Genomic DNA, 144,179 nt, shown 5'->3' on the forward strand with positions numbered 1-144,179 from the left:
ATTTCAGCTGTCTCTATTCTCCACATACTTAGTCACTCTAAAACTGTATTTAGTCATGAGAAGGTGTGCTGGTTTTGGCTGGGATAGAGTTAATTTTCTTCCTAGTGGCTAGTATGGGGCTGTGTTTTGGGTTTGTGCTGAAAACAGTGTTGATAATACAGGATGATTTCCTTACTGCTGAGCAGTGCTTACACAGAGTCAAGGCCTTTTCTGCTTCTCAGCCCACCCCACCAGTGAGTAGGCTGGGGGTGCACAAGGAGTTGGGAGGGGACACGGCTGGGACAGCTGACCCCAACTGACCAAAGGGATGTCCCACACCATATGACGTCACGCTCAGCATAGAAAGCTGGGGGAAGAAGAAGAAAGGCAGAGGGGGGATGTTTGGAGTGATAGCGTTTGTCTTTGCAAGTAACCATTACACATGATGGAGCCCCGCTTTCCTGGGGATGGCTGAGCACCTGCCTGCCCATGGGAAGTAGTGAATACATTCCTTGTTTTGCTTTGCTTGTGTACATGGCTTTTGCGTTACCTATTAAGCTGTCTTTATCTCAACCCATAAGTGTTCTCACTTTTACTCTTCTGATTCTCTCCCCCATCCCACCATGGGGGAGTGAGTGAGTGCCTCTGTGGAGCTTAGTTGCCATCTGGGGTTAAACCACGACAGGAGGTAAATTACGGATTCCGGAGAAAAGCAAAAAATGGCTGTCTTTCAGACATGGTACTTACATTTACATCGGTTCTTAACCTACTACTTTCTTAGCTTATGATACCTCCTTTCAAAAATTGAAGAGGACATTCCCTAATTTAATTTTCAGGCAGTGCACTCTTCCTAATGATCATTACATTGACTATGAGAATGAGCGAACTGTTATGGCTGATCAGCCATTTAAAGTGTTCTGTAAGGATAGAATTATCCTTCAGCTTCACTCCATGCTCCCATCCCAACCCAACTATTAAGCTAGGATTTTGTTTTCTTAGCTATTTTATAAACCAGTTCTCATCCTCACCAAGGCAAGGGAAGCTGCATTCCAGTGGTAAGACGGCACTACTTTGAATAGAGCCAAGGAGTTCAAGGAAGTAGCTAAAACTTTTTATCTCTGATGTGGACTTAAACATCTAAACTCTGCTGGTGACCAATAGGGTGAGCTGAAAGGGTGAGCAACGTCATTGCACAAGATTATTTTTATTTTAGATTTCCAGTTTGGGGCTTTTAAACATAAACTTTTTTAAAGTCAGGTAATACTTGTACACCTTCACTGTCTATGTGTGTTCTCCAATCAGCTATTCGCATTGACTCTTCCATGGAGCTTTTGCCTCGTTCAAGGCACAGAGCGTCTTCTAGGAATAAATCAGGGATGTGTAGCAGACAGATTTACCAGAGACATTATTCTCATCTCTGTTACCATTGACTGCACGGCTCCCATAGTCAGGGCTATGTCTGTTTCTGTGTACTGATGGAAGCTGTCGTATTTAAGATTCCAGTTTCATGTGTTGCAGAACTAGAAAGGTGGGTGGTGAAAGAGGCAGAAGAGTGCAGGAAGAGAAAAGCAGGTCCTACAGATAAAACATGCATTTTGTCCCATGAGATTATAATTTAGCCCTACTTCTGTCACAAAGCTTCATTTGATACTAAGCAAGTTGTTTAAAACATAGTAGTCACCGATGGCTTCTATATATATCTTTGAAAACTCAATTCAAGATGTTGGGTATCCACATGGAGCTACAGAAGCATCTAGTATTTACACATGTAACAAATATCAATAAGAATGCTATTTTTAAAATAAAAGGTACTGTATTCTCTTAGGCACTTAAATCTAGGCCTCTTTAATTGAATGGCAGAAATCAGTGGACATCTCTAACTATTTACTTTAATTTCATGTCTCAGTTCTACATGGGTAGAGGATGGATTACAATACAAACTCATTTCATGGACAGATTGTGTAGAAAAAGTAATGGTTGTTAAAAAAAATTATTACATTGAGTCTGTCCTTGGAGTCCACAAGGAAATAGTGGAGTATCTGCCAGCATTCTTTGGAAGCAAAAATTTGGGGAAAGAAACTACATCCTTACCACTAAAAAGCTAGATAGGATGATGTCAGTCCACAAACACTACGAAGAATCTATTACTGTAAGCGTAATTACCATTCTTTTCTTCAGTTATTTAAATCTGATTATGTTACTGTCTTAATCTAATCTAGAAATCAATGTTTTGCAGATCAACGAAAGTAATGTCTTTGTCGTTTAGAGAATTAGGAGGCTCTCTCTTCTAGACTTTCATGTAAAGAATCCTGTTTAACAGTTGTTCCTTCAGGTGATCCCATTTTCCTCAGTGTGTCACAGAACTAAACCCTTCTTTCTGCCTGAAATGACCTGTTTAAACTGCCCCCACTACAAAATGGGAAACATAGTTCTCAGCTCTGTGTTGGAAGTATAGATACAGATTGCAAGAAATGCTTTTTTCTAGCATTTTTGTTTCTTCATTTTAACTTAAGCGTCTCAGACCACTTAGAAGAAAAGAGGCTGAGATGGAGATGAGGAAGAGGTGAGGAAAGGAAGAGGGACAGAAATTACAGAGAATATCAGAGTGCAAGGATGAGCCACATCCTAGGTGTTAAGATGAGGACAACTGAGCATAGGATCAAAATAGGAAAGAAAAAATAATAGGTGCAAAGGGATATTATGTATTTCATATCTAATCTGTCAACATAGTTTGGCCAGTAGGGAGTTTTAAATCATCCAGTCGTCTTAGATCAAGAAAGCCTGCATCATAGAAACATGAGTAGGATTAATCTCACCTTTCTTTAGGCAGTTGCAGAATAGGTTCCATACTTCCAATCAGTAAAAATTCAGTCAACAAAGTAAATCAAATTTAGACTTCAATTCATCTGACCAGATGTAGGCATCTGCTTTAGGATGAGATGAAGCATGTGGTGAATTCCATTGACTATGCTGACTAGGTTTTCATTGACTGTGAAAAAGTAGCATAGGATGATTTCATCAGATGTTAATGCCTACAGCGTAGATCATCACATTTACCCATATCAATCCCACCTTTTGAAATCCTTTAACTAATCCCTGACTGTTTCTCAACTACTGAATTCTTCATTTCCAAGCCCTACTCCCAAATACTAGAAGGCAGATAATCACCTTAATATAACCGATCACAAGTTACTGATAGTCACATTATTATCAAGAGTTATGATCTTGCAGATAAATATCTGCATATCAAATATGGCTGTGGTCCCTTGGTTAGAGCAAATCCTGGAGATGTAGACCCATCCCCATCTAATACAGATCTCTATGATATTTTCAGTGCTGTAAACTTTCAGCCAGCTGTGATCTACCACCATAACTATTTCAAATTCAGCTATTCCACCATCTATGAAGATCTTTATAGCCATTACAATGGCACACAGGGAGTTCAAAATGGAGTTGGCCTTTCAAATGAACTTGATTCCACGATCTGTACCTTGCCCATAAATTAGAGCATTCTTCATTCTGCTGAACAGAAGAGCAACTGTTCTCCTGACTTGACCAGGACTGCCACTATAGGCAGTTGTCCGCTTCAAACTGGAAGCACTGTATGCGTATGGTAAAACTTCCAGCCTGGCTGACATTGTCTGATTCTTTCCAAAGCTGGATTAACCAAGGCTCTTTCAAGCACCTCTAAAAACCTTTGCTGCCACTGTCAGAACTCAAACTGGCCTGGCTTTGCACTCTCCCTAGACTGCTCTATTACTGTATTCTGTACAACTTCTCTACTAGAAACATTTATATGCAATGTTAGTAAAGCCATTTAGGAAGTTGGCGGGAAGATCGGTTTCAACAACCAAAATATTGTTAAAAATTGACACATCCTGCCTCAATGAGGAAAGTGTGAAACACTTTCGGAAATAAGAAGGAAATGGTGATCTAGACAATTCACCATACAGCTTTTGGACAACTTGATTTTTTCTAGAGAAAGCAAGATGAGAGCAAGCTATCATGGAACTTAGGGTAGCAAAAAAAACTGTAAAACCTGGGCACCAGTCACAAAACCTGGTACCTCTCAGATGCTTGAACCATAGCACTGTCACGTGGTATTTTTGAATAGTATGGTTGATTCTTCTGAAAAGTCTTATAAAGCAACAAGGATAAAAGATGAGAATAGAAGGCAAAGAAGAATTAATGGCGATGCGAGCAATGAATATGTGTAAAAGAAGAACTTCTTTCACTAAAGATGAAATGTGGACTGGGGTTGAAACATTAAAAATTAGTAATAACTGTAAGCTGTTGTTTCCTTGAAGTACTAAGAATAGAGCAGTAGTAATGAACTGTGTTTCTTTTTAGTCACCCAGAAGACCAAAACGCCTGAGACCTGGTTTACTGCAATAGTAAGACCCTTAGTACAAATTAAGGTGTTCTATTCTTGTGCCTTGCAAGCAAAGTAACATCTTCAGCAACCACTGCTGCCATCTCTTTGCTAAAACATGAGCACCAATTCCTTTAAAAGATCGTCCTTCAAAGGGTGGCTATAACAACGCTGGTATGCTGAGTACAGTTCAAAAAGGATTAGGACCACATCTTAGGAACTGCGATTAAATGCTCACCTCTAGAAGGCAGTCACAGAGTGCCTAGATCTTAAACCGTCTCCATTTCATACATAGGCCCATCCTTCTGTCAGTGATCCTCTTACTGTCACTGAACGACCCCCTTTTACACCACTTAGATTAAGCCCAGCTCTTAAAGATCTCAAGAAGCGGTTTGAATACAGAGCAGTTCTAACCTTTTCATAGATTAGTTAGGAAATCATGAAAAGTCTAAAAGGTGTCAGATGTTTTATCTGCAGAAGTGATGTCCATCTAGCAGTTCAGTACCGGAATTTCAGTTATCCAGAAGAAGGATGTTGACCTGGGAGACATGATGCATTTGTCACAAAGAATGGGCCGGTTATCCCAAGTCTGAGAAAGGAATCTCCAGCTCTTTCTACATAAGTCATTCAAAGCCCACAAACGGATCAATGCTTTCCAGATGGGTACCTGCTGGACAATGGTCCAAAATGTCTTTATCTAAGTAGAACGCTGAGAAGTTTCTTGGCTTTCCAGAAACATTTTTGAAAGACTTTGGCGCAAAAAAAAAAAAAAAAAAAAAGGTAACTTGATCAAAGATCAGTTGAGTCAACGGGTTGATTGATTACACAAATGTGGTGAACTCTGCTTTAACTTGTGGTGTTCTGGGGCAGCGTACGGCTTCCTGGTGTGGTAGGGAAGAAGAAACACTCACCAGAACCAAGGCCTCGGCATGGCAGAACTCGGGGTAAGGCGCTCCTGTCCTGACACTGGTTTTGTCCCACCCTTCAGCCCTTCCGAGATGAGAGACGCCATCTTGCAGAATTTACCCTTGAAGGAGTAATCACATCTCGTCACATCTGCCTTCGCACAACAATGCCTTCAGTTTGGTCAAGCTGACGGTTTATTGCACGGCCCCCGATTTGCACGGTTTCCTGTGAAGCACCCCCGATGACACGTGAGGTGACCAGAACAAGTTCCGTGGCGTAACTCGGACTGGACTCACAAGAAAGCCAACAACTCAGCTACTTTCCGTTGACCCATCGCACCCGGGAGGCTTTGGTGGGGCCTTCCCAGTTTTGCAAACACGGCCAGTCGGGAGACGCAAGCCACATCGGTGCTGTTGGCAACGATCATCGAGGGCCGCTTAGTTGCGGCGTGGATTTGCCCTCTCCGATGGCCAAGGCGCGCTACCAAGTAAGTTTGGAACAACCTAGGCGGGCGCGTTACAACGTTGCTGGTACAAACGGTGGTGGCAGAGCAGGGCAGCGGAGCGGCCGCCGGCGGGGGCCGGCGGAGGAGCGGGGCCGGGAGGGCCGCGGGCTCCGGGCCCGGCGTGGCGGGGCAAGCGGAGGGGCGCGCGCGGTGGCCGCGGGGGGCCCAGGGGAGCGACGAGGGCTCCGGACGTGCGCGGGCCCCGCGTCCCACCGCCCTCCCCGAACTCCGCCGCCGTCCCGCCGCCCCCCATTCCCCGGGCGCGGCCCCTCCCGCCCCCGGGCGCGCGCCCCGCCGCCCCCCGCGCGCCGCCGGGCTCAGCTGAGCAGACAATGGGAGATCAAAGCGGGGGGGGGGCGGGGGGAGGAGGAGGAGGATGGTGCCGGGGGCGGCGGGAGCCGAGGCGGAGCGGTTGCGTGTGGCGCTCGCTCTCTGCGCTCGATTAGTGTTCCTGGGGAGGGAGCGAGCGAGCCGGGGACGGAGGGGTGGGGGTGCGGGGCGCCGCCGCCGCCGCCGCCGCCGTGCGCGAGTGCGAGCGAGTGTGTGCGCGTGTGTGTGCGCGCGTGTGTGCGCGAGTGAGTGTGTGCGTGCGTGCGTGCGTGCGTGCCGGCCTGCCCGCCCGCCCGGGTGTGCGAGAGGCAGCGCGAGGGCGAGGGAGCGAGCGCGAGCGGGGAGCGAGCGAGTTGCGCAGCTGCCGTGCGCGCAGCCCCGCCGCCGCCGCCGCCACCAGCAGCAGCGGCAGCAGCAGCAGCAGCAGCAGCAGCAGCACCTCACTGGCATTTAGCGAGCGGAGCTGCTAGTTGCGCTGGAGAGAGACGCGCAGGGAGGAGGAGGAAGAAGAAGAGGAGGAGGAGGAGGAGGAGGAGAAGAAGGAGGGGAAGAGGAGGAGGAGGAGGAGGAGGAGGGAGAGGGAGGAGGAGAAGAAGAAGAAGAAGAAGAAGAAGAAGAAGAAGAAGAAGACGACGAGAAGGGAGAAGAGGAGGAGGAGGCCACACGGACACCAACTGAAACAAAGTATTTCCAAACCAGCACCCAACTCCACCTTGTGAGGCTCCCCAGCATGGCTTCCGAGGAACTCTACGAGGTAACAGCCCCCGAGCGCCGGCCCTGCCCCCGGCCCCGCCGGCCACCCCACCCCACCCCACCCGCCTTTTTGTTGCTCTCGGGAGAGCCGGCGGTCTTGTCACCCACACTTGCTGCGGCTGCCCCTTCCCGCTGGGCCCAGCGCCTGCGTGTGTGTCCGTCCGTCCGTCCGCCCCCCCCCCCCCCCCCCGCCCAGCCTGGCCCCCCGCCCCCCCTCCCCTCCCCAGTTTTGCTGGAGGAGGACGGAAATGTGACTGAAAGGAGGAGAAGGCAAAGTGTTACCCGTGGCCTGCGCTTCCCACCCCCCCCCACCACCACCCCCACCCCCCCGTTCACACAACACTTTGACTCCAGAAGGAGAAGGGGCGGGGGTGCGGGATGGTGGGGAGCAGCGCTGACAGCCGCGACTCGCTCCGGGAGTGAGCACGCCGAAGTGCGAGCCCGGCGGTGTGCAAAAATGTGTGCAAAGCCGAGTTATTGCATGTGTCCGGGGGGGTGGGGGGAGGGCAGAGCAGAGCAGAGGGGCTTTCCTCCTGGATTTGTGTCTGTACCAAAGTCCTGGGCTACCATCCTCTGCCTTGGCCATGCAGCAAGCTGCGGCGATGCAAAATATTAAAATTTAAACTCCTCGGCTCTTCGTGCTCTTAACGAAGGTTGCGAGGGAAGCCAAAAAGATTCAAAGTTAAGGCTCTGACACGCCATCCTTCACTCGTCGCTCCGGAGGTGGTCAAAGGGTGTGCTGACGGGAGAGGAAGGTTTTGGGGTGAAGAAGGGAATGAGGTGACAGCCTAACTTTGAATTTCCTGTGTTCTGTGTGGCAATTTCACATCCTTGCCCTTAATTGAAAAGCATTATGGTTCTCTTGGATTTAACTTCCTTGTTTTTATTTTTACAAGAAGTCATCCCTGGGAGTGAAAAGCTGTTGTTGTTTTGGAGCCATTCTTGTCTTTTGGGTAAAGAAGTGGCCACCCAAAACCAAAAATGCTTTTATCTCATAGTTACTATGCATCCAGGCAGTGTTCTGTAAAAAAATATTTATATCCAGAGGCTGGAAGGCTAAGGTCAAAGGGAGACAGACAGCCTTTGGGACGCTTGACAGAAGAAGATGTCTCACTGTACTGTTGGTGCACGTGTGTCTCCCGTTAATGGAGTTACATCTGTGCTGCTGCGGGAGAACAGACCTGTAGAAGCCAGTGAAAGGTGCCCCGGGTGGGCTTATATTTTAAGCAAGTTGACTGCTGAGCAGAGGTGCTGAACTGATAGACTAGAAGACTGAAGGCCTGTGTTCCCAAGACAGATAAATCATGGTTAATTGCTTTGGCAAGTTTCCCTATCCTCATAATGTGGCTTAAGCCAGTCTTGAAGGGATCATCCCTTGAAGTAGGAGAGAAATTTAGGGACCACTCTGCATGTTGAAAGGATTGCCAAAAACTTGCCTTGACTTCAGAAAAAGTTCTGTTGGGTTTGTGGAGTTGGGCCCATAGACTGTGCTGTGGCCAATACTTGCTCTTTGTGTGTCGCTGTTTTTGATCAAAGATGGACAGTGGGATATTGGTTTCAATAGGCGTAAAAAATGACCAGAAAAATTCTGTTTGCTGGACATTGGACTAAGGTTAAGAGTGACCACTGCTCATTACTCTTCTTGGTTGACTTAAGTTGTGTTTGAAATGTTGACTTGTATGAAAGGTCTGTTGAGCATGGCTGTCCTCACTGGGCAGGTGGCGTGTGATGTCCGTTGGGTGAAAGCCTCTTCCGCAAAATGTCTGAAGTGATAAAGTACTTTTTTTTTTTTTAAAAATCAGACACATTCTTTAGTTGTGTAAGTGCAAAGTTTATTTGAGATGCTGAAATTGTTAATGCTTTTGGACTCGGATGTGGTCAAGCTGTCTCGTTTGCAATTTCTTTTTCTCTAAATTGCTGTTCATTTTTGACAGGTTTTGTCTTGAAATGAAATTTATAGCCGTGCCTGAAAAATCATGAAATAATAAATAATTTAAATATAGCGAACACTGATTTGGGAAGTATGTAACTGCAAGTTAACCTGGAATGTTGAATATTAGGTAATTTAAACGCTTCTGTGAACTGCCTGTGTTATTGACTGGGGCTTTACTTCTGTTTCATGGATATTTTCTTTGTAATTCATGCCATACAGTATTCTTTGAATCTGGTGATTGAAATCCAGTGCCATTTGTTATACCTTTGTTTTTCCTTCTGGATCTTGATCTTATGTCTTGATCAAAAAAAAGTGTATAATCATGAATGCCAACTACTCCTGCTGATATGTGTCATGGTTCTTCCAAAATACAAATGAGAACCACTCTTACAAACAATAAAAATGAAGGTAAGTTCCTTTTTTGTTCCTTTTTTTTTTTTTTTTTTTTTTTTTAAAGAAAAAAATCTTTATGGATTAACTTGTTGTTTGTGGGATGATTTTTATTTTTACTCTGGATATCATCTCTGGAGAGAGGGAGCCAAACTGTGGGCCAGTGATTTGGAATTCAAAGATTGAAACCTTGAAATACACTAATGGCCTGGAAGGATGACTTCGTTGGGCTGGCTGTGTATCCTGTATGACATTTGTTCCCGAGCATTTTAGAGGTTGTGGTAATGATTACCTGCTTTTTTTGAAGGGGGAGAAGATCTGAAGAAAAAATAAAACTTTTATTGAAGAACATTGAAGAGACTCTTTTTTTCTAGATGGAAAGTGAAACAAGTAGTAATGTTGCCAACCTCTATGGGTGAGGCAAAAAACAGTTTTTCTGTTTGTAAGTTTGATTCTTCAAGTGACAACATGTTAGTGAGGTGGACAGGCATGGAGAAACTGGTGAACAAGACAGGTAAAGGAAAACATAAGAAAAGGCGCCGTCGGGTTTTTTCCCCCAAAATTTCTTTCAATAGGCAGTGATATCTTACGGCATCTTTCTTCGTGGGTGCCTGCTGCCGTCTGCGTTACTGTGGCTTTTGGAAAGTCCTTTGTACAGCTGCTTGGGCAAATAGTAGGGCCACTTTCTTTTACACTGTGACAAGGTTGCTTTGCTTTACTGACTGATTCCCATCCATTGAAAGATTGTTGCTTATTCTCATCATCTTTGCTGGAGTAATTAGAAGTAGGGTACCCACCTCATTTAGAAGGTTCATTTGGAAGCAGACTATGTTTGCTTTCTCTGCAGTCAAATCACTCAACCCCTTCTGGCAGACCCTTGCAGTGATGTCTGGGATTGAAGTCATCCTGAGTTGTGGTTGGCATGACAAATTTGTTTGATGAAATGTGGAAGCGATCCCATAAATGTACTCCCCAGGACAACTGTGTGTTAGCCAGCAGGTCAGCAGTACCAAATGGTGGTTGGTAGACAAATACTAAAGCTGTGCTGAGTTTGGAAGAGTCTCTTTCTTCTAAAATTTAATAACTTTTTTTGTACTAAGTGCAGTGGAAATATATTGAAGTTCTCTGCCTGTTGGAGATTGTATCTAATCAAATGACCAAGTGTTTCCATCTTTCCTCTGGGAATTACTGGTACAGCTGATGGTATACATGGCCCGCTGGATCCATTTGCGTAACCGTAGTTGGTCTTGGGCCATGATTGCTGCTCATATCAAAACATTTTTACTGGGTTTTACCAAGCATTAAGCAAAACAGTTTGTGTGAATTCTGCCAGTGCACCAGTGTCTTTTCTTCACTTTGTTTTCACCTTGACGTTGCTCGTAAACCTAGTGTTTTAAGGGGACTTAATCGATTTCCATTAAAATATTACAGGTTAACATATTTAAAGTCCTGTAGTCCACAATTATACATTTTTGTGTGTTTTATAGAATGTAAAATGTCTTTTTTTTTTAATTCTTCAAGTGTCTTGCAAAATACATATGCATTTTTTTCATCCCGATGTCTGGTATTCTCAAGGTGATACTTCACTTCCAATGATGATTCAGTAGTTTTGGTTTTATTTTTAGAACTAAAGCCTTTGACATTAAATTATACAGATACAGTGAAATTACAAACTGAAACTGATTTCAGGAGCAATGGGCTAAAGTTCTATGGCCTTGCATTAGGCTATACATCGAGTGTGATCACCTAATAAGTAAGACCCAAAGATGCATATTCCATGAAAATTTAAACTTTGTGTAGACAGTAGTGGCCACAAGTCAAAAAAAGTGATCCTGCGGGCTGTTCTTCAGCTACTGTGCTAGTTTTTTAAATGATAGAGTATAGAAAACTGAAGGAGAAATGCTGTCATTTAGTTGAAAATTTGATACTGCATGGGAATTACCCACTTAAACCCAAAGTTTCTCTCACAGCCTTAGTAACGCTGCAGCGATCAGATCTTCATCATGTTTTGTGTGCGTTTACTGGAAAGTTTAAACATTTGTTTTGCTTAAGTTAACTGAAAGGGTAAATCCATTATCTACAGTACACAGCTTGGAGTTTGTTGTAATTTCTTATGGCTATTTGATGAAAAATTGCTATTAACAACAAATTAGAATTGCCTGTTTTGGCAATAGCCATTTTTTCCCCCATGGAAATGGGTTGTTTTTATTCAACCTGTCTTGCAGGAAGTCCAAAATATCTTGAGATCTATCTTCTGCTGCCTGTTTCTGGTGTGCTGATTCCTAAGATCATGGTTAAACATCAGTGATACTTGTTTATAAAGGGGGTCTTAAAGTCATTGAGCTGTAATGCCTGAATCTTTCCGATTTGAGTTTGACAACAAGTGGTGCAAATGTTATTGCTTGTTTCAGAAGAGGTAAAAGACTAAGACTTGCTTGACTAACTCTAGCCAACTAAACAAGACTAGGAATTTACATCAGACCTGTTTGCATTGCTTCCACCCCTTAGGAACTGTACATCTGACTTAAAATAGAGTTGAGGATTAGCTGTTCACCCTCCTTTGGTGACTTTCACTTCTTTAAATCAGAGCGTGAATGCAAGAGCACTGCAGGAAGGGAGTCACCATGTTTAGTGCAAGAAACTCAACTTTCTTCCATGTCCCTTGCCACGCTGCTTTTCACCAGCTTGAGTTATCTCTCATCTCCGGAGCTCTAGACAGAATTGAGGAGGTCTGGTGCTGTCTTCTGCTGATGCCGCTGGGGAAATGCCTGAGCCCCCAGGGGCTCCTGCAGCAAGCCTGTGCCCTGCCCTCTGTGGTGCCGCTGGCCTGGCAAGGCTCTGGCCGCTGCTCCCAGTGTTTAAACACCCGCGGCCAAAGGAATGAAATTCTGCCTGGGTCCTGTGTAGGATTGCAAATGGTTCACAGATAAGGAGATGTTTTAGCAATTTTTATGCACAAAACTCTTTTGTACATACATGTATATGTCATAGGTATATTAAAAAAAAAAAAAGTTGTTCCCCCCCCCCCCCCCCCCCCGTGTAACTTGCTTTGAATTGCCCATGTCAGTCAGGGAAAAAAAGGATGGGAGGGAGAGTAAACGGGAGAGGGGGAGAGATGCCCCATCCACAAAGCACGTGAGGCTCTGATAATTCTTACCTTCACAGTCTCTGTCTTTCACAGCAGGCTGTGATTTTATTTCTTGAGTTTTTTGGTCAATCAAAGGTTCACTAATGCGATGCCAGTCACGTTTAGAGTTACGGAATAATTACTTCCAACTTACAAGACTACTATCGCAGAAGGTTGCTTCCACTATGCTGATGTTCAGTACCTCTTGAATGAGGATAAATTATTGGACACAAAGGACTTAATGAGACACGCCACAGCCCCTTGTTCCTCAGGAAGGTTGGTGTAGCTGGAACAGCATCAGCAATGCCGTGTCCCTCTTTGACTTCTCAGTAGGTGCAGCTTCATTTCTTCCTGACTGCTGCAGCGTGTGTGACCTGTGCCAAAGCAGCAGAAAAAACAAGTTACTAACAGTTTCATCTCTCTCCAATAAATCCTCCACACTTGCAAAGACTGTATTTGATACAAAACTTTGACAACCAGAATGAGTTCTTAAACATGTGATAACTGGATGTGCAGATCTGTTGGATATAACTGATATGCAGGCCTATAATGCCACTCTTACCCTTCTGTAATAAACTCCAAATCTGGTGTTACTGGGCAATGTATTATTTTTAGGTATCTGTTGGAAGCACGAGCTCCACAGAATGTATTTGCAAGGTGAAAAGGGATGCACAAGTGTCTCCTTGTTAACTTCTGTGCCTTTGAGGTTTTGGATGGCTGGATGGCATATGATAACCGTATTTCTTGATAAATACAGGGTTGTTGGGTTTTTTTGTTTATCTTTGAGTAAAACATTAATAATTTTCATATTAAATGTACCGTGTGCTTTCTCTGACAGTATATTGTTAGTCCAGAAAATATCACTGAAAATGAAAGTTCTGTATTTTTCATTATCAAATGTATTCTCCAAAGGCATAGTATCTCTCTAAGAAGAGCTTTTATTTTTCTAATTTTTGATGGGCTTTTAATATTTACACACAAGGATTTTGTTTTCTTTGAAATAATTTCTTTGAACTTCTCTCCGTATTACTTAGAGGAAAAGCAAATTGGCATGTTACTGGTTCAGTACACTATAAAGGCAAGAATATTTACTGTTTTCATAAACATCCTCAGAAGATTTACATGTGTCCCTTAGTGGTGACCTGCTGTAGATCTTTTTCAAGGAATCTATGAATATGTATGAATACATAGAATGGATATTGGTAAAAAACATTTTTTAGCCATAGATTTGCATTTTTTAATGATTTTGAAGCCACCTTGCTAGCATAAAATGCAAAATAAGGCAACTATTTACTAAATAGCTTTTAACTGTATATTTGTTTTATTGAATACTGAAACAAAGTAACTACTGTAACAGTTTTGTTGTGATTCTTCAGTGAGGCTTCACATTTTATAATCACATTGCATAAAATAAATTAGTACAGCTCTGATCAAATCTTCCTTCTTGACCATGTTACGTCTGATGGTTTATTTGTTTCTTTTTTTTTTGTGGGGACAGATAAGGTATGTGTTTTAAGTGGCCTAACCACATTTGTAGTTGTGCCTCTCCAACTCTTCTGGCCCCACAGTTTCTGAAAGTTTCACAGCTTTTAAGTAAATCAAGTCTTAATGTTCAGTCTTTGCTGATTGTCATAGTAGCATGTGGAAAATCAAAACCCAGTCGTGTGTTGGTTTTTTTGGTTTTTTTTTTTTTAGTATCCTGGATGAACAGGGAAGGAAGGAGATGTACTTTTTTTTTTTTTTTTTTTTAAAGTGACTTTGTGATTTTCCTTTTGCAAAGACATTTAAATACCTCTCTAAGCATCTCCACTTCCTGTAAAACACTGGTTTATAGATATTTGCTTGGTTTAGGGAATAATAAAAACATTTGGCTTTATTTTAAAGATGCCACAGTTTAAAGCAAGTTACGGGAAGTATGTTGTGATGTATTTATCACAGAAAAATGTTAGATGTACCTTTTGTAAATACGTATGTAGGGGAATCATTGAGGTACATTCTTCAGACTGTTGAAATGAATCTATCTTAACTCCAAAATACTTCCCTGACCCAGTGATGTGTTTGAGTGTTGTATTCAGTGGATATTCAGAAGTCTATAGTTTTTGAAGTTCTTTCCATAAAACACACTTCTTCAGTGAAACATTTTTGTTACCAGTAACAATGTAGATATACGAAGGGTACAGAACGATTCAAAGTAACTTTGGGAAAGTTAGCCGGATTATAGTTTGGCTAGTTGCTATACCAGGCTCGTTTGTTGTGTTTCGATTTCAACACCTGATTTTCCCCAGTTATATATATAAAATATAGGTTGTGTTAGCACAGTGTGACTCTTCCATCATATTTTAGCGGCTAGATCACTTACAAGGTTAAAACTAAGAGACCTGGGATTGTGTCTCTAAGAAATAATGGGAAGGTAAGACTATACGTACTGACACAAAAGATCCATCTAGTTCAGCAGCCTGATTCCTGTCATGGGTCCGTAATGTCTTACTGTAGAGGGGGAAAAAATGGAAAAGGTGGCACAGTGATAATCACTGGGAGCTTTCGTGGCTGGTTTTGTTGGGACCAAGGCAGATTTCAGCCTTGGTTATAAAACGCCAGCAGCATGACCGGGGCTTCCCAGATGTTCAGAGCCCACCTTCATTCCCTGCGCGCGGCTGCCGGAGTGTCGCGGCTGCCGGAGGGTCGCGGCTGCGGGCTCGGGCACAGGCGGGCGCATCTGTGGGAAGAGCGATGCCGTGCGTGTTTCTGTTGATCCTGGCAGGGCATGGTGTCAGCGGGCGTACGGTGTGGCTGCCAGGTCGCTCACTCCTGTTAGCACAATTGTTCGTCGGGCTAAACTTTCATCATTTCTCTTCAGACAATGATTCTAAACACTCCGATGGTAGAGTTTAAGGCGTTTGTACAAGTCTCTTCTGAGTCATAACCGCAGAATACATTGCTGTTACCGAACACTGTATTAACTTTAATTTTCAAGAAGAGGTTGTTAGCATATGTGATCAAACAAAACAGAAACACCAACTCTGAGTGAACTCTAAAGTCATCAGCAGTGTACGCTCCTAGATACCTGCAAAGTCTTCAGTGGAGACTTCGGGTGCTTAAGGTCTGTATCCAAAATTAAGGTCTAGCTAACTGCTTTGTGTGAGTAGACTCCTAGCCTAGAAAATTTAGAGAGAGGAATATGGCCACAGAATAAAACAAATTGTAATAGCATGTGTAATAATAATTCTAGGAATTAATCTCATGATTTGAAATTAATACTATTTTATGAGTGTAAGTATAAACCATAGTAGATTGTACTGGAGTATAATCTTTCTAAAACTAGGAAGATGGATGGAAAACTTTTCCTTAAAGAGAAAAAAACCAGATTTTTTTTTCTCTGTAGGCTTTTTGCCATACAGTAACTGTACACTGTAACTCTTAGATGGCCCCTCATGTTTTCAAGGCTGGTATGTTTTTTCTCGCTTGTTTGGGTCATAGATAAGGACCAAACTTGATCTTTGATTAACAGTGCTTTCTAAGAACAAAGAAACAGAAAGAAAGTAAAAGCAATGATGCTTACATCAGACTGAGAATCTTGAGCTTTTGTTCTTAGTGTGCTTTTCTGTGGCATTACATCATAAATATACTTATTCTAAATAGATGTATTCAAAGCAACTCAACAGTTCAGTGAGCATTTGCAGCTAAACAATTTCGAATGCTTCCTGAAAGTGACGCTGTAGAGCTGCTTCTCCTGGAAGACCGAGGTGTCCATAGGAAGAGCTCACCACCATCCTTTGCAGCTGAAGGAATAACTAGATGTCCAAACATTCCCAAGGGCGATGGAAGTTTTAAATTAGTGCAGTTTTAGAGGAGTCAATCAATTTTCACCTATGATATAGTAAGGTCAGAAGTTTCAAAGTTAAAATTTAAACTGTCGGTGCACACCGGGTTGTTTATAGTGTATGTACATGGCTAGAGAAGGTTAAAGCCCAGCTTGCAAATTGTTTTCAAATTTGTTCTTTCCTTTGGTTCATATGCTTAGTGTTATGTACTTTGTGTTTTGATTTGGTTGTACAAAATGGTATGTGTTGAGTGGGAGAGTAGAGGACACTTGATCTCTATTTAGTTTTAATTTGGAAAAAACCATCCATAAGACAATGTAATAGAGAAGTCTAGGATGAGTTCATTATCATATGACTTTTGAGAGGCATGACTTCCAGAGAACTAACTTCGGAAAAAGCTGTATTTTTACCCAGGTCATCAAGGAATGATGATCAATAACAACAAAGAATTTATTCCCAGATGCTGATGGCAAATAAGATAGCGTCCTGTTTCAAAAGATCCATCAGTGTTTCAGATTCTACTTCACTCATTATAGAGGCATCTCTCTTGTATCAGGGCAGCTCCTTAATTGATTTGTTTTTCCTCTCTCCCACATTGTACTCATCAGATCTCCTGAGATTTGTACTTATTTATTTAAACTGCCCAAGAGTAAAATATTAGGTTCTGAATGAGAAGATAGTAATTATTGTATTTAAGGATGCTTCTTTGAGATGTAACACTGTAGGAGTGTTAAAACATGGAAGGCAGTGCATCAAGCAGTTGTTGATTTGACAGCTTATGTCCATGACTGCAGAAACCCAGTATATGAAGGATTACTACTTCACAAACCTTTAAAACCACACAAAGATGGGATCTTGCTCATTTTTTCATCAGCAGGATACACGTGTCATAATTGTATGCAAACTGTGCCATGCCTCTCTACTTTCTTATCAGTAAAGATTTAATAGCAAGGTTGTTTTGGATTTTATTGGATTTTTTTTTTTTTAAAAAAGCTTATGGAGATAAATCATTAGAACACCTTATCTTTAAAACCAATTCTTTACAAGGATCAATTTCAATTTTAAGTTCAGTTTTGCCCTGAAACTGGTGCAATGCAGAAGAAGCATACTGAATAAGATGGTGTTTTGGAGGTTATCTCTGCTGCCATTAGTGGCATAACATGGATTTAGTGAGGAGATAGAACGAGCACGAGGACATCATATCTGTCCCCATGAACGTTAGCTCTTGATCCACCCATAGTGACAGATGAAACTTCACTGTTATTCATTTATACCTATTGCTATGTTATTTTCCTCTGTTTATCCAGATAACATTGTTTGCTATGCTCTACTTCTTCATACCTTTGGATAATCATGAAAAGCGATGAATGATGGACAGCTGTCAGTTAAGTTACAGTTAAAATAGTATGAGATAATTTTTTTTTTTCAGTGCAAGTGGAGATCTTAGTTAATCATTCTTTACTGGTATTGGTCTGTAAAATGGGAAGTTCCTGTCTTTATTGCTGTGTGTTATTTGAATATATTCGATATTAGTTGAATTATTCAACGTTAAAGTTCTTACTCGAGTAGTTACAACCTAGTTTATGCTAAAGAATTTAATCATCTGCACTTGAACATATATATCTCTAATCAAAGCTATTAAATGTAACAAAACTGATTCCTTGGATGCACACAAAATAATTCGCTTTATTATGATATTCTTGTTGTCAAATAAAAATAATGTCCTTGGGCTTTTTTGCTTGTTCATGATGGATGTTTTCATAAATAATGGGAATTAATAAGTCATTATTCTAACCTCTCTCTCTCTATGGTTTTATTCTTTCCATTAGCAAAATAGTGCTTTATTTAGCTCTGTTTTATTTTTTTTCTGTACACTTGTTTATATTTACGATGCTTGAACTAAGATGTGAATAGAAGTGATTAATTTGCGGAAGGAATTTTAGATCTTTATATGCTAAATAAAGTCTTAAAGTATACTGAGACACAGTAAAGTATGAGCAGGGGAAGAAGAAAGTAGCGATTGGACTGTGGAACCATGTGATAATTTTATGTTCTGCTTTTCACTAAATGAATGCTCCCTTTTCATTCATTTGTCCCTTTTGTCAAATGTTTGAGCTCTACCTTCCCAGTGTCTTCCCAATACCTGTCCCTCTCATTTTCAGTCAGACCACCAGAAAAATCTTTTTCCATCTGACTTGTTCAGAAAAGGGCAGTGTGGAATCAGTTGTCTATTGGTTGTAAAGCAAGGATGATTTTTATTTTTCTGAGCAAGAAACTGGAACTTTGTTATGTAGTGGAAGAAAGGCATATCCTGCTAGAACTGCCTTATCTTTTGTAGAAAGATGGGTAGGCAGGGGTTGTTGGGGAAAAATGGAGGATTTCATCATTAGGACACCTGAACGCTGTCTTGAAGAATATAATTCTCTCTTTCCTCTATCATAGTCTAGCACTGAGCATATCACTCAGACTGAATATTTCAGAGATGATTGCTAATCATTTGCTCATCTCCCTGACAAAGTTTGAATCCCTGAGCAGAAGCACGAGCGGAATAAAGCCTTTTTTTCTCCCCCCCCCCCCAGTAAATATTGTCAGAACGTCTTAGAATAAAGTAGAGCAGGCTGACTGGGTCTTACAGAGAGAAGCTATGCTACAAGTACAAACCACAGACAAACCTGTCTCCCTTTTATGTTGTTTTTTGTTTTGTTTTGTTTTTGGTGGGGCTAACTACAGAGAGGTATTTAACTAGCATGCAGTGTCATCTTTGAGATCCTCTGTAATCAGTGATGAGAGTTATCCAGAAGGCCATTCAGACCATCTAAGTGAAATTCCTCTAGAAGGTCATCAGACTTCATCCCTGTTCTCTACAAAGAGGTATAGAAATGCTAGCTGGGTTAATTTACTCAGTTAAGTTAAATATACTTAGATGTGACCTCCTAAGCACTGAAGGTTTTGGTTTTTTTTTTTCCCTTTTTCTACTGTCTTCTGAACCTAATGCAGGATAATACCCAACTTTTCATTCATTACAGGCCTTCCCTTGGGACTGTAAACTGTGTTAGTAGGTGAATGTTGTTAAGGGATTGTGCTGTTGAAAAGTGTTCAGGCACAGCACTGAGCTACTATGGTGTAAGTTAAGGTTTGTTATCTGAGTGACAGTAACTGATCAAGTTAAGTTTTTAAATTATAATTGTTGTATTTTACTTCATGTTGCATTAAATCTCAGAAGGTGTTTGGGTGGCAGTGCTTTATAATTGACTTCAGCAGGTCCTTCCTCTGACCGCTCAGCTGTTCCTTCCGTTGAGCCACAACGGCAGCTTGGCCACGTGTTAAGAGGCTTGGAAAATCGATCTGGCATAATTAAAAACAACGAAACAAAAAACTCTGGCTCCAAAAATGTTTATTTGGTTGAATCAGTTCCTCAGTCTGGTTCAGTGCATGGCCATACATATATTTGCCAGGATGACAAAGCAGGCGTGGAAGGTCATTGGAGCTGTTGAGCCACCAAGTGATGTTCAGAGAAGAACAGCCTCAGTGAGCGAGCCCTGAGACTGGGGGAAGAAATCTGTGTATCCTGACGCTGTGTGCGTGTCAGTTTTCCTCTCTTTCCCTTAATGTTTCTTTGAGTGCTGTGATGTTTAGTAGTTTTGAAACATACTGAATATTAAGGAAGGAGACTATCTATTCCTTGTCCACTTTCAACTGGGAGTCTGAGGGCTCTGTTCTCTACAGCTTAAGCAAATTTAAGTGCTGCGGGCCTTGCTTGCCACCGCTGCCTCCTCCAGCAAGTTCTTCCCCCTTCCTTTGCACCGACACTGATTTGTGTCACTGGGTCAGGTGAATGCCATTTAAGAGAAGCCTGTCTAGCTGAAGGCTGTCCACTGCTTTTGTAGAAATAGTTTTCTGGCAGTTTTCTGAGTGACTGAGGTCGAGATCTAAGAGGTGCCACTTCAAGAAAAGGAGCAGGAATATATGGCATGGTTGAAGGGAGACATGAGGAAAAAACAGGTAGACGTGGGGGTATGGTTGCAGCAATGACCTGGCCCTGTTTGGAAAACAAAACAAAACAAAACAACAAAAAAAACCCCAATAAATCCGTCAAACTGCATGTTTAATTTTCAGCTGGATCAACTCGCTGGACTGACTTGCAGAGTGGCTGCACAGCTTCTTGCCCTTGGCTTGTGCTGACTCACAGAGCCCATGTCCCTGGGCTGCACCTTGAGGTCATGCACCACCATGCAGGGACGGGGTGAGGAGCAGCACCCCTGAGAAAGGGGCTGCACCGAGTAATGGGGTGGTCGCGTTCAGAGTAGAAGACGCTGTGCAGTATAGTTTTAGTGGCTGGTTACGCTTCCATTTTAATGTGAAAATGGAAAACTTGTGCTTGCAACAGTTTGGGATTTGAGTTACTTCTCAGTGCTGCATAACTGCTACTTATTAACAATTCCCTGAATTTTACTTAAAGTAAAAAAAGAAAAAAAAAAAAAAGCATAGCAGTTACAAAGCTTGCTGAAACTTTTTGTTACTTTTAGCGTGCTGCTCAAGTAATGAAAGTTATCAGCCGCATAAGGTTGTCTTTTCCCTGTCCACTTTGATTATATTGTAATTCTACTCTGATGCTGTTGTGCAAACCCAGTTTGAAGATGGAGGTGACATACAAGCATAGTTAAAAGTATTGTTTATTTCTAAGGATTCTGGTTATTCACTGAGTTGGCAGTGGGCAGGGAGTGGGATGGGACAGGATGTCTCCTCGTAGTTGAGCTCACTTTAAGCTGCATTTCATTTAAAATGCTGATATTCATAAAGATTATTTTTAGCCCCTCCAATGGAATTAAAGTTCAAGGCATAATATCTTCTGGTTAGAAAAACTTACGCTTTAATTACTTTTGGTTTCAGTTTCACAGGCAGGAACAAATTATTTTCACTTTGAATGTGTTTATGTGAAGGTGGGAAAACTGATAAGGAAAGTAAACTGTATTGCTCTTTAACTCCTTCCAGTATATAAATAAAAAGTGGTTAGGAAAAAATAATATCTACTAATAGTAAAGACTACAAGGCTAGTGCTGTATTATGGAAGGACTTGGGAACATAGTAATTCAGTGAGAATTTAGAAAGCAGCCAAGTAGTTTAAGTGCACCAAATCCAATGTTCTCAGTTCTCTATGTGTGCGTGTAGGCCCCTTATTTTGTTTATATTAAGCAAAAATATTCTGTCAGTTATTTAGGTGTAGCTAATACTTAATTAAGAAATGTATTTCTAAATGTTAAATATGATGATAAAGAGACTAGATTATGTATTCAGCATTTTAAAGACAATTTTCTTTTATTAAAAAGATTTAATATACTTATTACAAACGTAGTCTGCATTTGTATGCAGTTTGAAAACATAACATAGATTAAAATATTGGTTATTTCAGGGGTGTAGCACACAAAAATTAAGATTGCATGAATGTGTATTCAGATGACTCATTGTTTTAACAGGTGCATGTAGCAATAAGTTTAAAAGCTATACTTTGCTCCTAAAGCAGTACAATTTAATGGCATTGCCAGCCATTGGCATTGATCCTTCATTTAGTTAAAAAGAAAAAAGAAATTAAAAGGACAAAACAAGATTACAGTCAGTTTAAAAAAAGTTCCATTGACCATCACCTGGAGACTCAATCTAATATATTCAAATTTATTTATTTGCCAACAAAGTATTTAAAACAAAACCAAAACCAAACAATGAACGTTTTAGACTACTTATGTGAATATTACCAAGTCGAACAGACTTCCACTGTGCCAGTTTTTATTGAGTGCCACACTTTATTAAGAGCAGAATCAAATTATAAAATCAGACCATTATTATTGCCCCTTCCATTTTTCCTCTGTGGTTCAATTCTGACATTGTTTTAACAGCCAGCCAGCCTGGCATAGGCACTGGGTATTTTACACCCAGAAAGCAAGGATTAAAATATTGCATTCTATTTTTGATTATTCACAAGATAAAAGCAGCTAAACAAAGTGTATGCTTAAGGATAGAAAGTTGCCTCAGAAAGTTCTGTAAGGTCTGAACTTTCTTGTTATAAAGGCACGTTTTCCTGGGATTTATGTGACAGAGGAGTCTTTCTTTAAATGTCTAGATGCAAAGAAACTATGCATTTTTATTTCAGAGTGATTACGTTAGGTGATCGTTAATAAAATTTTTTTGGAATTTCTAATATGTGCAGGTCATTCATCATACTTTTCTGAGAGTAAGAAATTCTGTTCTGTTCAATTTTACTCTTCTGACAAAAATAAAATTAAATATAGGATCACTTCCATGAAAACAATCAGCACTGATAGTTATTGTTGCTTATTTGAATCTGCTCTATCCAGTACAGGCCTTGCCAATAATACACAATCACTTTTTCTAGAAGGATGACTTCCTAAAATAATGTACTACAGATTTTACTGAAAATATAAAGAAAACAATTTTGTCTCAAAGTTATATTACTTAAAAGTTACAATTACATTGTAATTCTTACAATGAGAAGTCATTAGGGGTAGCTATGAAACTGTCATAGCGTAGTAAGGCAGAGGTGAAGATTCAAATGAATGAAGATTCAGAGAAAATGCCATGAGCAGTAGTGGCTCTTAGCTGTCACAATGAAAAGATGTTTCATAGGAGATGATATAGACACTAATCATAAACCTTCTATCAATGGGGTTAAGAACAATATGAAAATTCTCTTACTTATTGAGAGAAAAAAAAATGCTAGTAATGACATACGTCCACTAGATAGGGACAATGATAGTTGAGAAGAGACAGAAATACTGCAAAAAATATTATTCTATGATTCTTTAAAAAACATGCTGTGAGTCAAAATACTGTTCTCTGGCCAAAACCTGGATGTTGTGTTCACAATTTACAGTGACTTACAAAACATATTTCTTTATTCTGGTAGGAACAAACAAACTTAATTTTCTTCTTTAGTCTACAGGAGTCAGGATTTAAAACAAACAAACAAAACACCCCAACCAACTGAAGATATCTAAGGTATTGGGTTTTGTATTTTGCTTTGTTTTAATTTTAATTGTTGCAGAAGTGTAAATGAGATAGGATAGGCCAGGATATAACATAAATACTAGACTGGACAGGTTGATAATGATCACAGAAAGAACTGTGGAAAGCCTGAAATGGGAATTGCTTAGCAGAAAATTGAAGAAAGCAGAGTCTCTGCTTGCCCAACTGTTTGTGAAGATTAGAACTTGTCTGTATTTATTTCTTTATTCTGAGGCTGAGCGTTTTTGGTTGACAAAGATACTCATGCAGGTATAGTAAGCTTTCATAAGGCACCTGATGCAGTACTGCATGGTATTCTGATTTTTAAAACCTAGCTCTTTGCTAAGTCAACATGGCCCATATTAAATACATTTCAAACTGGTTAATTGACAGATCATAAAGCAGTAATAGATGAAGGACGTTCATGTTGGATTTTATAGAATTTTTTCACAGCCCATTGCTTTGAGGATTTGGATAATGATCTGGAGGAAAATAGAATATAATTTCTGGTAGAATGCATATGTGCAAAAAATTGGTGGATTAATAAGTGTGAAGGGTGGTCTGTACTTAGTTAATGGGGATCATTTCAACATATGTTAATATGGCTAAATATATCTGTCTAGACAGTAAGATCATACATGTAGGGTGGAGAGGAAAGGAAAGGAGTAATTTGGAAAGGAGTAACTTTGGAAAGGAGTAATTCGGTGATACAATACCATAGCTAAAATGCCCAGTGCAATCCCTTGGTAGGGATATAGGGGATCTCAAGTGGAATTAGGTGTGCTTTTATTTTGCTGTATAGCTCTAGTGAGATAATGTTAGAAAATTACATCCTATTTGAGCTTAAGAGGCAAAAAAATATGCCAAAACTTAAAAAAAAAAAAATCAGAAAAAACACATCAAGGACAATTAAAAACAAGTAAGTGAACAAACCCTGGTGTGTAGTAAGAGTCTAGCAAAGGGAAGTTCGGGAAGCGACTGATGGCCTGTAAGTACTTATATGGGGCAAAGATTTCAGAAGGAGCTATCCTTCAGGTATGCTAGGCAATGGTATGACAAAATACAGGAGCTGAAATCTGAACTCAGGTCTATTTCTTCTAGAAATATAAGAAATTTAAAACTGAAGGCAGTTATCTATCAGAACACTTTATTTAAGGATGTTCTGGATATGTCAGCAATAAAAAGCTGTGAATTTTTCCAAAAAGATGCCTTTAGTTCAAGCACAATATGATGGCCTGATGCGGGAATTTTGGAGTAAAATTATCTGTTGTACAGGAAGGCAAACTAAATGATCATCGCTCACACAGGTCATCTACAAAATCCGACAAAAGTGTTTTCAGCATCAAAGGCACCTTGTACTCAGTTGTAATGTGCGTCTGTGTTTTTGAAGGGAAGGCTGAAAAGAGAAGGGAAAGGGAGGGTTGGGGATGTGGGGAGAGGATATAATTAAGATGAGTATAAATTTATTTTACACATGCAGAGGAATTAAGTATGGGATTTATTAAATCAAAATGTGTGATTATCCAAGCAATACATACATCTTCTCTATAGCATTTTGAAAGATTTTTACATGACAATTGTGTGAATTAGCAACCAGCTGGGAACAATACCCTGCTATTTGTTAAAGGAGAGACAATAAAGTTCTTCTAGACAGGAAAGAATCTACATTATTAACAGATGACCTGAAAGTTCAGCTCATTGAAAAGGCAAATATTTTGACCAGGAGAATAATTCTTCCTGTGGAGCAGTATGAGTTGCTGTGCTTAAGCTGTACAGCTATTTTTAACGATGTCACAGCTATTGAGCTTAGTCTTGACTTACTTCATAAACAGTGTAAAAAAGACTAAGTAGGTCTTTCTCTCTGGTGAATGTAGAGGTGAATATGTCAGAATCCCATTTTGTTGCAGTTGTTGTTTATTTTGTGCAATTTCTGTATTGGTTTTAACGGTTCAGATGTAGATTTTTGTCTCTTGTTGTTGCTATCTGCCACGTTCTGTTTTGTTAAACTCCAGAAGCACTACTGCATCAGAGTAACGGCAGGCAAAAGCTGGAGTTGCGAGTGGAATGAAGGCTGTTATGATCAGGGGGAAAAAAAAGTTAGAGGTTCTATACAAAATTCTGTTTTCTGTGAATGGCACAGACAGAGTTTTCCAAAAGTTTGTTCTTCAACATTTCTGTGGTTTAAAAAATTTTATTCCAGTTTAATGGCAGTTTTACAGTAGAATTTGAGTTCAATATGTAGCTTTTCATCTTGTCTGGATTCTTTCAGATGTTCGACTTGAGCATCTAAAATCTTTATCAGAAAATCTTTAATTTCATTTCCTGAATTCTAGTTTTTTCTGGTTTGAATGATGATTTTGTTAACTATGATAAAGGTCTCTGAATTACTTTAGTGCTTTCTAAGAGTAAAGTTGTGCCTAAATTATGGTTTGCAAGTTAAGATTCTTCAGTTCACAAGATGTGTTAGTAATGTAATTAAGATCTTATTGAAAAATATTTGAAGGAATGAAATGTTGTTTTCAAGACCTATGCTTATCTTCGATTTAAAATATCTCATTTTTCAAAGACAGTATGATGGAAAATGATATATCAAGGAAAATCTATTTTAACTTTAAAAATGTGCATCACTTAGTAGACAGGCTTATGTATCTAGGTAGTTCTTTGTGGCAATCTCTGAATGCTGTTTTGTGATATGCCTCTTGAGATTGCATATTGTGTATCTAAATTCTTTATGATTTCTTTGGGACATGCTATAGAGTTTATGCTTACTCTGTGTATGTACATAAGTGTGTACTGTATCCTTTGGGAAGAAAACAAGCATCTTACCTCTTTAATTGCCATGCCCTTCCTTGTAATGTGGCTTTAGCTTCTCACGCTTTTTAGGAAAACATGACCCAAATAGGAGAAGCAACTGTGAATTGCATGGAGTGCAAAGCTCTATGAATTTGGTTTCTTTTCCACTTTTGCAATTAGTGAGTAAAGTCACTGTATCTCTCTAAATGATGAAATTTGGTCAGGGCTAATCTTTTCCTTCTTCTTTCCACCACTTCCATGTGCCCATGCTAATGGCTTTGTGGGAAAATGGAAGGCAGGCACAATGTACTAAATTTCAGGATACCTTGCTTGATGATTTGGTGGCAGGCTGAGAATAGATCAGACTACCTTTGAATATTATTCATGGAAATGAGCGAGGAAGTGTAGCCTTCCTTATGTTAGGGCACATTTTGGTAGTTCACTGTAACTTTTTAAGTAACTAATTTGACACTTCTTAGACGATTTGACTGATACAAAAAAAAAAAAACAAAAAACCAAAAACACGAGCTGAAACTACACCCAGTCCGCTCTGTGATACAGTTAACCAGCAATTCATATGTGTTACCACAAAAAAAAAGATATTTCAAGTTCAGCTCCCACCAAATTATGAGATAATTACTTTTGCTTGCCTGATAAAGACACGTGCCTATAAACAAACCACATTTAGGTTAGCCCCTTGTTCATACATACTTGATAAATCTGACAAAACTCTTGCACCCCTGCAAGGAGGAGGATTATGAGCTCTCTAGGGCAAGGGCTATGTCTGAGCATCTTTTCTTTTTTTTCTTTTTTTCCTTTATAGATTTTATACCACATCGTAAAAAGACTGTTATTTACGTCACAAATTCAAACACTCTAGATTGAGGAAATGCCAGATTTATGGTTGCCTGTGAGTTCTTATTTCTCTTTCTTTGTATCTAATTTGTGCGCAGACTGGATCATGGGTCCTGTGGTCAGGGAAGAAAACCATTTGCAGTCGTAATTAAAAGAGAACTAGAAGGTGCACAGCTAATCTACCCTTTCTGATGAATTAGGCGGGAAGGGGTACTTCCCCTTTGGTGCTCCCAGGAGAGAAGCGTAAGCCATGAGCAACACCATGGTACTGACATGTTTAGGTTCTCCTGTTTGTCCTTATTCTCAAGGTCTAGAGATTCCCACGTATTTCCAAGGCGATGTATGTTGATATCCTGCCTTCCCCCCGCCTCCTCAGCTGAGCGTTCCCTCTACCAACCCTGGCATCCAGATTTCACACAGTGTCAGTTTAGGGAGTTTATCCATCTGAAAATTCTTCTCCCTTACAACCCCCCACTTTTTTTTTTTTTCCTGTTTTGCTTAATAGAGTTAGTTTGAGGCCAGATTTTCTCCAAGAGCAGGTTCAGTTTAAATTTTGACAACCCCATGATTATTGCTTTAAGCAGCAGTGGAAAAGCATCCTTGGACAGTTCAATCTGCTGAGTTTCAGAAGCTGCTGGCAGCTTTGGAGGTGGTATAACTTCTGAAAGAGACTGCCATTGTAAGCAAACTTTAAATTTGACATTATTTCTCTACCAACTCCCCTATATCTCTAATATCTTTAAAGTAGCATGCAAAATTATATTAAAGGTATAATAACTTTGAAGTACTGACGATTTTGTAGTTGGAAGCATATAGAATGAATTTCTTCATTAAAACTTGAGTTGTATCTACTTAAAACAAAAATGCAAAGCCCAGCTTCTCAATCTGGAAGTTAAAAAACAAACTTCCTAGAAATTTATTGACTAAGACTGCCTGTTGTTTCATCACAAGACAGCAGAGTCAAATTTTGGTTTTCGTCTAGAATTTGCTCCTTATTCTTTGTTGTTCAAGAATTTTCTTAACTTGGAATGCGTATGAAGAGCTGATGATTTTGTTGATGTTTTTTGCCCTTTGGATAATAAGAAAAATTATGGGGTAGGGGGAGTACTTCTCATGACCATTTCTATGTTCCCATCAATAACCCTTTTGATTATCATAAGTGTAAACCTTGCATCCAGCTGTATAGGTAAGGAGTCGATAGTTTTTTTCCATACCAACAGACCTGTAATTCATAATAATGATTTTGTTTTTCTTTGTCTACATGGATTCCAGTTAGTGTGCTTGACTCCATGTACACGGGATCAATTTTCTGGGCTCTTGCCTGCTTCCTAGAAGGCATGGTCCCCTGCCCTTCCCCACTTGAACTTAAGACTACCCGTTTTTAAGAGAATAATGAATTTCCTGTCCATACAGCTTCTCTTGCTGTCTCTTATCAGGCTTAGAAAACAATAATAACCTGACTACAATATATATATTTACAGTCCTTCAGCAGTAGCTTTGTCAATGGAAGAGGAAGTCCACCCCAAAGCATTCATCACTGCCCTCTGTCTGGGGTTACTGCCCTCTCTGGTCTGCTAGCTGAGCTGCTCATGGGAGCTCTCCCTAATCCAATTCAGTCAAATTGAGCCATGTTAGGAAAGATTTGTTATTTAAATTACTTAAGCTGATCTAGCTTATTTTGACTGACATGTTTAGGGAGTTCTTATATACGCAGCTCAGCCAGAAGATTTGAGAAGTGGTAACCGTCAGCAGGATGTGATGATAAGCTGGGGGCATGGGTGGCAAAGAGCAGGTCTTTCCCAGCTATGCCCTAACTGGTTGAGGTATGCTCATCTACAGCCTGAAATTTGGGCACCTGCTTTTCTTCACAGAGCACTCTTAAGTTTTTTGAGCCATTAAAAAAGAGAAGACTGCCAACACCAGTCCCTCTCTGAGTGTTCCCATTAGCCACAATTTCACCCGGAACCACCTAGGGTATATTGGCCAAGAGGCTTTGATTGTCCACTTTTGAATGACTCCTGCCAGCATTATTTCATAGTTGAACTAAAGTGCAGGTCTCCCTCTGGTGCCTGCTTTGTAAAAGCACAAGATTTTATAATTGGGCTGAGCAATTGAAAACCAACTGTATGAAAAAGGAAAGGTCTCTTTGTTGTCCTGGTAATGACAGTTCTGAGAGTGCTGACAGTAACATTAGACAGTAGACTACTTTTTTTCTCATGGTACATAGTGCTAATCTACACATAAATTCAGAACTGTGTATTCACTGTCAGCTGCAGCAGTGCTTGTCTTCTGCTGCACCTCTTCTAACAGTAAAATCTTCTATTTGGGAGGTATGTTTGTTAGTAGATACATGGAAATAAAACCAGAGGATTTTTGTCAGTTTCTGGTCTTTTTCACTTCCTTACCAATTCCTTTCAGCTGTTCAGTTTGGAAATTACTTGACCACACAAAAATTGGTCTTTCTTATACAACTAAAAGTTTTCTTGCCTTGATGGATTTCAAATTGTGACGATCAAGATCTCATTCAAAGCCCTCACCCCACTGATGGAAAGGCTTAGACATCAGAATATTGACAGGAGCACACCACCACACATGTCCCCAGCAAAATGCTAAAAACTGATGTCATCACTGAGGGAGGAATTTTTCATTTGAATTACCTTCTGCCTCAGGGCCTCTGCCCCCTTCAGAGAACGACGTTTTACATAATCAGTCCTACCGTTCACAGCTATCTATGTGTAAATTTTTCCATTCATATTCCCAAGAACACAGAGTGCAAATGTTTCTCAGAAATATCCTGGTTATGCCATACATCAAAAGAACTCCCATGCATTTTGGACTTGGTACCTTTTGGTTGTACCTTGCTGACTTTGAAAATACCTTGACAACTCCTGATACCAGCAGACAGTTCTCAGCCAACCACAAGTGATGTGTGACTCAGTCCTGCATGTTGGTATTTCCAGAAATAAGCCTGCTTTGAAAATGCCCAAAACAATTGTTTAGAAATACAGTTCTAGAGGAATATTGGTGAATGTTTCAGACACGTGATTTTCCGATCCTTCGTTGTGAACCAACGTATGTCTAAAAACTTCCCTGGTATGAGAAACAAAGCAACATAAAGGGCTGATTTTGACTGCCCCAGTGTGAGCAAGGTCATGCTGATGCTTAGAAGTGGTAAGCCGAAGGCAGCCCCCCATCACTTTACCTATTTGATACAGTCTTACAGAACAGCAGTCTAATCCTGCATTTGAAGCTTGCCTGGGGGTATCTCTGTGGGCAGTATCCAGCACAACAACCTGCTCGGCTGCGGTTTAGGATACTTTGTTCTGAAGCAGAGGAACAAGGAACACTGTGGAACAGTTCATTGTGGGGAGTCCCATCTTCTCGTGATGTCTGTTGCTGTCTGTGTGGGGGACAAGCTGCTAGCCCAGGAAAGGAGCCAGGTGGTCTTTTGACTCGCTTTGTGCTCTTTGGAAAACTGCAGAGGACAATGATGATCAGGTTCCTTTGGGGTTTCTATAGGGGCAGGGGTGGTGTTGGTCTTTAGTCTCCCTATATTTCTCTACTCCTTTGATATAAAACTAGTGTTTCCCCATCTGAGTGTTAGGCTGTAGTTTTCATATGTATTAAGTCAGTACTGCGGCAGGAATGGTGTGGGGGGAGGCAACATTTGTTTTTTGGGGATTTTTTTCCAGTGTGCTCTCTTCCATTGTGCTACCTCATCTGTTTTTATGGCTGAATGTGAACTAGGTCCAGAAATTCAGCTAAAACATAAATATTATCCTGGTCTGCTTCTCAGCAGAACTAGTTCTCCGAATGGGTACAATATGCATCTGTACAACAACTATGCCAGCACAGAGATGGGGGAGAAACAGAAGGGAACTATAAGAAAAACGTGTCCTTTTTTTTTTTTTTTTTTTTTTTTTAATTTTAAAAAAGATTCTTAAAAGGAAGGAAGCAAGGAGGAGCAGGTAGCAGGTCACCCAATGGGTAACACTTTCCTGCAAGTTGCCGTTAAAGGGCTTCTGTTCATTCTCAGTAAGATGAATTCTCAGCTTGAACATCTGGCTGTAACTGGTCTTTCTGTTGTCCTTTTCTCCCATATTTTTCTAATTTTTTTGTAGAAAACAAAACAGAGTGTTGAAGTAGCTCTTTCACACTCTCCCATTCGGCTTTCAAAAGGAATAAATTGGCCTCTAAATGCTTTGTAATTGTGGTGCTGTTCGAGGCAGGTCAGCGACCTCCTCTAAGAGCAAATCAAGAGTACTAGATTACTTTTTCACTGCTAGCACTTAGTACCTCCTTAAATTCTGCCCTTGAGTTTATATGTCCTCTCAAAGAAAGACAATCTAGGTCCCACTGGTAACAGATGTACATGGAGAGGTGGCAAAAGATTGCTTGCAAAGCTCTCTTATTTTTGCAGTGGTATAAAAAAATTTTTTGTCCTGGAGGCTTGGTCAGATGCTTTATAAGGCTTCTGAATCTTACTCCTCCATTTCCTTCCCAAGGAAACTTCCTTTCTTCGTGTAATTGTTTTGTCTTTAAGAATTTGTTTGCATATAGTCTTCCAAAGTGTCTTGGAATCAGAGAAACCCTCTCAAGAATACTGTGTTCTCCAAGTGCACTCAGTGCTGTGGAGGAATATTGCTCAAAAAAGCTTCATAATCTTCATAATAAAATAAAGAAGGCACTAAAGATTACTGGAAGGTACCCTAATCTCTGCCAGTGCCAGATTATGGGAAAGTTTGATGAAGTATAGTTGTCCATCTACCTGTTTACACCTATACTACATCCTTAAGCAGGGAATCACAGTAAGGATTGTACTGTGAGGGAAATAATGAGAAACATTCTTTTATGTTGAGAACTCAAGTTCTGACCTTAGACCAGTTGCTGGGTGAAGGAGGGGTTCAGAAGAATGTTGCACCACCATAAAGATACTTCAGAATGTCCATCCGCTTTTCTTGAGAAAAAAGCCGCCTTTGGAAGGCAATACTTAAAGAAGGTGATAATTTCAATGCTGTCCAGTTCCACTGTAGGAATAATTCTTGTTTAGCCTAAGAAAAAACCTAAGTGATGGTGTAGTGCTGTTTCTCAAAATGTCCCTTTTCCTCATTTAATTTTTTCAGAATTGCTTAGATTATTTTTACACACATCTTGAGCAGTTGAGTTTTGCATAGACTTCAGTGAAATCTGAGTGTTACTTGTAGTCTGAGCATATCTACTAGACCGCAGTCTTCCCTGGGGCTTAAGCACATCCTTGATCCTTTGTGAGTCCTGACTGAATTTAGCCAGGAGCTAGCATCTAGAGTCTCAAACCATGGTACTGCTGAGCATCAGCCAGGCAACCGTCTTAACAGCTATGCTTGCAGTGCTGTGGCCCGCTGCTTCATCCACAGTGCTTTTCCTGCTTTTCCATTTGACCGTTTTACTCCCACTTTCTACTCCAAGTCACTTTCAAATTTGTTATTGCACATAGTGCTAAAAAGCCACCTGCTTGTCTTTTTGATGAAACGACTGTACAGTACTTTCTACGTGCAACCTCTGTATCCTGTGTTCTATCCTAATCCTCACCCTCTGTTTGCTTTGCTTCTGCTTGAATCCTTATTCTCAAATGTTATTTCCTTAAGCCCTTATTAAAAAAAAATACCGTCTATTCTTCCACCTTGAGAACTGAACACAGCGAGGGATGCAGAGTTGTCTTTTAAATAATGCTCTTTTTCAGAGTATGCTCTTAATTGTTCCTTTCTGTTGACCCTCTTGTCTGCTCTGCCCTTTTCCTTCTCTTACTGTATCTTAAATCTTTTTGGATCAACTGTGTAACTAAGTGCTTACCAGCAGGATTTCAAGTTGTTTGGCAGGTGCCAAGCTGAGCGTTTTTTTAATCCGGTGTCACAGTAAGATCTGTTTCTGCTGATTTTGACGCATTAGCATTGTTGGTAGTCAGCAAAATATCTTGCAAACTGCATTGCTGTGATTAAACCACACCACTAAATGTAAAACTTGGTGGTTAAAATTGAATATATTTACCTTTGACCCTTTGCTCTCACACTAATCTTTAAATACAAAAGCAAGTACTGTTGTCATTTGATCCATTGTATCTGGATCCACCATTAAGGAGAGTTTTTTGGAAACAATTCAGAATAAAGTAAATGCTGATGCCTTGCTGAGTTGTAGGATATCCACTTCTATTTTCTAAAAGAATGCAAAGCCACTCCTGCAACTTTTACTTATGTGGAAAATGCATATTCAGGCAAACAGACCTTTAGACTGAACTTTTTTTCCCAAACAATTTTAAGATCTATTAAAAACAATTGTTTTTTTCATGTCTGAAATGTGTATGTATGTAGATTTTTAGGCCGGAAGCAGTTACACAGGTGCACATGTATCAGATACACTTCACAATAATATGTGAAAGGAGCATATGTTGATTCCCAGATCTGAAAATTGTTATCTGAACGAATCCTCATATACTGTACTTGGGGCTCCTCGTATTCCTTAACATACTTACCTAATTAAGCTGTTCATTTCCTAGATTTAAATAGCTGTCCCCAGCTGTTGTGCATTAGCAGATCCCCACTGCTAGTCTAAAAAATTGGCTGAAACTGTTTTTTAAATTTAGAATTTGGTCTGAGTTTAATTTAGCCAGTGTTTACTACTATAACTTCTTCTCTTTTTCTGGAGAGAGAGGCTTAGGCAGTGAAGTAATAACATTTAACAGATATAGTAACTCTTGGGTAGCTGTAAGAACACTGAATCTGAGGAATTTAAAAAAATCTCTTCTTGACAGAACACGAAAGTAACAATATTGTGATAGATAAGCAAATAAGATACAGATTAATATAAAATTCTGAATATGAGATGATATGGCTAGGTGTATTTTTAAATAAGTATTTAACGTTATTGAAAAACATACTTAAAATATGATACACTGTTAAAGGCTGAACTTTCCATAACCTACCAAGGTACAGAAAACTACAGAAAAGTATAAAATACTGTGTGTTTTGCTGCCAGAGAATTACATCACTGGATCAGTCATGGGCTGAGCTTAAGTAAACTTGAGTTTTAAGTACCTAATCCATTCTTAGCAGTAGTAGCAAACTTTTTATAGATTCACAGAGATACTTTCTTCATTTCAGCTTATTCAACCATCTCAATTAATTGAGTAACTTATTAAAAGCTAAGAAAACATTTTGGATTTCAGAAATCAATGTCTTATATATTCCTGTCTAAATAAAAGAATAGGTATGAGTTAAGATATTTTACTTCCAAAATCATTAAGTAGAAACACAAAACCAAGTTTAGCTCCCTGCTACTGATTATTTTCTCAAAACAATTTATAAGATTATGTTAAAGAAAAAACAAAATCAATCAAACAAAAAACAAAACCCAAAGAACAACCATGTATTTAAGTGCATAACCTATTTTTAGTTAAATAATACTAAAATAAACAATCAGAAAAGTAAGCTTCATGCACTGTAGTTAAATTTTAGTTTACATCCAAATAAAAATTCAGTAAGTTATAAATAAAACCGTGGACATTCAGGGTCTCCTTAATTCTTTTAGGATTAAGAATGGTGCATTTCTTGGCTGAATAAAAAAATCTGTTAAATCTTTTCACACCTTTATCATCACACTCATAAATGTGAGCGATGTATCATCCTGTTCAGCAAAACCCGCCAGCTTTGGTTAAAAGATGGTGTTCATCATTTTGACTTAACAATACCAACCAATGAAAATGGGCCTTTCCTTAAAATGTAGGATGCAGTTGCTGTTAAAATGTAAGATTCAAGCAAGTGGAAAACCTTGATTTAAACCAGGATTAAAATCTGTGGTGGTCTTAGTTTTGTTTGTTTGTTTGTTCATTTTTTTTCTTCCAATGAATCCATTCAGTGGCTCCCATGCCTCCAAGTTTATTCATTCTTGTTAAAGCACCTACCTGGTGCAGCAGGGAAGGGTATACCCAGAAAGAAAAATTGAACAAACTGAATCATAAAGGATTTGTTCCCCAAATGTAGTGAAAGAGAGAAACAAAACTGGACCCTGAATCTTTGGAAGCTGCAGATATGGTTGAAGAGAAGGAGTAAAAAGGCCATTGAACTGAGCTGGAGAAAGCAACTCTCACTACATTGATCTGATTCATTTCCATTTTGTGTGTGCGTGCAGGGGAGTTAAAAAGGAGCAGGAAAGAAGGTGGAAACAAATTTGAGTTAAAGTAAATTTGATTAGTGGCTAGATGAAGAGAAGGATAGAGTGGGAAAAGTAAATTTAAAAAGCAGGTTGAGCAAGAGCTAGCTGAACTTTGTTCAAGCCCATTTGTAGTACCTGAGACATTCTTCTATTTTCTCCTTTAACTTTGGCTTTCTATTTGATGTGGTTTGGTTTATTTCTTATTCTCTGCATGCAGTTGTTAGGTTTTTTTCTGATAACCAACACTAAAAAACCCCCTACCAAACTCATTCAGCTGATTTGAGAAAGCAAGTGTGGAGTTAACTACCCAGCAAAGTGTAGGATGACTCACGAGTCAGGAGACTCCTGGTTTGAAAAGGTCCTCAATTACCGGGGGCTGGACCCGTGTATCCGAACAATAGGAGATGGAGATGAACAGCTTCAGGGCGCATTTCCATTGCAGCTTTTAAGCTGAGCTGAGTGGGGACTCTCTGTGGTTTCCCTTTTGACCCGTCTCAAACTACAGTTTCCTGCCTTGTATGAGTGCTGCAGACGAGCTGATCTATTGGTGAGGCAATTCGGAGAGCTGGTGAGTTTTATACCAGGTGAGGGTACAGGGGGTAAAAGGTTCCAGAATCCTCTCCCTCTGAGATCAGATGAACTCCAGTGCTATTCCCAAGGGAAGGGTCTGGGACACCCTGGGGGTGGGGAGAGTGGGACTGTGGCAGAAAGTTGTTGTCATGAAACTTGCCTTGTAGGAAAGCCAGAGAAATGGCTAGGTGATGTGATGAAACTACCTTTCTAAGGGTTTGGCTTTATTTGCTGAATGGGTGGGAACATTGTAGTACTTAATCATTTAGTTAATCTTCAATGGTCTCAGTTACTAGGAGGCAGTTGATTGTGGGGAGGAAGAGAGGAAAGGAGAAGAGGGAAGATAAAAACAGGCTGTAAGACAGAATATATTGTGACAGTGGGACAAAATGTTCCATGACCCACTACAAGAAGTCTTTGGCCATCTTCCTGTCTGCACAAGAATGGTTGTGATTGATTATCACTGAGTGGTGCCATTTCTTCTTACAGTCATTGGGTTTGTCAAATCACATCAGGCAGGAGAGACAGCTTGCAACTCCAGGGAAGAGCTGTCTTAAGTGGAAACTATAGCTGATGCAAAGGCCATCAAACCCAACAACAAGGTCTCTGAGCTGGACCCAGCTGTCCTTTTTGAAGAAGACCTTTCTCTGTTTCGGTTTCATCATCTAGTTACTGTCAAAGTTCTTGGTTTCAAAGTAATTCAAAAAGCCTTTCTGATGCCTGTTAGCTGATAGAAACCAAAAAAGAATAAAAGGAAAAATAACCCAGTTATTCCCCAGAATGACTAGCTTTCCATTGATTAAAGTAATTAAACTGATTCTTCAGGAGCTGCAATATCCCTATAATTGATATAAGGGATGGGGAAGAGTAATAGTGAAATTATGACTGGCTGTTTCAGTGATAGTTTATAATTTACCTGCAGCATAACACCTTACCGTAAGCATCTGTAGACCTTCATTCTGTTCCATCAGACCACAGCTAAAATTAATGTTATGTTGGCATAAGTTAGCACTGGTGCCACAAAAAGCAGAAAAGTTCTTTTCCTGTGCCCGGCTGCTCCTTCCTGCCCCTGTACATGGCAAAGCTTTTGAGCAGTAATGGCACAACATAATACTGGAAACCAATTTCAGTTTAAAATATTTTTTTTCTTTCTTGGGATATTTTAAAGCTGGATCTGTTTCCAGACTCGTTCGTTATGTAGATAAAAAACCCTGTGCTAATGTTGGGGGGCGAGCAGGTCCAAAGAGCAGCGACTGCTTAAATTGGCACCAGTGCCTATAGCAAAAGATAAGTACCTTGTATCATTGTGTTAGTGTTGTGGTTTAACCTGGTGGGCAGCTAAGCACCACCCAGCCGCTCACTCACTCCCCTCCTGTGGGATGGGGGAGAGAATCAGAAGAGTGAAAGTGAGAAAACTCGTGGGTTGAGATAAAGACAGTTTAATAGGTAAAGCAAAAGCTGCGCGTGCAAGCAAAGCAAAGCAAGGAATTCATTCACTACTTCCCATCAGCAGGGAGGTGTTCAGCCTTCCCCAGGAAAGCAGGGCTCCATCACACGTAACGGTGACTTGGGAAGACAAACGCCGCTACTCCAAACGTCCCCCCCTTCCTTCCTCTTCCCCCAGCTTTCTATGCTGAGCATGATGTCATATGGTGTGGGATAGCCCTTTGGTCAGCTGGGGTCAGCTGTCCCAGCTGTGTCCCCTACCAACTTCTTGTGCGCCCCCAGCCTCCTCGCTGGTGGGGTGGGGTGAGAAGCAGAAAAGGCCTTGACTCTGCGTAGGCACTGCCCACCAATAACAAAAACATCCCTGTGTTATCAACACTGTTTTCAGCACAAATCCAAAGCATAGCTCCATACTAGGTACTGTGAAGAAAATTATCCCAGCCAAAACCAGCGCAGTTAGACACCACTGTCTCAGTTATGCCGGTATTTTTAACGTATTCTTATGGAAATGTGGGGGGTTTGTGTGGTTTGTTTTGTTTTAGTTTAGAAGGCAAGGCTTTTGCGTTACCCCATATCTCTGGCATTGGTATCCTAGCTATGTGATTGCCTGAATATCACCTTGATGTAGGGTATGGTTGAATTCTATTGAGGGTGTTAAATCCGGAGACTGTAGCAGGCTGTGTATGTATAGAACATGTCCCTTTTGGTGTCTGGGGTAATCCGGATCTTACCTGTGTGGTGGCTTTCTGCTCTAAAAGTGTTACATGTTTTCAAGTGTCCTCTGCTTTGCCCTCTTGGGAGGTAATTAACCTTCAAATGTCAGGGTCCTCACGGAAAGCATTTCTGTGAAGAGCTAGCTAAAACTTAGAATGTCCAACATGGGGAAATTCTGACAAACAGGATTTGTTTGGGTTTGGAGGGTTTGGGAGGAAACAACAGAGGATGGTTGGGCTTTTTCTTGGCGGAAGTCAACTGAAATGAACTTTTTGACAGCAGAACTTCTCATCTTGTCTTTTCTTGGGAATGCTGGAGTTGAGCTGACTTTTGATACTTCAACCTGCATTTCAGCACTGTGGCATATTGTCTTCAGGGTGTTGTCATTTAGGAACCTCAATATATTATTTACCCAAATGAGCCAGGATCTTTAGCCAAGTTGTTTCTCCCAGAATGAACTGAGAGTTATGTCTCTCTTGTGCTTCCTGCACAGGCAGGTAGGAGGCATGCCTGCATAATGTGAAGAATTGCATCATCTTCTGAGGAAGGGCTTGTGATTCTCTGAAAAGAGTGGGGGCGGCCATCATGTCGACTTTTGTAGGAAAAGGAAGTTAAATTGGTTTTGAATTACATTAGTGTGCATTGAGTTGCATTAAATATCATGTTGAGATGTTCCAACTCGGATCAGACAAAGAATGAAGAAGTGTCTTATGATTTTGTTGACTGGAGAAAATAAAACTTTCAGGAGAACTGAAATTCCCCATGGAAACATTGATTTAATGAAAACTGCCTTACTGATAAGAAAATATTTATTTTGAAAAATTCCTGACAACATTTAAATTTAATAACTAGTTATCTCTATGTTGCCTATACTTTCCAAACTGCCTCTGTAGCCCTGACTCTAAAGTGTCACTGGTCTGGATGATACAGAACATAAGGGCTACAACTCCAGTTCAAGCACTTGATTTGCCGGTGGCCTTGGCTTTTCCATAAAGCATCTTTACCCTGTTGTCAATGAAGTATTAATCCTCATCTTTCTACTTCTTAAAACTACTGAGTGGCTTTTGATGTAAGAGATGCTCTACTGGACTAGCCTGAAGATCCACCTAGGTAGTGTCTTGTCTTGAAATGACCATAGTGTGCAGATAAAGAAGAATAAGACAGCACAGAGTGACTCGTCCTTTGGCATACCCTTCTTGTTACTGGGAAACAGTAATTTAAGAGCTTCCTGAGCTACAGTTTGCACTCAGTAATCTATAACGGATCTATAGTTTATAAATTTGTTTAGTCCCTCCACTGTATGATGTGGCAATATGTTCTGCAACTTGGTTTTATTTTTAAATAAAAATATAGTATTTGGTTATTTTTTTTCCACTAGGTATCCCCTGCTTTTTGTTGTTGTTGTTGTGGGAAGTATAAGAAATAGTTCCTATTCCTTTTCTTATTCATCATTTCATATACCTCTTAACCTCATTCATCTCTTCCCCAGACTGAAGCATCAAGTCTGCTTAGTTTTGCCTTCTTTGGAAACAGTTGCAAACTTCTGATAGTTCTTGTCACTTGAGATCATCTGATCCCAAAATAGATGGAGAGACAATTGCACATGCGATATGGGTAGTGTTCGGGTTTATATCATGCAGTACTTGAGGAATTCAAGCAAACTTCAAAAAGTTCATTAATTGTGTTTTGGGGTTTTCCAGGTTGGAAAAAGGTCTGGTCCCCAGAGTTCAACGTTTTCATGTTTGTGATGAGTTGTTTAAGCAAGAACCCAGTGGCGCTGGGAAGTACAAAAAAAGATGGTGCTTTAGATTTATTTTGGGGTGAGGTGGGGTGAGCTAAAATAGTTGGAAAAAGGATAAGACAAAAGCAAACTCAGAAGACCACTGGTCCTCATAAAGATCTGTCTAGAGACTTTGAGATCTAAAGCCTGTTTCAGCAGAGGATTCAGTTTTACACATAGAGTAGTGTAGCTCAACTTACCAGTCCTTGCAAATACCAGGAGTTCAGAAGAGAAGCCCCTCAGAGTACCATCTGTTCTAGGAAGATGGATTGTAAAGTTGTTTGTCTTGTCTGTCCACCCCCACTCATATAAAACATGAGCATTTCCACCCCATAGACACTTAAATTTTAAATACAGTCAGCAGAACCTTAATTTCAGCTGTTAGTTTAGGGAAGTCTTGAAGGATTTCTCTTTAATTCTGGATATTACCACTTTCATGCTTCAGAACTGGCTCCAAACTCTTTGATAACAAGAATTACAGCAATTTAATTTTATATTTGTATTACTGCTGTGTAGTACAAAGTAAATCCTCTCCCCCAATAATCAGTAACAGTTAAATGTATTTTCAATTAAAATTATTAAAATGTCAAATAATACCGCAAAATGTACTTCCATGGTCAGTCATTGCCATCTTATTTCTCCTAATTTTATCTGTCAAACTGAATTTATCTAAATTTGGTGGCAACATTTAATAGGATTTTTATTTTTTTAAGTCTTAATATTTTTTTTCAAGTAAGAATTTACTCCACTTTGTAAGAATGACTTCCCTAATTTGTGACAGTATTTTGAATTCTCAGTTTCCCTCCCTTTTTACACAAATGCACATATCACCCTTCTTCAAAATATAATCTATTTGTGGTTGCTAGATCCAAGTATTAGTAAGTCAATCTGATAATGTGAATGGACTATCCATCATGGTATCCAAATACTCCCTTATCCAAACTGAGGGTCACACCTAAAACAGCAGTAGTAAGCATAACACTGTAAACATATGCTGCCTTGGAAAAAACCTCGGAGGGAAAAGGAAACACTGGTGAATCTGATTTTTTGGGGGGGCGTGGGGAGGAATGGTGGTGTAGACTGCAAAGTGGATGCCTTGGTCTAGACAGGATACTGGCACTTGGAAAGCTGTGAAGGTGTAAGAGAGAACCAGCACAATTTAATGGCAGCGTTTTAGGGTGTAAGGAGGCGGGTTAAAACAGTTACAGCTAATGGCAGAAGAAAGCTTACACTGCTTCTAGTACACACGTTACACTCAACAAAAGGGCTGTCACTCTCATAATGTTAAGCTAAAAAAGAAAGGCAAAATAAATGTGTGCTCTAGCAGTAGTTGGTCTGCAAGAGTATCTCTATTTCATATCCCGTTATAGACTGGTAGGTAGGAAAAAAAGCATCCCATTATAACTTAAGGTACTGTTAGCAGGGTGTCTCTAAGGTACATACACACAGACACATACAAAATCCTTTAGAAGAAGTAAACCGTTTTCCCCCAGATTTCTTTTGGAAAGCGACACTCACTGTTTGTGGAAACTGAAATGAAATTTCACATTCATCAGTAACTTTATCCTTTAGGATTAAAGAGGACTCTTTCTCTTCCCTTTCTCCTCGCTCCAGTGAGATGTCACAGAGTTCTGGAAGCATCAAGACAAATAATGTCATTCAGAAATTGGCATCTGAATATCTGGATTAAAAAAAAAAAAAAAGCTTGACTTAAATGCTTTTGCAGTTTGGAAGCAGTCATGCATTGGTGTTTTTTTTTTTTTTTTGAAACAGGGCTCTCTGAATGAAGATTCCAATCTGGCCCTTGAATAATTATTTCTAAATGTGAGATGATGAGTTAAAATGACATTGTGCCTACAGAACAAAATAAAAACTTTTCATAACCCTTCTTGCATTTATGGGGAGTACTAATATAGATTCCTTGCCAAATTTTGTTTTTTCTGTTTTTCTGGGTTGGGATGGTTTCATTTTTACTTATCCTCTGTTTTAGTTGTTAGAAAACAAGACTTCTTTAAACATGCAGTCAGGGTAAGCAATACATAGAAGAAGAGACAAAGTCCTAATCCTTTGTTTTGACACCACATTGTACTTGATTACTGTGAAAAGATTCATGTCATGAAACAAATGATTAAAGACTTTCAGTAGAAAAGCTTTTGAAGGAGACGGGACTTTTCAAAACTGTGATATCATCCTCATGTAATTGAAGACATTTCAAAAACAAGGAGTAAAAGACAAACATATGCAAGCAAGAAATTGGAAGGTTTTAATTCATACACTTTCCAGTATTCTATGAAATGTAATTAATTAGTCTTTAAGAATCCTTGATTATGCAATTATCCTTAATACTTATATACATTTTGTAATTATTTTAATGCGTATAAATTCAGTATTCAGTCTTTAAAGTAATCTCTAAAAATAATGCATTCCTTCGGTAACTTCCTCATCTCTGATTTTTTTTCAGGTTGAGGGTTAAATTTCCTTTGTATTCATGACAAACCCATGTAAACCATGCTGCTGCCGAACTGCAGCAGTCTTCACCATAATTCCACATTCTCGTTATTCCAGAAAAACTCACCACTGCTCTATCTCCACTTACTTTTTTTTTTTTCCTGCTCTGTCCCACTTCCATCACATAAGCGTATGATTACACAATAAACCAGCTGAAAACCAAAACATTTTGGGATGTATTTATTTTTAGGCAGATCCATTCACTAGTTTAATTCATAACATTGTTACTTTATGCAGAAGGAAGGAATCAGCTATGTTCTTTACAGTAAGAGAGCCAAGTTGTTCCAGATTCAACAGAATATGAAACAAAGGTGTTTGTTGTCATGGATTATAATTATGAGAACAAGAAAGCGTTTTTTTTAAGACCTTGTCTGTTGAGGGGGGAAAAAAAGCCTAAATAAATCTTACATTCTCCCAGAAATGTAGTACATGCATTACTAACATGCCTAAAAAAACAAACAAACAAACAAAAAAACCAAACAACCAAAACAAACCCCCAAAAAACCCCCAACAAAACCCAGAAAGTTTTAGGAGGAAAGCACTTTTTGAAAGAAAAAAAAAGAGTTGAAGGAATTATTAAAAGATATTTAACTTTACCTAATGCTTAACAGTTTGTGTGATTTAAGATTAAAAAAATATCTCTCACATTAATGGCATGACTAATCTCACTCAATATAATGAAAAGCATAGCCTTAAAATCAAAGTCTAAATTAATCAGTGATATATATCTTGGTGACTGATTAGTAATAATAAAAATAGCAAGGAAAAAGCTGAACCTTTGTGTTACTCAAGTAGCAAGGTGTGGAAGATGCAGGCTCATGAACTACATAACAAAGTGCAGCAGTTTGGACACAGTTTCCAGGAAATCCCTTTACAAAATCATTAGTGCTTTGGATTGCATCTAAATTTGCACATTTGTTTTAGAGATTCAGTTCTGTTCTTTGTAGCACCACTGTAACGGTAACAATATCAATTATTTTAGTTTAATTTTTGAGTAGAGATAAGACTAAATCCTGTGCTGAGTAGCACTAATTGTACTTTATGGTGCTAAAGTACTAAAAATGCTATCAAAAACTATCACAAAAGACCTTTAATATGCAAGCATCTTTTTTAAAGGTATGTTTTAAAACATATTTACTCAAGTTAACCACTAGCTATTTTGAATTTACAGGTGATACTGGACATTGCCAACAGATGACTAGACTAATTACCAGCACCTGAAAAAAGGGAAATTATCTGGTTTTAAAGAAGATCCTGAATTCAAAAGATTTTCAAAAAATGTGACTATTTCTAGAAACAGATGGACTTGTGGCAAGCAATTTGCAGCATAAATTCTATGGATGCAGTATAGGTATGCAGTAATAATGCTAGGTATAAAGACGTGTAGAGAGAAAGGAACTCTCACCTGTCCTTCCAGTCAAATTTGAAAGAAAGTGAAATACGCTTCTGTATTTCAATGTTACTGAGCTGTACTATGACAAAATAAGTATAATGCCATATTCCTGGAATTTGGCACCTTGCTTCTAAATAAATTATTTCTATTTTATGTAGGCAGGGATTACCAAGGCTAGAAGTTTGGAAGACCAACATGCTAAACCTTGCCTGAGCATTTCCTGAATTTGAGGACTTCTTTGTGCAAAGAAACCGACTGGCATTACTTCTGCGGGAAAGGTGTTCTGGGAGGCAGTAACTATTTCGGAAGGGTGACTCCCCAATGTTGACACTGGCCTGTGATGACCGTTTCTTAGTGCAGGCAATCCATAAATAATGCTTATGATGCAATGTGAAGATAATTTTACGTGACTTTTTACATTCTTTTTGTAGCATTAGTTTGGATATCAGTGTTTTTTCAATGGAGAAAGAGGAATAATGCTAAGATGTTACATGTGAAAAACAGGTCTTAAGTAAAAAAGTGTTCACGCTTACAGTGCGTATTTAAACTGACTTTAAATATGAAAAGACATAGTGAAGGGGAAAATAGATGCCAGTGTATCACATGCTTAAGTCTTGATTCTCCACACACACATTGGTGAATTTGTCTATTTCATAAACAAAGAGGTAAGACAGCCATTTGTACTCTACAGCCTATACAGTATAGAAATAAAAAATTGTGATCCATCAGTGAAATTGTACACATAACTACGGCAAAAAGAAAGGTTTGGGTCTAACTTAAAACACTTTCTCTATAATAAAAAAACTGTTTATGAACAGTGACTGTACCACAAGCAGGTGCATAGATTAAAGTGAACATAATGATTTTTAATTTTTTAAAAAATAAAACCAGTGTTATTTTGCAGGGTATTTTACAAATTACTTCAGTGTTGAAACTAGGGAAATGAGTAAGGGCTTAATATGCCATTACAGTATAAAATGATGAGGAAAATAATCCTGAAGGCATTATTTGGAGAGCAAACTATGAAGTGGGATTAGGAAAAGCACTGCAAATAGCAGTATCAGATTCAGACAGGGACAAACACAGGGAAAAGAATAAAAAGCAACTGAGACTGAAGGAGATGGCATGAGAGATGATTTTTTTTCTTTTCCCAGAACTTTTCCCAGAACTTCTCTTAAACAGATGAAGTATTATCTTAGAAGGGAGTACAGCAGGTGGGTGAGAATGCACCAAAAGCCATACAGTATCCATATCTGGTGGAAAATACAGGAAGATATGTCCTTCCTCTGCAAAAGAGCATGTGGTAGTTTACTTACAATGATTTTGTAATAATAATAGAAAGTTGACAGATTATTTTATGTGACATCTCTGCAGAGGGAAAGACTTGAATGCAAGTAGAGAAGGAAGTTTGTGCTTGTAGAAGGTAACTCTTGGTTCCTTTGTTCTTGAGGGTGGACTTTAACAAGTTGTAATGCCATGCCATTTCTGCCTCAATGAAGACTTCAGCCATGGTTCTTTTTAGGAAGAAGCTCTGGCTTTCCACAGACTTTAAAGAGCATTGGCAAAATCTGCAGAACAAATAGTTTAGGTTTCGTAAACGTCTGTGTTGTGACCTTAAGCGGCGTAGTTTTTAAGTGTTTTATCAAGAGTGCAATGGCTACTTCGTGCTGCAGCCAATTTTGAGACAATGTTTTCTGGACAAAAATAATGGGCAAGAAGTGTTTTGAGTAACAAATAACTTTTAAAATTTTATTATCTGATTCTGGAAACTGCGTGTATTTTTCCTTATCTTACTTCATTCCAGAGGATAGCAAATAGAAGATTCTTCTGAAGAAGGTTTTCGTATCTATATTACTTCAGAAATTCTTGTTAATCATGTAATAGAGAAGTTGCTGCTACCCAGCTTTTATGTGCCAAAGATCACAAACTTACTTGTATGTACTCCGATTTATTTTTTTTTTTTTGTTAGGAAGGTATACACTGGAAGAACGTTATAAAACTTCTGTTTTTTCACAAATAAACTTTAAAACCTTGCAAGCTGGAAGAATCTTTGCCAACCAGAGTTACCAGTGATCCCACAGCTTTATTTGTACCCCACAGCCCAGTTCCAAAAGAAGATGGGAGAGTGGAGTCATGGAAGCTGCAGTGGTATTAAGTAAGAAACAAGAATTTAGCTTCAGACTAGAAGCTTGCGAGATGGAGGTGCTTGAGACCTAAAACAGAGAAATGCCTTTTTCCAACTGGAAAAATAGTTCACCTGCTAATAAATCCCATAGAGAAACAGAATGTCAGAACTAAGAGGCAGCTGTGCAGCACTGAGGTTGATTAATTAGGGGAAATTTCCATATCACCAGCTTTTCTAGATGGGATTAGATCAAGTATTGAGAGAAATCATATTGCAGGCAGAGTGACTGGGGACCTGTGGTCATCCAGCACGTTCTTCTAGGATGTGTTGGAATTGAGGTAAGGAATACAGAAAGAGCCAGTAAGTAATGTTGTTCTTAACTATGCTCTGGAACTGTTCAGTGTGTTTTTCTGTATTTGAAAACAAAAATGCAGTCGTGGTCTTGTATCCAGAAGCTTGAACTATGTCTTGCTGAAATAAGCTTTTGGTGCAAGGGTGAGAGGAGCCTGGTAGGAGGCCATAAGTGCATATTGTGCCTTCTCAGATGCAGTGATTCCAAAGAAAGCTGTCGCGACTATCTTTATTTAAGACAAGCACCTCAGGACCTCTAAGAGAAAAAAGAAACAAGAGAGTGCTACTGAATAAGCTTCTAAGAGCTTATGTGAGGTCTGATGTCCCTTCTTACTGAGGTTTGGTCAAGAGATCTACAGCAGCAGACTCATGTCACTCCCTTCTGCAAGCAGTAGGCTGCTGAAAAGCCTCATTTGATTCTGGTAGATAAAAGTGTTATTGTAGAATTAAGTGGCATTTGATAAATTACGTACAGCATACCAAGTTCCCTCTTCATCTGTCCTGTGATTTTCTTGCTCTTCTTTCTTGTTACAGTTCCTGTTTCTGAAGTTTGCTTAGCCATGACAAAGTGTTCTCTAACATATTTGGAGTGCGGTTTTGATGTGACCTGCTCTCTCCTTAAGACTTTCTTTTTAGATAAAATACTTTGAATCTTTATCAGTCATTTGCCTTTATAGAGTCTTTGTAATTGAGCACTGTCAAAGGTTCGGTTTCTCCTGCTTTGAAAGGAAAAGTCTGTAGTCTTGATGCTTAATGTTGATGAATTCTTCATCTGCTGCTCTGTATTATTCTAGCTGAAGGAAAAAGTGATGATTTCTGTTGGCCTTATACATTAAGTAAATAATAGTCAAGCTGTTGAGGCTCTTACTGTGAGGTAGCTTTAATTTATTACTATGTTTTCCCAAATTATCACATCCCAAAACACGATCATCTTTGGGTGAAAGTTTTGTCTTTCATGTTGCTGGAGTTGCCAATAATAAATATACATTTCAATTTTCTATATTTTTTTCTTTGGGATAGTGATGGTTGCACCAAGTTTGGGACCTGCACCTTTCATGGCTAGGTATAAAGACAAATGTGTAGAGAGAAAGGAACTCTCACCTGTCCTTCCAGTCAAATTTGAAAGAAAGTGAAATACACTTCTATATTTCAATTTACTGATCTGTACTATACCAGCAGCAGAATTTGACAAGTGCAGATGGCATATTTACCCCTGGGAAAAAAAGATCCAGGATTTGCTTCCTGGGATATAGATTTTACAAATGAATTGAAGATGTGAAGAATTTCCTTTGGAATTCTATGTGTGGGTGATGCTGAGATCTTCCAGTAACTAGTGATGAGAAACATTTTGATAACTTTATAAGAATAACATGGTAATACTTATGTAATAGCTTTGACCATTCAGAATGCATATCTTAAATCAAATGCTAGTAGTTTCTAATAGTTTCTTCTGATTAGGGCCATTTCCATTTAAGAAGATAAACCGATTTGATGCTACTTGTTCTTATTTCAAAAGGAGGAAAACAGTGCATGTTTGGTAAGAATACATTGTTGCAGGCATTTTTTTATATTCACTATTTGTACATATATTGACAACTTTTCATGTATTTTCATTCTGCTTTTGTGCAAAATAGGAAATTTATAAGACACTCTCATCTCTTTGTAAATCAAAGTTTAGCACTGTTATGAAAAGTGAGTTGACGAGGGTAAGATTTTCTAACCATTTTTGCAGTAGCTAGATAACTATAGTTAGGGTAAGGCAGTTGATAAATTCTGCAGTAGGCTGTAACTTGCACAACCACTTGCTGTGATTATTTCTATGTAAATTGTATCTGGAAAGATCTGTGATGCTGACATTTTAGCATCAATCATCAGTGGTGACTTGTGAGGAAGTCAATCTCAGGCAAACTGCTTCTCCAGTAAGTTATTTCTCCAAAGCAAAGTGACTATGTCACAGGCTCTCCTTCCCCACCAGCTTCCTTGGTGTCCTCTATGGAAAAGGCTTCCTAAGATCTTTTTCTCTGATTGCAAACTGTATTTTTCAATAGATCATAAAGGAGCTGCAGGTACAGTGATGCTCAGTTTGTTGAGTGTAAGTACAGGGCATAAAACTTCCTAAAGTGCCTTTTCAGGAGGTGGCTGTGCAGTCAGGCATGGCACGTGCCACAGCTGTGATTCCCTGGAACCATTGGTGTTGATGAGAATGTGGTAATTAAATTATTTTGTCTATTGTCTTTGTTAAGACTATGGAAGGATATAAATCATAAATTACAAGCTTGACTAAGACAATTGTATTTTTATAGGCAACTTGATTAGAAATTTATACAGAGGGTGAATTAAAACTTTAATTATGACTTACAGGCCAGTATATTAATTGAATGTTGCAGATAGCCACAAAGTTAGATCTTGCATGACTTGTGTCCAGGAATCCTAAAAGAATGGACAGTCTTTGACTGAAATAAAGCTTGGGGGAGAGAGAAATCTTAATATTTGTTTTAGCATGGTTATTTAATTTTTGAAAGGAGGGTTGAGATATGCAGTTCTCTTTATTGCACTGCTAGCATGAAGGACCACTGGAAGTCTATTAGCCCTTTATGTGACTCCTGTTCGTAGACACGAATGTGTTCCAACTTCACTGCACACACTGCTTCCTCAAAAGGAGGCTGGGAGTGGCTGCGGGTTGTAAAGCGATGATCCTGTATGAACTCATCCTGCTGGTCCCAATTGCCAGAAGACAGTCGAGTGGGTGAACTCTGTATTGGCAGGCCTTGGGCCAGATCAGGTATCATCCCTCATCCCAGAGCTGTCACAAAAGTAGCACACAAGCTGTATCATCTGCTGTAGCTAATTTGACAGAAAGGCAATAATCCACCCACATCTGATCCATACTTATTTTGTACAGCTCTGGTTTCCAGAACAATATATATGTATTACGGTCGTCACCGTCGGCAGAGAGTCCTGTACCGTATAGACACTCTGGCCAGTCACGCCATAAGGATGCAGCGTCTCAGTTTACAACAGTTTATCGACTGTTAATCCAATCACTCTGTCCTGCTAATCAAATCAGTCAGCTCCAGGAGCATGTGGCAGCAGGCTTACGTTCGCTCTCAGGCTACGGCGAATGGAGTAACACGGACCTGCAGTGATGATGAACTCTAGGATTTATACGGTATCCTAGTGTAATTTTTTTAATGATGTTATTTGAATTTAAACCTTAGAATACTATGGTTTTGCTATTCTGAACATATGTGTGTTAAGCTGTTTTTAAAATTTACCTGCTGCTGCTAACTGCAGTGAGCAATGCTCTAAAGTGGTGTTAAGTCATACTATTGGAAATTATGTATTTGCTAATAAAATGCTTACATTGAAGATTGTAGTGCACATTTTGCAGAGCTTCAGGTGTATTTTGACAACCTCCTTGTATTTGTTTTTGAATAACTGTCTTCACAACACTACTTTCTCCTTTTACTTTAAGCAAAACTTGGCACTTAACAGTTTTCATGTGTTGTATACTGCTGTATATTAGTTACATTTTTTTAATGTAGATTTAATTTATTTTATTTACAATAAGAAATATCTGAATACTGTCTATCATTGACTTCTGCAAGATTGTAATAAATAGAGGATACAGTTATTCATAAACATTGCTGATTGCTTATGGATGATCATTTAGGTCCCATTTGTACACGGAACAGTTTCCAATTTAACCAAGGGTGACAGTTCACATGTAGCACATACATGTGTGCAAGACTTGCATTTATTCTAGCTCCAGTCTCTGAATTGGGGAATGTCTATGGTAGTAATTTGGCTCAGTTGGAGAAAATCAGTAGAGTGAAGCAGTTGGTGCTGTGGCCCCCACCTCTACATATTCTGCTTTGCAGCACTTTTATTTTGGACTAGATTTAGTGGAGCCTCTCAGGATCAAATATCAATGCCACAACGTGTGTTGAAACTGTTCAGAGCTGTTATTTGCTTGGACCTGTGTGCCCCCTTAGGGGTTGAAGCATGACTGACAACACCATTGCAGTGGTACATTTCCATGTCCAGTTTATATTTCTCTATAAAGAATCCACATCATGTATACCAAAACTGGTCTGTGAACAAAACCATTGCACAGTAAGCGGGAATAGTGCGGAGGGAAGAAGGATTGGCTTCTAAATTGCACTATTGCTCTGAACCAAATACTAATGTAAACATAGCCTTCAGCTAACAGAACAAGGCCTTCTCCTATATTTTACAGACAACAGATAGAGTATGAAGTCAAATAGATTCTATTCTGTTAACTTTAAATTAATTTAGCCTGAAATGAATGTGAGGACAGAGAGGAACATGATGGGAATGGAAAATGGATTTATGATAAACAAGGCAGCGCTCACTGAATATTTACATGCCTACTTACATGTTTATTTTGCTCATTCTATTTTTTGTTGCCCCCCCAACAACTGTACCTTTAGTTTAATCTCTTCAAATCTTCTGTTAAAGTATGATCTTTACATGTGTGTATGTATATATATATATAACATATATACACACATACAGAGTATGCCTTATATAGAGTTTACAAATGTGTACAAATTACAGTGCTTTGGACATCCTTTTGAATTTCATGCTTACTTTTATTGACCTGAACTAAAGATCTTTCATTGCGGGTTAAGATTGCATGTCCTTTTTCTGACCGCAGCAGAATGAAGAGGTTACTGTACCTGTCCTGCCCATAGGTATTTGTTGTCCTCTGCTGAAAGTTGCAGTCCTCTTAGATGTGTCAGAAAATACTGCATTTGTGGCTGCTCTCCAAACCAGTTATTTCAGGATGCCTACATTAGCTCAGGTATTCTTAATATCTAAACCAGGTCACTTTGACAGAACTACATTAGGGAATAATTACACAAGAAGTTGTGCTGACAGATGGGAAGGAGCTGTTGTCTCTGAGGTCAGGACAGGGAGGGGCGGTTGCAGCATCGCCGTTGTCACCTGGCGCAGCTGTAGCCAAACAGCAGTTTGGCCTGCAACCTTACCTTGTTCTTGTCCGTTTTTTTAAACAGTCTAAGTGTGGTATATTTTGCTAATAAAAGCAATTAAAATCAAAAGTATCTGCTTCCTCAGGAAGAGAAAGCAAACGGGAACCAATTCTCACCACATTCATGGAAGGAAGGGCAATTTACCCTTTTACAGACAGGAAATCTCAGGTATAATTATGGTGGGTGGGATTATAATTTGGGCACTCCACTGTTGGATTATACCTCTGAGCAGTGTTTTGTTTTTCTGTCAGTTTTTCTGCTGGCTGAGTTTTTGAGTGTCATTGATCAGTACCCCATGTGGGGAAAGTGATAGCATGCTAAAATAAACTGGGAGATTGTTATCTTTTGCCACCCAGATAGTTTGCCTGATAACTTTCCCTCACATTTGTTTTATCTTTCCTTTTTATATGTCTCCGTTTTGTTTTGACTCTTCTATAACGCCTGAAAACTAACCATTAGCGGCAAATCCTGGCAGCACCAAACTTTTTAATTACTAAAATTAAATATTACCCTATGGCAGAAGGCATTGGACACTGTAGAAATGGTAGCTGGCACGAACAAGTTGTCGCCAGCATTTCTGGCGTGATTATGGCAAAGAATGTGGTCTTGCTCTTCCCCTGGTGCCTAGAGGCTCTCTGCCAGTCTGTAACTCTCTGAACTCACTCGGCATAAGATCAGAAGAGCAGCCGCTCAGCTCCAGGGCCACAATAGCGGGGGTCGAAGCGGCACTGCCTGTCTGGCCGTTCCCTAGCTGTTCCGACAGGTTACCTGCATCATCAAACCGCACCATAACTGAAGTGTCAGGAAGTAGGAACGTAGGCTTTTTCCCCACCCAGTTATATTTTTTTTTTTTTCCCACTTTAATATTTGGATGGAAATCATTAGTATCTTCTAACATAAGACTTTGAGGTGTCTTGCATTGTATTTCATGTTATGTCACCACTGTATACCAAAGTAGAAATGGATGACTTGGACAAGCTTTCTTTTTCAGTAGGAAAAGAGGAGAAGTACAAGTTTGTAGTCTCTGTTTTTGCCATGAAAGAGTTTAAGTAAGCCACTAGTTCAGGATGGGTATTCCTATTCCTGTTCTATACTCAAACCCTGTGTGCGTTGTGGAAGCATTCCAGTTTCCTCTTCCCAAATCTGTATGAGGAATGCTTACGTAGCTGTTATCACCAGCAAAAGCATTGAGGCAGAATATTCCTGAGCAGTTTTTCAAGTGGTCCTAGGGGAGTTAGACTAAACAAGCTGAGGCAATCGAAAAAGTCCCTCACTAAAGCTCTGAAGCCATATGATAAATTGTGTATCACAGGTTAATTGCTATAATTTTTGTGTAGTAAATAAAATAGAAATAATTTCCTTTTAATCAAAAAGAGCAGCATCAAAGTAGGTTTTGTTGCAGGCTTGGACAATACAGCTAAATATAACAGTTTTCTTTATGCATTTCTGTTTGCTCTATAAATCATCAAGTTAGGAATGGATTTTTGCGTCTCCTGTTCTAGAGTTCATCTGTTATCTCTGCAAGGTATCTGGTTTTTTGGATGAGAGGGATGGCTTCCTACTTGAAAAGGGCATGTCCTTAATGGGTGCCTTTCAGTATTTAAAGACGTCAGTAGAATTTTGTGCCCAGTAATCGATGCTGTTTGTTACAAAGATTTCCTGCTAGAAAATAGAAATACCTTCCTAGTAGTAGGGATCTTTCTCTGAGAATCGTATTTTCATAATCTGTTTTAGAAGGTTGAGAGAGGGAGAGAGGATAAGCAAGACTATTGCAGTAACTGCTTTTTTTGTCAATATATTGAGTTTGATTCATGAGTTTGTTTTTATTTTTTAATTTAACATGTCTGGCTTAATACCTGAAGGTCTTTTTACTCAGTCTCTACTAAAAAATTTTTGAAGGCATATTTCTCCATAATGACTTTCTTATTTGGGGTAGCATTTTTGTTAAGATATTCTTAAATATAGTCTCGTGGAAAAATAGTAGTTTCATTTTTCTAGCTGTATGTTTTTTTAAGTCCAATAACTTTACTAAAAAGTGAAATAACCAGAACAAAAACAGTTTTAACGTATTATAACCTTTTAAATAATATTTGGACAATTTATATTGCATTACTCTCTATAAAATGTATTGAATTGTACAACTGAGTAACAAGGTAGAGGTGGAGTTAGTCTGACAGTTTGTGTTTGGTTTTGATTTGTGTGTTGTTGTTTTGGGGTTTTTGTTTTGTTCTGTTTTTTTTTTTAAGACCTATGCAAACAGAGCTATGCAACATCCTAATGACAGGACAGCACAGTACAACACCTGCAGGGTGTCGCATATAAGTTCTAGGATGGGTAGTTGCTGCTGAGATTATAAGAATAGTAATCATTTAACCTCACTGTTGAAAACCAGGCAGTACATTATGATAATGTGCCACGTATAAACCTGAGGTGCACACTTAAGAGAATCTGTTGTCAACAGTCACGTGATTTGGTAATGACAGACATACCTGTATTTTCCTTCCGTCCTTCCAAACTGTTCTGTTGATGTTCCATTCGGTTAAATGCCACTCCAGTAAATGTTACTGGTCTTCAGAGATTCTCCTAGGTATGTGTGATCTTAGCTTACATGTGTGGTCCTCATTCATGAGGGGCTAAGCACTAGGGCTAGTAAATAAGTGGTAGTCCCATCCCATTCCCATCTCCCCCCCCTCCCCGCCCCCCCCCCCCCACCTTTTTTTTCATAAAAAGAACGAAAAGGAAGATAAAGATGCGGGAGAAAACTGAATTGGTCCCATAATTGAAATGAAGTGGGCTGGAGGATTTACCAGAAGGAGCAGCCTGGGTAGGAAAAATGAAATAAAAAGGGGAAATCCCGAGACTAGCCTTGCAGTTACGTCTCTTTTTCTGTAAAAGAGTTCCCTTTCTGCGGGACTAGCATGAGTGGCATGAGTTTTGGTACGAGGCACGAGCCTCTGTCCCTGCAGCTGCTGCTGTCTGCCCTGTCTGCTCTACCCCGGTGCCTGAATTCCTCTAGCCTGTGGGTCCCACGTGCAGTTGTAGCATGTGCATGTTAATACTTGTGACATAAATATCATCTCTATTTGCAGATAAGTGAGGCATGGTAATTTGTTCAACTATGTGTATCAAAGACTCTGGACAAAACAAGTCCTCTGTTTTCACAAGAAGAACAGCCTCTAAAAAAAAATCTTCTGTATTTGCCCCAATTTCTGAGCTGTACGATATTGTCCCTGGTAACTAAAGGATAGCTCACTGTAAGTAAGAGATTCTCACATATGCCTTATGCTAAGCAAGCATAATATCAATAAATATCAAATTGATAAGTTTTGTAAGGTAAACACACTGTGTTTATACAGCATATTTAAACATGACCTCTATATTCAGAGAGGGAAATCCTATCCACGTTGAAGTTGGTGTCAAAACTTCGCTGGATCCAGTGCTGATTGTCAACTGTAATAAGTCATATTCGGATTCTTGTGCATGCAAAATACGTTATGAAGAACAACTTTGGTATTTTAAAACATCTTTTATGAGATTAAAGTAACAATCTGAAGTTTAAAGAGAGGAGTTTCCAGTCAGCAGTGAAAGACTGTAAGCTACATAGCTACAATACAGAATTACACAACAAGAGTATTTTTAAATCTATCTGCGCTTCACAAGTTATTTGCATGGAGGTTGCTCACTTGAGCTGTATATCTGTCTGTGTCTAATGTTTAATTTTCCTTTTTAACAGGTAGAGAGAATTGTTGACAAGAGGAAAAACAAGAAGGGAAAAACAGAGTATTTGGTGCGATGGAAAGGATACGACAGTGAAGATGATACTTGGGAGCCAGAACAGCACCTTGTTAATTGTGAGGAATATATACATGAATTTAACAGACGCCACAATGAAAAGCAGAAAGAAAGCACGTTAACCAGGACAAACAGGACCTCTCCAAATAATGCCAGAAAACAAATTTCTAGATCTACCAATAGTTCTTTTTCAAAGACATCCACTAAATCTTTAGTTATGGGTAAAGACCATGAGTCAAAAAATAATCAACTCTTTTCTGCCACTCAGAAGTTCCGGAAAAACAATTCGCCATCTCTCTCTGGAAGGAAAAATATGGACCTTGCAAAATCAGGTATTAAAATCCTAGTGCCCAAAAGCCCAATTAAGAGCCGGACAACAGTTGATGGCTTCCAGAACGAAAGCCCAGATAAAATGGACCATATAGAGCAGGATCAAGAAGACTCTGTAGCACCAGAAGTAGCAGCAGAAAAACCAGTGGGAGCTTTATTAGGACCTGGTGCGGAGCGTGCTAGGATGGGGAGCCGACCAAGGATACATCCATTAGTGCCACAATTGCCAGTGCCAGTACCAGCCACAATTGCATCAGCATTAACAATAAATGGAAAAGGTACGTGTACGAGTCGGTCATTTTTGTGTACATTTTTCATTTGACTGATCTTTTTTGCTGTTCAGATGCCAACAAATTACCCACTCTGTTTCAGCCATGTTAAATCAAGTCTGGAGAACTCAACTTTATTTTACATAACTATATGATTACAAAGCCATTTTGAATTTTGCCAGCTTTTGCTTTCCTCACAGACATTCAATGGTATTTGTGTTTTCAGAATCACCATAAGATACATCTGTGTTTGCTTTGACATTGTGTGGTACACATATTCCGTGTACCACTTTCAGAGATTACATCATTGATTTAAGTTTCTTTAAATAGGTCAAATTTGTTATGAATATTAGAAACATAAATTATGGGAATAGAAGAATGATGTGAACAGGGATTCTTCGTAACAGTATACATATCTGTTTTGTTATTAATATTGCCTGGAAGAAAACCTGTGAGAATGACTTGCTTAAAAACCAAAGGTGATAAGTTTTGTTTCAGTGAAAATTTGAGCCAGTTGTGGAGATACATATGCCTTCTGCCTGGATTGAATTCTGTCTTCATTATATTTTATCAATATTTTGTTGTTTATACCTCATTTGATATTGAGAGCTTTTTTAGGTTTGATGCCTGGTTTGCTAATATCTCAGTAGATGACAGTTTCTTCAACTTGTACTGTAAAATTTGTGACACCAGTGAAACCCAAACTGCTTTCGTGAGAGGAAGCTAGCTGTTCCCACCCCCCCCAGCTGAGACCCTCATTTAAGACTTCACGGTCCTTATTCTTGCGCCCTAAACTTTTGTTCTTCCCTGACAGACCCAGGTTGTTGTGTAGTCCCAAGTGTTCTCATAAGCATGCCTTTGAGGCTAAATTTTCAAGTGTAATACTGCATCCTCAAATAAAACGCAGCTGGTAAAATCTGAAGGTATGCTATTGATGATGGCCTGCTGGAAAAATTGCTTGAAAACCAAGGACTGGGCCTGCCAAAAAACACACTTAGAGACAAGCTATATAGGCAAAAAAAAAAACATGTTGAAGACTTCGGGAGAGTTTGTTGGATTCCCCACTGCTGCTTGCATTCAGATTATCTGAAAAAACAGCTGTGGTGAGAGAGGTTGCAAAGCGGTGGACAAGGGAGGAACACACTCCTGGAGCTGCGGTGTCAGGTCATGGACCAACCCATTTTGCTGCAGATGAACTAGGTAACCATGGTAATGCACACACAGATGCCAGGAATATCTCTTCCTTTGCATGGGCTAAAGAAGGAATGCAAATCTCAGAGGATGTAAACAAAGCTGGAGGGGAAAATGCAAGAGATGCCAGTATGTGAGTTTTCTGAGTAGGTGAGGTAGAGGAGTGTGTTTGCATGTGTGATGGTTTTGTGATAATTAATATGCGTTTTGGAGTATGTTATGTTCCTAGTGAAGTGATTGATAAGCGCTGCCTTCAGCGTCCTGTTTTTTGCCTCATGGCATTCAGAAAAAAATTAGGACACAAAGGCCTTCCTTGGGTAGATCAGCAGCCACAAATGATTAAATCATTCCCACCAACCTTGCACTCTGGTAATAGTGGTGCATCCAGGGCCCAGTTACAGGGCATCAAGTGGAAGTGGAAAGACCTGCCCAGGAATGGTAGTGACACATAAAATATTAGCTGAGGTGCATTTATCTCTTTCACCGAGGTGTTACAGTTCCCTCAACTGCCACCACCTCCTTCAGCTCTTCTTAGGCATTTGTCTGGGCAACTAACATTGAAAGCTATCGTCTGACCCTAGGGGTGATGGCAATATGAGACTTCTTCTCACCCTTAGGTTTTCACGAGATCTTAAGGTGTAGATCAAAAAAAAGGAGAGCCAAGGAGATAGTCACAATATGTGGTTGCCCAAAACTACACAATATATTTCCACCTTCTATCTGCTGCTGGAGAGATACTAGTTCAAGTACATTAACTGAGGCTTTCCTTCTTTGTCCTGATACACCACTGCCAATCCCCAAGCTGAGCTGTGGAGTCTGCTGGGAAACGGATGCTAAATATCCAAATTTATTATGGCTTTGCAGGCAGTTACACTCATCTATAACATTTTTGGGGGTAACATCCAAATCACACAGTAGTTCTTGGATTATAAAACTTGGAAACAAAGCTGCAAAAGAAAAATACTTTGCGTCTATATCTGATATCAGTCTGTTTTCCTAGCTGCTTAAGATTTCTTGGACGGATATCTTTCTCACAGAAGCCCAGGCTCCAGCTCATCTGTTCTGCATGGCCAGAGTGGACCTTTATTTAGAGAGAAGCCAAGAGAGGCAGCCCTGTCTCCTAGAGCTAGCCTGGCCTTGGAGCTTCCTGAGCTGACACATTCTCCGTCTCTTCATTAAAGCTGTGCTCTTCTCCTTGCTGTTTTTATTTTTAACTTCACACTGCTATTCATTAAAATGTTGTAAATTGATGCTTGCTTCCCTCCCTCCCCTGCATGGTGTTGTCATGGTCCTGGATCCTGTTTCGCTCCTTACTCAGGACATTCCTTCTGTCTTAAATGGACACCTCATCACATTTTCAACACCACCTCGGGAATCATACATCATGAGAGCTATCATTGTACAGAAACGCCATCAAATTCGTACCCTCATTGCTGGCTCTTCATATGCACCAGATCTGACATATTAATAATACAGATGATAGATCTGGCATTTGGAGCATTCTTTCCAAACTTCCCACCTCCTCCACATACACCTTCTGTTAATTTTAAGAGTTCCTACTTCCACATGGAGGATGCTGTCAGGAAGACAAAAGCATGTTTTGAAAAATAACTTTTTACTTGAGCTGGTTTAGGAATTTTTTATCAAAACATTTTTGTTGGAAAAACCCAGTTAGTCAAAACAGAAACCACTAATTGGAAAGTATAATTTTGAAAGATTCCAGAAAAATACATATTACATTTCAAAAACTTTTTTGACAACTTTTTTCATTAAAGCTGATTTAGAATTTGATTTTTTTTAAGTAATATTGGAAAAATCATTTACAATTTTGATATGAAAACAGTGTTCCTAATTTTGAGACTATTGCTATGACTGCTTTTGAATTGTGTGACTCGTGTTGGTTTTTTAGTCCTAGTTGAGGATAATGAAACTCTTCAGCGTTTAGTCTGTTCTTTGTTTGTTTTCCCCAGTCTTGATTTTTTTTTCTAAATTTCATTTTTATAATAAGAGTACACATCAGGAAAAAAAACCTTGTATGCATAGGAAAATCCCATGACTGCAATTGCTAGGAAATATTAGTATTATTGTAGCACTTAGTTGTGCTTTTCATGACACAAACTGCCATGATGCAGTTCTTGCTCCAGAGTTCCTACAGTCTCAGAAAAGGCAACCAGCAAATATTTATACAAATATGCAGGGGTACCAGGGGAATAAAATAACAGTAATGTTGCTCTGTGAGTTGGTGGTTTCAGCACACTAAAATGTAGCTGCTGTCCAAAGTATATTTTTTAACAAAGAAAATCATTGTATTGAATGTTCATATTTTAAAGGCTTGGCCTTGAGAACACACTCAATGGAGTAATATACTACATACAAGTCTAAGAAGGGTGATATATGGAAGAAGGGGAAATCGGTCACTGAACGAACGTTGCGGTGGTTCTGGTTTTTTGAAATATGTGGTGATCATCAGCTGTTACTAAAAGTTAATAGAAGCGATCCTTAAATAGATGAATGAAACAGAAAAACACAACCAAAGAACAGAAATGTTGTGGAAAAGGTGTTAATGGCACCTACAAGCAATGGATATTACTCAAAATGAGGCAAGACAAAAAGTGGCCTTATGTCTAACAATAGGTTCTGATACCTTTAAAGTTTTTGAAAGCTTCCTTCATCAAAATTGAATAAAAAAATAGCTTTGAAATTTTATTGCAAATGTTTTAGGCATAGTACACTCATAATATTCAGGGAAGTTCTTTTTAATAGAGTACACAAGAAGTAGAACTGTAAAGGGAATCTAATCTGTCAGTCACACAAGGCTAGAGAGTTGTCTTGCAATTTTAGAAAGGACTAAAAGACGGGATTGATGGTTCACCTTCTGCAAAACTTAACCATAAACCAGGTGAATACCATTGCTTGGCAAATTCTAGTTGCCTTGCTGTATTTTTTTTTTCTGGGTCACCCTATAGTTTCTACAGTTTTTATTTAGCTAACGATGTCCAACATGTGGATGTAATTGAGAATAAATGCCACAAGAAGGGAGGTTTTGGGCAGAAAGGCATGCTCAAAGTATAAAATGGGCAAGAACAGCACATCTAGCTGCATATGTTGTTATAATGAGAATAAGGCAGGCTGGTGGCTGGCATACGGGAAGAGGAGAAATACAAGAAATGCAGTGAATTACATCACTTGTTAGACAGACAAGCACCGCCAGTGCACGCGGTGGCGGTAGCATCTCCCTCCTTGCACCTATTATTTCAGATGAATAACTTGCAGGAGCAGTAGGCTGTCTGACAAGACAAAGATGATTGCAGTGCATCACCCTACAAGGAACAAGGATGTCTGCTGATTTTTCAGTTGGAGAATGGTGCTGGTTTTATCTCAAAATAATGGTATTAGCACCAAAAGAAAAGCCAGGCATCAGGAAAAAAATGATTGAGCTTAAGTTCTGTTTGTTACCTGTTCTCTCCCTTACCCAAAGCAGTTTATGGGATTAAAATCCACAGAATCAGAAAACCAAAAATCCACTCCAACGCCCAAGGAAAATAGCGTCCGTTGTTTGCTTAAGTCTCTGATAGCTTTAGTCTCAACACGAAACGAGCAAGCATAGAAGTGCTTACGGAGGCAACTGGCACTGGGGAGAAACATACATTCTCAATACAATGCCAAGCTGAGCTGGAAGGAGTTCAGCTGCTCCCCGTTCCTTAGGGTGAAGGGAGCTCGCCCAGTTCCCTCCCAAATTCGCCCAGTTACTTTCTTCCCTCTCCCTGTATGTGCCCGGGTGTTGCGCATTACGTGAGGAACAGTCCAGTCACCCGCGCAGCTCGTTAGGCCACCCTCCAGAGCCCCTTGGGAAGAGCACAGCACTTGACAAAGGTGTGTTGGGTGTGCACCACGTTAATTGCCCAGGCAGAGCACAAGCTGTGCATATAACCCTTGCAAAAAGCAAGAGGAGAGTTGCAGCAGCTCAATGCTGTGTGAATTAGAGCGGACAGTACAACTAAAGGAAAGTTGGGGTGATGTGTTACAGTTTGTCAGATTTCTTTTTGGCGTCCTGGAAGGACAGAAGCAGCTTTGAGCCCTCCTTTTGTTTGTTGTTGTTTTCGTTAAGTAGTAAAATGTGATGCCAAAAAAAGCCCTAAGACAGGAACTTCCTTTATCAGTGTGTTTGTACATTGCACTTGGATGGTGGCTTGATCTCTGCTGAGTGATCTGGAAAGCAACCAAGTATTTTATTAGTGCAAACAAAAGCCTATGAAATGGGTTAAAGTCTCTTGTAAAGCCTGCCTAACTTCTGAAATTACTGGTTAAACTTCCTTGTGAAATGCAGCAGTGTGTAGTTTTGTGTCTTTTCTATGGTGTATGCATTTAGCAAATCACTAAGAGTAAAGGGTAAAACAGTTTTCATTTAATCAACCTTAAAGACACCTTTAGGGGTTTTTTTCTTCAGAAGTTGCATTTCATTTAGATTCTATTCTTTAAGAGTTCACATTATTACTTCCCTTACATACCGTATTGCAACATTTTCCATCTGTATTACTGTTAAGTCATTTTCAAGTTCTTCAACTTCTTTACTCTTAACTAAAATAATATTCTGAATTGTTGCCAATTTCTTGTTTATCTATATTTTCTGACTTAATGTAAATGCAAAAGTGTTAAGTAATATGGTAAACTGGGTGGTCTGTATTATGCGGAAAATTGATCTGTTATCCCATACTGTTCTGGTTTTTGTCTCCTGTTGCTTGTGCAATTTCTGGTACAGATTATTGTTACTTTATGTGGTGCTCCAGGATTGAGAGCTTCTTGTGAAAATCTCTCATCTCCAAGGCCATATTGGTATATGTCAATAGATTATCATAATAATATATCAGGATTTAAGTGCGGGGTTTGTTTGAGTTTAAAGGCTGTTTTCCTGAGGACGTAAGGCATAAGTGACCAGTTTCTTGCTTCTTCTGCCTTCTGCCATCCTCCTCCACTTAGAACTGGGATGTCTCAGTTGGATGCTACATTGGTGTAGACTTTTGATACAGCTAAGCTGGTGTAGAAGGTAGCTGCTTTGAAAAGAGTGGTCCCATTCCTTTCCCCCACTTCCCCAACCCCAGGCTGTAATATGGCCTAACCAACTGCTCCTTTAAGGACAGGTTTATTTTTATCAGCCTTCTGGAAGTGACAATGAGGGAGAGGATGTGTCCCTGGGGAGGGAGACAGAGACACGCTTTCTCCGTGTGTTAATTCTGTCCACAAAAAACCTTTAATGGGAACTCTGGATATAATGTATTTAAAAAAAAAATTTGGATATAAAATCTTCAACTTAAGTTGACAGAAAAACTCCTGTTATTTTCACTGAAATTTGTATTACACCTGCAGGCTCACTGGTAAACATAAAGCTCTTAGCTGTGCAGTTCTTCTGACGTTGCATCAGTTTACATGGACCGAGGATCTGGAGTCTAAATCTTTCTTGACTACGCAGCCATTACATCCTCCTACAGTACTTGTACCAATATGAGACAAAAGTAATTTCTGAGGACACATTTGTCATACCTGCTGTGTCAAAACTTAGGAAAGATGAAGCACAACAAAGCAAAGGCTCTGTTTACAAGGCTTGCTTTCAACCTACTTTGCATGCATCTGTGCAGAGAAAATGTGGTGAAGATCAGACTGAATGATAGAACAAAAGTGTTGAGCTAGATTTTTTTTTTCTTCCACCATTGTCAAAATTGTAGAACTTCAGAACAGCTTTTGATAATATAGCAGAAATGTGAAGCACAATCAGAAATCGTCATGCAGTGCCTTTTGCAGTTGTGCCTGGCAGAGTAACCAGCAACTTTTTTTGTCTCTTGCTGTTTCAATTTCTAAAAAAGTTACATCTCCCATCTCTGTTAAGGCTGTGAAGTGGATGCAATGCATGTTTGCTAAGGAAACTGCATTATGAATCTGTGTTCTCTTGAAAGATTAATCTTAATAGGTTGATATAAAATCTATAAAAAATGGACCAAAACAATCATAATGTGGTTCAGGGAAGATTTGCCTAGATCACATTATCTACTTAAAATAAAAAAGGGAGATGATGAGAGTATAGTTAAATCTTCAGTCAAGAAAACATCCTCATAGGGAGGCTGTTACAGGTGGGATAAAATATCATAGAAAGAATTAGTAAATAAACTGTTACAGGTTTTTTCCATCAATGCTTGTGAAAGAGAGAAAATTGTTAGATTCAAGGAGATGCAAAACTGAGATTTAAAAAAAATTTTTTTTAAAGCTAGCTGCTTGGATAACAGCTGGGAACAGCTTTGCACGTTACAGGTGATCACAAAAATATCTTTTTTTTTATAATGAGATCTAATGAAATAGCCAGATTCTATATTGCCCTGGGATAGCTGTACTTCCGACCAAGCCAGAAAAGTTGCAGCACTCAAACTGGCATATCATGATCTAAAACTGCTGCTATGAGTTATTGATAATAATACAGCAAAGTACTATTCTTGTATTTAAAAGAAAGTAAATACAGAAGTTGTACATTTGTGATGCTGTATGCAATTTCTCAAATCAACAAAAACATCTAAATTATCTGCTGTACATACCATTTACACTGTAAATGTGTTTAAGAGCACGCACTAAAATGCATTAGGCCACAAATTATCAAACAGTTAATTCTGTTCTAGTAAGTGTTTTCTTAATTTTGCAATCTCAGAATGCATAAAATCTTTTGGTTTTATTTAGTAAGTATTTTTAATTTAAAATGCTTTAAAGTTTGTTATATTTTAGATGCCTTTAAGAAACAAAGGCAAATCATAAACACGAGTGCTTTGAACTAAAATATTCTATGTTTGAACACATCTGAAAACCAGGAAGTTGTAAGATTTAACATGGAAGAAGAGGAGGAGACAGAGCATCTCACCATTGTATTAAGAGTTCTTTGAACATCTCAGTGAAACAGTGGATGAAATAGTACAGATCGTCATTTATTTTCTTTGAAAATACTCCTTGAAAGAAGCAACTAAAGTAAGTAGTTGTGCTTCAAAAGGCTGCTAAGAAACTGGCTGGGAAGATGGAAAACAGAGTACGCTTAATGGTTCATTTTAGTTGTGTCAGAAGGTTAACAGTGGGATGTCATAAGATTCTATAATAGGATCTGTGCTTATTTATATTTATTAGTGATCTTTAAAAAAAAAAATTGCAGTGAGCAGCAAAGGTACAAAACTTGCAGAGAAACACTTAGTTATTTATTCCTTAAGATATAAGAAAATAGAAACTTCAGAGGGACATATCTAAAGCAGGAGGCTAAGCAAAGTGATGAACAGCAGGAAGATAATTTGAACTGATTGTTTTCCTTGCTGGCTCCTAAACAGAGTTTTTAGCCCAGGATGCAGATAGGAATACCTAAACACTGCTGAGGGTAACTCCAAGAAGACTTGGCCTAATATCAAACTAAAGAACCTCTCAAGGTTTTTCTGTTTGTCACACCCATTTGTCAATACTCTTCCATCAAGTTTGGCGTATAATGAATCTGTAGATAATATGTGTTGGCTGTCATAATGTCTTCCATTCGTTAGCACTGCTGTCCTTCAGATTTCAACTTTGATTGCTGTATGGTTTTTACGATGGGCTAGAATGAGAGGGAGTGGAGAAACTGGCTGGCTGCCTTCTCAGACTAGCTCCCTGTGACAGGTGTCCGAGTGGACTTCCAGTGTATACGCAGTTCGAGAATCTAGGCCAAGCTATTGATGAAAGCTGGTGCAATAGGAACAAAGAGGGTATAAAATAATAATAATTAAAAAATCATGTATCTGTAGGGAATGCTGAAAAGATTTCACGTGATTATTTTAGAGAAGAAACAAATTATAGACACGATGAAATCATGACTGATGTAGTTGGAAATTTCAATTCTCGAATTGAATGAATAAGACAAGGGGACATCTAAAGAAATCAAAGAGTGTCAAATTCAAAACAGAAAGATAATAGCTTTTGATATACCTTCCATTTAGTCCTGAGAACTGCTTGCTAAAACATATTTGAGTTCAAGAGATAAAGAGGTAATGACCATTTAAAAGAATTGTAGGCATTTATAAGGATAATGGGAATAAACTGTATTTATAGGAACGGTATAGTTTTACCAAGAATGTAGGTTCTCTTGCTTTAGAAGTAAGGAAGCTTTTTGTGACATACCTGGAAATCGTAATTCAGGGATTTTTGTACCTCTTTCTGCATTGTTAGCCATTATTATTTATGGAATAACTCACTCCTCTATTATTTATGAAATTACTTTTATACTGTGCAGACGTTCAGAGATTCTAATCGTTGTCCTGTTAGGATATTAGGACAGGCATTGGAAAAGCAGTAAGAAGATGGCTCTGGTCTGGTTCCCTACTGAGATCCTTACTGTGAAGCACCTTTCCCTACTCTAGATCCATATATGACATCCTTTAAAAAATGCTTAGAGAACTGTGTAAAACAATCATTTTGAAAAAAAACATACCACAAAATTTAGATGCTTTATGTAAAAAATACTGATTTTTCATTCATCCTTTTTTGTTTTGGGATAGTCAGATCAAAAACCCCTCCAGTGTAAACAGATTTACATTGTTACATTGTATTCTCCCCTCATCCCTTGGTTTTCTGGACAGATTTCAAATTCAGTGGGCACTTTTGAGAAATACAGGAATGAGTGGAAACCAAGCGTAAATGCAAAGCTAATTCTTATTTTACCAGGCATAACATTTTATTGACATAGGTAATTTAAAAATAATTTTCAGCATATGGAAAGAATATCCTGCTAGGGCTTCTCTTAAAGTTGGTGATTGTCTGAAGATGTATTTGCGGCAGTGCAAGGGCAACACCCTTTCACTAAGGAATTCAAATATAGGGGTTTTTTTCTTATATTAGTAGAAGTAGGAAAACTTCATATGGTCATAATGGGTATTTCAAACAATTTACTGTGTGTTTTGTGATTTTCTGTTTTAACTTCTGAATACAAAGGATGACAGATTATTCTGCGTTCTTGAGTTTAGAGAATCATCTATTTTTACTTTCTGTGCATGTGTAGGCAATTAGCTTGAAAACCTGTTTTAAATACTTAAAAGTTTATACAAAACACAAGTTACATCTTTGATTACCATTATTGAAAGCTAGTGAGACATTTTGTTTTCTTGTTTCTTTGTGTCGTGGTTTAACCCCAGCCAGCAACTAAGCACCACCCAGCTGCTCGCTCACTCCCTCCCCCACTGGGACGGGGGAGAGAATCGGAAGAGTAAACGTGAGAAAACTCGTGGGTTGAGATAAAGACAGTTCAATAGGTAAAGCAAAAGCCGCGCGCGCAAGCAAAGCAACGCAAGGAATTCATTCACTCCTTCCCATGGGCAGGCAGGTGTTCAGCCATCCCCAGGAAAGCAGGGCTCCATCACGTGTAACGGTGACTTGGGAAGACAAGCGCCATCACGCCAAGCGTCCCCCCCTTCCTTCCTCTTCCCCCAGCTTTCTGTGCTGAGCGTGACGTCATATGGCATGGCATAGCCCTGTGGCCAGGCGGGGTCAGCCCCCCTGGCTGTGCCCCCTCCCAGCTTCTTGTGCATCTCCAGCCTTCTCAGTCGGTAGAGCATGGGAAGCTGAAAAGTCCTTGACTGGTGTAAGCACTACTTAGCAACAACTAAAACATCAGTGCGTTATCAACGTTATTCTCATACTAAATCCAAAACTGCAGCCGAAACCAGGACACTTTGCTTTGCACGTTGACAGTGCTTTTTGTTCCATCAGCTTTATTGGATCCTTTAGAGTCAGTTAGGTTGGAGGGATGTTTTTAGAAATGACCTTTCTGAGCACAAACAATGGAGCAGCAAAAAAAAAAAAAACCTTTTCAAATATGCGAGAGGGAGAAAAAAGAAATTTAGACATATTGCTTATCTCATGTCCTTCTAGGAAGTGGAAAGTTTTCCATTTTAAAAAAAGGTAAAAATAAATAAATAAATAAAATCTTACAATTAATTAAGAAACGTGTATTTTCTAATACCTATACAGTGAGAGAATGGGTTTTCTCAAATGATCATGTAGTATAAGATAGTGATGATAGTAAATGGAGTGGCTGCCCAAACTATGGGTCAGGATCCAGGACCTATTCTGGAATAAGAACTCTGAAATGAGGCGTTTCTGAACTTGATTTAGTTCTGCTTGCTGTTTCTGCTCTTAAGAATCAGAGGAAATGTTTGTTTCAAAGGTTGTGTTTCTCCTTCTGGAATGCTAGATTCAACAACTGTTTAGATGTCATAAAGTAAAGCAAAAAAGTAACAAGCATATTATGTTTAATGATCTTTGAAAGCAATGAGTAACATTGTTCAAGCATAACTGTCTTTAAGACACATGAGAAATCAATGGTATGATTTTTTATTTTTTTTTTTTCAATTAACGGTTTAAATACCTATTGTGTTTATTGACTTCATGGGGAAGTGCTGATGCTCTGCATTTTTGGAAATCAGATTTCTTTTGATTTCCATTTCCAAATACAGATGTAGCTAGCTAACAATAAAGGCTGAGCTCTCAGTCTTCTAGTAAAGTAATACAAGCCAAAACAATCAGTATCCCTGACCTTTATTTTTTGGCTTGCTGCGACACTTTGAGGAAGAAAATGGGCTTGTTACAATGGTATGTTAAGGTATTTTGCTCTTAAGTCCCTTCTGTTCTAGTATTAAATTTTACTCTGGCGCAGTGGTCATCTTCAAAAATTCATTATTCATCTTGTTAAATCATGTCATAGTTAAGGGTTACTCTTTTGTTGGTGTAGTCCAGTTTGAAATGTCATCTTATAATTGAATAAGATATATTAGTAGATTAGTGATTGATGCATGAAATATTTAGAAGGACTCCATGCTAAATTAAATGTTTTATGCATACCAATAATACACAAATTTGTTCAACAAAATAATAAAAGATATAATTGCAATTGTGTGAGCTTTCTTTTTGAAAAGACAGCGAATTCTTATAATAGAGCTGGATTTATTCCCAGCTTTTTAAAAATTATTTTGTTTTCTATTTTCAAATTCCTGTTATGAAGTCTGTTACCAAATTAATTTATATCATATTTGTTTTAGATTGTGGCAGGTGAAATTTAGGCCCAGTGAAAGTAACACATCTCTCTAGATTCTTTTCAGTTAAAGTGTAATATGAATAAATTATTATTGCACTATTGTGTATTATAAATTGCAAACCTAGTAGGATAATGTAATACAAATAGGCCATATACTTACATATGTTCAGGTTAAAAAGGGTGAGGGTAATACTAAATAAAATTTATTTCAGGATAAACCTGTATAAAAGCCACTCAGTGGGTCTGTAGTTGACCTGGCATTAACATCTCTATACTTTCGCTGTAATTTTGTCTAATATTTTAATATTTAGCCAGCATATGATCTTCCAACAGCTTAGTTAATCTTGATGATCACATTTTCAAATGTTTCAGTCTTTTACGTGTTGATTTTTTTTAATATATTTTTTTAATATACTTGTGCTCACTGGTTTCTCTGTCCCCTGACTGAGCCCTGCTGTGATCCTAGCACCATCGCTGAGGCACTGTACCGGCTCCCCCCTGCCCGGGGAGGAGGGATCAGCACAGGAGTGAGTTTGGCAGCACTGTGTCAGGGTTAGGGAAGGCCCTTGGGGAGGCTGTTGGAACCTTTGGATGAAAACTGAGATATTCCAGCACCCCTGGCAATCCTCAGCAGTTAAAGAGGATTTCTGTTGGGCACAGAGTGATATTTATGTGATCGTTATGTGATTGTTGTGTGCTTTTACAGACCTTGTTTATAGGTCAGTAAGTTCCTTGGTATGTGTCCAGTTTTCACAGATATTCTTGTAATTCTGCTCTAATTGTACTGTGGCTTCACTTAGAAGCAGTAAAAACTTTTTGTAGGGGGTGAAGTTAGGTAGGTAAATTGATTTGGTGTTCGTTTTCTTTACATTTAGATTCTGTTGCTGTGAGATCCTAGGAGTGCTCTGCCCAATGTTTGTTGTACCTCAAATTAGTCTCATTTGCATCAGTCAGATACTGTGGAATGACTGTTTTGATCAAACTGACAAATTAAATACAGTACCGTTTCGGTGATGAAGTTTTTTATACTTAGGCATTTAATTGAGTGGTTTAAAATAAGATCATATATTTTTAAAATCTGGTGTAATAAGCTGAAGAACTGTGAAGAAAACTATGCAATGGAATTTTTGTTCACAGTATATCTACATCCATGGAAAGAAACTTTTATCTAGAGTTAGTTAAGGTGAAGCCCATCAGAGGAAGGGTTGAGAATGGGAGTGTACTCTGTTCTTCTCTTAATGGGGGAACTAACGCCCTCCTCCACCTCTGAATTTTCATCACCATAGTGAATTGTAAGCTCCCTAGTTTGCACAGGGAGTTTTTATTCTCATCAGGGAGAAAAGCCAAAAAGTGACTACCTTGATTTCAGTATTTCTCAGTTATAATGGGTGAGGGGGTAAATTATTTTGAAAAATCTTAGAATCTCGTGAGATACACATTCAGAGTTTGGGTGTTTTTTAGGAAAAAGAGAGGTGCAGATAGGTCTGACTAGCTCTTTCTTACCAGCTAGTTTGCTAGGTTTGCTAGTTTGTTTGTTGTTTGTTTTTTTTTTTTTATAATAGTGTTGAGCTGCTAGTTGGCTTGATTTCCATAGGGTTAGTTATGGAAGAGCCAGACAAGGAGGAAGATTGAAGCTTGGCAGCTCCTTCATATGGAACTATGAGAGTTTAGGGTTCTCAGTCATTGTCTCGGCTATGCATTCCCAAAAGCGGAGGGAGAACACTGAATCAGACTGGCTGGCAATGCTTGGAAATTGTCTGGGCATCCAGTTCTATATGAAAAACTAAAGAAGAAAAACTTCACAAATATGAAAAAATGAAGTTTTAACTTTCCTTGGCAACCTCCAATGATATTTGCATATGTGTTAAGTCTTTTCAGCATTCTGGGTGTAGCAGAGAGGGGAAAAGTAGTGGTGCAGGCTAATCTTCTCAAGGGCACTTGAGTTAGGCAAAATCATCCAAATCATAATGGCTCAGACTCTTCTAAAAATAAGAATTACACATTTAAACAAAACCTAAGTTTTGCTTTTTTACTCTTACCCATGTTCAGGCACAACAAAGTAAAGTGAGAATAAGTCATTGGTAAGAAATGGAGTATTCACACTAAAACCATTTTACATTTACCTACTCGATTTACCTTTATAAATATAAGGCGAGAAAGAGGATGTTAAAATTTCTTACTAATACAGCTATGATTTTGTAAACTTTTATCATTCTTGATCAGGAGAACTTTGGGTACACGTTTCCTTGAGATGCAGTTAATTTGGCAAAAGATACAATTTCTTTTTTCTTCTAACAACCAGCACATAGTATTGATCCCCACAGGCAGGTCATGGGTGGAGATGGGCCCAGAGGATCCATCCATCTTTGGAGTCTGCTGCTCTTTCCCAAAGAAGATGGAGAACCATTTGAGCAGCAAGTGTGGTCCAAGTCCTGAAGCCCTTCCCTTCCCCTTCCCCTTCCCCTTCCCGCTTGTGGGAGGGAAGGCCTAGCAGCAGTAGCAGCTGATCTTGGGTGGGGTTGCAGGGGAGGCATTGAAAAGAAGCTGGAAACACTGGCAGGAGGGGAAAGGGACCTTAAAAATTGGATGTGAATGCAATGACTGCTGAATTTGGACCTTCCTGGTATAGTGCATAACATACAAATTCCTTGAGTTAATATTCTTTCAGCATGCTCTTATTTAAAAAAAAAAAACAGTAAATTGTTAAATTATTGGAAAATATTAAGACCATTCATGTTCTTCATGCAGAAAATTCTAAAATCACTTCAGTTTGTGGGAGTCCCTTATATTGTAATGATGTGTCGTATGAGGCTGTAATGAGAGGATGACTCACTTTTGGTGTACTGCATTGTATTATTGTGTGGTAAACAAACCTCTGTACATCAACACACTTGGATATATATGACTTTCCTATTAAAAGGAAATCACGTAGTATCTATTAAAGGTGGCACACTGGTCTCAGACTTGACGTGTGAAGTAGGCAGGGTCAGGAGAGGGCGCAGGGCTAGGTTAACAGTTGGACTTGGTCTCAAAGGTCTTTTCCAACCTGAACGATTCTATGATTCTATTTCCTAGTATCTGGCTTCCTTCTAAATTACGTTTTGTCTGTATGTAGTGACAACGTTTTCTTTAACATTATATCCTTCCACAAGTCTTTGTAGTGGTTGCTTAGGCTTTGCAATGAGTGGAGATTAAAGGTCATGATTCAGGAGGAATTACATAAAAACATAGTATCAGCTATCAGCAATGTCATACTGAATCCTACAATACAGTGGTTGCATGGCAGTATTATTAACATACTGTATGATGGTTTTTCTTGCCTCTTGTTTTCCTTTGTATAAATACAAAAGGTTGTGTTAGGCACTTCTGACTAACCTTAGGTTGTGGGGTTTGTCCATCAAATGTGCTCATCAGCATGGAGGCTGCAATTTGTAATTTTTTTCCCCCAGAGTTAGAATGCTTTTTTTTATGTAACATTAAAGTCAAAAAAGACATTGAGGTCATCTAGTCTGTGCTCCAGTGTATTACAAGTCATTACATTTCATTTCATCACTTCCTGCTGTATCCTGAGTTAGCTTGAGTTAGCCTAGAGTATTACCAGACTCTGGAGACTAAATTTTTGTTTGTCATTTAATGCTGAATAGCAGGGAGTTGATTAGAAAAAATATGCTCAGATGAAAATACTTGTTTTGTGTGTCATGTTCTGCATAACGTCTTGAGAGGATGCCATCTGCTTCTGAATAAATAAATAAACTGGATTCCTATTAAAAGAGCTTGCTTGCAGAAAAGCAGCTTATGTTTCAGCCATGTACACATAGCCTAGCCCTGGTAATGTGCCCTCCAAACACTTCCTTCTGGCAACCTCTGCTCTTCCCACCAAGACCCATGCAGATTGTTATGCCTCCCTGAACGCCTGAGTATGCTGACAATGAAAAACTGTGTGGGCTGGTTATTAAAACTTCTGTTGAGGTCATCCTGCTAAAGGGCTTGCTTTCACTGTTAGCAATTTCTTCCAGTAGTGTCCTTACCAACTGAGGAAGAGAATAGAGGTGGGCTCAGATGATTCCTTGCTAAACCTCTGCAGCATAAGCTCTGGACTTTCTCTTGCATGTGAACGCTGAGTCGGCATAAGGGGCTTTATGAATATGAGAAATATAGAGGGGTTTTTTTGTTGTTTCTCTTTTTAATAAAAAAGGGTTGGGGTTGTTTTGTTTTGTTGTGGGGATTTTGTGGATTTTTTTGTTTGTTTTTGTTGCAATTGCCTACGGAGTAGAATATGACCAGAGAGATTTTTGAATTTTATGTGTGTCAAGCTGAGCTGTAGCCTGGAAAGATCCCTGTGGGAGCTCCAAGCCCAGGAGGTCCAATGTGAATAGATTTGAAGATAGAAGGTCTCATAAACACACTGCAGTTTTTTTCTTGCATCATCTAGGCTATGAAGTTCTGCAAAAGTAAGGAAAATATTTTAGACTTCAAATTATTGGAATTTGGTTTCAGGAATATCCTCAGGTTCCCTGTACTGAGCCCTCTTCAAGGTGGGAAAGGTCCTGGCAAAAAGAATTGATTTTTCTCTCTAAAAAGCATTCAGGTTGTTTTTCCTGTGCCTTGCTAAAGTGTCTTCTCCAGTTTCGTTGTCTGTTGAATGCAGCTTCTTCAAAATCTTCAGTCTGCACAGCTTCCTTGAGGGGAAGAAGAAATACAGCCACAGATTTCTATTAGGCAACCTAGCCCAAGCCAGCTATACTTCCCCCCCCCCCCCCCCCCCCCCATTTAGTACTGTGGTTAAACATTAAGTAGAAGTGCTTCCTACACCTGCTTGCACAATGTCTTTTTTCCTCTATCTGTCCCCCTTATTACTCCATGGTTTTGGCTGCTTGTTCCTGTGCATATCCTTTATTTATGCCAGCCCACTTAAAGGGGCTGAAACCAGCAGGCACTGGGCAGAGGAGGATCTTGAAACTGGCACTGCTGCTTACAGAAGCATGCCCTAGATATATTTTGAAAAGACTTTTTTCTTTTTTTTCCTGCTAAAAACGTCTGGTAAAGTGGTGGAGAGTAGTAAAGAGCTTGTTTCTTCACTGCGCAAAAGCCCATATTACAGTGAGTAGAGATACAGAGATAACTCTGAGGTCCCCTAATTAACGATCTCTTAGATGCTTATAACCCTGACGCAATACACCAGTCTGCTACCCCCCTCGTAGAAGCGAGCAGTGTCACTAAGCAGCTTCTTCAAATACAGGCAGTATGTAATCCATGAACATAAAAACCTCTGAACTGAGTTTTACAGCAGTGGAAAGATTGCTTTATAACTCAACAAAGCTAATACAGAGTCTTTTTAATGATTATTTCCCTTAGCCATCTCCACTCTTTGCATTGGCAGCTGTGTCCCTGTGGATGATAAGAATGGAACTAACTGACTTGAAACTTTGCTTCAGCCAAGAAGTTTGTAATTCAGACCCAGCAAAATGTGGCCTGGGCCATTGGTCAATATGACTTTTTGGAACTGCCTGATGAAGGAAGATGCCTTTTGACTTCATTAGACTAATGTCATAGCAGGTCACAGGAAGACAGAAGCTAAACAGATTTTAAAAGGCAGTATTTAACAGAAAAATATGTCCCTATTCTTTACTCAGCTCTATAATAGGAATAATTACCAAGATCTAGCAGGTAATCCAATGAACAGAATACATTGCGTTGCATTTGGTTATTCAAAAAATTATGTGATTCACTCTTGTGCTTAAGGTCCTATTTTTTTGTTTTGCTTCTCATCAGACATTTGGATATCCTCTTGAAGGTTGCTCAGGGCTTGTTTAAAGTATCTGCAGGGATCGAGATTCCACGCCTCTTGGGGACGGTTGTTCCAGTGCTTGACTACTGCATTGTGAACTTTTATTTTTCTAACCTAATATCCAATCTGAATTGCCCTTGTTACCACTCATTTTATTGCCCTTCATCCTTTAATGTGCACCTCCAAGAATAAGCTGATTCTGCTTCTGTACAGCCACACCTTAGGGAGTTAAATACGACACGATTAAGATCATCAGCTCTCATTAGGTGCTTCTTTCTAATGTGTCAGGCCATCCTGTGTAGAGTGCGGGAACTAAAATCTGAATAGTTTTTGCCTTTCCTTGTTAACTTTCAGCATTGGAAGTCTGATTTTGGGGGGAAAAGGCGGAATTTCTTAGTTCTGGGAATCTCCCACCTACCGCATCAAATAGTCAAATTAAGCTTGTAAACTGTATTCAGCCTTGTTGTTGTTCAGTATTAGTTACTGTTTGAATAATTTGATTATTTGGACCTGTAGCCTCACAGTCTTTGTTACAAATTTGGAGAATTTGAGAAATCAATAGGGCTCCTCAAGTAGATGCTGTTACCAGATGGGAATTCTATGGTGTGTGTTCTGGAGTTGGTTTAAATCTCTTAGAGAGTTAAGGCCCCCATTGGCTCTGTCTTTAGTGGTATGGATTTCTACCAACAGCTTCAAACTAGCAAGATTGTATGTATTTATAGTAAGCCTGTTACTCAAACACATTTTCTCCAGTTAGAAATACCTAACATCTTAAGCTTAGGAGCTGTGTAGAACAACGTGTCACTGAAGCAATAAATATTGGCCTCTGTTCAAATTACAATAGCATTGAAACCCAAACTATAGATGTGGAAAGCAGATTTTTCTTTTTAAACCTCAGGGATGTTGTTGGGGCTGCAGCTTGGACTAAAAGAGATGTTGACGAGCTTAGCCCATCCTCGTACTGAGGCAGAATTGAGCAAATGTTTGTTTTCCCTGACAGGGGTTGTATAACCTGTTATTAAAATACATCTGTAATGGGGATTAAACCATCTCTAACTCACCTTCCATGCTGCTTTGATTAGAAAAGTCATCTTCCTTTTCTTTCTCCAATATATTTTATGATACAGGTTAAGCCAATTCCATTCAGCAGTGATTCTTCCAAAGAAGAATTCATATTTGACTTGCTCACGCTGTAGAACAGCTCTCAGATCTCTGTACTGACTTCTTCCAGACTAAAAAGACCCTATTCCTTTCATCTTTCCTCAGATGTCTTGTGTTTAAATCACTTGTCATTGTTGATCAGCTGTGGACAGTCTCTTTAGGTATGGTGCCCCAAACTGCATCATTTCAGCAGATACTTCACAAGTGCTTAGTGGAATGTATCATCTCCTTGCACCCAAAAAGTTGCCTTACCAATGTGCCTCAGAACTGGGCTTTGCCCTTCTTTCTTACATCACACTGTTAACTGGTGTATACTTTGTGACTGATTATCACCAAATAAACTTTTCTGTGTTCTGCTTCATAGTCTGTTATTCTGCTGTTTTAGGGCATGTTTTATTTTTCTTCCATACAAGTGAAAATTCATTTTTCAAGCTGTCTTCCAAATTCAGCAATATAATTTAGAAATGTGAAAAGCTTTCCCTTTCTGAAAGCTTGCAGTCCTTTCAGTTTGATGTGTAATCTGTTCATTTCATAAGTATAGTTTCTCTTCCATTATCAAAGTTGAGTAAAAAATACTGACTAGAATTGAGCCCAAGGCAGACGTTTGTACTTGAAAGGTATTTTTAGTTTGATAGTGTATGAATAATAATGTTTCTGCATGTGTTTGTTTTCAACTATTCGTATACCTTGCTTCCCTCACCTCTCAATGGTTATTACCCTTAGACAATAATTTCTTACCTTGTTAGGCCACCAGTGCCAAAAGCATCTACTCCATCTTTTTCTTTCTCCTCCCCTTATCACTAGGTCATTTACTTGATTTCAAGCAACCCGTAGAGGTGTGTTGCAGGTGTGGGGGGTGGTTGTGGTGGCGGTGGTGGGTTTGTGTTTTTGGGGAGTTGGGTGGGTGTTCAAAACTGGGTTGTCAAGAGCAGGAGCCAAAATTTTATTAAAAAAATAACAGCAGTGGTCCAAGTGTATTTACAGGTGGAAGTGTAATACTTAAATGGGTTGGGTTTTTTTTGCATCACCTCCCCCATCTATTCCTATAACCGCTGTCCCAGTAACCCTCCTGATCTGTCACAAAATACCTTTTTCTGCTTGTCTAGTCCAGCAGCTATGATTACCTTCCGAGATTTCCCAACCTTGTTTTGCTGTTTCTCAGACTTAGGGGTGATGTTAGCACCTGTGACACTTTCTAGATTCTGCAGACCTCCTCATTTTACCCTGGTGAAGCTAAAAAGGTGCTAAAGACAAGTCACACGGTTCACAGCGAAGCTTAATACCCTATTTGCATCTACTGCACCAATATATATTCCACTACGGGAAGAAAATGTATTTCCTCCTCCTTCTTGTTTTTGTTTTTTTTTTTTTTTTTTTTTTTCTTTCTTTCCCCTCAACGAGATTGCTAGACTGTGGTTTTGGTTTTTCTGACTGGCACCAGAAAGGCCCAGCATTTCACTGCCTCGGTGCAGGCTGGGCTGCCCTCACTGTCCCACCTTCCTCTTCCCTAGCCTGTGGGCTGTTAAGTTGTGGCCCCCTCTCCCAGAGATCTTTGCATGCCCTCCCGGTGAGCTGTGTGGGATGTCAGCCTCTGAACTGCCCCAGGTAAGGTTTGTTCATCCCTCTTATCAAACGTGACCTGGGGCTGCTTTAATTTATGACTGCCTCGCATTTTCATCAGGTTTTGTAAATCAAAGTGCGTGCTCTTCCTGAATCAGCTACAAATTTGAAATGTTTTGCCTATCAGATTTTAAAGATCACTCTGGAGATTAGCAGTCCAAGATCTGTAGATGTTGTCTTTACAATGTATTGCTTGCTCAGTCTGGTCAGGTGATGTCGTTTGCATATATTTGCAACACACGGCAAATTCACGTCTGTCTGCCTTTTTTTTTTTTTTTTTTCCTCCATACATACTTTATTATTTTAATGTTTTCTGGAGTGTTGGACTTTATTGGTCTGATTTCCTTTTGGTAACATTAACTACATGTTTGGACCAAGGAACTCTGTAATTATAGTCATTTTAAGTATTGATTTTGGAGAAGGAGTGATTTGCAGTGCATCTCTTTTCCATGGGAATCCTTCCCAGTGTTTGTAGCGCACCAGCTCTTTTATTGCACAGTGACTTGCAGTTTCAGTAGTTGACACTGCTGGATCACTTGCACTTTCTGTTTCATTTCTAGCTCCAGACCTTCCAAAAAGTTATGCACTAGTTGTTTGAATAGTTTGGGTTAATGCTTGTTCCTGCTCATACCACAGTCACAATGCTTTATTTTCCCACGTATTTCCCACTCTTTGCACTGTGACTTTGTGGGAGAAAACAGGCAGTTTCTTATGTTTTGCATGTGTTTCAGGTAGTGATCCTCATCCTTTTTTTAAAACAGTGCCATAGTTATTTTAATCTCTTTTTCTCTGTGAAGGTAAATGATTTATGAATCACTTAGACTCTAAATACATTAATTAGTAGCCTTGTTACTGGGCTTCAGCTCATTGAAATCAAGGTTTGCGATTCAGAGGGTAGAGGGAAATACTCATTCTCAAAATATCTTATAAATTTATATAATACTAGAAGATGTACTGACTGGATGACTTTCATAATTTATCCAATTTTATCACTCCTACCTTGAAATAATACAAGAAACTCAGCATCTAGTTCCATATTCTTTGCTAACTGTACAGAATTATGGAATTTTTTTGTGCTCAAACAAAATACCTGGTTAGGATTAAAAAAAAAAAAAGAAAAGTGTAATGGATGAAGTCACTAATTATAAATTGGCAGAGCTTCAGTTAAGTGAGTTTCTGCTAAGAACTTTTCCCATCCGGGCTCTGGCTTCCTGTCACGAGCTTAAAGAAACAGCATGAGCATCCTAAAAACCTGCATGGCTTTTTGTCCCACATGCTTTTCACGTAAAGACTGTTTTTGTACACCTATGTAATGCCATAAGCAATGAAGCATTACCTTGAGACTTCCTTGAAAACCTTTGACATTTACTGGTTTTAAACATATTCTAGAAAGTTGTCAAATCTAGCCGGTGTTGGGTTTTTCTTGTTTGCAAGGTAAATATGACCTCAAGCTTTTTAAGAACCAACTTCACAAGGTCATCACTCAGAAGGATTAGAATATTTTACAGTTAAATATAATGACAAATTATCTGTGTTTAAAAATAACTAGCAGGTTTCGTCCTGTACTCTTTATTTTCTTTTCATCAAGATACCAGTAAAGACCACCTGATTTCAAATGTCCGTGCAGAAGTTTGACAAATAAAAATGCACGTCTCCAAATTTAAATACAGTCTGCCGTTCATGAGTTATCACAGTATGTTTACTTGGATCTTTATAGTTCTGTAAGGGGTAACATTTTGCCAGAAGAAAGAGGCAATATACCTTCAAGAGCAATATACCTTTCTGAGAGATAGTAGTTTCTGTAGTCTGGAAAGTTCGGAGTGTAGAGTGATGCTTTTGACACCGGCTGGTGACAGGAAAGGTATCCTGGCTCACTGTGCAAATGAGAAACTTGTCTTAGGTCATAGGCTGACCAGAAGTACTTAATTTAGGGCCTTTTGTGGTTGCACACAATTGCAGCTTTGCTTTTGCTTTTGTCAGCGGCAAATCGTAACTACTGCTATGTGAAGGCTGTAGTGGGATAGCTTCCTTCTAGTGCACCTGTGAGGGAAGTGGCATAATACAATTCTTAAATGTGGATTTTCTAAGGAGAAGTCTTAGTATATTTATTTGATAGTGTAATTTGTGGCGATGTGTACACATAGCGCTAGAAGTGTAGTTCAGATGATCTGGAGAATGAACTTAAGTGTGTCCAACATGAAGTATGTCTAATATTACCTGCCCCATAAAACTCCCAACAACTGATGCCCCATTCTGTAATCACCCCTGTGCTTCAGAGACTCCTGCCTTGTAAATTCACAGATCAGCATTGCTACAGATTTAACACATATCCAAACTCGCTTAGAACTTTTGTGGTCTATAGGTAATAAATAATAACTGGAGGTGTGTTTGTTACTATATCTGAGTTAGATGCAGTCCTCTTTAAGCCACATGCTTTGTTTTTTATTGTCAGTGTAACAGGCTTTTGCCCACAAAATGTACTGGTCAGACTCCAGGATCAAGTTTTTTCTTTTTTTTTTTTGCCTAAATTAGGGAGAATTCAAATTTCATTGTCTGAGCCTGCTGCTCTGAATTAATTATTATATCTAAGAGGTAATAATCTCCATAGCTCTACCTTAAATTTAAGACTCTACAGAGTTTGATAAATTTGTTATTTCTTTTTTTTTTTTGCATGTTATTAAAGGTCAGAATAATAAGATCCCCTGGGACTGCATCTGTAAGTACATGGAAAATCTCTGCTTCTCAAGACACTCTGCTGTCTGGTCATCCCAGAGACCTAAGCTCAGTGTGAAGTCATTAAGACAGCTCTTTAGGCTGGTAGGAAATGCTGCAAAAGTATCAGGTTGATCTAAATCCTCTAAATTTTATGAAGACAGTTGTATTCAGTGAAGAATAATTTCATTCGTGGACATTAAGGGTTCTTGCTGTCTCTTCCATTTCTTTTAATCTTCTCATGATTTTCTCATGTGATTCTTGCAAAATTCGGTCTGGTGGGAGAAGGCTCAGTAGCAAATCATTGAATGATTTGTGGCCTACAAAATGTAGCGTTTTAAAAAGGGATTCTGACCACTATTTTTTGAGAGCGTCTCATCAATGCTTTCCCATGACACATCTGAAATGACTTTTCTGGACTTAGTTTCAGTACATCATATAAATAAAATAGATGGTTCCAGCTGGGAGGTAGAGCTGTCTTGTTTGCATAACAGAATATAAAGTTAGTAATTTCACAAGCTTCTTCCAGTAACCTGCAATAATGGGTAATTAATTGTAGCATTCCCGAGACTAAGATTTTTAGCTTAAAATAAGCAAATGCCAAGGATATAGTGCTATTTTAGTATCACATGACTCATGTTATGGGGACATACGGATATGTTCTTTCTTACAGACTTTTTTGCTCATTTCCAGTATGAGCATTCATTAAATTCACTGGCAGGTGTTTGATTTTCTCATAATTAAAGTAAAGTTGGCGTAATTCTGGTCGTTAATTGCTTTAAAATTGTTCAGATACTTTACCGTACTCTGATCTTTCCATATAGGAGCTAGCATGTCTTCAAAGCTCTATTTTGTGTTTTTAATAAAAAGTTGCATTTCACTTGTCACGGCATACAGATGTGTTTTAGGGGCTTTTTGGAATTTTTTTTCTTTAAAGTCAGTTTATTCTTTTACAGTAGAGGCAAATACTATGATACTGTCCTATGTTATTGCTACTCAAACAAAAAAGCCCTTGCCTGGTACCTCAACACTAAGTTCAGATTTACACTTTTTATTTCTCTGTATGTTATCTTCGCTCATTCTGTCCTCTTGTTTTAGCTTTTCAGTACTATCCCCGTAGTAAGGTTTTGGTTTTTGATACTAATAGGTTTCTTAGCTTTTCAATTGGTTGGTTGTCTGGTTTTGGCCCTCACTCTGTGTAGCTGTGTGTAACACAGTTTTTCAGTTGCTGTGAAGTGAAAAGGCATAGGGAACAGTAGCAGGATAGAAATGAAACCTGCAGAAAACCTGTTACTCTTTAATTTCTAGCTTACTTGAAAGGATTTAAATGGTAAAAATCTGTAAGATAGAATCACAGAATGCTTTGGGATGGAAGGGACCTTTAAAGGCCATCTAGTCCAGCCCCCCTGCAATGGGCAGGGACATCTTCAACTAGATCAGGTTGCTCAGAGCCCCATCCAGCCTGGCCTTGAATGTTTCCAAGGATGGGGCATCTACCACGTCTCTGGGCAACCCGTTCCAGTGTTCCACCACCCTCATCGTGAAAATTTTTTTGTTGTGTTTAGTCTAAATCTACCCTCCTTTAGTTTAAAACCATTACCCCTTGTCCTGTCGCAGCAGGCCTTGCTAAAAAGACTGTCCCCATCTTTCTTGTAGGCCCCCTTTAAGTATTGAAAGGCTGCAATAAGGCCTCCCCACAGCCTTCTCTTCTCCAGACTGAACAACCCCAGCTCTCTCAGCCTTTCCTGATAGCAGAGGTGTTCCATCCCTCTGATCATTTTTGTGGCCCTCCTCTGGACCTGCTCCAACAGGTCCATGTCCTTCCTATGCTGAGGACCCCAGAGCTGGACGCAGTACTCCAGGTGAGGTCTCAAAGATGACAAGGAACATTAAATAAGAGCACCACAGGCTTCACTGAGTAAAAATTTCAGTAAAACATCTCCTACTTTGCAAGCTTATTCCCCCTAAATCTACCCAAGTTTACTGAGCAGAAGATCCTTGGGCTTCATCTGATGATTGCTGCTCCGCAGACTCCTTTTTTTGCCAGTTGATTTTAGCTTGAAGTCCTACAGAAGGGTGTTCTTTACTTTGCTTGTTTGGTCTTGGTTCCATCTTTAAAATATTTAGATTTCTCTAGGATGTCAGTATTTGTGGTTGGTTTAGGGACTATGTTTGTTTTTTTCCTCTTACAACTATTGTTAGACATTTTAAATTGTGAAACAGATGAACAGCTAAAAGACAAATATTTTAAAGTTTAGAGGGTATTTATTTTCTTTGTCTGTGTATCTTTCTCTCGAAACATTGTACATTGTTATAAACCAAAGGAATTCCATAGAGAAACACTCTGTTTGACCCAATGTGTTTGCCTGAAATACCCATGATTCTGTTACATTAATTTTATTGCAGTTGTTACAAGCACAACAGAAGTAATATTCCATCTACGCTCCACTGCTGTAGTGGTTAGGACTGCCAGAACGTTGATGCTGCCATAAGGTTGATATTCTTACTCTCTCACCTCATAAGGTTAGAGCCTGGCTAGCGTGTTCCAGGTTGTATTGGCCTTTTTTACTCTAAATCTCATGTTGGTGTTTATGGGCTACTCTTAAGTGTTGGGGTTTTTTTATGATTTTATTTATTTATGAAACTTCAGCACTTGGAACTTGCAATAGGGATGTGAATACTTGCTTTGAATGACTGATTTTCACAAGATATCAAGTTTGGAATAAGTGCATATATGCAGAGAAATGTCTATGTGCTTGTGATTGTTTACGTCTGGTTTTATTTCAGTTTTGCTATTTTGTAGTAATACTTAAGAGTATGTACTTTGTCATATTTTATAAAAGAAAATAGGTCTTAATGTGGTCACATTGTTAAATTAACCAAGAAATGAGTCTTTGCCAAGAGATAACAAAAGCAATTTTTGAAATATAGGTTATAGATGTAAATTGGATAGGCCAATGTTAAATTATTTTAATGATGTTTAATGCTAAAATCCACATAGTAAAAGAATCAATTACACTGGCAAAAAAATTACAAAAACTGAATTAAACAATAATTGATTCTATTTAATCATAAATGTGGCTTTGCTAAGCAGATGAGAAGGAACAATTTTCAGTGCAAATTAACCTCTACAACTATGATAAAGGAACATCCTTTCCAGGACGAAATTTTAAAATGAAAAGAAGAGTTTACACAGAATGTTTAGTGTGTGTATGTTCACACAGGCTAACTTTCAGTGGACAGCAATATCTAATGGGTAGATTTCCATTGAAAATGTAACAGGGAGTCATTGTTATGTGTCACATTTGTGGGGGCTGGATTTGAGTTTAGCCATCTTACTTGCAGTATTTAAACTTTGGGACAGTGATGAAACTTTATTGGCTTGAGATTTTAGCCTTTTGGGAGGAGGAGAGGCAAAAACCTCAGGCTCTTCACCTATCATCCAAACTTAAACACATTACCAGAAGAATAAAGGAAAGGAAAAGGAAAAAGTCAATAGCAGAAAGTTCTGTGGTGAATATTGGGCTTGCATCAGAGGGAATCATATGGAAGAAATGTATGGGATGTCAGGAATTCCCATATCCTGCGAATGTCATACATAGCTCAGCAGTTTGCTTTCTGAATATCTCAACTGTCAAAGAAGGCGAGGGATCATCTGCTCCTCACACAGCCTTTGTGCAATGATTTGCAGTTTAACACAGCTTTGGCCTTTCTGTCAGAGATGTGCTTTTGCTATCATGTTAAAATCCGTTCAGACTTGGCCACATTTTAAGTCTTTCTAAAAATGATTGACTGTGTACACACTCAGCAAAACCCCCTTCGTTTTTTATCCATTACATGGGCTGAAGATCGCCTACACTGAACATAGTCTGACTTGGAAATGAATGTAACAGCGCCTGCAAATGTTTCCTACTAACATCATGCTAACAGCAGAGGAAGCAGTCTCTTTTTTAGTGAATGGATCTCCTCAGTACAGAAATACTGCAACCGCTAGCTAGGCTTCTTTAAAAAGACTTTTTAAATTTTTTTTTTGAGGGGAGTGAGTTGTGTAACTGGCTCCTTTTGTGGCAGGAGGGCTGTGCCGGCTGGAGCGGGGACAGCTGAGGCTCTCTCTGAGCAGGCCAGGTGGGGAAGGGGTTGCTCACCAAATTGCAACCAGCTGCGGCTGCCTCTGCTGGCACGCAGCTGAAGACTCTTTCTGCATCAACTCCTTTTCCCCCCTGCCCCCTTCCTTCTTGATAAATTTCATCAACCGTTTCTATCTTTCTATAATGTGATCTCGTGCTTTGCTGTCGAAGAGTGACTCCGTGCCCTTGCCGCATCCTTTCCGTGTCTGCCCGGCGGGGAGCCCACCACCTCCGGCCTGCCAGCCTGGGACAGCAGCTGCAAGCTGGCGGAGGGCCAAAAGCACCGCCAGGGTAGAAGACCCTCCTGTGGCTCTTGTTCAGCTACTGAACGCTCTTTTGGCTCACGGTGATGTTTCCCTGACAAAGTATTGCTTGATTTAGGGGGGAAAAAATATGCTTTGGATGATCAGGTAACTTCAGTGTTCAGAAGTAATATAGTAACAGTGGGCAACGCTGGACAAAATAGGCAGTTGCAAAACCACTGTAAGTCCAAGAAAGGGAAAAAAAATACCCTCAAAAAGTAACTGTTGTCATCCCCCCTGCAATAAATGCAGTAAGCCAGGGAAACATGGTGCTGTTGAACCTTTTATGTCCACCCTTGCTATTGTTTTATCAGATATTCCTGGCTCCCCCACATCAGGGGGAAGGTGATTTTACTATGGTCTGCACTTAAATGCCAACAATATCAGATGAATTAGACTGCCTTTACTTCTCTTGCTGCAACCCTGCCAAATTCTAGCTTAACACCAAGCATTGCAGAAGGTCGTCTTAGAGAATGACTCCTAGAGTTGGCCATACACTCCCTTAGGCAGTTCAAAAGGTATTGCACAAAGTTTATCCAATAATAGCACCCATATTTAATTTAGACAGTAGTTTGGTTGTGCTGAAACCAAGGAGATTAGCAGTTTCCCCTGATGAATGTCTGTTCGTGTTCCTTACCCTTGGAGAAAAGGGAATTGTCAGTTTTAATCTGATCATTTAGAAGTTTCCTCTTACCACAGGCTATTTTTCTCATCATTATTTTGAAACTGTTAGAAGGTTATCATTTCTTGTACCCACTCATAAGAGTCCAGTCTCCTGATTTGGGAGTGTTTTACAAATAATGCATAAAACAGAAGTGATTTTCACATCAGTGAGGTCATGGCAGAAATGATCGGTTTGGAATGCAGACTGCTCTCTGTAGTAACGTTCTTACAAAGACCTTACATAGCATGAGATCCTAAATTTTTTGGCAGAGGTACAGATACCTATTGGAGCGGTGGTTGTGGCTTTCCAGACAAATATTCAGGCATGTCCACAGAAGAGGGTTTTTCCCCCCAGGGGTTGTTCAAGGACACAAGCAGAGAGCTCCCCATCAAGACTGAAAGCAGCAGTTAGCTAAGAATCCGATTAGCATTGTCCACAGTTTGCTGATCTGCACCTGATACCATCGGTCCAGGTACCTTTTCTTTGTATTCCAGCTTGTTGAAAAGCAACTGCCTTTAGGTCAGGACAAAAAGGCATAAATGCCTGTGTCGTCACGTATGCATCACACAATACTAGGAAATAGGGCTGGAAGAGACCTTTGTCCTCTAATCCATCCTCTTCCCCCCAGACTGCTCTGCAGATGCTGCTGTTGATTCAGTCAAATGGTTTTCAGGTGCAGGGGAATCCGTCGGGGTCACTGGGAAATACCTGTAGCTCTGTGGTTCAAGAATGTGCTAGCTAATAAAAAGGCTAGTAGCTGTTATGTCACCGTGCAGAGATAAAAGCAAGGAACTGCAAAATGAAGGTAGGTTCTCTCTGAGGGTCATCTGGTGGAGCAGAAGGTGTTTTAGGTAGTGCGATAAGTCAGAGTGCCATCTGCTTTTGTAGATGCCCTTGGGACATCGGGAATATTGATAATTCTAGTTAGTCAAGGATGCAGGGAAGAGAGTTTTAATGAGGAAGTTTTCAGTGAAAATAATTCACGTGTCTCTGGAGATGCTTGGTTTTCTGTCGAGCTACGTTTGCCTATAAGGACTACAAAATGGGGGAATCTCATTTTGCTTTCAGAGTCTGGGTTGAATTTACTTGTTGTTGAAGTATTCAGTTGCATCAGAACATTTAAGGACAGCTCTTGGGCATATGATAAGGTGGAATTGCAACACAGGACAGTGTATGTATGTTAAATGGACCATACTTCACTTCTTTGCTTACGGGTCCTGGTTATTTGCCTGGTTGTGTAGTATGACTGTACCGGGCCATCAGCACTAGCTCACTAGTGAGTCTGGGTGGGACAAATGCTTTGAGTTTTGTAGAGCAATCCTGACTGGGAGAGGGCTTGCTCTCCAATGCTTTTGGAAGGAAAATAATTGTGAGAAGTTGTTGTTTCCAGTTCCTTTGTGATCACTGACATGCATAGTTTTTTAAGCTACCGAAGTGGAGTGAAATCACTGACAGACCCTTTCAAAGACTGGTCTTGAAACAGCACAGGCCTGAATTCAAGCCATTGGTTTCCCTTTACCGCATAAGGGAAACATCTTTCCAATCTTAGAATTTAAGATTAAATCATTTCTGGCTTTCAGCTAAACGCATGTGGGACTAAAGTTATGATTAATTTTAAATCGACCTGTAAGATACAGTGTTGGGTTTGTTCTGCTTCAATTTTAACCTTCCTTATGGAGAATCTAGTAAGTTAAACACTGTATTAGTGTTTGCAAACTTTATGATGTTTCTTATTTATCTTTGCTACAAGTAATGAATAATATGTTTTCAGGTTCATATGGCAAAATAATTAAAACTACTGTATTAGCTCTAGTAATAAATGCTATAATTATATTACTCCCGAATGGATATGGGCAACATTTTTTAACAACAGAAACTGTAACAAAAGCAGAGCTTAGAACAGGGAAGAGCAAAATCCTATTTACAAATGAGTCCAATTTATTAAATACATATCTGACTTTGTTTTGAAGCTCATTTCTATTTTGGTTCACAAGTTTGAGAGATATTACATAGAAGGAGTAAATCTGAAAACAAAAGAACCACCTGTTCAAGACTTTTGTTGTGTCTCCAGTTCACCCTCTGAGCCAAAATCCATTATTTGCCCATTTCTGCTCTTGATTGCTTCCTACTTCGAGGTCATCATCATATTCATTTTTCATGTGTTACAGGGAATGTATAGAAACTAGATGAAAAGGAAGGGGAAATTCTGAACTTTAAACCTTAATGTTTTAAACCTTAACTTGCCTAAAAGAAAGGGAAAGCCTTTGCTTGCTGACTGCTGTACACAGTGACGCATGGCGAAGGACTTGTCTTTGGAAGGAGCAGTTGTGAGAGAAGCACCCAGAGTGGGACGATGTGAGGCGCTCTCTGAAAACAAAGCTGTTTCGTGGGCTGGTAACGATGGGCAACACGTCATGGCATGTAGAAGGAATGTGTTTTGACATCAAATCTACTATTTACTGGAGCTATTAGTTTAGAAAAAACAACTTTCTCAACAGCTTTAGAGGCTGTATCAGTTGCACTGTTTTCTGTGTCCTTCAAAAGGCTGAGAAAGTCAGCAACTAAACAATCCCAAATCGGCTTTTTGAGTACATATTGCGCTAATATAATTCTCAGAGATGTCAGGGCACTCTCTAACAACCTTTTCCAGGGGCTTACTGGAGCATTTGTTAGACTGATTTGTGGAGCCTTACCTTGAACTTACCTTCTCCTTTCCTATTCCATGCAGTTCGCTCTGGAATTTATTATAGTCAAAAGTCACGCCGCAGGGACAGTCCCAGACCTAGCAGGCAGGGAAGTCCCGGTTTGTGAAGAGGAGGTGATGAATAGTCGCGCTTCTCTGACTGTCCCTGTTCGCGCTTCGTCCCACTGCGGACTCTGGCAGCCTCAGCGGATGCGTGGCTTTACCTCCCACCTCCCGCTCTAGCTCATGTCTCGGCGGGACATCCTGTCCGCTTCTGATGCCATTTGCTTTTCTGTGACCGCTTTTCTTGTTTCTTTGCTTCCTAGGTAAGCATTGATAAGCTACAAATTGATGGCAGCAGTGAAGCGTGCTGTATTTCCCTCACAGATACCTGCAACAATTTTTCTCATGATTTTTCTGTTTGGGCAAGTTTGAAGAGCTTACATCACAGGCTGCTTTCTACAGTATAAATAAACATTAGAAGAAAGAGTCACAGCAGGTTGTTGTCTGAGGGGTTGTTTTTTTAAATGCTTTAGATTGTAGAGCATGAAAGAGTAAGTAGCACTACAACGATACCTGTTCTCTGATTATTTCAATTCTGCCAGTTTCCTGTGTGGGTAAACCAGCAGCACTGGAGTTTATTTTGCAATACTGGGACTCGATCTCATACTTAAGTGGTTTGCATGAGGAAATATCTGCTCTTTTCTATAATTGTTATCTGCTAGTCGGTATCGTATTTAAACTGGAGAGAAATGTGTTGTTGTTCTCTTTAGATGTGCTTTTCACGTTACTCTCAGCTGTCCTGTCCTCTCCTTCCACCGCCCCCTTCCCACACGTTCTTGCTCCCTGCTTGGTCAGCAGCAGCACTCAGGAACTGATCAAGCTGAAAGCTAACCCAGTGCACAAATGCTTGGCTTGTTCCTGCTGTTAAATTAATTTTGTCAGTTTTTGTGGGTTTTTTGGCATGTCTTCATTTGTTTATGGCAGTTTATTACTCATTTCTTGCTATTTAGTCATAAGTTGATATTTCTGTCCAAATAATGAGCCCAGAGTAGGAAAACACGAATACTTTTTCCTGGATATTGTGCTGTAGTTAAACTATATTTAATCTTTTTCTTAAATTTGGTATAGGATTCCAGTTGTCTTACTTAAGACTGGGAAAGGAAAGTCGAATAGGGTAAAAACACTGATGATGGTAAATAGTTTTAAACTGGAATTTGGTTTAAGTTTGGAAGCTCTCGTGGAATTGTTCAGCAGATGTATCGGTGGAATTAAGGGACCCAGCTGCCCTGTTTCTGGGTTAGACAGGAATACCTGCGATGGATGACTTGTGTCTGGTCTGGCAGACTATACAGGGAAGAAACAGCAGTGAAGGGAAACAAATCTTAATTTTCATGTTATGTAAACTAGATTGGTACTTAAGTACCGATAAGTAATTCAGTATGTGCTACTTGCCCAGATCACAGGGGTATGATGAGGTTCATGGAAGGTCCTTGGCTGATTTTCCTGAACTTGCCAGCTAAATGGGGTGCCGGTCTGCTGGCAAGAGCAATCCAGCCCAAGGACAGACGTGCAGCAGATTTCTTCCTCCTTGTAGCAGGGGTGAACTTGGTTAATGCACTTGCATTGTTTTTTAAAACAAAACACCACTTTCATTCTTGTAGAAATTTCAGTAAGCATATAATTTTGTTTAAGAATTAATGAAAAAGTAAGGTGATCCCACTGCAGCACTTTTGTTAATTAGAATGATTCAAAAGAACACATTGAAGATAAATTCCTTTGAGATCTCCATAGTATTTTAACTGAGTTGTGGGGGGAAATATCTGATGGTGTGGTATCTTCTGTGACGTAGCTACATTGGAAAAATCATCTACCGTAGTAATTAAAAATGGGCAAGGTGTTTGGGTTTGTAAATCACCGATATGTTAATGTATAGATAATAACGGAATAGAAAATGATAAGTGATATGTTTGTTTCAGTTAACTATTGACCTTATGGCAACATGTTAGTGATACGGCAACATATTCTGAGATCAAGTGGAGATGCAGAGTTTATTATAACTCTGTATATCAAACTCCCAAAGACAGAGAATATTACCGTTCTTATCATACGATAACCCTGAAATCTTTGTTGTTATTAACTTCCACTTTTTGGCATCAATAGAAACTTTTCATGTTTTAGGATCTTATAAAGTAAAATTAATTTTAGATAGAAAATTTTTACTTTTCAATGTATTTCCAACTTTATATCACTAAGAATAATTCTATGTATACAGCTTCGATGCTGAGCAAAATAGGGTTGTTCCTGTGTTGAGATATTATTTTAAAATCCTGAGATATACATTAGATGTAAGTATACATGATAGGGAGGCTTCTGATGCGTGTTTTGTAACGGTATGAAACTGCAAAATATTGGTAAAATATATGGCACGTAATGAGTGAAGTCTTGTAAGAAGGTGAAATTTCTCTGCAGTAGCCAGTATGGCTCTCCTGAGTATTGCTTTGGGTCCCCAGTAGGTTTTAATTGGAAGGGCACTTTTGAAACATGACTTGATGAGAGCAGTCTTGTTTATAAGGAGAAATAAACTGCAGAGGTTTAAGCCCTTTTTTTTTTTTTTTTTTTTAAGTTTTTTCCCAACTCTTTCTGAAACTACCTTAATACAAGTTTTATTTCTCAAGGTACCTTGCAAATTTGCTAGTCTTTAAGACAGCAAGTCTCAGAGGTATTTCACTTACTGTGATACATTTCCTATATAGACTATCACATTTGTCTTGTTTCTCTTTTTTTACTGTAAGTCAGCAATCTTGCCATGTTCAAGCCTTTTAGTCTGTCATTTGTTATATGTACAATCTATTCATGCTCATTATAAATCTCTTCTGGTTTCTTATGGCATGCTGGTTTCCCCACTAACATTTTAATTGACTTTGTAAGTTACATTACATTTCACTCTTTTATTTGTGGTCTGATTCTCCTCTCTCTTATTTTTTTAATCACTTGAAAAATAATTTGTGTTTAGCATCTGTAACTATGAGAACTTTAGAGTTTTACTTTGCATTTCTAATACCCGTTCTTTATCTGTTTTAGCATCTCCCTGTATTCTTCCCAGTGTTCTTTACTTCCTATTTTCTTGTAAGTATAGCATATTCTATTTTTCCCCTCAGTTCCTATTGACCTGTTTAACCATGTGGAGTTAATTGAAGCTACATCTCACTCCTGAAGAAAATAATTCAATTACTGTATAAGTTTAGTTCCATTTATACACCCTCTCCTTATGACTGGGGTGTCTTGCTATTTGTCTAAAAAGTATTTAATGTAATATCTTTTTACTTAACACATTTATCTAAAATTGCACAGCATTCATCTTGGTAGAAATTAAATTTCAATTCCATTTGCTGATACTGTCCTGTTTCTATTTTCTTTATTCTGTTTGTTTAGTGGTCGGAATCTGACTTGAACAGGTGGGTCCCTGGCAGGCTTCAGGAAACAACCAGTCGTGTAATTCATCTATCATTTTGTCTCATCTATGACATGTTTTAAATGGTTTCCAAATTAAAATTGAGCTCACAATTCTGACTAGTCGTGTACTAGTCCCATTATTTGTGTGTACACGATCTGTGCTTTACTTAATAGTAATTCTTCTGTCTTTTATGTAGTGACTTCCTCTGATATTTTGGCTTCTCTGTGTGTTCTTAATGGATTGTTTCCTAAGGCAAGATTCAGTATTTTAGGAGTCTCTGTATGTAAAGATGTTCAGAGCCTGTCACCCATGAACCACCTCTTAGTAAATGTAAGCTGGGGCACAGCTTTATGAACTTCCCGATGAACATCTGAGGCTTTAGTGCTGGACTTGGAATTGCACCAGATGGAATTACAACAATTCCCAAGCCCAAAATTCAATTGGAGATTTCCCCCCCACACACACCCCGCTTTCTCAAATTACCAGGTTGTGGACCCACATCCTTCCATGCACTTGCAGTGATAATATTTTTAAAAATCTACAAATTGACTCTTGAACTATGATCACACCACTATGACTCCTGTGAAAAGATGTGCTCCTACCTCCATCTCCAAATAGTCAAATAAACCTTACTTTCCTATTGCCAGCTACACAAGCTACAAAATTCTCTCTGAGGCCACTGCACACTTTGATTTAAAGCATCAAATATGATATACTTTGTTTGTGGTTTCTGTGTAGCAATGGGCATTATGGTACCTAACTAAGCCTCCCTGGGTTTTGGTGCAGTTGATAGTAGTTGCTAAGTCCTAGTCTCTGAGTTAGATCTTCACTGGTTTGGTTTTTTTTTAAACTTGTTCTGAAATTTGCCTTAAACCACATTGGATTTTCTGTTGGTTGGGTGTTTTTTCTCTCTGTCACATCTGTAACATCTTGATTTCTTGAATTCTTTTTTTCTTCAAAATTTCAGCCTCCTAATATTAGTCTTTGTAATCTCTTAGAGGCTGTGGTTTCATATTAATATACTGGTGCTGCTGAAACAATATGTCACACTTAAATATCATAGTGCTCATTCTGTTGCTTCCTTAGCGGTCTCTTCTGACTAGCAATGGTATCAGTATTGCTGCTTGTAATTTAATCTAGATACATATAATTTCTGGAAAGAAAGAAAAAAAAAATTCAGTACTCTATAAAAGCAGATTTTTACACGGGAAAGCAGCTTTTGGGGATTTGGGCCACCTGTAACTGTAATAATCCTAGTTTCTATACTAACTTGCTCTGTAGCCTGAGGGAAGCCACTTCAGCAGCTCTGCACCATTTTCTATGTATAGCAGCATGTATTAACTACTTAATTAGTGCTTGATGTAGTTATCAGTTTAGGTTTTTTTTCTCTGTGAGATTTTCCCTTTGATAGACTGTTCTACTTCATTGACTGTTGTCATATTTATGGAAGCCTAAGGTCTTAAAGAGAAGCTGATTGCTTTCCTCAGCAATATGAAGAGCGTGCACGCAAACGCTCCCCATGCACGTGCGATCCATCCTGCTGTGTAAGGGCAGCTCACTGCCTGCAGTTCCTCTCAGCTGCGGGCTGAGATTGGAGCATTGCCTTCTCTGTTCACTGCTGTCGGCTGTGGTTATTTTCCTGTGATTTACCCTGGGCATGTTTGTTTACCACTATATTCTTGATTTCAAAATTTGATGAAATCATGTTCTTATGATGGGTGCTTTCCCAAGACTCGTGGCCATGTTGAAGATCTTTGCTATCTCTGCAAATCCCACAACATGAGCCATGCCATTTGTACTGGGGTCAAGCTGCGGAGCAAGATGATATGAAGACAAAAGCCTCCTGTGTTTTCTAGTAGTTGCCTGCAGTGATAGAAGACAAAGCCTAATTGAGGCAGGATATCATATAAGTTTTCCTCATGCAAAGCATCTGATCCCAGTCTTTTACTCTCAGTAGTCTCCTGCCGTTGACTTTAGGACTTTCTCTGGGGTTTTTGTGTTGGTTTGGTTGTTTTGTTGTGTTGGGTTTTTTTTTTTTTAATTATTATTATTAAATATAGGAAGAATAAACTCATGGATATTCTCCATGAGTTCTCCAGTTCAGGCATGTCCTCACAGACCTGCTGATCCTAGCTAGTGTTGCCAAAAACAAACAGGAGAGATCAGATGCAGCTTGAGAGCACAGGTTTTATTTACTTACTCCTTCCGTCATGCCGCATTTCAGCCATTTCCAGTAGATCATATTTGGGATTTATTCCTTGCCAACAATATAAAAGGACAAATTTGGCAAGGTGATAGACTGTTCTGAATCGCTTTTTCAGTTCAGAGCATCTAACTACCCAGCACCTGTTGCATGGGATACCCAATGATACCTTTCATCATCCTGCTTTTAATGTGAGCTTATTTTCCCAGAATATTGGGAAAACTGGGGGAGAGAATGCCTTTAGAACAATTTGTGAATGCCTCTTTAGATGTGGTGTAAATAGCAGTTCTGTGCTTTGCCTAAAAGCAGAGTCTTTAAGAAATCTTCTTGGCTCAAATCCTTGACTCTCCGGTGGAGACTACTTTCCATTGAGCACCTCCGAATCAAAAGTAAGAAACTGCTTGGCACATGCATTTCCGTATGTGCCGTTCATCTCCAAGAGGTACCCAAAAGCCTCAAGTAAAAACTTGGGGCTGGTCCTGTTCAATATCTTCATTTGATCTGGATGAGGGGATCGAGTGCACCCTCCATAAGTTTGCAGATGACACCAAGCTGGGTGGAAGTGTCGATCTGCTGGAGGGTAGGAAGGCCCTGCAGAGGGACCTGGACAGGCTGGATCGATGGGCCGGGGCCAACTGTATGAGGTTCAACAAGGCTCAGTGCCGGGTCCTGCACTTGGGTCACAGCAACCCCATGCAGCGCTACAGGCTGGGGGAGGAGTGGCTGGAGAGCTGCCTGGCAGAAAAGGACCTGGGGGTGTTGGTTGACAGCTGCCTGAACATGAGCCAGCAGCGTGCTCAGGTGGCCAAGGCAGCCAATGGCATCCTGGCCTGTATCAGGAATAGTGTGGCCAGCAGGACCAGGGAGGTGATAGTGCCCCTGTACTCGGCACTGGTGAGGCTGCACCTCGAGTGCTGTGTTCAGTTTTGGGCCCCTCACTACAAGAAGGACATGGAGGTGCTGGAGCGTGGCCAGAGGAGGGCAATGAAGCTGGTGAAGGGTCTGGAGCACAAGTCTTATGAGGAGCGGCTGAGGGAGCTGGGGTTGTTCAGGCTGGAGAAGAGGAGGCTGAGGGGAGACCTTATCGCTCTCTACAACTACCTGACAGGAGGTTGTAGCGAGGTGGGGGTCGGTCTCTTCTCCCTAGTAACGAGTGATAGGATGAGAGGAAACGGCTTCAAGCTGTGCCAGGGGAGGTTTAGGTTGGATATTAGGAAAAACTTCTTCACCGAAAGGGTGGTCAAGCATTGGAACAGGCTGCCCAGGGAAGTGGTTGAGTCCCCTTCCCTGGAGGTATTTAAAAGACGGGTAGACGTGGTGCTTAGGGACATGATTTAGTGGTGGACTTGGCAGTGCTAGGTTAATGGTTGGACTCGATGATCTTAAGGGTCTTTTCCAACCTTAACGATTCTATGATTCAAAAGACTCCTCCTTTGTGCTTCCCCTTCCCACCCCAGTCAGTTATTTCTGTCAAAGCCAGGAATTTCTGATAAGGGGGTGCTGCTGCGGAACAGATTGCCCATGTTAGCAGCAGTCAGCAACGTTATGTATTGCAGGCTACCCAAGTATAGGGCATAACTGGCCGTGTTAAGGCACACAGCTGCATGCGCTTGTGTACTGGAGGATGGCCTCTGTACTTGCAAGCTTCATGTAATCTGTTCATTGGCCACCTCTTAATGAACCTGTTGCTGAGTGTCCCACAGGAGTTCGAGACGTCTTCTATTAATGGCAGATGTCAGGGAGTGTCTGGAAAGGCACGTGTAGCTCCTTGAGGTACACGTGTAAAAACAGAGATGCTTCTTCAAAGCAGGGATGCTCACTCCAGATACTCTCCTGCAGAGCTCAATACATACACATCAGCATCCCGAACCTCTGAAAGTCCTCTAGCCCTGTTTGCCTCCTACTTTTCTGCATTGAAATGCCAGATGTTTCTGTGGGCAGTTGTGAACAGAGCTCTTGCAAACTCTGGTATTTAAAGCCCCACCTGTGTGATAAGAATGAAATGTGAACGCTTATTGACATGTTCTCAAAAAGAAGGTAGAAGAAATTATTCTGCCAACGTAGTGGTGCTATACCCATCCATCTAGATCTCATTAATAATTTAGCTAAAATGGTTTAGAAAGTTTTTATGTCCTTACAAGAATATGTCACATGTACATGGCATGTATATGTTTGTGTCTATACAGGAAACTGCTTGGGATGTGTTTTGGCAATATCTGTTCCAGGCTAGCCTTACATTAGGGCACTCTTATTCCACAGAAAAAGAGCCATTTTTTAGATCACTTTGGGGATTGGATTAAATTGCAATGAAGTGCTCTTAATATAGAATGTGTTCACCTTAGGAGTTAGTGTGAAATAGCTGGGTATACTCCAAGTTTAAACCTTAGCCTATTTTGCGATAGCTTTCCTTTATAGATGAGCCCCCAGAGATGTCCTTACTTAGCTCTCAAATTGGAGAGCATTTGGAATGAATGCTGCGGTATCATAACCTGCAGCTCCAAGAATATCAAAGGACAAGATAGGCGAGTTCTTCCTTATGAAATGTTCCCAGTGTTAAAAGGCCTCAAAAAGGAGTCTGTAACCTGGGGAAGGTTTTTCTTATTTTTATTTATTTGTGAGAAAAAGAAATACGACTAACTCTTGGCTTCTCCCATCAAATACTTTGGTGCCTGCTACTGTGAAATATGGCTGGGATTTTTTGACTGGAGTGATATCAGAGGGGCTTAGGAATTTATTTTTCTTTTTTATTCTTACAGCCGCCTTGAATAACAGCTAAAATGGTGAGAATGGTCATGTGCAGTTTTCTGTTTGTCAGTAGTCGTATCCTGATTATAGATTCAATGGAAGAAAAATCACTCCAAAATGAGTCTAAAACTGAAGTGGAAGGGGAGAAGAGAGCAATCCTAATTTGTCTTGATGCCATGATAAAGGAGAAAAAGAATTTGCTCGTTGATTATTTATATATTTCCAGTGAAATAATAAGAATGGAGATGTATTTGGAAAGCCTTTTGCAGTTGTTAGGAGGGGGACATTTTTTCCACTGTAAGACAGTATGTGGGAAGTTTACTTAATACCTTACACATAAAAATACAGAGGTCTTTTTCGAAGATAGTAAAACTTAATCAGACTGTTTAAGAGCTTTATTGCCAAATTACATATTATTAATGTTGTCCTTGTTTTTATGGGCATGGTCTTAACAAGTGTTAGGTCTACTATTTTGTTATTCCCATCTTTTTAAAATATGTAAACTTCCTTTTATTTCTGCTTGTATGACTTAAAATAGTCAGACTGAGGTAAACCTATTTAACTTGAGGGTGGAGGAGTACCATTTTCTGTTGTAACGATTGCCCACTTTCAGTAGTAGTATTTTGTGTTCTGATTAGTTGCATTTTTGGTTGGTGTTACAAGTTTATCTTTACATGGATGATTATGCCTTGAGAAGGGAAGACATTCAAAAGCAAAAAGAATGAAATAACCTGTAACATATGTCCAATACAACCAGTAATGCTGCCATCTTCTTAACAGTATCACTGTAAACATGTAAATATATTTGACTGATGCTGTAAGTAATCAAAGAAACAGAGAAAACTATCTACAGAAGGAAAAAATGGCTTCTATAGACCATATTGCTCTAAATGTGATATGGCGGTGAAGATAAAAATTGGTGTAGGATTGAAAAAACTTTTAATCAAGTAGAGAAATATTACCAAGGGGACATGTATGTATGTGTGTGTTTGTCTTCTCACTGTTTTTGTGGACAAAATTACCATGTCCTGTAAGAAATGTAGATTTTATAGGAGCAATGTTTCAAACTGGCATTTAAAATTAACACCTATACAATATATAAGGAAAAGGGGAATTAAGGGCATGAGAAAGTGGCTTTTTTTAGGAATTGAAGATAGCCTTTGGCAACCAAGCCTGCCAGGCACTGCAGGACTGTTTGCTGCTGAGTTGTAGTTACCTACTGCTGATGTTTCACCAAGTACTACCACAACAATTTGCCTGTTAGTCTGTGCTTAAAACCTACATTCTTTGTGTGTGGAAAGGTGACATATTTGCAAAACCAGCAGAAGGCAGCTGAAGAACATCTAATGGTTCCCGGTGTAACTATTTCCTGGAAGCAGAATCAAGAAGTGGTTAACTTTATTAGAAAAGATGAAGTTAGTGCACCCCCCCCTCTCCCAACAGTAAGAGTTTTGAGGAGGTTGCAGCACCCGCGGCAGGGTATCACAGTGATCAGCAGCCCATCATTTGAAGAAATATGGCCATTTCCCCACCCCTTTCTCCTCCCAGGTGTCTTTGGGGGTGCCTGTTCTAATGCTGGGGTGTGTGCAGGTTATTATTGGTAGCGCTGCTGGTTTGTGTGCTGCATCAATATAAAACCATATTCTGGAACGATGTAAGTGAAGTGTAACTTTCATAAATGACCTATACCTTCTGAACACTCTTTCAGAAACACAGAGCAAAACACTATTTTAGGTGAAATGTACAATAAATTCAGAATTTTTTTTCTTCTTACAAATATTGATAGTGACATTTCAAAGGAAGCTGGGACTTTTGTTTGATTCCAAAATGTAAGTGCTGTAAATAGTGAGACAAAAAATGAGCACATATATAGGTTTTTTAGAACCCTCATTTTGAATTTCTATAATCTGTGCCAATACACTGCAATTCTAAGAAATATTTGCTGTGTAATTGCTGAAGCAGAGGTGGAAAAATTACTGGAAACTGTTATAAATTATGTTTGTATTGCAGTATCACTGTCTGGGGTTGGTGTCTCATTGTGTGAAATATTTGATGTAGTGCAGAGTTAAGACTGGCAAAGCTTAGCAGTGTTTACAGTTAGAGCTTGCTAGTACGTATGAACATGTAGCAAAACACTATTGTTCATAGGCAAAAAGGGAACATGAGGCAACCTGCACTGGACAACTGACATGAAGTCCTGTGAATTATATATACAGGAGACTGTAAAGCAGTGAAAGGATCAAAAGGACTTTGGAAAAAATACAACTTCTAGCACAGATTTTTTTTTTTTTTTTTTTTCCCCCCCCTTAACACCCCCCCACCCCCAATTAGTTTTGCAGATCATATTTTTCCCTTTCTGGTATATGAGTTGTAACCAGTTACAATTACAGTGTTATTTTTGCAGTTAACACTTTAAGAAATTGTTGTTGCTGGTGTTTGTTCATTTGCTTATTCAAGGGGGATGCTTCTTGTTAACCATTTTGTCACTTAGTGTAGGAGAGGGTACAGGAAAGGCAGGGTCCCTGAAGCTCCTTGTGAGCGCTGCAGGCATAATCTGAAAATCTGATTTTGCGATTAAAACAGGAGATTCCTTTCAGGGCAGATGAATGCCAAGCAATGAGGAAGGGACAAAACAGACTTCTATGCAAAACTATGCCTATAGCAAAACATAAACCCATGCCTGGACAATGACTGGTTCCTGACTACGTGTTACTGCTCAGGAAAAGGGCATTGGGTTTGGTTTGGGCAGTTTCTGCAACACCTGCTCAGTGCTAGTTTTAAAAAACAAAATAAAACAACAAAAACCCAAATAAATTGTTAGAAATTATTATGGAAAAAGAGTAGAGGACAAAAGAGGAGGCTTGAATATGTCACGTTATAAATCCCTGTCTTTAATATGGTGTGCCATTTTGGACCCTGTTCCAAGATTTAGTGGAAGAGGAAGAGGCATGGTGCAGAATGACGGGCTTGGGCTGCCTTCTGGAAGAAGAAAGGGTAAATAAGATTGGGACTAATCAATCTGGAGAAGGGATGTGATGAAGGGGATGAAGAAAGTAAAGATGCACATTGCAGAACTTACTGCAAAAAGATACTTTGGAAGACAAAACCATAGTGGTTTCAAAAGTAAATTGGACAATCCCATGGGGGATAAGGATTTGATTACGTGGGTTTGGGTGCATCCTATGGTTGTGGGCATGCAAATCTTAGGAATCGCTAAAGGTCTGGCGGCTGGAGTTAGGGAAAATACTCAGACAGCATCGTGCGCACCTCCCATCTTCTTATGCTCGTTCCTTAGACATCTGTGCTAAGCCTTTCAGAAACAGCATATTCCGTCAGACGAACCTTTGAATTAAGAGTACTGGCGCTAGTGCACGTGTCCTTGAACAGAAGTGTGCAAAAGAGGCTTGGCTGTCGTTAGGGCACCTGTTTGGATGTGTCCCCAGTGTTGCTGCAGGGAGGGGAGTGGTTGTACAAGGCTGGCTAGGTAAGCTAAACTCAACTTCTCCAGAATTTGGGAGACGATAACAGTGAGGCGTGAATAGCTTAGGGAGGATCTTGGGATTGTAACTTTTGGATTGTTGTGAAGTTATGTGTTACTTGGTTTGTTTTTGTCTCTGTTTAGGTGTCTGGTATCATGCATTTTAATTGTTATCCCCCTCATGGTTTGGGGAGGTGGCTTTTTCCTGTCTTCTGCCATGGAATGGGGATGATGATACCTTTGCTGTTCTGCCCCTTTTCTAACTTCTGTATTTTGTGTCTGTCTTCCTTTTGAATAAGACCCTTCCTTTCTTATCTGTTGCCCATAGCTTTTTTTTTTTTTTCCTCTCTAAGAGCAGCTGCATGAAAATGGTGACTGTTATCAGCTTTTGATCAGCAGCTGCAAAACCAAGTAGTCCTCTTAATTTCATTTTGCATCTGTACGGGGAAGCTTTGCACAGCAGTAGTATGTCTTCACCCTTGAGAAGATCGCATTACCTTAATTAACAGTTTGCAGTTGGAAGGGTTTTTTGTAACTATAAGAGCTTAACCTTAACACAAACGTAGTTCTGCATTAGTTGACAATATCCAGGGTAAATTGTCTTTTTTCCAAGCCCGTACTGTTTTTGGAAGACTCGGTTTGAAAGGAAAGGGCTGTGGTGTTTTGTGTCTTTGATATGCTATCACAATTAATGTATTAAAATGCAGAACTGCTTTTGGTTTGTTATGAAATCTATGTTTTAAAATTGTAAAATATAGTTAAAATTAACTTGAAAATAAGTAACCTCAATGCAAAATTTTCATGTGAGGAAATCTACAGCGATACAGTTAATTCTGTCTGGCACTTTTTTTTTATTGTCATCCTCATTTGCTGCAACACACATCCAAGACTGTCCAGTGATGTAACCTTTGTCTATCTATATATAGCATGAAGTACTGCTTTACGTCTCTGAGTTGTCTCTTCACTTTTGAGGACCGAATGCCAAAAGAGCGAGCCCCCTATGCTTTAAGGTGTAGAAGGTCACAAACTTGCAGTGATAATGACAAACACTAATGAACGTATTTTAACCATGTTGGTGCCGTTTTCTAATCCGTACCAGCTGGCCGCATCTCCCTGCGCAGAGGTACGGTTTCTAAAGCCTACAGGTTTTTGACTCCAGTCTTAAGTATCCTAAAAGTGTGTTTACAAGATTGGATGTAGGAGGCTTCTTCCACTGAACTGCAGCTGTCCCTTGTTTGTGCAGACAGAGTTTATATAAAAACTCAGAAGGTCTCTTGCCAATTCAATAAGCATGAAAAGTGGTGTGTGGTGTTTACATCTTGGTCTCTCTTGCCAAAAGTTCTGTCTCTCAAAGTGTGTAATCATGGCCTCTTACATCTCAAAAGTAATTTTCTGGTATTTGAGTATGTCTTTGGAAGTATGAGTCGTGGGAAAAGATCTACTCAAAGCTCTTACCCAAGTTTACTGACTCTCTTTTTGGCTTAGTCTAGTCTATTGTGCTCTCCTGGTTCTCCACTTTCTTCACTATGGCTAGGACCGAAGCTGTAAAACCTTATATCAGGGTTTAGAAATCAGAGGCGATTTCAGTTGTTTTAATTTACCTTTCCTATGGAAAAACAAGCCATTGCAGCCAGTGATACCATTTAATCTTGTGTTCCTAATGGGATATGGGGCAACAGTGGTGTTCCTGCAAATTCCCTTCGAAGGGAATTCTTTTAAAGGAATGTCATCAACATAGTGTGGTTTACAAGGGAAAAGTATCGAAAGCATTCCTCATCAATTTCATATTTGGTATGCATCAAATTTTTATTTATTCTGCTGAAGTGGAAAAAAAAAAGGAATTTGATAAGCCGTGAAAAATTTAGGAATAAATGTGAAAATTCTGTGACAATATAAAATATTAATTTTCCATTTCATTTTGTTCACCTCTGTTGTCTCTGAGACTGATCACAAACGGAATTCAGTTTCTTACTCTTCACTTTAAACAATTGAAAAATCTTGAGTCATCTTTAACTTCTTCACAAAAAGTGATATGGTAAGAGGATTAAATCACTGATACAACAAGAAAGACTTGAAAAAGTACAATAAAACTGTATTATTGTATAGCTGCTTTGACAAGACAGCTTGCCTAATTAATCATAACAGATTTATAATCAAAGATTTATTTATTTTGAAATATTTGATGTAAAGACTTCATTTATATCTGAAGGCAGTTTCTGAAATACAAATAGAAAAACATATAATGTTCTAAATTTTAATTTCGTTAGTTGTTCTCTTAATATCTCTCTCATACTTCATATGGGTAAAAGTAAGCAACATTTGAATACAGTTAAAATGTGGAGATATAGGATATTCCAGTTATTCAGGTGAGCCTGCTTAATGTCTTCACTGGACCCACAAGTGTCTGAAGTATTTTGTAAAAGGGAAAAAAAAAAAAAAAATTAGAACTTTAAAAATATAGCTTCTTCAGAAAGATAATGAGGAATTAAGCAAGACCTATCAATGCCATTTAATTAACGACTTACTTATATGTGGTTTAACTGTACTTTTTAAGACATGATATGCATGATGTTCTGAAGTACCTGTTTGTAAGATAATGGCTGTGGGTTTCCAGTAGATTTTAACAAAGTCTCAGACCTCAGTTTTAAGGAAAAAGGCTTTCAAAACTTTCCTGTCTTGGCCTGTAACACATTTTTCCAACACCTTTAACCCTACTGTCCCCTCCACCTGCCCATACTCCATTACTTTAATCTGACACATTTTATGGAGATTTTACATGGAGTCTTTAATATACGGATGGATTATAGATCCAAGATGTTCTCTTCGTGTCTCTTTTGAATGCTAATTATTTGGTATTATGTTTCTAATGTGGAGTACAGAAAAACCTGTCCCTTCTGTGTCGTGAGGAATGGCCTGTTTACTTGTACGCCTCCAAATTCTGTCTATTTAAGTGACTGGGAACAAGACCAGAAAGACATAATGCTCTATTTGCCAATTCTAATAGCAAAAATTGTTTAGACTTGAGAAATATCTCATTGTCTATGAATCCATTAAAATATCCATCAGTGCACGCATCTTGTTTCCCTCTCACAGAAGTATAGTCTGTATTTCTTCATTTTCATTTAAAGACTATTATGCTTTATATGATCTTGTCAATCAAGTTCTTTATTTGGCCTGTTTTAAGTGTCTTTTTCCTCCGTATATTAACTTCTCGTGGCGTTTGAAACAAAAGGCTTCTGCTTTCTCTTTGCAATCTTGATGCTGTTAGATGACTTAAAGATGTTGGAAAGGGAGAAAGCAGAGCGTTAACCTACTGAAATGCATTGGTATTAGGAACGTTAAATAAACCTTTCCCTTCCTTCTAAAAATAAGTATATGACGATTGGTCTGTTTGGCTTGTTTAAAATGTATTTTCTCACAACTGTAAAATGAATTTGTTGGATCCCTTTGTCATTTTAATTTTGCTCTGTGGACAGATCCTATTTCTGTAACATTTCATTAACTTCCAGGGGACTGAGTTTCATATTTACTGTGTGTTCTTAATACGACTAGTGTGTTTTCATGCTAATAGGGATTTTGAAACTGCTGAGCTAATAAAATGTAATTAATAGAATGTTACTGTTTGAACTGTTTCCAGGTACATCCACCTTTATGGAAGCATTAGCAGCCAATGGTACAACCAACATACAGACATCTGTAACAGGAGTGACAGCCAGCAAACGGAGGTTTATCGATGACAGGAGAGATCAACCTTTTGATAAAAGGCTACGTTTCAGCGTGAGACAAACGGAGAGCGCGTACCGGTACAGAGACATTGTTGTCAGGAAACAAGACGGATTCACACACATTTTGCTATCAACAAAATCATCTGAAAATAATTCACTAAATCCAGAGGTCAGAACAATTCTCATTTTGCAGGGGGAAGGGTGCTAAGGGAATTCTAAGTCTCTGCCCCATTTATTCCTGTTATTCAGGCACAAACATACACGAAACAAGATTCGGGTTGTTGCTTGCAAGATGCTACACATACAACTGACTTTAACTGTATTTCAGTTGGGTTTTATCTATGTTATCTGAACATGTAGACGTACTGTCTCTTTTAAGACATGGTGATTTATGAAGTGCAACTTGAAACAAGCTTTAGCCTGAATTAAGGTTCTTTTTTTCTGAACTGGTTGCATATGCCATCTGCTGTCCAAATTACAGAAATGCTGAATGAGTGCTTTAGTTACAGATAACATCTAATAGATCTTTTCTTAATGATTTCATTATCTTAGTCTAATTACATTTTTGAAATGCAAAGCTTCTAATACTTTCTTTTTTTTAACTTTCTTTTTTGGGGATAATGAAAAAAGTTAACTTTTCTAATATGATGGTTGAGTGGATCCTAAGGAAAAATTAACGATGTCGAGGATCTCATTGGGGGAGGAGGGGAGGAGAACAGTGTGCTACTTCTTAATGATGTAATAAAAAGATTCTAATGAATTTCTGATTTTTCAGGTAATGAAGGAAGTCCAAAGTGCACTGAACACAGCAGCTGCAGATGACAGTAAACTTGTGCTGTTCAGTGCAGTTGGTAGCATTTTCTGCTGTGGTCTTGATTTTATTTATTTTATACGTCGTTTAACGGATGATAGAAAAAAGGAAAGCACTAAGATGGCAGAAGCTATTAGGTATGTAAGATTATCTTCAGTCATCTGAGTGGGTATTCTAGTCTGGTTTGTTTTATCTTTTTTTATTTGAAAAGCTTCTAATTCAACAAGATCTCGGACATTCACCTGTTATGTGATACAGTGTGCAGCACTTCTTTATACTCCCTGTCCCGTCCTGTTTGGGTTGTCATTTCATGCATCACTATTTCTACTACTAAAATTTAACTATGAAAACTGGCAGTATGGTAATACTCCTCCAGCTGAAACCGATTTTAAAAGACTTAAACAGCCGTAGGGTTTCAGGAAAACAAATTTAACACACACAAGTACAAGACGCGCATTGAATGAATAACTTAATATAGTACATTCAGAGCAGTGGAATGGTGGATATATTAGAGGAGTAGATTAATACTAGTGATCATCATCCCAACGCTAGGTACCAAACCTAATGTTTAAACAAAATGAGCTGAGATACTACAAACTAGAAGAACATATATGGAAAAAAGTATGGATCTTAAAGAGACACGTTTTAACAGTACAAACAAGTGGCTTATCATTTGAACACTGGCTTTGAGGGCCTGGGCTCTTGATTAGCTCTTGTATGCTTCCAGAGTATCTATATTCCTTCAGAGACCTATGTTTTGTTGTCATTATCAATATTCATGTCCCTAAAAAAGGCCTTGTAACATGTAAAGCCTGTTTCAGTAGAGGCACAATTGGTTCGTAAAGATGATAATAGTTAGTTTTTTCAAAGGAAAATTTTCAATCATCATTCCATGTAAAAGTTGCTCATGCAGTGACTTCAGATGCGGCCGGGGACAGAGGCTCTTAACACTGAGCTTCTGTCACTAGTTTAATTCAGGCCCTCCCAGAAGTCTGATTTGTCACCTGTTATTCATTGTTAATAAAATGGATAAAGGTAACTTAAAATACCTGTGAACTCCCCCTTCAAATATAATAATGGTATTTTTCCTGTATATGCTAGAGATGGTCCTCTCTGGAATATTCAGGCATGATTAAAGTTACCTTAAGTCTCTGGATGGGAGGTTTGTATGACAGCTTGCATAACATGGCTCCAGTAGAAGTTTTTCTGCATTCATCTATTTCAGTTTATTAGAATGAGTTAAGCAGCAGCATAATAACCTTTAGTGATGGATGCAATAAAGTAAAAATGTCCTGTTTGACAGAAATACAAAAACATGTAACGCAGATAAAGAACAAACTTTAAAATTACCACTAAATCCCCCTTTTTTAAAAATTTCAGTAAAAATCCCATATTTCACCATCTAATACTGAAATGAAAAATCATCTGTCATTCAGAGCAAAGTAGTGCTTTACAGGTGCTGACAACTGTATGTTGTACATTGTATTCTAATCAGAATTTGTCAGGTACTTGAAGTAAATATGGACAACTTCTTCATTATATGTGGTAGTTATTAACTGAGAAATGTCTGCACCTCAACTTCGAGGTTTTAGAAGTCTCTACATGGTCTAACGTGTGTGTATACACACACGCTTACTTTTTCCTAAGAAGCTCTTGAAGGCATTTACTATTGGAGAACAGAGAAGGATGTAAGCATCCATGCTTTGTGAGTACTGGAATGAGTTGTCATTTTGTGTTGATAATAGGGATGAGAATATGCATTTGTGACTTAATAGCATAGCACCTATAGCATTATGGCCAACCAAGAGGGGAAGGTGAGGAGGGGAAGTTCACAGGTGTGTGATAGGTGATAATGGAGCTCTACTATTTATGGCTTGTTCATAATTTACAAAGGCAGATTTATTTATTAAGAAAAGCTGTCTCCCAAAAGTCCAGAAATACTCCTTAAGGAAACTCATTAATGCTTTTCCCATCTTCACTTATACCTATATACCGTGTATCTTCACTTAAAAATATAGATAGATGGACACCTTACACCAATGTCATACATATGTAAACACAATGAAGACCAAGCAGGGCTGTAACCACAGTTTTGGTGCCCACAGGTGATGTACGACTACAGCCTCAGCTAACGGGGGCTGTGAGGCCTGGGAATATACCACAAGTGCCATATCAGCTGGTGCTTGTAGGAGGGGCATTAAATACGCACCTGCCCAATTACAGTGCTTTGTTGGGCTGGGAGAAATGCTAGGCTTTCACAGGATTAGAGAATGGTTGACGTTGGAAGGGACCTTTGGAGGTTATCTTGTTCAACCTGCCCCTGCTCAAGCAGGGTCACCTAGAGCAGGTTGCCTGGGACCATGTCCAGGCAGGGTTTTTGAATATCTCCAAGGATGGAGAGTCCACAGCCTTACTGGCCACCTGTTCAGTCACCCTGACAGTAAGAAAGTGTTTCCCGATGTTCAGAGGGAACCTCCTGTGTTTCAGTTTGTGCCCACTGCCTCTGGTCCTGTCACTGGGCACCACTGAAAAGAGCCCGGCTCCAACCTCTTTGCACCCTCCCTTCACGTATTTATAGACATTGATGAGATCCCTCCGAGCCTTCTCTTTTCCAGGCTGAACAGCCCCAGCTCTCTCATCCTTTCCTCACATGAGAGATGTTCCAGTCCCTTGGTCATCTTGGTGGCCCTTTGCTAGACCATCTTCAGTAGCTCCACGTCTCTCCTTCACTGGGGAGCCCATAACTGGACACCAGTGCTGAGCAGAGGGGAAGGATCACCTCCTGCAACCTGCTGGCAACACTCCTAATGCAGGCCAGAATACCATTAGCCTGCTTTGCTACAAGGACGCATTGCTGGCTCAAGTGTGTCTTGGTGTCCCCTGGGACCCCCGGTCCTTTTCTGCCAAGCTGCTTTCCAGCTGTTTGGCTTCCAGCGTATATTGGTGCCCGGGGTTGTTCTTCCCCGGGTGCAGGCCTTTGCACTTCCCCTTGTTGAACTGCGTGAGGTTCCTGTCAGCCCATTTCTCCAGCCTGTTGCGGTCCCTCTGGATGGCAGCGCGACCCTCTGGTGTATCATCAGCCCAGTTTTGTACGATCAGCAAACCTGCTGAGGGTACGCTCTGCCCCATCATCCAGATCGTGAATGAAGCTGTTGCACAGTATGGGACCCAGCACTGACCCCCTGCGGTGCAACACTAATTACCAGTCTCGGACTAGGCTTCGTGCCACCGATCACCACCCCCGGGCCAGCCATTCAGACATTTTTTTCAGTCCACTGCACTGACTGTTCATACATCAACAGCTTGACTATGAGAGCCTTAGGGGAGACAGTGCTGAAAGCCTCGCTCTGAAGCCTAGGGAGACAATAGCCACTGCTCCCCCCTCAGCCACCAAGCCAACCACCTCATCGTGGAAGGCTATCAATCAGGTTGGTTCTGAAAGTGATGTTACTGTGGAGATGACCTCTTACTACTGAGTTTTCAAGGGCTGGTATATTTTACTTTACATATGTAGTCAGTGCGTGTTTCTGTTTCTCTTCAGGAATTTTGTGAATACTTTTATTCAGTTTAAGAAGCCTATCATTGTAGCAGTAAATGGCCCAGCCATTGGACTTGGAGCATCTATATTGCCTTTGTGTGACGTGGTTTGGGCCAACGAGAAGGCTTGGTTTCAGACGCCATACACTACTTTTGGACAAAGTCCAGATGGATGTTCATCCCTTACATTCCCTCGGATAATGGGCCTGGCTTCTGTAAGTAGCTTGCAGGGTAGGGGCTGACAGCTTCACAATGCAGTTGTGATAATTTATTCAGAGTGATTGCAAGACTCTTTACCTTTGCTGTGTTGTCTTTTCTTAATTTTTTTTCTTTCTCTCATGAAAATCCTTCATGAGAAACCAGTATTTATAGCTTCTCTGCTCCATGCTGTTACAGCCTAGTCTTCACCTGCGTGCACAGAACAGAAAGCAGGCGCAGGACCTAATCCCAAGTCATGTGCACCCTTAACCCTGACGGTGGCAGAAGGGTTCTGTCCTGCCTACCAGGACACACCCTCCCTCCTGATGCCTTGTGAGGACCAGCCACCAGCGTCTTGCATTCAGCCCAGCATCGGAGTGTAGCAGAGAACGGGCTGGTCTGCACTCGGTGTCATTACATAGCAGAGCACTGTCACCAGCTCTTAGCAGTCTCATGCTAGCATGCAAAATAAGTAATTCAGCTTTCATGCACTCATTTCCAAGAAGTCGTGTCAAACTTCCTTGCTTTGTAGAGCTCTGCTGATGTTTCACACTACCGTGTTATGCAAGACATAGTCCAAATCACCTTTGTGAAGGATTTTTTTTTTCACTCTTGCACTTGATTTACAGTATTGCAGGACTGAAAAAAAAGGTGACTGCATTGTTGCTGAAAGCATAAGCCACATGTTACTTAGTAACCCTTTTCTTGCTTTGCAATTAGATGAAAGAATCAAATGTAACAAAATGCTATTTATCTACATTATATTTTCATGTTGCTTACTATTTATTATGCTGTGTTCTTTGAAAACTTAGACCTACCTCCCATTCTAATTTGAAGTTGAACAGTAACAGTATGAAAGAAGCGCTTGTAGCTACACCTGTTTTTCCTAAATTACTGTTTATTATACAAGCCAATTTTTCCCTAGAGGTATTTATTGATTTAAAAATACAGATTTCGATGTATTAAAAGCATCAGTTTGAACAGGTCTAATAACTAATTGTGTGATATCCGGGTGTAGTTATTAGAAGAGAACAGAAAAGGTAACTGAAATAGATTAACAGTTATAAGAGTATCTTTAATATCTTAGCATGTTTCAAACTACTGATTGTTCCTTTCCCTTTTTATTTGGCCATCCATCCATTCATCCATCCATTTCATCCATCCCCGTCCTTTAGAGACTTGTGGTTGTTACTTTTTGTTTCTTCTGAAGTTGTACAAAAAAACACAAGAAGCTCTTCCCTGGTATACTCTTTCATGTGTGTTTGTGAATGCTCATTTTTCAATATTAAGATCTAAATTGAAAGCTTCCAGTGAAAACAATTAAAATATAATACAAAAGAAAGAATTAAGGCCTCTGTATACATCATAAAATTTGCTACAAGTGTATTAATTCAGCAATAGTAGTCCCACCCTTAACTCTTGTAAGTCAGATTCAGTGCGTTCTTTTTATCATCAGCAGTTGTGTAAAAATCTTCAATTCCAAGGTTGTTGGAAATATTTCCCTACTGAGTCAGTCTTGGCTGGTGAGCAGGTCTGTCGTGGAGGGGGTTTTATCACAGAACATGTTCAGCAGAGGTCATTATTACAGGAAATCTGAAGCCCAGGCCTTAGGATTCAAAAACGATACTGTATTGGGAATACCAAGAATTTTAGAAGGATTCTTAAACTTGGCTTTTGAGGTTTGAAAATAATCTATAATGGAGCTTAAGGTGACGTCTGTTTGGGGAGATATGTTGTTGTGCGTCTGCTCTGGAGTTCTTGGTCTGGTTTTCTGGTCCTGGATATGAAGCACAGGAGCTGCGTGATCAAGCTTCAGCCACTGGGTTTCCCCTGTTGGTCTCCAGCACGCTTGGCAGGATTTCTTATGGTTTTTTGTCAGCCACGAGGGATACACATTTCCATAGTGCCTGTAGTCCACATCACAGCCAGGGTCTCGGGCCTTACGGAGACCAGCTGCCTCCTGGTCACAGTGCAAGAGAGCCGAGCTGCTCCACGGCAGCTAGCGCAGCTGTGGGCTTGCACGAAGGTCCCCCATGAACCTCAAAGCACTCGCTGGAAAAGAGAGACCAGAGGATGTCCCAGTGAGGTTCCTCTGTGGAAGGAGAAAGACAAACTGAGTAGAAAAGGAAGGTTGCTAATGAGAACCTTACCTTAATGAAACATTTTTATCATTTTCATTTCTATTGCTGTAGTGTACTTCTTGGAAAGTAACCAAGTGCGTTAATTTTCACAGCAGATGCAAGGCATGATTAGATGATTAAAACTTGTTTAGCAGCGAGGCTCCGGCATACATTGTGTATAGATCAAAAGTGAAGATGCCAGAGCAAAACATTTCCCTTCAAAACCTGTCAACGGAGAACACTAATGGGAGCGCTCGTTTCATGGGAGGTTTTCTGCTAATGCTGTGTAACAGCTGGCAGAAACAAGATAACTGCACCATTGTCATTTGTGGGTTTTCACGTTCAGGAGAACTCAGCCGTTGCTACTGAGTTTTAGAAAAAAAAAATATTAAGGTTTTCTAACATTTATTATTGTCCTTGTTGTTACCAAAGATACACAGGAAGAATATATAGACCTGAGCAGCTGACTTAAATTTCTGACTTTCCTAACTCCCAGTTAGATTGACTTCACATTTTGATCTTTGATATAAGTGTTAAGTATCTATTAAAATTATCTTGAAAGAATTTTTTTTCCCCGTATCTCCTTAGGAAAATGATTCCTGTTTTTAGACAAACTTGTGTATATCACAGATTTTTTGGCCAGTGTTTCAGGTTAGCATTATTCACATATAATCTGGAAAATTAGAAAGTATAGTTGTGTTAGTTAAGGAACCTTGTATATTTGATTTTGCTTTCACAGAAGGTAGAACGATAGGGGTATATAATTTGTACCTTTAGTCTGAGGCTTTTTTTTTTTTTTTTTAAACTAATATACGTGAATCACAACTTCCATATTAATTTATGAGAGATGTGCTGATGATAAATTTTATATAAAAGATCCTAGGAAACATCTCCTTTTTACATGCCTAATGCACTGGGAGTCAGCAACCACACTGCCAGTAGAACCCATTTGTATTTCGTTACAAAGGGGCAAGTAACAGACCTCTGAGTTTTCAAATTTCTTCATCTGTAAAATGGCAATACTAGGAACATTATCTACCGTAATTAGATAACTTGAGATCCTTAACTGAAAGTTGTCATAATAATTACCAAAATTTCCAGTATTAGAAAACATTAAAAAACCTCAAAATTTTGTCCTCAGAAATGCTACACCTGTCAGGTTTGGGTGTATTATAAGTCTTATTTCCCATATTTCAAAAGTCCAGTGATGGCTTTGTCATATTTTCAATGTAAATTAGTCATTAAGAAACAGTAAAACTGATCTTTTTTTTTTTTTTTTTTTTTTTGAGGTTGACAATTACTCTGACTTTTTAACTTCACTGGCTGTTTCTGTGCAGATGTCACTGCAAACAAAAAGTTTAACTATATAAGAAACTTCACTAAAGGTAGAATTTTCACTAAAGGTAGAATTAAAGCATAAGTGTAAATGGTTGTAGGATGACGCTTTAATGGGGAAGCAGATAAATAGTGAAGTGTATGATAATCACAAAGCAAAAAGATTGACAGAACTGGAGATCACCTTATTGTATAGAATCTAGCACTCTGTTCTGCACCTTTAAACTATGTACAAGATCTTTCAAATACTGTTTGTTTGTTTGTTTTTTTTTTAATATGGCTGCTAAATCAGCTTTTGAGAGGATTTATCAGTTCAACATGGAACTCCTGAATAAAATGGGAATGTTTATTTTCTATGAATTTGATCAGAAATGGGAATACATCCTGCTCACTTCAGTGGGTTTGGGAGGTCAAATTCTAAGATGATCCAGCTATTTTAAGTGTTGCATCATAAACGAAATACTGCTGAAGACTTTTGAGAAGTGCTGAAAATAAACCCTATATTTAGGTTTCAAACATTTTCAGTACTAAAAAACATTTTAGTTGCAAAATATTTAACTGTTCTTTTCTACCAAGACTGGCAGTTCCCAGGAGGTCTACTACCAAAACTGGGTTATCTTTGTAATTTACAGATAATGTAGATTTTTAGCAAAGACTTCATTGCTGCAACTAACGTTATTATAAAGGACAAGCTGATGTATTCATTGCTGTTTTACAGATCTGCCATGCGTTATAACCTATTACCACATATACAGTTAATCAAGTCAGCAATACTGCAAGAAAGCTAGAGCTAATGAACAGTCGTGAATGGGAAATGACAAAAGACATTTTCACATTTAACCCTTAATCATAGACCTCTCTCTTTTTTTATTTTTTTTTAATAACTACTGACATAGTATAGCCAACAACACCAGCCAGCTATCTTAGGCAAGTCTTTATTAATTAAAAGTTGGAAGAGCTATAATAAAACTATTTCGAATAGTGCAGGCATTTTCCTTATTTGTTTTGAACATTTTTCCTTTAATGAGTTTTGTCTCATTACATTTCATACCAGAAGTAACTTTTTATCCCTTCAGGCCAATGAAATGTTGTTCAGTGGAAGGAAGCTGACTGCACAGGAAGCTTGTGCCAAAGGACTCGTCTCTCAAGTGTTTTGGCCGGGAACATTCACACAAGAAGTAATGGTTCGAATTAAGGAACTTGTCACATGTAATTCAGTTGTAAGTTTCCTTTATTTTCTTACAATACATTTTTATGATTAGATTAATAAGCATTAATCTAAGTATTATTAGACTACATCTTTATGTCTTTTAACACATTTGTATCTACCTTTTTGTTTCTGGGTTTTTGAGGATTTTTTTTTTTAAGTTTGTATCTGCCTCTTCTTTATCATATGCCATAGTACATTGTGGTTAAGAACATTAAAACAGCATTGGACTCTTTACAATATATTTTGGTTTTAACATAGTTGCCTAAGTCCAGCTTCTTCTAATCCACAGTGTAAACAGTTGCCCCAAGAACTGCACAGAAGCACAGAAATCTAGAGTTGTAATTTAAATTACCAAGGAAAAAAATGCAGTCTTTAACATTATGTTGAACTTACAGCTTTACGAGTAGTGCCTAGTACATTTGTGGTTGTGTGCACTACTGGCAGTTGCACAAGACAGCTAAAACTACTGATATTTGATGCTTTCTTACCAGAAGAGGTGTAGTACAAATGAACTGGTCTGTGCATTAGAAATTTTGGATTTTGAAACAGATTTAATAGTTTTCTAAATGGAAAAGCAAATGCGATTTTTCAGTCTACTTTAAATGCTCAAGACATTCAAGGCCTCCCTGCTTATTAGAGCAGTGCTGGATAAGTGTTATGATTAGCCTTCACCAAAACGGAGTTGGAGTTTCTCCAGTTATCAGTACAAAACCATATATAGATATTCATAGTTATGAATTTATGGTTTTCATTATTTCCACATTTTTGTACGCTTGTAAATTGTGCTGGTATAGGGTAAAGGAAATCCTGTGTGACACTATGAGAAAGACTCTATGAGAAGCATTTCTTAGGGTCATAGCATGTCCATAAATTGATAAGCCTAAGTTCATAATCAGCTTCAGGATTCATCCCTATAAACCTGTAAGCGTACATGTCGCTCAGGTCTCATGTAATACTAACCCAGCTCACTGTTTTTTTGGCCTAGGTACTTGAAGAATCCAAAGCTTTAGTACGTAATATCATGAAGGTGGACTTGGAACAAGCAAATGAAAAGGAGTGTGAAGTTTTGAAGAAAATCTGGGGCTCAGCACAAGGGATGGACTCAATGTTAAAGTATCTGCAGAAGAAAATTGATGAGTTCTGATGAGATGCCCATTGACACTGGAATTGTATTTCTTGGACATCAGGGCAAACAAAATATGCCCATATGAAAAACCTATAGAAACTCACCCCTTGCTCAGCTTGGGAATAGGAGTGGACCCCCCCTTCCCCTTTTATTGTCAAGGGGTTTAAAAGTACTGTATCACTTAAATTTGAACAAAACTCCTTTCTCCCCGATTGTTACATATAGATATATATACACACACACAAGTGTATGTGTGTGCATATATGTGTCTTTTATATATATATATAAAATGTAAATGTGTGTGAGAGTGTATATGTAGACACACACACACACAAGCTAAAAAAAAAAAAAAAAAAAATAGAGTGCACTACCAAACATCTCTTTAAAGGCTCTAGTTTTTGTTATCTTTGGCTAGTACTGTATCAAATAGAGAATGGATTAAAAAGTGAATGGTGTTGCATTATTTTCTGTGTGGCAGGGAAGTCTGGAATAATGCTTTTCTTTTTCATTAGAATACAGAATCGAAACGGGTATTAGCCAGCCCTTACTTTCACTGCCCAACGAGTCAACTAAGATACAAGGCATTGTCTCAGAAGAAGGTTGAAATACCTCAAGTAATGGAACATTCTAAAAATTTTTGGGAATTAAACCCTATTAAGATTAAATCACACACAGCCCCCAAAAGAGAGTGTGCTCAGGATTAATGCTAAGAAAACACTCGGTCCTTTTTTGGGGGGAGGTATAGAGGGGTGGGAGGAAGGGGGCAGGAATATGTTTAATTCTTACCCAGATAGCATGAAGAAACCACTGTCTCTTGGGGAAGGGGAATGAGGGGAAGAGGGAGGGAAATGGAAGAAAAAAAAAAAAAAAACAAAACAACAACAAAAAAAAAGCTTGTTTTGCAGTATTAGTGAATCACTGAATATCTTATGTATGAATATCCTAAGTTATAAGTTAGTTTTAGTGGGTTTTTAAATAGTCTCTCTGGGTTTGTTTTTTTTTTGTTGTTTTTTTTTTTTTTTAAATAACTACGTAAGTGCTTCTGTTGCTGGGTGAGAATACTACTTTATATGCAGTTTGGGTTTTGTTTTTGGTTCTTTTTTTTCTCCTATTTGCTGGTTTAATTGATGTATTACACCAAAAATGCATTTTATGTTCATAAATTTTAGGTTCACTTAGAATATATTATTTAATAAGTTAAAATTCTTTTGGCACACTATTAAGTAAAAGAAAAACTCCTTTAAAAAAAACCTACCTTATATTAGATGTTTAATGTTCTTTGTCTATGCTTTTTTATTATTTTAAAGATACACTATATACAGTATGGTGTAAAAGAGTGCCCTGTGTAAATAGACCTATTTTGCATTCCTTTCAGGAGTGGTTATTGATTCCTGACTGCAGATATCTATTATTACTTGGGTATCTGTGCTTGCAATCTTATTGAATGTATTATGAAGAATGAAAAAGAAATCAAACCTTATTTTTGTACAGTTTTGAAGTTTTTACTTGGAACTGACCCACCTCCCCTTCCCAGTGGAGAGCTGTACAGTGTGTAAATCTGCCTTTACCATGGATTGGTACAGTATTTTTGCATCTGTGGGACCTACTTTTTTGTTCTAGTAGCTTGAACTATATATAAACTGTACAATCTGTAAAGTTTTTATAGAATAAATATTCAGCTGTGAAAACTGGTTAAATAAAACTAATATTTCTTAACACATTTTAAATGTGGTTCTCTCATATAGTTGCCTTTTTCAAAGACATCGCAGTTCTGATTTTAAAGTAAGAGCGGCGGAAACAAATCCTGCAAATTAAAGACTTTGATATTTCTGTTTTATTTTGTTAAGAACTTATATAAGTTTAACAATTTCCTTCAAAGGAAAAGTTGAAAATTCATTTATTGTTGTAAACTATATAGAAGTTTTCTCTTAGAGGAGGTGGATGGGGAAGCAGACATATAGGAAGTCATTCTACTCTTCATTATTTTGGTACAGTTCTAAAAGAACACGCAGTCCATGTTTCCTTGCAATCTCAAAAATTGTTATTTTCCCTACGATGCTGTTGTACAGTGAGAATTCCTTAGTTGAATTTGATTTTATTGAAAGGGAGAAGGAAAGATGCCTTACCTACAGTTCTGTAATGTTAAACCTTTTGGAGTTCAACTCCAATTTATATAGAGATCCCTTTTCCGGCATCTGTAAGAAGCATTTGGGCATAGATTGCCCAAATCATCCACTGTTTCAGCTGGAGGATTATTTATGCTTTCCTTAAACAGGAAAGAACTTCACTATAACAGAGGACTGGATCTAGAGAAGAACGAAATCAGTTGAAGGTGCAGGCAATTCAACTGGAAAAATAATTCTACTTGCTTCATTTTATGTGTTACTATCAGTCAGGCTGTTACACTGCCTACAATTTTTATGTTAAGATGTGAATAAGTTGGTGACCATGTAAATTCCTGGAAAAAGTCCATAGTTCAGACCAATTCATATACTCTGTCAGCGTTACTGTGCAATTGCCCTACCTTTATATTAAAAGCAGTAACTAACTTTACACTATTAACAAATTATGCCCTCATTCATAAATAATGTACACATTTTGTCTATATACTGGCCTACAGGGATACTGTTTCACTAGGAAAATACTGTCCAGTTCTTTTCAGCATAGGTCAGTAAATAGCCTTTGATGTGCCTGAAAGTTACAGCTAAGTCTAGTTTTGTCTTCGCAAAACCATAACAGAACAAAGACAGAAAAATTGTAGACTTCTAATAGCAAGCAAGAAGGCCTGAAAGATCCTGAAAACTGACTTAAGACATATTAAAATGAGTGTTTTCAAGGCTTTTCTTCACAGAAGCCACAGGTCGCTGTCTAGCCTGGTTCATTGCTGATGCTTGCATTGTTCTACCTGAATTTGCAGTACTGCATAGATAAACTCACCTGAAGCATCGGCTTCAGCCTCTGATGACTGAATGCAACCGTAGCCACAAAGGTTTGACTGGGCCCAAGGAGAAGCGTGGGGAGGCTGCTGAAGCCAGCGTTACTTCTAAGGCACCTGCTTTGGAGTCGCAGCCTCACAGAAGCAGCGGTACTTCAAAACGGCTTCTGTTTGGTTCTAGTGCTGATGTGTGAACAGCTTGTACCTGGAGAATTTTGGAGCATCGTGAATTGTTGGACCAGGGTGCAATGTAAGAACATAGAAACAGTATCTTTCTGAATGATGCCCAAGGAAAAAAAAAAAAAAGCCACATGGAAGTTTTTTTAAACAAGAAAAAGTTTCCTCAGTTTTTTCCTCCTTCAGGCATGAAGGCAAATCACAACACCTCTTTGGGTGTCAGAAGTCTAGTCAGGGGCTAGTAGAATTAGGAATAATGGTATTGGAATATAAAAATTCAGCTAGTTTTAGCCTTGCTCAGTCCTGACCCCCAAGTCTCCTGTCAAGAGTGTCTGCTATCTTGATTGCATCGCAGTACTACACAACCTGCTTAATTCCTTACAGAGCCTAGAGATACGTCAGTGTTGGTGCCGAAACTTAAAAGCAGCGCAGGAGCCTTGATAGCGCAGCGTAGCAATCTTTCTGTGACATTCTAGTTCTCTTCCTGGCACAGGTAACCTCTCGGGCACTAGCAAACAGCAAATGGACAAGCATTGGCAGCTAGGCTGCTTTCCGCTTTCCCCGCGGAAGTTCCATCACATTCGAGTTTATTTTTGGAAGTAAAGAAGAGAACTTTTCTCCTGGTCAGGAAACAGTACCAGAGAGGCATGGGTTGAACGTACTTGGAACTGTTTGAAAGCCACCTGCGTGCACTTAACCACGCCTTCTGCTGATAGGTTAGTTTGAGCAAAAATAGAAAGCAGAGCAAGATCCTACCTCTGAGTAAGCTAAGCTACAACAAAAAGTATTTTGGGATACTCTGAAGATCTGAACTCACCCATATGTCTTTTCCTTGTTCAAACTTCCTAATTTGCATGAATCCAGGATCTGAAGCAGTTTCCTTCAGCGAGTCCTTCACTGGCTTGCTGACATTGCTAAAAGACACTTTTCTGTGCTTCAGAAGCTGCACCATTATCATTCTGAAAACAAGGTTCAGGGGAATTAAATCATCTTTTTAGGTGAGATTCATTTCTTAAAGTCAGGCACACTTGAAAAGAATAGAAAAATGCAGAATGCTGAGCTATAAACTGCTTAAATTTACACTGATATATATCATACTTTACCCAAACAGTGGATAAAATAGGACTGCAAACATCTAGGGAATGAGGCAGCAAACAAAGCATTTCTGGCCAAGTGGACAAGAGAGACTTTCTTCAATAAATGGAGCCTATGCTCTACCGAGGTTTGTTGGTGGAAGCCGAGGCACTTCACATTCATCTAGGACGTGACTAGCATGCTTCTGAAGCGAGCGGGAGGGAGGAGATACCCCAACTCAATTACGGTTCGCCATATGATTTTCCATCCTAAGGAACTGCCGGCAGCTGACAGCACGCAGGCTGTCTTACAGAGCTGTCCCAGAGGCCGAGTTTGCAACCTTAAGTCACGCAGCATGAGAGCTCAGGTACACTGCAGATGGCAGACAGGTGAATTTTGCTTTCCAAGGGAAGCAGTATCAGGAGGACAGCCCCTGTGTAGCACAAGATCACGATGGTCCTGTTCCGTACAGCCCCTCAGATTTCTCTAGAAAATACTCCACTCACAGCTGTCTTTTTTTTCTTAGTAGTGAGGGACATGACTGGCAGATGTAAGTCACACACCAGCCTTACTAAGAAACAAAAACCAAATATAATTACCTCGTGAGGTACTCGCAGGATGAAGAGCGGTTTGATGTGCAAAGATTTTGAAGTGCAATACAGAATGAGAAGATGGTGACGGAGTTCTTTTGGTCCTCCTCATCTCTCCTGCACAGGGGAAAAAATACAAGTAAGGGGAATTAGAAACCACCAAGAAACAGCAGGTAAGAAGTCAAAGGAGCTGCAGGAGGAAATAAAGGAATGGCAGTTATTCTCTCAAGTCCTCATTCTTATCACACTCAATGCTGGAAGAGATACAACTGACAAGAACACCAGGGGGACACCTGTTTCATACAGCAGGGTGGAGCACATTATCAGTACCTATGCCTAAACTCATGCAGACTACGAGCCTCACGTTTGCAGGCCCTGGTCCTCATGAGGGACTTCACTACCTGATATCTCCTGGAGGGACAACGCAGAGAAGGCTCATCAATGTACATAAAAACCTAGAGGGAGAGCACAAAGAGGATGGAGCCAGGCTCTTTTCGGTGGTGCCCAGTGACAGGACCAGAGGCAGTGGGCCCAAACTGAAACACAGGAGGTTCCCTCTGAACATCAGGAAACACTTTCTTACTGTGAGGGTGACTGAGCGCTGGCACAGGTTGCCCAAGGAGGCTGTAGAGTCTCCGTCTTTGGAGATACTAAAAAAAACTTCTGAACATGGTCCCAGGCAACCAGCTCTGGGTGGCCCTGCTTGAGCAGGGGTGAGTGGGACCAGATGACCTCCAGAGGTCCCTTCCAACCTCTACCATTCTGTGAAGAACAAAACAAAACAAAACAACCCAACAACAACAAAAACACACTTGCATTCATTTTCCAACCACCCAGTCATCATCCACCAACCAACCTCTATGGCTAGAACTGCAGGCTCATCGGGTTCTGCAACACTACATGCTCACTACACGCTTTAGTCTTTGAGAACCCAGCACCTTGTGCTGGATGATACCAAATCATCCAGAATGAATAGAAGTACAGATCAACTCACGTGTTTCAGGTAAGACAGGGGATCATTCTTTACCCTATCTGTTAAAAAGCGTAAAGAAAAAGTTATTTGTTCAAAGAAAAATAATTTGTTTCTTCAAGGATAAACAGGATTGCAATACTTAACCAAAACAAATACGCACCTTTTTCAGTACCTGAAACATTGCTTTGGTCTCAGCAGCTCCTTGAAATTTTGCATTTTTTCCAAGATCTGCCTCAGTCAATCAAGCTGAACAGTAATCCAGCCACTGGTGGTCACACTGAAACGTGACCACATGGGCTACTTAAGACAGCACATAGTGCGAGCCTTTAGGTCCAACATAACACATCTTTACTATGTCGTCTGGATATAACTTACTAAACACACGCTACAGCGCAACTACATAACTCTGCAGAGTGAGAAGTCAACTCATAATGCTGTAATAAACTGGTATTTCCTAGATGCTGCTTTCCAAGACTCGTTCATCATAACCCTTTACTTCCATCTCCAGCAAAATGTTCTGATTGCTAGACAAAACCTAGAATATAAACAATCTTCAAAGTCCTGCTTGTCTTCCCTGCCTCCTCCTTATTAATTAATTTTCACTAAATTCACTGTACCATCTGTCTCGGTAGGAAAAGGCACTCACTGAGGCCACCCTCAGAGCCACCCCAATCATGTGCTGGGTAAACTGGCTGCTGCCAGCAGCAACTCTTGTGAAACGCAGATGCTGTTCCTTACAGATATCATGTTTTTGGAATTCACTGAGCTTGTCAAGTTGGACTGGGATCTTTAATCAAACAGTATTACTAAATAAAAACCAAACCAAAACAAAGCTAAACCCACCTGCTAAGCCAGGAATAACTGAGACACACACTTCTACAGAAAGCATGCTTGCACACTTCTACAGAAAGCATGCTTGCACTACGTGAAGTAAAAATGACAAAATAACGTGGTTTTCTTTCCATGTTCGCATGTCAAGACACACACATCCCCATATTTCTTCCCTTTTTTTTCCTCCACCACTCTCCCCCCCTCATGGTCTTTATGCTCAGAAAAAGTGGTGGGGATTTAAGCTGAAAACCTGATAAACCCTGAACTTATGTGCTGGAAGAATTATTTTGGATGCTAAATAACAATTGACAAAATTAAAACAAAGAAAAGCTGGGAGTTTTTAAACCAGATGGCCCCTTGAATCAATGGGATCAAAATAAGAAAGCAGAGGGAAGCCACCTTGTTCACTAGAAGTTTTTCTGCTTGCATCTTGGTAGGCTTCTCGAGACCAATTACATCAAAATAGGAGTCAGAAAACTTAACTTCGTGATCTCGAGAGCTGGGCTGTAACATCCACAGTATTCTGGATAGAAATGAAACAAGTCCATGCATCCAAGGGAAGGGAAAGAAAGAAGTCAGATCTTGACTTCAATTTTCTTGAAGCAAAATAAACCACAACAGCCAGTCTGATGGAGGAACCAGGGGCAACAACTCCACAATCTTTTGGACATTTTGGACAACCTATTTCAGCTCATGAGAACAGATTCATTTTCCCCTAGAATCATAAGCATCTGAAGTTATTGATATTAGCCCGTGGGCCACCAGAATTATTTCAATTTCCTTCAACAGAAGATCTTTGCAAACTGTTAGTCCTAATGATGCAAAGAAGAAATTTGGAGGCCTTACATAACCCAGCTCTGAAGTAGAATAAACACTTAAAAAATAATTCAGATTCCCAATGCTTCTGAAAGGTCCTGGCACAAAAAGATAGGCTACTGCACTTTGTCGTTAAAAAGATGCAGCCCCAAGGTCTACAGTTTGGGTTCCCCTGCAATGGATACCCCCAGCGTCACTACCAACTGTTCGGATGAGGGCGACAGTAGTTTTTCACATTCACTCAATTCTTTGATATTCTGCTACAGGTTTAGACATTGTGGCTCAGCAAACGGATTTTTCACAGACATTAAACAGTTTAAACTTAACTGGCTGAAAACATAGTTTTCAATAAAAAAAAAAAAAAAAAGAAGTGGTAAGCGCACAAGAATGCTATTAATGAGACACCTCAAAACCTGAAAACGTGTGAGGAGTTTCTGGAAATCCCTGGTTAGCCTATACAAAAATGCCATTCCGTTCCCCCACTACACTTCCTAACAGCAGGACAGGTTACCAGTGCTCGTGTGGTAAGTTAACGCTTCGGGAGCAAAACTTGCTGAACAAGAGATGTGGCACACCTGCCTCTAGACAGTTCTTGACACAGAGGCATTAAAACTGCAATTTTGCCACTGAACCAGTTATCACTGATTCTCAGCGTGTCACTTAAGATCTGTCTTTTTCAATTCCCCCTCTGGTAAATTGGTTTTGATTACTGAACCTTCAAAACCAAATAAGCAAGTAATACAGCAGTCTGTAACACTAATATATATAAAATAATTAAAAAAATAAGCCATATAAAAATTGTCCAGAAGTTCCTGAGAGAGACCAGTTGGCTGAAAATAAGTGTAATTTTGCCAGTGTCTAGAAAAAGACATGCAGAGAGCTTCTTTACATTCAGAGACTTCAGAAATCCTCAGCAGAATTTTGTACCCCAAGAAGTTAGCTTGAACCCAGGAAATTCCCTGATGTAAAATTTCTGGCCAGCAATCCACAATAACCTGACAAGGCATCATTATTTCCCCATCTCTGACGTTCCTAGTGGTCCTCCAAGTTCATACTGATGAAGAGCAACTGTAGCCCGAGAAGAGCTCCAGCACTAACGGCAAGGACCCACGGCACATTCCCCAGAAACGTGCTATCACTGAAGACAGAGCAGCCCAGCAGCACAAGGCACAAGCGAGATAAGCACTGGATTTTCTCTCTCCGACCACCGCCTCATCACAAAATGGAACCACTTGCACGGGCAACGGAGAATCAGAGCATCCCACCCAGAAACTACATGAAACCCAGCAAAGAGAGGCACAGCTCCTCTGCAAGGATGACAGCCGAGATTAAGGAACTTTCACATCTGTTTTTCCTATCGTGCACAACAGGAGCTCTGTTCGAAGAGCTGCGCAATGGCGTCCCTGCGCCGTGCCTGGACTGCTGCCATACTTGACCCTGCAAATCACTGATGGTAAAACAGCAGAGCATAACATTGCTAAGATTACAGACTTGCCCAGTTTCCCCACTAGATCAACACGCTATCACCACCTCACAGGCTTTCTCATAAAGGAAGCTGCGATCCCAGCTCACACCAGCGACGTGAAACTGCACCTTCCAGCATGCTCTCCCCGATAACTAAAGCCATCCGCACCTACATCTAGCCAAAGCGGGAGACTGGGAAGAGTCAGAAAGGAGTTACCTAGGAGCCTGACAGAAGCCGTGGCTTATTCCTCCTGGAGACTGCGAGGCCAGAGGCAACAGCGCAGTAAACACTGCGTTACCTGAGGGCCTTCAAACCATGGGCACCTCACGGTACTTGCAGTCCAAAAGCTGCTGGGTGGCCAGCACCTGGTGCCAGTTCTTTCTTTTCGATTCGTGTTTTGTGGAGGGGCATCAAAATACTTCAAAAGCGTTCACCGACCAACCGCTGGCAACTGCCACAGAAACGGTGTGGCCATAAATGAGGAACGACGCAAATGCCAAAGCCTCTCAGCCTTCAAATTAGACATATATTTAGAAGTTCTGTGTTACAACATCAAATTAAAAAACCCTGAACACTGCGGGTCTCCTAGCAGCAAGACCTAGCTTTGTTGGTTGGGGCCAGCAGGGATTTGATCCCGGGGAGCGACACTCTTGCTTGTTGCTGCCTCTGGAAGGATTACATTTGTCAGAGAGCCGGAGAGCCTCTGCGACTCTGTGTCTCTGTGGGAACCCCTAGGGGGAAAATTAGGGTCTCCTCAGAACTGACAGGAAAATTTAAGACTTCCTCAAAGAAGAAAAGAAGCAAGGCAGAAGAAATCCAAGGGAAGAAGTGGAACTATTCCTAACAATCATGATAATTGCAGTTTTGTAAGTTAGGCTGGCTAGGTGCCCAGAATGGGTAAACAAACCCAAACCAGTTTAACTGACAAGCATATTACAGTTTGCACAGCCCTGGAGCAAAGTAAAATTACCTCCAACTTTTCAAAAATCTTAGCTACAGATTTTCCCCCATCCCTGCTTTTTTTATTTGTGTAAATTAATAAATCTATGCTCTAAGATAGTGGTGAAGTTTGATAGTTCTGACAGTAACCATGAGGTTTAGACACATAGCTGTCAGCAAAAGCAAATGGGAAATAAATTTTGCTTAGATCTAAATTTTAAAGATCCCTTATTTAAAATGTATTTACGATACATAAACAGCTGATTGTAGGCACACAATGCATAACATGCGGTCTTCACATGTATATTGTGCGTGGACAACTTACCCAGTAAGTTTACAAGGTTTTGCCCATCGTAAGAGTTTTAACCACATTTTTTCAGTAACTTTTCTTTTTTTTAAATATGTTTGACTAACAAGTCACCCAGTTACCTTTGTATCAAGACAACTTTAAACTCAATTTTATCTGCCTGTCTGTCACACTGACCTAATATTGTCCCAGTAGAATTTCCGAATTCAACACTTGTGAACATGAGAAGCATTCATAAAACTACAAAATGGGGCCTGCTGGCACGGCTTCAGGAGCTTCACTTTAAAGATTCCTGGTCCAAGATTATATAAGATGGGGAAACTTTCACAAGCACTTCTAGGAACTCTGGAGGTAGATATCAGGCATCCTCCTTGATGTCCTCTGTTGTAAACAAAAAAATTATTATTTTTTTTAAACAGAAGATGGAAGAGTGCAATGATTTGCCATGGTTATTTGATCTGCACAAGGTTTTCCTGCCTAGAAGAGTTAATCTGAATAGTCGTTTTCTTTCTTTAGCAGGAACTATGCATTCCCTGATCAAATCGTATGGAAATACAAAATTATTAAAAATGGTGTCCCTCAGGTTTACCGAGGGAAAGGGCAGGAACCCCTGAAAGGCTGGGCACTATATCCTTCATCCCTCTCTGCTGTGTTGCCTTTATGCAACAGCAACCTTGAAGCAGAACTTGACCAATGTTCAGAATAGCTTTTGCCAAAGACATGTAAAACCATTTGCCATCTGAAGAGGTCAGCAATACCTGTAAAAGGAACACTGGGGCGCTGGAGAAGCCTGGCACCCTTCTAGCTCAACCTACCCGGAGCTGCTACTATACAGCATTACAGATTCCAAGGCATTTCAGCTCCCAATCTCCTGTTCACACACATGAAGCAGGCCATGAGCATTGTTGGCTACAATCTGCCCAAAGGCATATTTACTACCTAGTTTTAATAAGTTTATCTTTCTTAATTATCATTTTGTATCAGGAGAGAATAAGCAGTCCCTTGGGATCCAGTTCGTTTCTTTTTGGGCCTTTTTAATTTGCTAGTTTCTCAGCCCTTGATTCCAGCTCCCACATACTCGGAATCATATAAATCACAATTTTATCTAATCTGCATCTTTTCTAATAAAAAGAAAGCCCACTTCTCTCTTAGCATTATATCAGTATTCCTCTTTGAAGTTCCACAGAGCTGTATCCGATTCATACCAGAGTACAAAAATGACAGGAGCACAGCAATCTTTTGGTCGCCTTCATTCAAACCCTTTAGTCTCTTTTGCTGTTCTCCATCTTTCCCACAAATCCAACTTGATGCCTACTAACACAGTGCACAGCACGCTGGCTCGAGACTCACTGTTTATGCTACTCTTGACACTTCTCTTTTCCCTGCCCCCTACCATCTCGGTGCTTTATTTATTCTTCTGACTTGTGCCAAACACTGAAGTCACAGTCTGAGTTTTCAGTTTACTCACATCCTTAGCTCTTTTTCTTATGCTATAGCTGCCTCCTCCCTTTCCTCATAAACATCATCAGGTTTGAATAATTCAGTCTTTTTCATACCTGCCATGTATTTACATAATGGACAACTGTAGTTTATTTTCCTTCACCCCCCCGCCCCCCCAAACCTGGCAGCTCACAATGCTCGGTCCTTGTGCATTTGCACATCATCTGGGACAATCTGGACCTCACAGTGACACGGGGGTTAAGAAATACGAAGCTTATTTTGGCTCTGTTTTGATTCTAACTCCTAGCAGCCAACTTGCCTCTTTCAAAATGTCATTTTTTCAACAAAACCCACAGGCTTTAAGACTTTAATTCATCCCAAAACTACATGCAGATGAAGAGGCTCCAGCCAGCTCTCACTTGCCATGAAGCCAACATGCTAATAGAGCTCCATCTTTGCTTTCACAAACCTCATGACAGGCTAATTAATATAATAGTCCAGACTTCTCTCTCGTTGGCTTCAATTCTCTTCCCAGAAAGCTTCCCCTAGCTCTTTACAATATCTTCCAACTGGTTTTCGCTGTCTTAAACCATTACTGTTCTTGACAGTCTGTCTCAGCATTTTCCATGTACCAATCTTTTCCATCACCAAGGCAAGCCAGATGCTATTAGGAGTGAAGGAAAAAAAAAAAAAGGAGAGACAGATCCCTTTGGTAATTCCCAAATACCTCCAAAATCCGGTAAATAGGACATTATTCTGCTGGCAATAAAACCCTCAGAACAGCTACAGGGACACCATTCAAGAGACTCCGTGTCTAACCACAGCACCATGGGGCAAGGACAAGCTTTCTGAACCTTGTTTAAGAACAACCAATCAAGCCTGAAAGCATTCGCTTGGGTGAAACACTCTGCAGTGCATCTCTCTCTTCTCTAGTCTCCCTTTTCTAGCAACACCAAAATCTTTTGTGCAACTTCACCACTTTTCTCCTTTTTTTTTTTTTTTTTTTAAAAAAAAACATTGGAAGCACTGGAAGACAGAGACAGTCTCTTTTTACACATTAGTACACCGCTTCACATAATGCTGCTAGCAGGCTATAGCGTTTTGTGTTCAGTGTGAGAACCGGTTAGAACTTCGGTGAAGTGCTCAGAAGTTGCACTCTTTCCCTCTAAACGTGCTACTACCGAAGCCTTCACCAAGAACACCCAGGAAGCTCATGCAGGAAGGTTTTAGACAGCAGGAATCAAGTTTATCCCCTCTGTAGTAAAACTGACTGTAGTAATTTTCACTCTACAGACACAGTGAAACATCTGTGGGGGTTAAATTTAAAAAAAAAAAAAAAAAAAAAAGGCACACTAAAGATCCATGAAGTCAAGTGAAACTTCAGTCCACAAGAAGCCTGCTAATTTCTACTTCTAAATGGAAGCAGGATTCTTAGAAAAATCTGACTCACTATGCCCCCACTCAGAGTCACACAGAACGGCTCAGAGCTCACGAGATGACATAGCTCTAGTGGCCACCATCACCAGATGATTTAGTCAACGACATGCCATCCACAATGGTACTTACTTATAAGCCAGCATACTTGCAGGTATTTTAACAAAAAAATTTAAATGCCTTTCATAGGCATTTATCAAGAGGGTTTTTTTCCTTGCCATAGTTGCAGAACAGCAAGAAACAAGGGGGTTTTTTTACAATGCCAATCAGCTGCTTGATTTTTGCACAGATTTTGGTATTTGTAGATCTTCTCTTAGAATAGAGCGGTATCTCATCTTATTTGAGTGTGAATAGAATAAATCTAAACACGCTTAGAGGTATTTGGCACAGTAAGTTATTTCTTCATTAGGAAGAAAAAAACCATGGTTCTAACAAATTCAGGACACTATAGAAGAACCTGAGAGTTCTCTATTTGCACGGAAATCAACCATCTTAACACGTTCTGTCCTCTTCTGCCCACAAGACTCTTACCAAGTTTGGAGACAAACAGCTTAGTCTTAAAATACTGGGTCTTTTTCTATATCACTATCTAAAAGATCCAAGACAAAATTTCTCATGTTTAGTATCAGTCCAAGACCAATTTCTAAATTCTAGTTTTCTTCTTTATCCACTTTGGCTTTTTTGTTGAAATTGAATTCAGAGGGAAGAAGGGGCACCACAGCCACTTTAGAGTAGTAACTGTCTGAGCTGGCACACTTTTTTAAGAACACAAGGTGCTTCTACCATGTCCTCACAATTTACAGGGACAAGCACCTATGACATTTTGGACAAAATTTGATTCATGAAGCAATTTCTATGCTATTGAAAAAGCCTCAGCCAAACATCTGTCCTATGTTACCACTGCAGTTTTCAACCCCTTAACTTTTTTCCAAATCACATTTTTTGGGTCTTTCGGAAAATAGCAGGTATACCTGAAATGACTGATCTCTGATGGGGGGGGGGGGGGGGATAAAAAAGAAAATGAAAACCCACGCCACCATCTTGGAAGTATACCATTTGTGAGTTAAAGAGCAAAGTGAGCTCTCAGTGCTGAGGGCTTTCTGTCCGGATGATGGTTGTCAGATTACTCTTCCAGAAGAGAGGCCAAGAACTCCAGAGTGTATATTCCCTGGAAGCAAATCCTGCTTGCTCATCTACACAGGCTGTGGAAACTGCTGGCCAAGGGCAGGGTGAGGCTGGGCACGCAGGACACCAAGCAGGCCCCCTGCCTACAGCAAAGCCCATCTCCCTGGCCGATTTCTCAGTTTCAGCACAGCGAACAATTTCAGAAACAGATGCCAATAAATCCAGGAGCGCTTGAACTTTCTGAACCAATGCATACTGGAGTAAGAAAAGAATGAGCAAGCCGCTCCAGACTACAAAGTACCAAAGCAGTCCTGGATGGGGCAGACCTACCTTCTGACAGGCATGAAGAAAAATATTTTCTTCACAGCTCCCTTCCCTAGAGGCCCTCAGCATATAATTCACTTGATCAAGCCATGCATTAAAGAAGGAGCAGGGAGAACAGCACCTGGATCTAAAGAAGTCTGATACTTAGTTGAAACTTAGCAGCCCCCACTTTCAGCCCCCAGGGAGGAAAAGTCAGTGTAGTTTGTCATTCACAAAAGAAATGAACCTATAGACTAAAAATTGGCTTTTCCACCCAGTCTACCAACACCAGTGAAGAGTTTTGCATAGAGCATGTGTGCTTTCTTACATGGAAGTGTCATGGCTATGCTCCAAGCTGCCGGTTCCATAGGAGCTATACAGAGAGGTTCCCACGGCCAACAATACCTTGGGGACTCAACAGGAAGCTACAGGAATTCTTTGCTATTTAAAAATGCACTCACTTCTCTTCAAGGGAAGGCACAAAGGAGAGAGGTTCCCATGCAAAGTAACATGGGTGAGGTTGGGCTGGAAGCCCGTTTGAAGCCACATCTTACATAGCTTCCTGAAACTGTCTTCAATCCCTGCTGAATCTTGCCCTTCTAAAGCTTCATGCAAGGTATGGAGCTTTGAGTTCACTCTCACTTAATTGGTCTTAACGTCTAAATGTTCTGAGCATTGCTTGGGGAATAGCAAAGGAAACCTGACAGCAAGAAGTTGAGAAAAAGGAAATAAAAAAAAATTAAGTCTCTGTCCCTTTGAGAAATCAGGGAACCAAACAAGCATCCTACTGGTCCTGCAAAGCTTAAGGGACTTTTATCAACAGGGATCAAAACCTGGCTCCTAAAACTCATGTATAATCCTGTTGTGGTTTAACCCCAGTTGGCAACTAAGCACCACACAGCTGCTCGCTCACTCCCCCGCAGTGGGACGGGGGAGAGAATCACAAGACTAAAAGAGAGAAAACTCGTGGGTTGAGATAAAGACAGTTTAATAGGTAAAGCAAGAAGTTGCATGTGAAAGCAAAGCAAACTAAGGCATTCATTTACTACTTCGCATCGGCAGGCAGGTGTTTAGCCATCTCCAGAAAAGCCGGGCTTCATCACGTGTAACTGTGACTTGGGAAGACAAACACTGATTCCAAATGTTCCTGCCCTTCCTTCCCCCAGCTTTATATGCTGAGCATCACGTCATATGGTGTGGAATATCCCTTTGGTCAGCTGGGGTCAGCTGTCCCAGCTGTGTCCCCTCCCAAGCTCTTGTGCACCCCCAGCCTGCTTGCTGGTGGGGTGAGAAACAGACAAGGCCTTGACTCTGCGTAGGCACTGCCCACCAATAATGAAAACATCCCTGTATTATCAAGGCTGTTTTCAGCACAAATCTCAAACATAGCCCCATACTAGCTGCTATGAAGAAAATTAACTCTATCCCAGCCAAAACCAGCACAAATCCCCAAAATAAAGCTCTGGCTGCTTCCCATCAAATGCATCGATTTCTGCCTAGATCACGTAGAACTGGCATGCTTATAATGGAAGCCATAATTAACAGTGTTTCAACAAAACAATACATGGGAATTTAGCCATGTCTCTCTGCTTGATTGAAAGGGAAGTCCCACAGCTAAAAATCTCAGCCTTCCTCTTGGGGAGAACAGAACAATGAATCTTGCGGCAGAGCGATATATTCCAGGCAATTACAAGATCTTCAGACCTCAAAGCCACACTCTGAGCACGACTGCAACATAAATAGATTAGCAACTGCTAAGGATTGCTCTCCTCCTGATTTGGAAAGCATGTTTCCACTTCGCTTTTGTAGCCTTTAATGATGCACAACCATTCTTCTAACAAGAAAAGCCATTTCACATTTGTAGAAATATCCCAAACGCTTCATGTTACCCTTAGTTACCCTTCATCCCTCTGTTCTGTACAATGCTGCCAACTAAATGGAGTCATGTTTTCCAGCACATTACAGTCTTGCCTTAAGCGCAGTAAACCCCATACCACTTCCTTCAACTTACATCACCCTCCAGGCAGGTAGAGCAAAGAGAGGACTTGTTTTGCCCCGGAGCCCTGGTCAAAACCACCTCTCTCTGATGAGCAGTCTTCAGAGGAAAACGGATGTGGCAAGAGCTGATTCTAGGTTCTGAAGTAAATTCTGTAAACACTAAACAACAACCTATGGCGCTCTCAAAGTGCTTTACAAAGCACGTAGCACCCCTCAGTCTGTTGCATTGCATGGGAAAGTGTCAGAGCAGCACAGAACTGCAAAGGTATTTGTAGAAGGTCACCCAGCAATTTGTTATCAGAGCTACAAGCTCAGATGTCTCTATCACAGTTCTTCAGACAACCTTGCCTTTCTATCTCAAACTGCCCCCTGCCCCCCTCAAAAAAATCCAAAGCCCACTTCCATCAGAGCAGACTGAGCTAGAATCTGAAGGTACACTGTAGTTCTTCACACTGTCTACCAGCTAGCGTAGGTAGCTCAGGACTCAGCACGCTGACTTACCTGGATCTCTGTTCTGAGCACAAGGGTAACTGTGCTTTGCAGGACTGGGTATCCAGCCTGAAGGCCATTAATGCCATTGCGGAACTACCTGCCTACAAGTAGGCACCACAATGCTCTGCTTTTACAGATCCTCAAAAGTCTTTTACAAGTCTTCAAAATTACGTAGGCAGCATTGCTTTTGCAGATCTACACAATTTTGAAGACTTAATTCATGGACCTTGCAAACCCATGCTGGTCACACAAATACCTTTCATCATCTGGCCAAGGCATCCATTACTCTGAACTGCTAAATGCCCGCTGTTCCTAATGACCTTTAAGACCAATGCAGCTACAGAGGTTCCACGTCTCAGGTTCCACAGTATTTAACATGAGAGATGCGAGTCACGACATCCTGTACAGTAGTACAAATTTGAGTGAGATCTGGAACACACGACCACCTTTCCGTCAAATCAGTCACAAGCACATGATATGGCATTTATGCCAACTATGGGAAAACAAATGATATTCAACTGTCATAAAACTTATAAAAATATTGGAGCACATTTAAATAGGTTTATGGGACTACAATATCTTGTTTTGACACCAGGAGCTCTAAAGTTGGATTTAGTACCTAACCAAAATCAGGCTCAAGAACCAATGTATCACGGCTTGGTTTTGTGCCCGCTCTGCAAAAGCTGACCATTTAAACTCTTTAATTGGCTTCAGTAACAAAGAAGAAACCTCTCTTCATAAATTCTAATCTGTGTTGTCCCAGTGGCAGTGTGGTGCCTAGTTCAGTAAATCTTTTATCCCAGTGCCAAATTACAAGAACTTTCAAAAATTGCAGTGTAACAGCACTAGCTTCCTGTAGAGTCTTAAGCTTTATCCTTTCAAAAATGTATACTCGATTTAGTCGTACTGAAGAAAGGTAAAAACTTCAACAGTGACAAAAGACTAGAAATACTTGTCTTCATGATAAATCAATAAACATGCTATTTTTCCACCAGCAATCACATAATAAAACAGTCCCTTGGAATCCTCTGCAACCCTGCTGGCATATGATGCAGAAAGATTTTTGGTATCTAGTGAACATAGACATCTGGCTTAGCCGTTAACAACATTAAAATCAGTGGTTACTTTTATTTTCCAGTGGAGGGACAGAACAGCATATACCACTGCTTAGGATATTCCTCAATTGCCCAAGTAAAACATACCCATATTCTAATAACTAGAGCTTACTAAATTGTTCTAATAAAGCCAGCTAAAAGAAACTTGCCATAGCCAAGGCACCCTGCACCTTGCTCTCTGGAAAACTGAAAACTGTTCAAGCCACTTTAGCTTCCCCTTTTTCCTCCTGTACATGGCTGCATTAAAACAAATATTTTTAAGCAGTGCTGGAAGCTACTTCCAAGGATGAAACAGAGGACACTAATTTACGAAGAGTTGCCTCAGTTTATAGTAGATATTTCTGAAGTGCTTGTTAATATTCAGAAGGTGGTTATTTAACAGCCCACTAATTAAATTAGTCTCCGTTTCTGCTCCTTAAGCTCTGCTCTGTGAATAAAAATGATTAAGAGAAACAGTTCAAGCATGTTCCAGTATAGCTACCACAAAGAAATACTAAAGACAGAGTCAACTGCATGCGTTAATCTTTAATTAAGAGCATCAGAGGAACTATAATCCAGTAGCTAGAATACTGGACTAGCTACGAAAAACCTTTATTCTAATCCCAGATCAGCCACTGATTTGCTATGCACCTCCCATGAGAGGGGGCAAAGAAATACCCCTCTAAGCACTCATTTTCCTTTATTTTTGCAGTAGATGTAGCAGGGGAGCCCTCTACATGTGCAAAACCCCACACTGGCCCTGCAACATTGGGTGAGCAGCCCAACTGCTAATTGCAATTAACAGCAATATCAACATCATCCAACCTATCTCAAGACAGTTTTAAATCTTTGGTGGTTCTGTAACACTCTCAGAAACCTTTACAGATATACCAAAAAGAGGCAGCCTGTGGCAAGGAATAATAAAAGCACACAAATTATTTCCAACAAAAACATTATAACCCATCTTTGAGCAATCTCCCTCACTCCCACAATTGCTATGCAATCCCCAGGCTGGTGACATATGAACCTGTTTTCTTGTTGGCTTTTTTCCAGACATCCAACTTTATATCTTGGCTAGCCTCTCTAGAATGGATGTTCCCCAGTAAAGGACAGCATGATGCAGCCAAAACAAAGCCCGTGCTTGTCCTTCCGTTAAGCCCTGTCACCTCCCTTTCAAGCAGCCTTAGATTAGCACTCATTCTTGTCTCTCCTGCATTCCCCAGATCTAAGCTGCGCCAAATCTTGCTGCTTTCCCTCTGCAACCACAGCATCTCCAGAATCTATTCTGATAGCGAAAGTTCTTTTTCTCATCCTTATTTCTAAATTTCTTAGAGTCCCCCATGCTAATATTCCCTTCCTCACACAAAATACTATCACCACTGTTAGGCTCCTATTCTTGCCATTATGGGACACAAACCTTTATTTCTCCAGACAGGGCCCCGACTTAGTCGGCATTTGCAAACCAAAAAGGCAAATATATTTTATTTAGAGTGATTTTGTGTAACACATGCTATCCAGCTACCTCAGCTTTTATCTCCCCTTTGTCACCATGAAAGTTGGTTCTCTAGTTGCTCCACACCCACCAACTTCTAAATACACGTAACCACTTACTCAAACGTGCGGCTGGAAAATGACATGATCTTTGCAGCCCATTCCCAGCTGGTTCTGCTGCCCCCCAGTAACCTCTCAACAAAATTCCCTTTCCTTCCACCAGCTGAGGAGGAGGAATGCACAGCTCAGTAGAAAGGCTGAGGTTAAAGCAGAGCAGTTCCCTAGCTCTCAAGGAGTGCCTTATCACTGTCCGTCTGCATACCAGGACAACAAAAACCTCTACTTCTCATGCAACCAGCTTGCCCCGGGCTTGTCTCTGCATTCAGCTATCTGGCTCTCCTTCCCCGTGGTAGATAAAACACTCCCCAGAGGCAAAACTTCTCAGTAAGCACACAGCCCTTTGATCTCAGAAGCAGCTGGTGTGCAGCTGCTCCCCATTACTTTTGCAGCTCTCGGGAACCTTTTGGATTTTCCTGTCCTCCCTCACAGGCAGGCACAAAGGGCAAGACCACCACCAGCAGCCATCTTCCATTCTCATGCAGAAACTTTTATCTCCAGCTTGTGCCCTGCCCAATTCTTCCTTGAATTAGGGCCCACCTGGCCCAGGCCCAGCTCTTCCCTACTAACCTGTTCCCCAAGCACGCGAGCAACGCCTTCCTGTTCCTTTTCTCAGCAGGAGGCTCCCCCATGCTTGGGAGTCTCCTGGGGAGACGGAAGTACTCCGTCTGTCCTTACAGATGGTGGGGACCAGGCTGCTGTCCCTCATCCCAGGAAAATCTTCCCTCAGGTCACAGTTGTTTGCAGGTGCTAAGAAAGAAGCCAATTCCACCCTTCCCCCCCCCCCCCCCCCCCCCCAGTTTCTCTTCTGTGCCACCAGGAAGCCCCGCAAGCAGAGGAAAGCCTGCCTCTGAAGAAGCAGGCACACCACTGGACCTCGCTAGGAAACCGTGGCTCTGGATAACGCAGTATCATCTCACAGAGCCTGAGAGCAGACCAACTGCAGTGACTAGTAACAGCAGGAGGTTTTCAACGATGGTTTGTACAGGTTTAAAGAAAACAGAGAAAAGCCAGAAACCAACTCAGCATCTCAAATAAATTACAAAATCCAGAGACAGGATTTTAATCCTTTCATTAGCTGGAAAAAACACTTGAAACAACCACCAACCAGAAGACAACGAGGGACTGTAGGAGGCAGGGCAGCCAAATGACTCTTCCTATAACACTGAGCTTTGAGAAATATTTACAGTCCCTTCACTGTATAGACAGGAGGCAAAGGGAACTGGTGACCAATCTGATGAGATTCCCCTGGATATCCATAAAAGACTAACCTTAATACTCACACGCTGAGGAGAACTGATAACGCTGAAATGCCTGCTGCTCAGCTTGCCTTCCAGAACTGTCTCAGTGAGGCTGCCACTGTGTACCCACCAGGGCTTCTGCGGTGGCTGCTTCTTCAATGATCCCAAGGTGCTCTGCAGCCAGGCGCCAATTAGAAAAATCGCTTCACCTGGTCCTGCTGCTGCCATTTCAGAGCCAAGGCCAACAGCTGCTGCACTCCTGCTGGGGGTATTATGAAGCACATGCCTATAACTTCAGTCCTTTCTCTCAGTTAATAAGGGGAACAAACCCACCAATACAAGATTCTTACCTCTGGATGGCAGTTGTTTTTTTCCCAAGCAGTGTAAGTGACACTTGTTTGTGTGCATGTATACACATTGTGGGGGAAAAAAGTTAGTTTTACTAGAATCTGACAGAAAGATTAACACATTCACTGGAGTGGCTACAAACTTCATCCAACTTTTCATAAAGATTTAAGATTTTTAACTTTGTATTAGAACTTTTGCTGCAGGCATAACTTCCAGGAAAAGACCAAGATTTCAAGAGACCTTCTGATCAAGGGGAAAAAGTCTGTTTTGTGAAAGGTGACCCACGGCATAATCCCTCAACAGACACTTTCAAAAACAGACTCTAGCCAACAAGTGAAGCCATTTGCACTGATGCATAGTAATGAAATGTAACATTTGAGCCAGCCATGTTAAATATTTACTAGTCAAGTGTGGAGCCAAGAACTTTCCCAGACTCTTCTCCATTCAGTTGTGATCACATGAGTCTGTCTGCACATGTGACAAGGTGGCACTTCTGCTCCTGGTAACCTACTAGAAACATCTCATTGCAGGATAATTTTCATAGAATCATAGAATGTCCTGAGTTGGAAGGGACCCACAACTCCCGTCCCTGCACAGGACAACCCCAAAATTCACACCATATGTCTGAGGGCATTGTCCAAATGCTTCTTGAATGTTGTCAGGCTTGGCGCCGTGACTACCTCCTGGGGGAGCCTGTTCCAGTGCTCCACCACCCTGTGGGTGAAGAACCTTTTCCTAATGTCCAGCCTAAACCTGCCCTGGCATATCTTCCTGCCGTTCCCTCAGGTCCTATCATTGGTTGTCCATTTTGAAAAACAACATAATGATTTAGAGAACTGTTTGCTGATTTGTCAGAGGTGTGTTTGTGAAACATGTAACAAAACTTGAGCAAAAGGGGTTATGTTTAGTGTAGGTGTATGACCATCCAGTAAATCATCTAGGACGATTCTCCTCACTAAAGAGAATCAACAAACAGATAAAAAAAAAAAAAAAGGCAAGCTCAACTGCTTCCCATGGGCTTTCTGCTTTACTATGCCACTCACCCTGACAGGAGATCTTGATGTTTCCACTACAGCTACGCCCTAACTTCCACTACCAATCTCTTGCTCCAGCAAGTGAACAACTTCCATTTTAGCACTGTATTGGTACTTTAATGATGCATACCCACTCCATAAAACAACCATCAAATAACACCTATTCCCCCCTCCCCACCAACAACCATCCAACCTTTCATGGATTTCAGCAGGAGCTAACCTGGATTCTTTATAGCTGCCTATGCCCTCAGCATTACTGCTTATTGTTAACAAAACCTGTTTCACTTCAGCTGCACTGTTAGAGGGCACGTCCGTAGTGTTCTTCCCAGAAACGTGTCTGCAGTAACATGGCAGTGAAATCTTAGCTCCGTGAGCTGTCCTGTAAGCAAGAACCACAAGCTACTTTTAGAAGTAAACATTTGGTGGGGGTGTGAACTCATATGTGTGTGTGTAGGTCAATTAAGAAAGCAAGCAGCAGCCTTTTGCATCACTGTTAAAAATCAACTTCTTTCTGATAACCAACTGTGATCTGCAAAATCCAAAATGCAGGTCAGTAAGCCTTTATTCTTCTATGTGCAATGGGTGCTCCTCCCACTGTCACGTACCTCCTTCTCCTCACCATTTTTCTCCTCCCCCTTAGCAAATTATGGAGAACACATCTCTGTTTTATTTGCCAGCATGTAGGCTGAAATGTCTTAAACATGAATTTGAAGGTTTTACAGATCTTTAATGTAAAGAAAGAAAACACTAAATCCCAAAATAAGCTTTCCTCCCAAATATTTTAGTTAACAATCTGTAAAACTAACTTTGAAATTCCAAGATTACTCCTGGATAAAAAGAAACCACCTACAGTCAGTTCCTGAGAACTTAAACTCTCAAAACTGGATCTTTTTATTAAAGCTAGAATTGTGAAGTTGTTCAGAAGGCACTGTATGACAGTGAAGAAACAAAAATCCATTCCTTCCATTGTAGGTCATCTGTTAAAGGCTATAAATAATGGAAAAAACATATACAGCCTCTTAGTACATAACTTGTTACCTAATTACTTTTATAAAAACTATCTTATTAGGTTTCCATACAGTAACATTGGATTATTAGAAAACTTCTTCTGTAGACATAGCTTTATGGAGGACAATCATCATTAGTTCCTACAGCCATCTGAAGCCAGTAGTCCAGATTTCTAAAAATGACAAAGTTGTACAAGTTCTCTCCTCCCTTGTGGAAACCATGTTCACTTTCTCTCCAGGAAACAGGGCTGTCTGCAAAGCCATGCACGGTTAAGGTCAGCCAATACGCCAGTTTTGGTTCACCAAAATAGCAACTGCAAAGAAGACAACAAGGTAATCAATAATTATAATAAATTCAGAAGAAAATATTCTATCAGAAGACATTAGGAAATGAAATAAGATTGACTGTTGATTATTCCTACCATACTTTTAGACATGGCAAACCTGCAAGCTACAGCAATTAGAAAAAGTTCTAAGTTGTAAAGTAGCTGTTCTGAATTTCCTACAGCATGCATTGTCTTTCAGAAAATAGAACATTTACTGACAACAGTTGCTATCAAGGCAAAAAAGATGTAGAAGGAAGAAACATAGTCAGGCTATGCTTGACACAAACACTTTTACCACCAGAAAGGAAACGGATTAGAAATAATCAAAGCCAGACATTATCCACTGCTCTTAAGTAGAGGATAAAAGCCAAGGAAATTTCTGTTCCAACCCTAGCCTAGGGAGGCTTTCTGCATGAGATCCGACAATTGCTCAAAGAGTAATGATCATATTCCAGATAAAGCAACAGCAATATTGTCATGAGTCACTCCTACAACCGTTAGCCGCCAGGCACTTCAAGAATTGTCCCACACACGGAGCAAGGAGCTTCCAGAATTTGCTATCAGTAGCACTAATATAAAATACAGTCAGATACCACACTGATCCATGATACACTAGTATCATGTAGTTTGGTATTGAATTAGAACTACAGGTATGCCATTCATATTACAACACTTGATTCAAAAAACTCACTATTACTTAATTTATTGTAATGCCATAATAACCTTGAAGTACCTTGTGATACTCTTTTTGGTATCATAAAGGGATTTCCATCATATTTTCCATTATTAGTTAAAAACACTAAATTAGACATATTTGAGGGCATCTGATTTTCATAGACAGGAGGAATATGAAAAATGTAGGAGCTCTGTAGAGCCACTGTTTCTTAGAAATTAAGACAAAAAGCAAAGTCATTACTAGAATTTTCAAATTTTAAGTATCCAAAATTGTTTCTTGCTTTTTTTATACGAATGTTAAGCTTCCAGCTCATTTCCTAATTATACAAAATGAAGACTTTTTTTTATTTTGCTATTTACCTCCAAGAGCACTACTGGGGAAAAAAGTATTTAACAGTGATTTCAAAAATTAAAAAGTGTTAGAGTACAAGTGTTCTAGTAATGTACTCCTGTCAGCCCTTACCATAGCTGCTCCAATAACTGAATTATCTTCTCAGGAATTATAAAGCCTGTGATTGTGCACAAAAAAGCTTTTTCCACCACTGTGTTGGGCTGAGGACAGCAATAGGTTGATAAGAAGCTAGATGATTTGTTGTCTCTGGGGAAAAAAAAACAAAAAACAAAAACCACCCAACTAAAATGAATACTTGAAATAATCTACAGGAAGTCTTAGTAATCAAAACTTGAACCAAACAAGTAGTATCTATGTATATTATCTAAATTAATACAGAAGCAACTAATGGCCAAGAAATTAATACACAAGATGTCATGGAGCTATGGGTTAACCCTGGTAAGCACCAAAATACCACACAGCTGCTCACTCACTCCTCCCCAGTGGGATGGGGGAGAGAACTGGAAGAGTGAAAGTGAGAAAATGCATGGGTTGAGATAAAGACAGTTTAATAGGTAAAGCAAGAAGTTGCATGTGAAAGCAAAACAAACTAAGGAATTCATTTACTGCTTCCCATCGGCAGACCGATGTTTAGCCATCTCCAGAAAAGCCGGGCTTCATGACGTGTAACTGTGACTTGGGAAGACAAATGCTGTAACTCTGAACATTTCCTGCCCTTCCCCTCCCCAGCTTTTATTGCTGAGCGTGACATCATACGGTATGGGATATCCCTCTGGTCAGTGGGGGTCAGCTGTCCCAGCTGTGTCCCCTCCCAGCCTCTTGCCCACCCCCAGCCCACTCACTGGCAGGGCAGTGTGAGAAACAGAAAAGGCCTTGACACTGTGTAAGCACTTCTCAGCAACAGCTAAAACATCCCCCTGTTACCAACAGTTTTCAGCACAAATCCAAAACACAGCATCACACCAGCTACTACAAAGAAAATTAACGCTATCCCAGCCAAAACCAGTACACACGGGTACCCCTAAAAACACAGGTAAGTTATTCAAGACATACAAGAAACACTTAAGTGCATAATAGACTTCCCACTTACAGAAATGTGTCTTTCTTAATTCTTATTTAACTATTCCTTAAAATAAATTGTGGCTTTCCTTACTTAAAATGTATTTAAAGATCAAGCAAATTCAAATACTTACAAGGTAACTTGACTCAAGACAGCACCTAGCCATTCAAACAGTTCCTCAGTACTGCAGGACTCCTCTGGCTTTCCTTGTAGTTCGTTACTTTGTAACACCGGACACTGCAAGTCCCTTAATGTGCTGAATGTTATTTTTGGCTTCAGGGCTTGTATTTGGTTTTTTGAAAAGTATGACATCAATGTTGATCCCTCTGCACCTTAACAACACAACACCACAAAGAGCTGTTACGAAACTACCGAACAAAAGAAGCACTGAATACATGAAACCTTTGTATATGTATACAAGAAAATGCAGTGTGTAAAACTGCTTACATGCTGTTATCTTTGGCAAAAGCCATAGAATCTTCAGCTTCGTTATCTTCTTGGAAATAAAAATTAGTGCAAGATCCAGCAACTCAGTACAGCTCAGCAAATTTACTATTTAGCTAGCAAGTATAGATCCGTCAATGGAAAATTCAAGCAGAATTAACTAGGCAAGTAATAAAATGAACTCATTAGAAAGAGGAATTCAGAGTGTTCCCGAAAAGGATCACATGAAAGGTAACAGGAACACGTTAACTGCTCCCCAAGACAAAGTGGTCTGCAAATGCACTCACACTGTAAGTATACCCATGGCTATATACATGAGGCCAGAGAACATACTGCCTTACCAGGGCCCATACGTACATTCCCTTCGTGCTCACGCACAGGTACTTGCTGCTGTAGAAGGGCAACGCATGCCTTATACCATTAGGTCATCTCTAGCTCAGCATCTTTAGAAATTCCTCAGGCATTGCAATTTGAGAGGGAGAATATATGTGGTAGATGTATGCAAAGATAACACATCGCTAAGATCAGGTAAAAGGAACTAAGCTCAAATTAATTGAGGCAGTATTTCCTCCAAAAACACTGAGTGTCTAGAGGGATCCCAGCATCACCAGTTCACTAAGAACTGCCTCCTAGAGACAGTATGGCTTCTAGAATCATGAACAACTCCAATGGAGTAAATTCCTGCAGATCTCAGGAATACTTTGCAAAAAGCTATAGTGTCATTTAAATTCTCCTGGAACATGCCTTCACAACTGCAGAAAGTTTCCCTTTTCATTGTCCTAAAAGGCACTCAGTCTTCTATCCAGCACGTCAGGTTAGTGGATCTCTTGGTTCTCTCAGCTGAGGACAAGAACGTGTAAGAGTCCTTCCGAGAGGTCTTATCACATCACCGAACACCACATACTTGATTTCCTAGGCATGATGGCAAACTTAATTTAGGACCTGTAAAGTCTTCAAGAAAAATTCTTGATTTACAGTAAACTGAGAAATCATCTTCGGATATGATATATTTGAAAGGTGGTATTTTCCCAGAAAAATACCAGAATCAGTCATCAAGACTAGAGACCCTCCTACGCACCTGGCTAAGGTGCCTGCCATCCCAGAACACCGTTTTCACCGAATAGTGGAAAAGTGAGCAGGTGACTACAGGTTTGAGAACAGATTTATCAACGATGTCAAGAGGAATTCTAGGATAGTCAGAGGGACAAGGATTGAAGAGAGAAGGAAGGGGTGAGTGCGAAGAAACCAAACTATATCACAAATCTCACTCTACTAGGATCAGAGGAAAAGAAAACACAGTGATAAGTCTTCAAATGCAGTACGGCTGTAACAGTTAGATGTACCTTGATGGACTTGTGGGAAAGGCCATGTTTCTTCAACTCTAGTAAGTGATCCAAAACAGCAGGTAAAATTCCAAAAACCTAACCTAGACTAAAAACTTAACCTAACCTAAGCAAGCATACTGCAAATTAAGAAATACTAACCAACTTCCTTTTTGAAGCAGTAAGGTATTGACATGGAATCAGTTCTCCTCCATTTGAAATTCCAGATAATGTATTCTATTTTCATGAAGTAACAACGGTTCTCTAGGCGACCAAGAAATAATACCTTATTCCTGAGAAGTCTGAAGTCCAGAATAGCATTTAAATACCATAGGAAAGGCATGTACTAACAGAAGAAATTCTGGAAGAGGATAGAGTTCACCACGGAATACAATATCCAAGATTGCTATCAAAAATTATAGACTGCCTAAACTCCATCAGCCATATTTATCTCATCAAGGACAATCACATGGGGAAGTAGAAAAAGGAGAACTAACCTGATCCTTTTTAGTCATCTTTCAAAAAAGACTGTCCAAGTACCAAAGGGCACTGTGACAAAGACAGGCAGCCACTTAATTCTTATTATTTTTTTTATATAGATATATTTAAGTCTGAAGTGTGCTAGAATAGATGATCTTCCTTCGGTCTGTACTTCCTATTGGCATTTGTTAGAGTAACAGGTTCAGAGAAATGTATAATATTGCCCTAGAATTCTTAGTCAAATATAAAAAAAAAATACACATTTTAAATGTCCACTCCACATGGGAGCCTCAGCTATAGTCCTCACTTCAAGAAATCTCAAAGTCTACAGTCAAGACTCCAACAGGGCAGTTCTGCTAGCTACAGCGTAGCTTTCCATGTCAACAACAACCAGGCACATTGTCAAAGTTTTTTGGAGGGCAGTGAATTTCAGCCAATAAACACTTAAAATTGCCACAGAAATTACAGCAATAGAAAAGAGAAGAAAAGGTTGTTTTGCCTCTGTCATTAAAGACATGAGACACTCCATATTCCCTTTTTCAGTTCCTCTTGGTGCCAGAACCACTAAGTGGGAAAAACGGGTATGAAAACAAAAAATCCTGCTTTTGGAAAGTGACACAAATGTTTATTGGTCTGCAGCAGTGCTGGCCATAGCAAGAAACACCAGTTATCAGCAGGAAGGCTGAAAGCAGAATGTTCACGGAAGACAGATTTTTTCAACAAAATACATCCCTCTTTTCCCCCTCCAGCAGAATCTACACGATGCCTCACGTCTATTAATAAAAATCTATAAAAGTTTATTTTTGTCAGTACTGAGGAACTAAGAGCCTTTCGTGTGTTATGAGCAGAAGATTCCTGCACAGAAAGGCAGATTTAACTCCATACTCAGGAAATGATTGACCTGACCCAGTTTTTGGATGTAAGAAAGTGAGGAAAAGGAATGCTATTCTTCCTGAATGCTGCTACACTGGCAGCAGCAAACGTAAGAAACATACCAGCCCTAGGGGCATTTTGCTCTCTGCCCAGGGTCAATAAATCCAAGCAAGCTGAGCCTGAAGATCTGCCACCTTAGCTGGATTTATGTCACCATTTATGGTAGCAACAGTCTTCACTGTGACTTTCCCAAAGACTACAAGGACAGGAATTGTAAGCCTTTAAACAATTTCTGTATGACAAACAAGGAAGGATCCTTGTCCTATGATTAGTACTTAAAAAGGGGGAGGGGAAACATGAAGGACTAAAATGAAACATGGGACACTACTAAAGGAGCTCGTAAGCAGCTTTAATTTCTCAGATCAGTAACTCCCTCTCAGACTTGGTCTTGAAGAGCAAGGCAAGAGTAACAATGTAAAGAACAGATGGGGAAGCACTCTCAAGGACCCCTCTAACATCCCTTCTCACTAGCGTGGCGATTTCTTCATGACTCAAAGCAGAACCACACTAAAAGCTACACAGCTATGATGAAGAAAAAAATTTTTTTTTTTTTGCAGTACAGACTCCTGCAGCTTTTGTCAATTCTATGCAAATGCTACATATTCCTAGATACAGCCTGTTCTGAGGTAATACAAGCAACTGAGGACTTTGGAAAATGACTGTCGGAGGAAGAACAATACTTAAATCCCAGAATTAAAATTAATGTAATCAAAAAACAGCAGGTAAATGAATTCTAGAAGAAAGGTGATTTGAGACAATACAATTTCTTATAACAGCAGCCTCTCACTCTGCTCCAAACAAGTGCTCAAGAATAAAATGATAAAATAGCAGACTGCATGTGTATCAGTGTACACAGCACATGACAGAAACAGGGACTCTGTACACGTCCTGTAACTACTCATGAAACTAAAAGTTCCCCATCTCAAGTATTACACCAAATATGTAACTTACGTGTATTAATAACAGTTATATATGTCACAGATTTATAAAGAAGAGGCAGCGCTATCACATAGGCAAAGTTACACCAGAAAGCCTGGGCAATATAGAGACAAGGAAATGAAGCAACTAATATCTCTCCTATGAATCACTGTTGTGTTCCTGAACTGAAATGTTCTGCTGTGTAGGAAATAACACACACACACACACCCCCCAACAAATAAACAAAACAAACAAAAAATCCCACCCAAACACATTGTAATCTAAATTTTCCCTCCACTAAAAATGCATTTGGACAATCACTACAAAAGAACAGTAAACTAAAAATATTTGGGCTTCATGTCAGTTACATTTTACTTTCACATTTAGTTCTTATTACCTGTATTATACCAAGCCAGTAGGAAGTCAAATTCTAAAGGTTTCTTTTCTTTCAAGGCCCAAAGCACTCTGTTATGTTTCTTGCTATCAGGGTGAAAGCCAGAATCAGTCAAGTCAATAGTTATAACTGCAAAAACGTACAAAAGCAATACTTAATCAATTGAATAATTTAATACTGAATTCATTAAGAATTAAAAGAACACAAAGAAACCAAAGAACTTTAAACTTCCTTTTCACATATACAGCATCTTTATAAAGTATTTGATTATGCAAATATGACTCCCTATTATGTAAATAAATATTCACCTCCTGCTGTCCTTATTTTGAAATAATCTGGAACTACCTTCTAGTGAGTGGAAGGACAGATTCCTTTTGTAATGGCAGTGACAGAAGTCCCAAAACAGTGCCTTAAAAATATCATGGTAATTAGGCAAGCTATTAGCACTAAAAAAAGCTAGAGTTTAACATCAAAAGCCACGTATATGGCAATGACACTTTTTCAACAGTTTTTTTTTCTAGATTAATTGGTCTCAGGCTAAAAGTTCCATTGATTTTTCAGATAGAAATTTCATCATACATTTTACTTGACAAACTGAATAGTAAAATGATGTCCCATTTTGCCAAAATTCTTATTATAGATAACGAATTTCCTTTTCTAAAGTTTTTATGTAACTACCTATCTACTACTGCAGGTTCTAATACATGTGAGATGGCACAGCGTTAATGGTTTTTTTAATTATTTACAAAAAAAATATTAACAAAAATCACAGTCAGTATGTCTCTTCTGCAGTTGTTAAAAAATTACAAGATTTTCCAAATACTTGGTATATGGAGAGTACCATTTTAAATGTGTCAAACATAATACAATTCTCCCCTTCAAGCAAGCAGTCTTGGGTGAGGCTCTTCACTGATTCGTTTTGTATAGTGTGCAAATTTTAAGGTCTACCTTAATTTGTTTAGTATTTTCCAATTTAAATCAGAAGGCATAGATACTGTCCACAGCACACACAAATTCTCGAGTCCTACATCACTCCAGTAAAAGCAACACAATGAAAAACACAGAAATTAAAGGTTTTATAAAATACCCAAAAGATCACACATTTGTTTCCTTATAACTGCTTTATTATTTGGAAAAAGTATTTATTTTCTTCATGCAGTCCCTGTATTTGTATCTGGAAAAATACGACCTAGACAATAACCAATTTTAAGGAAAGGGAAGTTTCAGCATTGCTGGTTTAACATCCTAACAAGGCGCTTCACAGACAGATCTGAAATAAGCACTGTTAATATAAATAATACTTACTATATCTCATTGCTTTTTTGCCAGAATACCGAGAAGGGCGACCTTGCAGTCCAAGTTCCTCATAAGTATCCTTATCCACTGATAGAATTAGTTTTCCTATAAACAGAACAAATTTTAACATAAATAATCTTCCACTTAGTTCCCTTTGAAGTCTTTGAGACCCGTATATTTTACACAATGCTAGCCTTGGATCAACGGTATTACTAATGTAATC

At 39.6% G+C, this 144,179-nt stretch overlaps 2 protein-coding genes across 4 annotated transcripts in view; one reads left to right on the forward strand and one right to left on the reverse strand.

Annotated features, from left to right (window-relative positions):
• The first annotated feature begins 6,693 nt into the window (after positions 1–6,693).
• CDYL (chromodomain Y like) lies at positions 6,694–113,243 on the forward strand. The gene is made up of 7 exons (XM_082306556.1): positions 6,694–6,846; positions 54,604–55,270; positions 102,101–102,357; positions 102,964–103,136; positions 106,541–106,751; positions 111,266–111,409; positions 112,385–113,243. The coding sequence occupies exons 1-7, from the start codon at positions 6,823–6,825 to the stop codon at positions 112,541–112,543; spliced, it is 1,635 nt and encodes a 544-aa protein (XP_082162682.1). The 5' UTR covers positions 6,694–6,822; the 3' UTR covers positions 112,544–113,243.
• A 22,360-nt stretch (positions 113,244–135,603) lies between these two features.
• RPP40 (ribonuclease P/MRP subunit p40) overlaps positions 135,604–144,179 on the reverse strand; it is a 13,331-nt gene continuing 4,755 nt past the window's right edge. Inside the window, exons 3-7 of one of the 3 annotated variants that reach the window (XM_082326666.1) lie at positions 143,966–144,061; positions 142,664–142,789; positions 138,303–138,501; positions 137,221–137,355; positions 135,604–136,070 (exon numbers count right to left, since the gene is read on the reverse strand). In XM_082326666.1, the coding sequence (XP_082182792.1) occupies positions 135,872–136,070; positions 137,221–137,355; positions 138,303–138,501; positions 142,664–142,789; positions 143,966–144,061 (755 nt within the window). In that variant the 3' untranslated portion in view covers positions 135,604–135,871. The remainder of the gene's footprint in view (positions 136,071–137,220; positions 137,356–138,302; positions 138,502–142,663; positions 142,790–143,965; positions 144,062–144,179) is intronic. The other 2 variants (XM_082326665.1, XM_082326667.1) reach the window with 2 other exon arrangements.

Source organism: Platalea leucorodia (assembly GCF_965183815.1).
Source record: "Platalea leucorodia genome assembly, chromosome: 1".
In the NCBI taxonomy this organism is placed as follows: Eukaryota; Metazoa; Chordata; class Aves; order Pelecaniformes; family Threskiornithidae; genus Platalea; species Platalea leucorodia.

Coding starts and splice junctions, on each gene's coding strand:
- CDYL (XM_082306556.1), top strand. CDS start 6,823: ATGGCTTCCGAGGAACTCTACGAG. Junction 55,271..102,100: donor ATTAACAATAAATGGAAAAG/GTACGTGTACGA, acceptor AACTGTTTCCAG/GTACATCCACCTTTATGGAA. Junction 102,358..102,963: donor ATAATTCACTAAATCCAGAG/GTCAGAACAATT, acceptor CTGATTTTTCAG/GTAATGAAGGAAGTCCAAAG.